The 107,965-nt window shown below is 61.9% G+C and overlaps 8 protein-coding genes and 1 non-coding gene across 17 annotated transcripts; 2 read left to right on the forward strand and 7 right to left on the reverse strand.

The window, feature by feature from the left end:
• Positions 1-3,442: 3,442 nt before the first annotated feature.
• Positions 3,443-10,073, reverse strand: WDR18 (WD repeat domain 18). Its single transcript, XM_059060439.2, has 11 exons — positions 9,996-10,073; positions 9,091-9,903; positions 7,836-7,946; positions 6,543-6,676; positions 6,118-6,259; positions 5,466-5,609; positions 5,312-5,376; positions 5,105-5,229; positions 4,728-4,894; positions 3,973-4,041; positions 3,443-3,779 (listed from the first exon to the last, which is right to left on the reverse strand). Exons 2-11 carry the CDS (start codon positions 9,298-9,300, stop codon positions 3,648-3,650), a joined length of 1,299 nt encoding a protein of 432 aa, XP_058916422.1. The 5' UTR covers positions 9,301-9,903; positions 9,996-10,073; the 3' UTR covers positions 3,443-3,647.
• Positions 10,074-13,794: 3,721 nt separating this feature from the next.
• Positions 13,795-45,672, reverse strand: ARID3A (AT-rich interaction domain 3A). Its single transcript, XM_059060438.2, has 8 exons — positions 45,221-45,672; positions 43,900-44,239; positions 24,640-24,712; positions 21,144-21,327; positions 20,539-20,786; positions 18,067-18,348; positions 16,669-16,767; positions 13,795-16,189 (listed from the first exon to the last, which is right to left on the reverse strand). The coding sequence occupies exons 1-8, from the start codon at positions 45,607-45,609 to the stop codon at positions 16,014-16,016; spliced, it is 1,791 nt and encodes a 596-aa protein (XP_058916421.1). The 5' UTR covers positions 45,610-45,672; the 3' UTR covers positions 13,795-16,013.
• Positions 45,673-53,883: 8,211 nt separating this feature from the next.
• KISS1R (KISS1 receptor) lies at positions 53,884-62,746 on the reverse strand. 5 transcript variants are annotated; one of them, XM_067033254.1, is made up of 6 exons: positions 62,474-62,746; positions 59,082-60,086; positions 58,189-58,313; positions 57,506-57,641; positions 56,962-57,194; positions 53,884-56,773 (listed from the first exon to the last, which is right to left on the reverse strand). In XM_067033254.1, the coding sequence occupies exons 2-6, from the start codon at positions 59,323-59,325 to the stop codon at positions 56,324-56,326; spliced, it is 1,188 nt and encodes a 395-aa protein (XP_066889355.1). In that variant the 5' UTR covers positions 59,326-60,086; positions 62,474-62,746; the 3' UTR covers positions 53,884-56,323. The 5 variants fall into 5 exon arrangements, with proteins under 5 accessions (XP_066889355.1, XP_066889356.1, XP_066889357.1 ...); XM_067033255.1 differs by lacking the exon at positions 62,474-62,746 and adding an exon at positions 61,346-61,892; XM_067033256.1 differs by lacking the exon at positions 62,474-62,746 and having other exon boundaries at positions 59,082-59,334; positions 59,384-60,677.
• Positions 62,747-62,795: 49 nt separating this feature from the next.
• Positions 62,796-72,001, forward strand: R3HDM4 (R3H domain containing 4). Of its 3 annotated transcripts, none has more exons than XM_059061873.2 (8): positions 62,796-62,935; positions 67,631-67,785; positions 68,180-68,304; positions 68,720-68,843; positions 69,043-69,128; positions 69,594-69,679; positions 69,758-69,813; positions 70,965-72,001. In XM_059061873.2, exons 1-8 carry the CDS (start codon positions 62,859-62,861, stop codon positions 71,066-71,068), a joined length of 813 nt encoding a protein of 270 aa, XP_058917856.1. In that variant the 5' UTR covers positions 62,796-62,858; the 3' UTR covers positions 71,069-72,001. The 3 variants fall into 3 exon arrangements, with proteins under 3 accessions (XP_058917856.1, XP_066889360.1, XP_066889359.1); XM_067033258.1 differs by lacking the exon at positions 62,796-62,935 and adding an exon at positions 66,036-66,319; XM_067033259.1 differs by lacking the exon at positions 69,758-69,813.
• A 1,766-nt stretch (positions 72,002-73,767) lies between these two features.
• Positions 73,768-73,874, reverse strand: LOC131756541 (U6 spliceosomal RNA). The gene has a single exon (XR_009335700.1). It is a non-coding gene; the product is annotated as a U6 spliceosomal RNA (small nuclear RNA).
• A 247-nt stretch (positions 73,875-74,121) lies between these two features.
• Positions 74,122-92,097, forward strand: MED16 (mediator complex subunit 16). Of its 3 annotated transcripts, none has more exons than XM_067033260.1 (16): positions 74,122-74,357; positions 75,684-75,825; positions 76,393-76,500; positions 76,774-76,943; positions 79,636-80,067; positions 80,688-80,793; positions 82,744-82,899; positions 83,681-83,892; positions 84,614-84,820; positions 85,773-85,983; positions 86,390-86,523; positions 86,646-86,838; positions 87,337-87,553; positions 88,692-88,775; positions 89,284-89,426; positions 90,566-92,097. In XM_067033260.1, exons 2-15 carry the CDS (start codon positions 75,693-75,695, stop codon positions 89,408-89,410), a joined length of 2,490 nt encoding a protein of 829 aa, XP_066889361.1. In that variant the 5' UTR covers positions 74,122-74,357; positions 75,684-75,692; the 3' UTR covers positions 89,411-89,426; positions 90,566-92,097. The 3 variants fall into 3 exon arrangements, with proteins under 3 accessions (XP_066889361.1, XP_066889362.1, XP_066889363.1); XM_067033261.1 differs by having other exon boundaries at positions 74,129-74,274; XM_067033262.1 differs by lacking the exon at positions 74,122-74,357 and adding an exon at positions 74,413-74,591.
• A 2,513-nt stretch (positions 92,098-94,610) lies between these two features.
• CFD (complement factor D) lies at positions 94,611-96,939 on the reverse strand. The gene is made up of 5 exons (XM_059063433.2): positions 96,524-96,939; positions 95,726-95,882; positions 95,495-95,639; positions 95,144-95,404; positions 94,611-94,831 (listed from the first exon to the last, which is right to left on the reverse strand). The coding sequence occupies exons 1-5, from the start codon at positions 96,579-96,581 to the stop codon at positions 94,670-94,672; spliced, it is 783 nt and encodes a 260-aa protein (XP_058919416.1). The 5' UTR covers positions 96,582-96,939; the 3' UTR covers positions 94,611-94,669.
• Positions 96,940-99,070: 2,131 nt separating this feature from the next.
• LOC131756353 (neutrophil elastase-like) lies at positions 99,071-101,339 on the reverse strand. Its single transcript, XM_059063430.2, has 5 exons — positions 101,210-101,339; positions 100,704-100,860; positions 100,360-100,501; positions 99,445-99,675; positions 99,071-99,277 (listed from the first exon to the last, which is right to left on the reverse strand). Exons 1-5 carry the CDS (start codon positions 101,337-101,339, stop codon positions 99,071-99,073), a joined length of 867 nt encoding a protein of 288 aa, XP_058919413.1.
• A 781-nt stretch (positions 101,340-102,120) lies between these two features.
• On the reverse strand, positions 102,121-107,702 carry LOC131755867 (myeloblastin-like). The gene is given in 9 exon segments (XM_067033331.1): positions 102,121-102,330; positions 104,643-104,961; positions 104,963-105,039; positions 105,451-105,681; positions 106,380-106,446; positions 106,448-106,510; positions 106,670-106,794; positions 106,797-106,849; positions 107,636-107,702. Coding segments are annotated over 9 exon segments (1,212 nt in total).
• Between the last annotated feature and the right edge of the window lie 263 nt (positions 107,703-107,965).

Here is a 107,965-nt window from a genome sequence, read left to right on the forward strand (position 1 = left end):
TGACCTGCACAAGGCTCCCCGGCCTCTGCGCCTAAGCTCCCAGCTTTATTTTTTTAAAAAATTTTTATGTGGACCGTTTTTAAAGTCTTTATTGAATTTGTTACAATATTGCTTCTCATTTATGGTTTGGTTTTTTGGCCCCAAGGCACGTGGGATCTTAGCTCCCCGACCAGGGATCAAACCGGCACCCCCTGCATTGGAAGGAGGAGTCTCAACCACTGGACCGCCAGGGAAGTCCCTCAGCTCCCATCTTTACAAGCTCAATGGCAGTAGTTCTGACCCCCCAGCTACCGTGCACATCAAACAAGTGGACACAGGCCAGGTTTTTTCCTTAATTGTCGTAAAATATACATGATGTAAAGTTCACCATTTTAATCATTTTTAAGTGCACAGCTCGGTGGCATTAAGCACACTTACGTTGTGCAACCACCCCACCATCACCTCTAGAACTTTCTCATCTTCCCAGACTGAAGCTCTGTCCCCTTGAAACCCTGACTCCCCAGCCCCTCCCCCAGCCCCGGGCCCCCACCATCTACTTCCTGTCTCTGTGGATGTGACTCCCCCAGGGACCCCCGCGAGTGGAATCACACAGTATCTGTCCTGTGTCTGGCTTGTCTCACTGAGCATCGTGCCCTCAAAGTTCATCCCTGTTGTAGCAGGTGTCAGAACGTCCTTCCTTTTCAAGGCTGAGTCAGATTCCCCTGTGTGGACGGACCACACTGTCAGTGGCCACCTGGGTTGTCTCCACCTTTTGGCTGTTGTGAATCACACTGCTGTGAACACGAGCGTGCAAACATCTCAAGTCTCTTGCTTTAATTTCTTTGGAGGATGCACTCAGGAGGGGGATTGCTGGAGCATATGGTGATTCCACGTTTTTTTTTTTAATACGTTGGGGGTGGGTTTCCCTGGTGGCGCAGTGGTTGAGTATCCGCCTGCCGATGCAGGGGACGCGGGTTCGTGCCCTGGTCCGGGAGGATCCCGTGTGCCGCGGAGCAACTGGGCCCGTGAGCCATGGCCGCTGAGCGTGCACTCTGCAACGGGAGAGGCCACAACAGTGAGAGGCCCATGTACCGGGGGGTGGGGGGGGAGAATGTTGGGTGTAGGAGTTTATTAATTATTTTATTTTTGCTGTGTTGGGTCTTCGTTTCTGTGCGACGGCTTTCTCTAGTTGTGGCAAGCGGGGGCCACTCTTCATCGCGGTGCACGGGCCTCTCACCATCGCGGTCTCTCCTGTTGCGGAGCACAGGCTCCAGATGCGCAGGCTCAGTAGTTGTGGCTCACGGGCCCAGGTGCTCCGCGGCATGTGGGATCCTCCCAGACCAGGGGTCGAACCTGTGTCCCCTGCATTAGCAGGCAGATTCTCAACCACTGTGCCACCAGGGAAGCCCCCCACATTTCATTTTTTGATGACCCTCGAGACTACTGGCCACAGCGGCTGTGTCACTCCACCTTCCCACTGGCCGTGCACAAGGGCTCAGATTTCTCCACCGCCTGCTGACACGTTGGTGAGACACTGGTGGGTGAGAGGCGGTATGTCACCGCCGTTCACATAAACTCAGCGCACGTGCAGGCGTCATCTGTGAATGCTGGGTGCCGCCTGCACCTGCTCCTCTGGCAGCGATGACCCAGGATTCAGGGTCAAATTGTGCTTCTACGGATTCTTACAGACAGGACAATAACAATAGCACTGCTGGCCGTGTGCCTGGCGCCTATCACACACCTGCTCAGCTGCACACAGGCTCCTGAAGGCTCCCCGCAGGCCGAGGTGTACAGATGACACGGAGCTTCGGGGCCAGGTGTGGCTTGTCCGGGGCCATGTGGGGATTTCAGGGAAAGAGGTAAACGGGCTCCAGCCTTCACTGCCCACCAGCTACCTTCTCTGCAACCAGCTCCCGCCAACCGACCTCTGAACTCTCTCAGCTCGGCCCGCGGAAGGGGGACAGGAGACCTTGCAGGCCCGCAAGGACAGGTGGCAGGGACAGTGCGGGCAAAGACGGTTGCGTGTCAACTGGAGGACCTTCCCAGGCCCAGCCAGGCACCCCCCTTCAGGGCCGAGTCATTAAAGTGACAGCCCCAGGGGTGGGGACCCCACCCAGGGGTGCCTACCCTCACCCCCAGCCATGGGTGTGGCAGATGAGCCAGGAGGAACCCCAGGACCCGAGGCGGCAGCTGAGGGTGCAGGGCAATGAGAACAATACCCCTGCTCCCCAGGGAAAAACCCAGAGCCCGGGAGGTGGCTGCCAGACATTGGCCGATCCGCAGCCCATCTCCTGACCACCTGCCAGCTCCTGCCTGGGACGTCACCAGACAGAGAGCAACACCGGGGCCTCAAAAACTGGCATCTCCTTCCAAGCCACTGAATCACGGGTCGAGTGCAGACAGCCAGGGGCGTGGGCCAGCGTCCCAGGCAGAGGGCAGCAGGCCCCAGGCTCAGCAGCAGGCCCCAGGCTCAGCACCAGGGCTGCCAGGGCCCCTCACCAGGGGGGCGGGCAGGTGAGGTGGCCCTTGGCGCAGAGTAGCCTCAGCTGGATCCTGAGGCCCCCTCCTAATCCCCCAGACCCTCTGGAAGCCAAGGGGGTGAGGACGGACTGGGCGCAGACTGCAGACAGGAAAACAGCCCTGGGCGCTCTGGGGAGGAGGGTGCAGCTTCGACCCCCAGCTCTGCTCCGACAAGCTGCCTTGCCCCCCGCCCCCCGCCCCTGCCTCACTTCTTGGGATCCACCAGGGGCCCAGGGGCTGCACCTACAACGTGGACCCTATCAGCCAGCAGGACTCCTCACCTGGCGCTCCCTGGGCAAGGCGGGCCGTTGAGGGTGGGTGCCAAGCCCCAGGGGGGACGCCCACTAGCTAAAGACATGAACCAGGCGCTGGCCCCCAGCCGAGGTCATTACAGCACCTGCTAAGTCACGTGGATTTTCTGGACCATTAAGCAGACTGTCATTTGGGGGCAGCTTTCTGGAAGGTTCCATGGGCAGCCTCAGGGCCCACCTCTCGGCTGGGCTCCGGGTGCCAGCTGGCGGTGTCCCTGTGTCCCCTGGGCGGTGGGGGTGGGGGTGGGGCCTGGCCTCCCTCCGGCCCCTGACACCAAGAAGGTTCTGGTCAAGATGACTCTGGCCCGGGATTGGCTGCCACCCCAGAGCCAGCTGCCCTGACCCAGGTTGGGGGGACGGGACCAGTGTGACTGCACTGCTATCCCTGAGTCACTCCTGCCCCCGGGGACCTCGTCCTGCAGCTCCCAGGATGCCCCTGCCCCAGCCCACGGGTGGCATGGCCTCTGGGTCATGGAAAGGCACTGGGGCGGCAGGTGAGTGAAGAGGTGAGAAACCAGGCTTCTCGATGCTAGATCTGAAACGTGGACCCTGTGGTGGCTACGGCGAGGTCCCTGAGGCAGGTCCCGCCACCGGGGTCCTGAGCCCGGCGTGGGCACGAGGAGGCCGAGAGGCAGGATTTCAGCTCTTTTGTTAGACACGGCACAGCACCGACACGACACGGCAGGTCACGGGAGGACAGCGGGTCAACACTGGACCACGACCCCTGGTGGGGGTGGCAAATCCAAACGAGAGGATGCTGGCAGAGGACGGGCTCGGGCCTCGGGCCCTGCCAGCCAGGCGGGAGGGTCCGGATGCGGGTCCGGGCTGCGCGCGCGCTCACTTGGCCGGCCGGGTGATGATGCGCGTGGAGAAGTCGAAGAGGTCGCGGTTGATCTTGCGCAGGTTCCGCACCTCGTCCTCCAGCTCTGCCACTCGGATCCGCAGCTGATCCTGGCCGCCCAGCACGTTCTGGGGGAGGGGCGGCGGAGTGCTCAGAGCAGGCGGGGGCCTCAGACATCCCACCGGCAGCCAGTGGGGCGAGGCTGGCACTGAGGGCCACTGTCCGCACGGTCCGTGATGGAGGGCGGGGCGGGGGCACGTCCCTCCCGACCGCCAGCCCACGCCCCCCCCCCCCCCCGTTTTGGAGCCCCTCCACTCCCACCTTCTCCAGCGTGCTGCACATCACCGTGTGCAGCTGTTCCAGCCGCTCCAGGTAGCTGGGCTCTGAGCCCTGGAACAGAAGGGGCCACGTTAGCGGGCCACTGCCATCAAGCCTCGAGGGACGTGCAGCCAATCGGTCGGCTAGTGCCTCCAGCCCTGGGAGGGCTCAGCCGCCCAGTGAGATGACGGACGCTGCTCCCGCCCGCAGGCCGTCCGTCCCCCGCTGGACCCCGTCTGGGCACGCTGCCCTGGGCCGCAGCCCGGAGCCCGGCACAGCCATGCATCAGGCCGCCGGGAGGGGTGTGGACAGCCCGCAGGCTCGCGTGACTCCGAGGCGCAGAGCCAGCAGACAGAGCCCGGCCTCGGTGGGCAAGGCCGGCGCGTTGAGGCCAGGCAGGGAGGGGCCCCGGGGGCCCGGAGGGGCAGGCAGGCCGTCACGGAAGGGGGTCCCGTGGGCACTGGGGCTGTGAGTTCTCCCACCGCCCAGCTGGAGAAGGTGGCTGCACACGCACCACCTCTGCGTCCTGATCGGCCCCTGGAACAACACCCTGTGCGCGGCCCACCCCCTCTCTGGAAGGTCCCAGGGCTTCCTGAGGTCCGGGACCAGCCATCAGGCTGGCCTCAACGACAAGGGCAGAGAAGCCTCCTCAGCAGAGGAGCACGTGGAGGGTGCCCGCCGGGACCCAAGGGCACGCAGAGCCACAGCGCAGAGGCTGAGGCCCAAGGGTGGGGGTCCCTGCCGGGGCGGAGGCGCACCTGCTGGTGGCGGCCCAGGCGCAGCGCGAGGCCCCCGCGGCGCGGCTCGTCCCCGTGCTCCGTGCCCAGCGGGTGCTTGTTGAAGTGGGGCAGGGCCAGGCCGGGCCTGAAGTCGGAGCTCAGCATGCCGACGGGCGCCAGCACGATGCAGGCGTTGGTCACGGGGCCTGTGGCGGGGGCGGGCGGCGGTAGGGTCCGGGCTCCCAGCCCCCGCTCCTCTAGCCACCCACCTGGCCCCGACACTCCCGTGCATCCCCGGCCCCACCCTCCAGAAGGTGAACCCTGGGTCCGCGCTCCAGCCCGGGGCCGCCCACGGCGTGGATGAAAGGGCAAGGCCCCCCGGGCCCAGGGCCTCCAGGAGGGCTGCGCGCGCCCACCTTTGAGGGCCACCGTCCTGAGGCACTGCTGGCTCTGCACGTCCCAGAGGCGCACCGTCTCGTCGTGGGAGCCCGAGAGCAGGACGCTGCCGTCCGTGGACACTGACAGACAGGTCACCTGGTTCCTGGGGACAGACGGGTCACCTGGCGCCCAGGGGAGGGGGGCACAATGGCCCCCCCACCTCCCGGTCGACCCCGTCCCCGTACCTGTGTCCTCTGAACACCTTCCCGTGGTCCTGCTCCGGCTGGAAGTTCTTCTCTCTTTGCCCGGGCTGTGGAAGCAGGAGGGCCGGTGAGCACAGGGCACGGCTGCGTCTCAGCCCCAAGCCACGCCCCCACCGCCCCCCCCACGCCCACTCACCCAAGTGCAGAGGTCGAGCTGGAAGATGGCGCCGTCACTGCCACCGCAGAACATGTGATGCTCAGCCAGGTCCATGGTCACGGCCATGATGCTCACGTCGAACAGCACGGACAGCAGCAGCTCACCGGAGGAGACCTCCCACAGCTGGGGGCGGGGGCGGGGTGGGGGCATGGGTCTGAGAGCGGAGGGCAGCCGCCTGGCCGGGAGGCTCTGGATGCCACAGGAACCTCAGACGGGAGCTGTCACCACAGGGGTCTCGGGGGTTGAGGGACCTGGTTCTTACGCTGGGACCCCTCACCACCACCGGCTTCAGTTACTGTCAGCCCCCAGGCCACCACCAGGTCAGCCCTGGACTGTCCCAACCAGGGACGAAGACCTGAGGACTCCCTCAAATCCCCTGAGGCTTGGCCGGGAGCCGCCAGGTGCAGTGGCCAAGTGGCAATTTCCAAGCCGACGCAGGCCTGGGCTGCCCGCCCCCTCCCCTCCCCCTGACGCCTTTGAGGCCGAGGCTGCAGGCAGCGGGGGATTAAGAGCTGTCTGGAGCCACCAGCCAGCGGGAGGAGATGATGCTCTGGCTCCCATGGGCCAGGAACCCGCCAGCTGCTGGGCTCAGCTCACAGATCCACTGCGGGGGTCAGGGCGGGGGCCCTACCTTCACTGTCTGGTCCAGCGAGGCGGTGGCCACCCGGGCCAGGGGCCCACCAAAGCCACAGTGCAGGTCTGTGATGGGGAGGGTGTGGCGAGACCACACGTGCCGGGGGACAGGGGTCCGGGAGGGGTCAGCCTGCAGCACGCTGGGGGGGTGGGGAAGGAGCCGGACCTCAGCGGGGAGGGCGGCCCACATCTCGACGCCTTTATACCCTGTCTCCGGGCAGCAACCAGGCGCCCTCACCCGAATAAATGTCCTGGGTAGTTGCCCAGGGCCCCGTCCTCCTGGCATCAGCCTACCTGACCTGGAGCCCCTTCCCACCCCGGGGCCTGGCCTCTCTGCACAGCAGATTCCCCGCCCTCGTGGTTAAGGCCTCGCCTGGCCAGAGGCTACAGCTGGATGGGGAGTCGCCAGGGCCGGGGCTCTACCTGCCGAGGCTCCAAGCCAGCACCAGGCAGTCCTTGCCCCCCGAGACAAAGTGGCTGCTGTCCCCCGTGAACTGTAGGCACGACACATCCTGGTAGTGGCGGCTCAGGATGACCAGAAGGTTCCCTGTGGACACCTGGGGGAGGGGGAGGGGCACTGGGTCACGGGGAGACCTGGGGGCCCCGCCCCAGGCCCCCTGCACCAGAGCTTGGCCTGCGGCTCTGAAGTGAACAGGGAGACTGGGAGGCCATGCCCCCTTGAGTCCTGCGAGCACCTGTCCCCACCCTGTCCCCAGTGAGATGACACAGCCCCAGGGAAGGTGTCAGCAAGGGGACAAGGCCGAGGGGGGCGGGTGAGGGAGGGTCTCTCCAGGATCAGCTGGACCCAGGGCTGATCCTTGCAGCCACAGCTGCAAGTCACCATCTTCCGAGCTGGCTGGCTGGGGGCACAGATGCTGCCGTAGGCTGAACTGTGTCCTCCAGACACACGTGTCCACGCCCAACCTCGGAACCGGTGACCTCCCTTAAACAGGACATAATCTCTGAAGACGTAATCAATTCAGATGAGGTGACGTGGGAGCGAGGTGGCCACTGTCTCTGTAAGAGGGACACCTGGACACAGACACACAGCCGCTCACCCCTCCCACAAAAGGAAGGAGAGGGGCTACACACAGAGGCGGATACAGGCGTCAGAAAGCCCCCAGCCTGTGTGCCAGACTTCGGTCGGCCCCGTGGGGCGCCCCCTCGTGGCCACAGCTCAGGCTGGCCAGGAATTCTGCAAGAGGGTGGGGAGCCAGGACCACACAGTGTCCCCCATTAAGGAGGCCAACCACCTGAGACGTCTGCCGACGGTGGACGGGCCGCTGACGTCTGCCCACACCCCCTGCACCAGCCTGACAGCGAAGAGAGGGAGGATGTCTACCACAGGGCGGCCCTGCCTCAGTTTCTCTCCCTGCATCTGAGCAAGGCTTCTTAGCTTCAGAATCACATACTGAGGTTTAAGAGCCCCGGGGTGAGATTACCAGCTCCCTCTCATATCTTCGGGCCTCGGACAGTCCACAGAGAACAGTCGGTTCTCTTTGCTGATCTCTGGGGCAGCCAGGAAGGTCGTTTTGCCGGTGCTGAGGTCAGGAAAGGCCTTGTCCTGTTGCCTCAGATCCTGCACTGTCTACGCAGGAAGTGAGGTGAGCTTCCCCCGCAAACGTTAACAGACTGTCGGTGACAACTGGGTCAGTGATCTCGGCTGGCAGCCCGCGAGCGGAGCCTGCCACCCCGGTTCTGTGCTCCTGTGCTCACCTCCCACAGGTATATGCTCTCTGCGATCCCTGCCAGAACGTAGAGGCCGTTGGGCGACGTGGTGAGACAGGTGACGGGTCCGGGGCACATGATCTTCTGCTGAAGCTGGTCCTAGAGAAAGAAGAAGCTTCTGAGTTTCATGCCCGATGAGGGAGCAGGGGAAAGCGAGGCGAGTGGGAGGGGCACCCAGACAGCTGGTAAGTCCAGAACTACAAAGAGGAGTGGGGACAGGGGGGGTTTGACCAAATCCGTGGCTCAGGAAGGGGGGTATCTGCACCAGCTGAGGCTTTGCAGGGTGCAGGTGGAGGTGGAGGCCTGTGGATTCTCCTGAAAAGCAAGGCAGCGCTGCAACTTCCCGTGCTCCCAGTGCGGGGAGGGGGGGTGGGGGGGGCAGGTTTGGTCCCCAGGGAACTAGATCCCGCGTGCCCCAACTAAAGATCCCACACACGGCAACGAAGATCCCGTCTGCCACAACTAAGACCTGGCGCAGCCAAATAAATGAATAAATAAATAAATAAATATATATATATATATTTTTTTAAAAAGCAAGACAGTACGTCTCTGGACTGGGGGTCAGAGGAACCGTCTGGCCACTAGGCTTTCGCCCCAGTCCTGCATCCTGAAGTCTCGCCTGGGATCTTGAACATCAGTTTCTAAATGCCTAAAATGGAACAACTTCGCGAGTTTGTGTGTGTGAACCACACCAGGCAGAGCCGGAACACAGAGCTTGCCGAAAGAGATGTCAGCTGGCAAAAACAGGTGGCGAACAGCATCAGGGGCTGCATTTTGAAGTTTCTATAGGACAAACCGTAGGCCCTAACCCCAGGCCTCGGACCTTCACCCTCCAAGCCCACGATGCCCACGGAACCCCTACGACAAACTCCTTTCAATTACACTTCCCGCTCCACGCCGGCTCCAGCGCAGGGCCCCCAAGAGACCCACACCCAGCTCTCCTTGTGCGCGTGCGCACCGCTGGCTGCCCAGAGGCCCGCCCGCCACACCTCCATGCGACAGCCCACCCTCAGCTCGGCGCGTGCGCGCAGCGCCCTAACCTCTCCCACCGACGCCGGGCGCGCGGCTCCCTACCCCCCACCAAAAAGACCCCAGACCCGCGCGTGCGCAAAGCATCCTAACAAGATTCCCCACTTCCCACCGGGGTTCAGGGCCCGTGCGGCCCCCACCGCCCCCTCTTCCGACCCCAGGCCCGTGAGCCCCGCGCATCCCGCCAACGGCGCCCGGGCGCGCGCCGCCGAACCTTTCTCTGTAGCTCCCAGGCGCTGATGTAGTTCTTGCCCAGCTGCGCCGCCAGCAAGTACTCGCCATTGAGCAGCGCCAGGCCGCGAGGCCCGGCCTGGCCACCGCGGTATGTGAGCAGATTGGCGCCCGAGTGCAGCTCCCACACGACGCAGCTCCACAGCTGGGCCGCCGAGTCGGTACACACGGCCACCTCCATGGGCGCCGCCATCTTGCCTTTTCCACCGCCTAGGACATGCGTTATCACCACAGAGACGCAGGCGACTGCGCAGTGCCGGCTAGAGCGGTGCCCACGTTGTCCGGCTCCCGGCGGCTGGCCGACCCGAGCGTGCGCACAGGACTCGGGGAGGGGGCCGCCCTGCGAATCGGGCGGGATCTTCTTTCCCGCTCCGCGGAGAATCAAGGGGCGCACAGCCTGGTTAGAGATTTTGGGAGGAGATTTCTTCCAAAAATAGATGAGAAACCCAGGCCGGAGGGTCTCCTGAGAGCAGTTAGTAGTTTCAGAGCCTGGAGGTCTGGCTTGGCCATTTCCTCTGGGCGCTTTTGGTCAAGCACTCAACCTCTCGGATGATGATAATTATTATTTTTAACGTGCAGATATTGAATACCGACCTCACAGGCCCGAATGAGACATTGCACGTAAAAAACAGACTACGCACCTAACATAACAGGTAGCTGGTGTTCAAAATGTAGTTAGACTCATATTCATGGATCCATTGTCCGCCTCCCCCTGGATCTCTCTTCTTCGGGGGCCACAAAATCCACATTTTTATTTCGGCAACTCGGTGCGGGTCGAACAAGTCGCGAGCTCTGTCTGGGGAGCACCCAACAATCTCGTGTCAGCGCTGCCGGCCGCAGGCCACGTCTACAAACAGTGCATTTTAAAATGTGGAATTAGTTGTTAACCTTTGAAAAGGGGGAATTTCGCTCAAGGAGTCGCGGTCTCATGGCTGTCATGGGCGGCGTACCCACAAGCAACACTGGGGAGACTGGGTGCGGGGTGCCTCCCCCAGTCCCTCTGCCATCCGGGAGGGGATGGTGGAGAGGAGAGCGGAGGACGGCCCTTCCTGGAGGAGGAACGGCGCCCGGAGCCTGGGGCTCCGCAGCCCCAGGCCCGGCCGCCAGGTGGCAGGCTCGAGCCAGCGACCGGGATGCCGGTCGGAGTTGCTCCTAGCCCAGGGGCCACAGCAAGAAGCAGCAACCGGGACGAGGGGCGTCAGGGGGGACCTGCCTGATCTGGAGGAGCGGCTTCCCAGAGCAGGTGTCCTAAGAGCAGGAACTAACAACCTGAAGAGAAAGAGGGGCAGAGGTGCGTGCAAAGGCCCTGAGGCAGATCATGGAGGGGGAAGCTGGATATGGGGACCTGGATTTTATTTTATCCCCGGAGGGAGGGAGGTCATGTGAAACTGAAGAACTTTTGTAAATTGGGGAGAGCTGGGTGTCCAAACCTCCAGAAGCTGCCAAAAGGGGACACTGAGGCAAGGACCATCTAGTCCAAAGACATTGGAGCTAGAACCAACTGTCCCTGATTTCCACCCCCAGAACCGGCTGATGCTCCCTCCCTGGTTCCTCAAACTTTTTTTCTTACTGTGAATAAGAAAAATGAAACACCTTGAATGCTAGTTTACATTTTTCAGATGCTGTTTTCCCAAAACCACACCTTTCTTTGAATCCTGAATCCTGGGCGTTCTGTGGAGCCCCATTTGAGAATGCGCACACTCTGCGACCCCCGGGGGTGGACCAAGGCAGCCTTCTAGCCACCAACCAACTCAGGGCTTGAACCTGATCCTTCTGAGCAGCGGGGCAGGCCACTGCACAGCTCTGGGCCTCAGTTTCCCCATGTGCAAATCAGGGATGCTGATTCAAGCCCTGGGTGTGTGTCCTTATCTGCGGAGGTCTGGCCTGGAAGTTGCCAAGCACCCAGGTTCCAGGACGCAGGGTGTCGACACTCAGGCAGGGGCAGGCCCTGGCTCTGCTGGAGGGCAGGGCAGCTGGAGTGCTGGCCCCGCCCCCTTCCAGGCCTCTCCCTCCACTCCTCCTGTTTCCCCTCCGCCCCTCCTTGGGGGACCCAGCTCGGCCAGGCTGCTGTGTGAGGTCAGAGGTCACCCCACCCCCAGCCTGGTTCCGGAATGAGGACAGACCAGTTGTGTCAGAAGGGCAGGACAAAAGCCACACTTTGGGGGCCTCTCGGACCACCCAGTCACCAGACCTCCTTGGTGCCAGCTTGGCTCCTGGTCCTAGATCCACTAAATCCTAGGCCTGGAGGGCATGAGGCTGGCGGTGGGAGGACGGGAAAACTGAGGCGCAGAGGTCTGCACAACCCCTCCGGGTCTAAGCCCCGCATTCTTCATTCCCTACACATGTACTGAGCGCCTCCTGTTTGCAGGCAAAGGTTACACTGCCCCATCTCACCCCCTGCCCACCTGGGGCGGCGGGGCCCCAGGAACAAGCCCAGCAGCCCTGGCCTTTGTGGGGCCGCCCTGTTAAGTGCTTTCCGCCGTCCTTTCATCCAAACCTTCCTTTGGCTCCTGGTGGGCTCCCGCAGCTCTGCTGATCAGACATGGTTTTGAGTTTCACCTGGGAGGCTCCCTGGGCCTTCTCACAAGCACAGAGCGGGAGGCCCAGCAGGCGGGAGGCTCCTCGGGGATCTGGGAGGCTGGGGAGGAGGTGTCGGGGCCCGACCCCCTCCCTGCTTCCCCCTGCCCCAGGGCTGTGTGACCTCAGGGCCTCTTGCCCCATCTCTGGGCCTATTCAGAGGAGGAATGAAGACACTGGACAGGCCGATCCAGTTTGCTGAACGGGCCTTTTTAAAACAAAAAAAGCAAACCAAACAAAAAAACACTTTTCCTTTACCTCCTTGGGGGGGGCAGGGGGCTCTGAGGGGCAGGTGGGTTGACCCCTGTCCTCTGACCTCTCCCGCTCCCCCAGGCCCCCAGAGGCTCGAACCACGTGGATGGGCCACAGGGAGGCGTCTGCAACGGGAGTGAGTTGTTTTTCCTCACTCAGCGCAGAGCTGGGGGCTGATCCCGGCAGGAGGGACCGGCCCAGGCCAGCTGTGGCCGGAGCAGGTGGCAGGGGAGCCAGGTGGCAGGAGGCCCGCCCTGCCCACCAGCCGGCCACACTGACCTTGAGCCCATCACGTCCTCTGGGCAGGGGGTGGGGGCAAGACGTGGCTGAGGAAGGGATGCCCAGAAAATCCTGCTGGGCTGGTTTGCCTGTGTGTGGAAACGGTTTCCCTTCCACGTGCGCTGAGCCCAGGGGTTGCAAACTCTCCAGAGGGGTGAGCCCGCCCTTGGTCTGCTTTCTTGGCGGCCACCAGGCAAGTGTAGAAATGTGGACTGAACCACAGCAGGAAGGCTGGGGGTTGGGGGGGGCAGAGTGGACCCCTGTCACGGCCAAGACTGCTTGGGCTGCTCCCAGTGGGCGTGGGGCAGCTCCGTGCATCTCACCCACAGGTCAGGGTGACACCACCCAGCACTGCTGACATGGGGGAGGGTCGTCCTCTGTGGGCCGCCCCGGCCCCCCCCCACCCGATGCCAGGAGCGCACACATCCCTGGACGTAGCCCAGTGTCCCCTGGGAGGCACAGTCCCTGCTGGACGCCGTCTGGGTCAGGCCCTGTGCCCTTCTGCTGCCAGAACCCAGGGTGGGGGGTGGGGCGACGCCCAGAAAACCACCACAGGAGCCGTTCTCTGTTAAAAGTCAGAAGTGTTTTTGTCTTGTTTTAATATTTCATCAGCTTTACAGGGTTACAATTGTCTTAAATATTTCTGAAGTTTAAATACAATCTGCATAATAATGTTATAAAATGTAAACTTTCAGTGTTCTTTTAAATTTCAAAATCACACCTTTTTTTTTTCTTTTTTTCTTTTTTTGGTCTTTTTTTTTTTTTTTTTCCCTCCCTTTTAATACCTGAATGTCCTGCAAAAACTGAAATAAATCGTCACAGGCTGCCCCGCCGCGGCCAGGGCGCAGAAGGCTGGGCCTGGCCAGAGGTAGAGAGTAGTTTTACATCTTTTTATTAGAAGTTTTTTTTTTCCCTTTAACCTGAGTTCAGGCGCGGTCCCCACGCCCTCTGACAAACCCCAGAGAGACTGAAATTTCACATGTCAGGAATGAAAGGCTGAAGTCATGTTTGCCAAGAAAAAATGCAGAAGCAAAATTAAGGGGGGGAAAAAAAAAAAAGGATGGTAGTGGGCAAAAATGCTAACAGTGAGAAAAGTGACTGTACAAACACACAACTATTACAAACCACCCCGCCACCCCGTGCCCCGTCCCGCCCCCCGCCCGCCCCCCAGCCGGACAGCTACAGCCCTGCGGCCGGTTTGGAGGTCACAAGGAAGCTTCTAGAAGCAGCCCATCCACAAGCATCTCCAGAGCAGGGGAGCCCCTGGAGCCCCTCTCCACCCTGAGTTTGGGGGTCCCCACCCTCAGCGTGCTGCTGAGCCCCACCTGTTCTGGAATGAGCAGCACTCAGCCCCCATCTCCGTCCCGGTTTGCATAAGGGGTGCTGAGCGGCACCCCAGAAACCCCCACTGACAGGTTGCGGTGGGGTTGGGAGCGGGGGGGGGGCTGGTGGGGCGCCCCAGTCAGAGGCAGGGCCCCCTGGGGGCTGAGCGCCCGCTGGCCCCAGGCCCCCCTCGCGTTTCCACGGCCGGTGGACTCCCCCCATCCTGGGCCCACGCCCCCCCCCCCATCCCCTACAATCATCAGCGTCGCCCAGCACCGCAGGCACACCCTGAGTTAGACCCGGGGGAAGGCGCCTCTCCTGCCGGACACCCGCTCCCCGAGACACACGTGGATGCTCACTCGACAGGACGCACGGGGGTGGGACCCTGAGCTGGGGGCTGGTGGGGGTGGGTGGCCTGGCGGGGGTTTTGGCATCAAAAGTCAGACCTGAGGTAGAAAGAAACTCGCAGCAGAGACCCCCCCCCCCCACGTGGCCGGCAGCATGTGGGGCGGGGGGAGGGCAGAGGGCAGCCGCCCACGCTCCTGCGGTCGAGGTCAGGTGCGGGGAGAGGAGAGGCCGAAGCGGGGGTGATGGCTAGAGGGGGGCAGATTGTGTCTGGGGACAAAAGGATGCCCCTCCCACAATGATTGTGCCGCTGCGGTGAGAGACGGGAGAGGAGAACCTTCCAGAAGGAAAAGCAGGAAGAAAGCCCCGCGTCCAGCGCTACCCCCTCCTGCAAGGGTGGGGGGCGTCAGCGACCCTGAGATATACCAAAGAAACACCTCAGCCCCGCAAGGCAAAGCCAAACCCAGCAAGACTGGGGTGGGGGGGGGGAGCTCAGGACCACCCTCATGGTCTCCAAGGCAACAAGATGACGCCTGGGACTGGAGGCTGGAGGCGCCAGGCGGCGCCCTCCCGCTCCGGGCTCATTAGGCCAGGCTCCCTGGGCCCAATTAGAGGGGTTCCAGGTTCACCCTGGGAACAGCTGAGTTCCTCCCACCCCACCCCAGAGGAACGTGAAAGAGCGCTACCTTGTGGGAGCTATGGCCCCACCCAACAGCACCTGGTCCCCCGGGACACCAAACCGCGCCTGGGCTTAGGACGGATGTCCAGCTCGCCTGGTGGAGAACTTCACCAGCCCTGAACTAATGCCCACCCCCCCCAGCTGCGACCCACCCGATGTCCACCTTCTGACCTGGGGGACAGGGTCGCAGAGGGAGGGGCGTGGCCCCTTCTCAGCCTCTGTTTAGTTCCTTTAGTTACTGCAGGGCCCCCAGGAAGTGCGAAGGGAGAAAGTGGACGAGATGAAAATGCTGGGGGGTGGGGTGGTGTTCAGGGTGCCGTGGCCCCACAGAAACCCTGCCCTGAGCTAAGGCGGCAAGGGACTCCCCAGGCCATATTCATCCCTGAGACAGGAGCCTGGGGCTGACAGGCGAACCCCCTCTCCCAGCACTTTCTCCTTTCGAGTTAAGACTTTGGGGTTCCTGACTCAGGAGCCCCGCATGAAGTAAGAACAAGTACGGTGATATCTACCATTCAGCATTCCTGCTCCCCTTCCCCGCAGACCCCCGGCGTGCAGCCCCTGCCCACAGCACCTGAGTTCATCGCCTCTGCTGACTCTAGCCCAGGGATCCAGTGTCCTGAGCCCGCCAGCTGCCCACTGCGCCACAGGAAATGCACAACCGAACCCAAATCAGTCATGGGAAAAATAAAAAGGGTATTACTTTTTTCTTTCTTTTTCTTTTTTTTTTTTTTTTTTGCTTTTTCAAGTCCAGTTTCCCTGAATGAACACAAATATATAGATATATATATCCTTTTCCTAGGTTTGATTCCTCCCCCAAGAATAAAATAGAATATTTACAAAACAAAACCCCCGAAACCTCTTAAAAACCCTACAGACTTTGAAGTTCACTATTTCTTTAAAAAAAAAAAAAGTTCCCGAAAGCAACAAGAAAACAAAAATTCAACTGATCTTGGCTCAGGGGTTTCATTCAACGCAAGGAGCTGGGTGTGGTGAGTGTGTGATGAAGAGGGAAAAAAAAAAAAAAAAAGGAAAAAAAAAGATAAAAATGAAAAAACACAGTGCAGGGATGTATGAGGTAAACAGGATTGGCCTGTCCAAACTAGACACCAGTCCACGTGGGTCCACCAGGGCTGTAGGAAAGCCCTAGGAGACATTTGCCTCTCTTGTTTCTAATTTCCTTTGCTGCTCTCACAATTCATCTCTCTGAATGTCCGAAACCTGAGTAATTCAAGTGTTCCTTGGTTTTCCCCTGTTTTATTAAATTTTCTTTTTATATATATATATATATATATATATGTATATATATATTTTCTTTTCTTTTTGGCGTCAGCTGTCGCTCCTTTGTGGACACCTCCCCTCCCCACCCGTATCTCCCGCCGTCCCAGCCCCTGCTTGGCCCACCTGGACCCCCTGACCCGTCTGGTGGGCTCCCAGGGTGAGGAGTGTAGCGGTTAAGGCAATGAGTTATTTGAGGTAGAAGACGCGGGGGGTGCAGACAGCCCTGCCGGCCCCGCCTGGCTGCCTGCGCTGCTGCTGGTCCCGCTGTTTGCTCCCCGGCTGCTGCCGCCTCCGCCTTTGCTGGGAGCTGAGGGTGGCGTGGGGGCCGGCGGCTGGGCGAACAGCACTCCTGTTGCAAGGACAGGAGACAAGTCATGGAGGATTTCAAAGATCATGTGACAGGTGCAAGGGGTTCCCGAGCGCTGACCCCCTGTAAAGAGCGCGCCCGCCCCGCTACCCCCAGCCTGCGGGACACCACCGTCCCCTCAGCCTCCCCCCACGGGGGTCTTTCCAGCGACCGAGCTGCTCTGTGTCAGCATCGCCACCTGGTGGTCTGTAGGAGCCATGGGTCTGATCAGATTTCTTTTTTAGAAGGAACCTGGCAACATCGTTTGCTATAAGATATACAACACAGGATATGTATTTCTGAGCACTTACTCTGTGCTGAGCTCCGTGCTAAGGTATAGGGCACAGACTATCTCGCTTGAGCCTCATGAGGGAAGAGGTCTGGGCTCAAGAAGGCCACACCCCCCGGGGGGTGGGGTGGGCAACCAGGACTCAGGAGGGAGAGATGCGGTCGAGGTGGGCATGGGCGCTGGGTGGTCCTACCTGTGTACATGATTCCATTAATCTCTACTGACATGCTAATACTGTGGCTGCCATTGGTGTTGGTCAGGTTCGCCGCCGAGTCCTGGCGGCTCTCGGAGCCTGTGGGAAGAAGAAAAACCACCCTTTGTAATCATAAACCCACCTACGCAGTGATCTGGGTCACATGGGTCACCCACCAGACGTGAAGCTTCACGAAGTACTGGACAGGATCTCTCAGCAGCGCACACAGAAGGTACTCAATAAACACTTATTGAATAAGAACGTATTTGTCTCAAATTTGCTTTTTTCTTGATGACAAGTATTTTTTTTTTCTTTTTCTTTTTTTTTTAAATAATTTTTACTGGACCATAGTTGATTTACAGTGTGTTAGTTTCAGGTGTACCGCATGATCACAAGTCTTAAGCAGTGTCCCCACACCCAAATCATGTCGTTCTTTTTTTGGCTATGCCACACGGCTTGTGGGATCTTAGTCCCCAGACCAGGGATTGGACCCGGGCCCTCGGCAGTGAGAGCACCGCCAAGTCCTAACCACTGGACTGCCAGGGAATTCCCCATGTCATTCTTTTTAATGACCACAAAGTATTCCAGACTTGATTTCATGAATTCCCCTACTGACGGACACACCAGTGACATCATGCAAATAACTGCAGTGAACATCCCTGAAAACCTGTGTTTCCTTGTTTCCCTACATTAGTTCTGCTCTAGATACCAAGCAGAATCACCCAGTCATGGGGCAAACACATTTTCTATTTATATATATATATATATATATATATATATATATATATATATATATATATATATATATTTATATATATATATATATATATATTTTGTGTGTGTGTGTGGTACGCGAGCCTCTCACCGCCGCAGCCCCTCCCGTCACGGAGCACAGGCTCCGGACGCACAGGCTCAGCGGCCACGGCTCACGGGCCCAGCCGCCCCGCGGCACGTGGGATCCTCCCGGACCGCGGCACGTGGGATCCTCCCGGACCGGGGCACGAACCCGCGTCCCCTGCACCGGCAGGCGGACTCTCAACCGCTGCGCCACCAGGGAAGCCCGCATTTTCTATTTTTAAAAGAGACTGCCAAGTTATCACCTATTTACCTTCCCACCAGCAGGACCGATGGGGCCCACTTCCGCACACCCTGGCCAACGTTTGAGATTATCAAACTCTGACAGGTGAAAAACGGTATCTCCTTGTGAACTTGCAGATCCCCCCCTAGATGGAGTTGAACAGTTTTTCCTATGAGTTTACGAGTCACAGCTGCCCATTTCTTCTACTGGTTGGTTTGCCTTTCTATCTTATTGATCTGTAAGCACTCTTTACACATGGTGGCTATGAGGCCCTTGTGTGCGTGCAGGAAGCACAGCGGGTCTGAGCGCCAGGGTGGTACCTTGGCTGTTGATCCGGATGCTCATAGGCAGCTGGGCCGTCATGGCCAGAAAGTTCTGCTGTAGCGCTCGCTGCATGAGTCGCTGCTGTTCCTCTGCCACCAGGGCCATCTTCTTCTCAGGAGGCTCCCCGGACTCCAGCTTCTCCCGGAGCTGCTCCAGGGCAGCTGCCTGTGCTGCCACGGCCGCCTGGGCCGCTACTGCCTGGGCTGCCACCACGGGGTGACCTGCCAGGGAGACCGGCAGGCGGCCGGGGACCGTGATGGGGATGGCCGAGTCCTCCTCTGGACAGGAGAGAAGAGGGGTTGGTGGCCAGAATGGAACAGAGGTGGCCCAGTCCCCACCTCCCACCCAAGGTAGGAATGTGCCCCCCCTTGAATACCTCCACCGACGGGGTGCTCACTTCCTTTCCAGGGAAGTGTACAGGTTTTTGAATAGACACAAGTGCTATAAGATCCTTTCTAGTATCAGGCTGACATCAGATACCAGCATAATAGTAATATAGGTCATGGTGACAATACTAGTTACAGTGACAGTGTCATAGCAGTATTTAGCATTAGTGTTATAGAGAAACCATAATAGCACATGTTACATATAATACTAGTTACGACGAGAGCTCACCACATGTCTTGTCTCAAGCACTTAATGTGAACCGTCTCAACAGTCGCATAACCACCTAGTCACCCCTTTCTCCACTTTACCACTGAGGAAACCAAGGCTCAGAGAGAATGGATCATTTTCCTGAGGCCACAGACCTGGAGAGAGGCTGAGCTGAAATGAAACCCATGCAGCCCAACTCCAGAACCAGCTCCTACCCATTCCCCTGTCCTGTGGTTGAACCAAATGTCCCCGTGGTTCCCACACACTGGTCCCACTGTCTCCTCTTCTGACTCTCCCTCCCGTGTCTATCCCTGGTGGCCTGGGGCTGCCTCTCCAGGAGGGTCCCTGCTCCAAACTTTGCAGTTGCCAGGCCCTCTGCCCTGGAGCCTCTGCAGCCCTTTCTGCTTGCCTCCCTCTCTGCTGAAACGAGCCCCTGGGGCCCACCAGAACCAACTTTTCCCGGCCCCCTCGGTAGCTCCATTAGGTCCGAACCGCTCTCTTATCCGCCCCTGTCCTCCCTAGCTCCAGCACAGGACCTCACATGCAGCAGATGCCTAATGACATTCACGGGTATCGCTGCAACTCCCCAAGGCTGGGGGGTAAACAGGCTCATAGAGGCCGGAGGGAGCTGTCACTGGTGAGACCCCATTCCCCTTAGATCTGACCAGCCCCAAGTTTTCAGGGCGCTGTGAGGATCACCTCGGATCCCTGGGCCAAGCTTGGGAAGTAGGGAGCCACAGCTCATGTGGCAAATGAGAAACGGAACCTCAGACAGGTGCACCGACCTGCTTGAGGCTGGGCCGCCACATGTGCTGTTGGTGCTTCTGTGTTAGCGAGGATTCAGAGACTTGCTGGAAGAGGGGACTGTGATCGGCTGGTGATGTCTGCCATGGATGGGGACTGGGGGTAGAGGGCTGCCAGCTACCTGCAACCCCAGGCCTGTTGCACGCTGGGCATTTTACACACCGAAGGCTCCCCAACATCCCCACAGAGAAGGCATAATTTCCCCCACTTTATGTGTAAGGAAAGCTGGGCTCAGAAAGGGGCAGTGAGCTGCCCAGGGGCACCTAGCAATAGCTTCAGGGGTGGTTAAAGAGTCCATTTGATGACCCACACGACACCCTTGGTGTCTGGTGGGACAGTGCGTTCAGGAGGATTCTAAAGCTCAAAGGGAAAAGAATACAGTGATCGACTAGTATGTCCGCCACATGCAAGGGACTAGAGAGGACAACAGCAATGAAAAGCATCAGCCTTGGACTTCCCTGGTGGCACAGTGGTTAAGAATCTGACTTCCAATGCAGGGGGCCCAGGTTTGATCCTTGGTCAGCAAACTAAAACCCCACATCTTGTGTGGCCAAAAAATAAATAAATCAATCAAAAAATTAACAATAAATAAATAAATAAACACCAACCACAAAAAAAAAATCAAAAAATTAAAAATAAATAAATAAATAAACAAACACCAACCACAGGCAAGTGGACTGGGCCAACACTACAGTAAAATAGTGATTAATTAGTAATGTCTGCCACAGGTAGAAGCTGGGAAAATTGGGCTTGATTTGCCATGTCTGCCTTGGCATAGAACTGCAGGAAAAAATTATTGATGTGTGATGTCTGCTGAGGGTACAGGTTCAGGGGAAATGAACTGATTAGTGATGTCTGCCTGCTACGGGCCTGGGGCTGGAAAAATGGCAATTAATTAGTAATGTCTGCCATGGGCACAGCACAAGTAGGTTGGCTGCCCTCTTACACACCAACTTTGGGGTCTATCATCCCGGTTACCCAGGGAGGAGAAAAGGTGGCCCCCTCCCTGCGACACACTGCCAGGCTGAAGCTGAGTCAAGATCAGGCCCCAGGCCCCATGCAGCCCTCACCTTTCTTGATCTTGGGGGCTGGGGTGATGGAGCTGCCGTTGGTGCTGGCGGCCAGGCCCAGGGAGGACACAGGGAGCTTGGGTGAGGAGAGCATGCTGTGGGCCCCGCCCGGTGAGTAGGCGAAGAGGGAGCCCCCAAAGCTCTGGCGCCGGCCCTCCCTCCGGTTGCTGTCGATGGCCGCCTGGAGCTCATTGGGGTTGCTGAGGCCACGCTTCTCACACTCGTAGGGGTACAGGTACTTCATGTACCTGCGGACAGGGGCAAGGGGACAGGATGGCACCTGGGATGCCTCTGGGGTCTGCATAAATCCAAGCCCCGCTGCAGCACCAGCTCCCCACCCCCATCCCACATCTCTGCCCGGAAGCACCCGGCAGCCCTCCAAGCTGTGGTCCTTGCCTGTGCTGTCCCCTCTGTCTCAATGCCTGTCCTGTGACGTGTCCCCATTCCCGTCCCCACATCGACCAGCTGCTATTCCTTCAATATTCAGTTTGCATAGCCTCAGAGCCAGGACATTCCACCCTCCACCCTGTGGTCTGGCCACCCACTGCCCCCCCAACTCCATGCCTTGGGTCCTTTCTGCCCGGACGTCGCGGGCGGGCACTCACTGGGTGCGCAGCGTGAAGGCGGCGCTGGTGATGGACGTGGGCAGGTTGAGGCCCTTGGTGATCTCCCGCCACAGCTTCTTGTTGATGACCTCCACCAGGCCGCCCTTCTCCGTGACCAGCACGTACAGCATGAACAGGTCGAGCACCTGCTTGGCCATGATGGGGATGCGGTTCACGGGCGTCCCTGCAGGGGGGGGGGGGTGCTGTCACCTGGGGTGGTGCCCGACACGTTGGTGAGAGCGGTCCCCTCGGCAATAGCTGACCTGGGACGGCCCAGTCCCAGACGCTGTGAGGGGTGGAGCAGCCTCCCTGCCCCACCCACTGGATGCCAGGAGAGGAGCCCCCAGTGTGACAATCACAGCTGTCCCAGGCGTCACCCAGTGTTCCCTGGGGGCAGGGTCGCCCTGGTGAGACCCCTGCTTGCGAGAGCCCTGAGGAGGCAGCTCTGCCTCAGTCTCTCCATCAGTGATCTGGGCTGAAGCTGCTCTCACCTGGGTGGGTGAGGGGGGGGCTGCAGGGCCAGCCTGGGGGCCCAGCATGAGAAACAAGCCTTTGTTATTCCTCCTACAGACATGACAGCTGCCCAAACAACTCTGGGGGCTTTGCAGTGGGGGAGGGAGGGCTTGATTAATCCACTTTGCAGCTTAGACAGTGGGGAGGTGGGCCAGACCTGGGAGGGAGGGAGGGAGGGAGGGGCGTGGCACAGCCTCGGTGGGGGGGGGGGTGTCCTCCCTACAGACAGCCCTGCTCCCATCTTACACCCACCCTGATGCTCCAAGCCCCTGCACATGCCATCTCCCCGTCACCCAGAAGCCCCAGCTGTGGGAACCCTGAGGTCTCAGCTCAGCCTGCCTGGCACCATCCTGGCTGAGGGTGGAGAAGCCCCCACTTAAACCTCTCTCCCTGGCAGTGAAAGTACGGGTTTACTGTCTGTGGCCCCCACCTGCTGTCCTGCTCACATGGGGTCCGCCGGCGCCCAGCCTGGCATACGGCAGGTGCTCAATAAACAACAGTGAAGGTTGATGGCCCCCATCCCAGCCCTGGGGTCATGCTTGCCGCCCCTGCAGAGATGGCAAAGGGATGCTCCAGGATGGGTTCCTGCTCCCTGCCCCCACCCTGGACAATGCCCTGTACCCAGGACCGTGCTTCCTGGTCCTCCCTCTACAAGCTGAACATCCCGGGACCACCTCCTGCCAAGCTTGGCCACTGCCAGGCCCTTCCCGGGTTGCAAAATCCCCAACGAATGAAGACCTGCTGGAGGGGGTGGAGGAAGATGGGGCTCAGACCCCCACGCTACCCACTTCATTTTCCAGCCCAGGAAGGAGAGAGAAAAGCAACGCCAGGTGTCAGCAGCACACCCAGCCCCAGAGATGTGCCCACAGCGCCCACCCGGCCCACCCAGGACGCTGCTTTAGGCTCCGCATTGGGAAAAAGAAGGAATCACACCAAAGCTCCTCCTGGGACCCTGCGCCCTGGCTCGGCAGCCGGGCGGCGGATGTTTATAGAAGGAGCGGGGCTGGGAGAGCACAGAGAGGCATTGATGGAGGCGGGTTGGGGGGGCAGCGATAAGGAAGGGCGGAGAGGTTGTCAAGGAAACCACAGGAGAGTGGGGTGCAGGCAGGACCCCTTCTCCATGTCCAGCTCCCCAGAGAATTCAGAGAGATATCCAGTTGGAGGCTCTTACTCTGATGTGGGGGAAAGACTACTTTATTATGGGATGTAGGACATGGTATCCAGTTTCTCAGCCCCAAAGCCCCCGACCCCAATTACAGAGGGGAGGGTTCAAGAGGAAGGTAGGGAAGAGAGGGCCTTGGAGCTGGGTTTTGAAGGTTGCATAGGAGTTTGTTGCTTCCTGTCCTCCAGGAGCACCTGGCTTGGTGAGGAAGACAGGGCTAGACACAGACCCTTGAAGCCCTATGGGGCCAGGAGCTGGGGCCCCCAGAGGACCCCAGCCTCACCACTCTGAGGCAGCTCACCATACTTCCTCGGTGCCTCCAGGACACCGGGAGCCCAGTCTGGGGCAAAGTGGGTGGGCTCCGGGCCTGGGAGCTTGGAGCCCCATGGTGGGGGGAGGGGGAGGGGGAGGGGGGGCTCAGGCAGGTGTGGACGGGATGATAAAGGGTGGATCCATCTCTCTGACCACGTGGGGGGGGTGGGGGGTGGCGAGGGGGTTGCCGCAGGCCTGGCTGGGTCTGGCTTCCTCCACCCCCGGCACAGGAGGGGTTAACGTGGAGGCTGCAGCCCCCTCCCCTTTCATCTCCTTCCCTTCCGGCCTGGGCCTGGTTGGGCCTGTGTTTACAGAAGCTGCTGGCAGGGAGGGGCAGGCAGGGGCCCTGGACAAAGAAGCCGCCTGGCTGGCCCCTGCAACAGTCATAGCCCAGGCAGCTACCCTGCCCGCCCCACCCACCCCCACCAGCCCCGCCCCGGCTCTGCCCCTTCCTGCCTCTGTGGCTCAGAGGCCCTCTCCCCTCTCCAGGCCTCAGTTTCCTTGCCTGAACAGCGGGGGTCGTGATAACCCCGCTAGGGCAGGAGGTATCAAGGAAACGAGCCCCACTCACAGTGGGCGCTCCTGGGACCCCTGGCTGGCTGGCAGCTCCGAGCTGAGGGAGGGCCCTGGGGACCCTCTAGGTGCCCTCCTCCCCCCTCCTCCCTGGTCCTGGCTCACCCTGAATGCTCCCCGACGCCCCCCCAGTGCCTGGGCCTTCCCCCTCCCCACCTGGACACCCACACAGACCAGTCCCTGCTCCCCGGGCCTGGCCTCCACCTCGCCCCAGACCCCAGGGCGTAGGGGGATACAGGTGGCTTGGGCCTGGCACACTGTTGTCGCCTAACCACTGTGGGCCTGGCACTCAGCACGTCTGCGGCGCTGCCACACGGCGGGGAGTGTCGGTGGCCCACCGCACAGACGCGGGAACTGAGGCCCCAGGTGGGAGCAGGGAGGGGCTGGGACCCAAACCTCCCACCAGTGGCGGCAGGAAGGCCTGACTCTATAGCCTGTGGGGAGCTTCTGTCCTGCCACCCAGCGCCCGCGCGCCCGCCCGCCCGCCTGCCTGCCTGGGAATCCAGCCCTGCTCCCCAAACAGGGGCCAGCCCCGCTGCGGGGGATGCGGGGAGCCAGGAGCCCATTGCGCCCGGGTCTCAGCAGCAAGGGAGGAAGCCTGGACCGTCCGTTCTGGGTTGGGCCCTTGGGACGTCCCCACCCACCAAGGACTTACCCCTCAGACTCTCACAGCTGTGTCTCCCCCATCAGACCCTCAGGGCTGGGCCGTGTCTCCTGTCAGATACTCACGGCAGGATGGTGCCTCTTCTCTCAGACCTCCCCCACCACCATGGCAGGGCTGTGTCTCCCCCCTCAGGCATCTCTTGGATGCCTCCGGCCACGGAGAACTCACTCACAGCCTCGCTGACACACCTGCCCCGGGCAGTGGCCAGCAGGCCCCCCCCCACCCCGCCACTGCGTGCTCACATCTGGTACTTCCCAGCAGGCAGGCCTCACCTCGCTTCTGCATGAAGCTGAACAAGTCATCCAGGAACTCCTTCCTCTTGGGGTCCCCGTCCAGTTCGTAGAGCTGCGACGGCAGGGAGGGGATGGATTAGTTGGTGCCAGAGCTTGGGTGCGGGTGTCATGGCCACATGGCACGGAGGGCCAACCTAGGGGCCCCGGCCCCCCCACAGTCCAAACATCTCCTGAGGCCTGGCCCTGCCACTATCAGACAAGGACCCTGAGACACCTGTCCGGGGGCGGCCGTGACAGCTGACCGCACACTTGGCTTAAACCACACAGATTTATCCTCTCCCGGCTCTGGAGGCCAGCTGTCTTGAGATCAAGGTGTGGCAGGGCTGTGCTCCCTCCAGAGGCTGGGGCGGGGGGTCGGCCGGGGGGGATCCTTCCCTCCTCTTCCAGCTCCTGGGGCTCCAGGTGTCCTGGGCCTGTGGCTGCATTACCCCGGCCTCTGCCTCTGTCTTCACGTGGCCTCTCCCTGTGTCTCTGTGTCCAAATCGCCCTCTTCTTATGGGGCATCACTCACTGGCTTTAGGGCTACCTCATCTCCACCCGTAACTAATCACATATGCAAATACCTGATTCCCAAATCATGTCCCATTCACAGGTACCTGGAGCTCAAACTTGAACATGTAATTTTGGAGGGCACAATTTATCCCACCTAGACCATCGCCACCGTGAGGATGGCGGACGCCCGGCGCGGTCCACGGAGTCCACGCGTGTGCTCCCGAGAGGCGGCCCATTTCATAGCTGAGACACAGAGGCGGGCCCAAGCCTGGAGTCAGGATTCTCGGGGACTCTCAGCCCAGGCTCTGCCCCGCGCACCTGCTGCCTGGGTTCACCAGTCACCGGGGTGGGGAGAGGGCCTCGGTCTGGGCTATCAGTGGGGCAGGGGGTCCCCAGCCTCAACCCTCAGCTCCCAGGTGCTGGCAGGGATAATTAGAGAACAAAGTTGCGGGGGGTGGAATTTGCCAAGGGGGGGCAGTGCAGATAGCAGGCTTCAAATTAAGCTTTGGGGAATGCAGTCCCCACGGCCAGCCGGACACAGAGCAAGCGGGACTGTGTGAGGCCTTGAAGCCAGCAATTAGCCCCGGCTGGAACAATCCATCACCAGGGCTCCTGCGTTATGGGGCAGCCCCGGGCCTGGGGAGGCGGTGTCCTCGGGTTGGCTGCCCCTCAGCCCGCCTCGCCCCTCTCTGGGCCTCACTTTCCCCATCTGTGTAATGGAGAGATAGTGGGGCCCGCAGGGTACAGGCCGGTGGGGGGGGGGGGCAGGAGCCCAGACCTGGGTGGCCGAGGCCAGGCCTTTGTCTCCACCCTGCCAGGGCCAGGCTGGCCAGCTGCATTCCTGCACTGATTTATGGTGGCCAGGGAGGCCCCGTTTCTCCCCCTGCCTGAGGGGTGTGGGGCCTGCAGGTGGGCCTTCCCGTGGGCGCGCACCCGCCTGGGACGCCTCCACCGCCCCTGCCCGCACGGCCCCCAGCGCTGCGTGCGCCCCTCGCCCCCCCCCCCCATCAGATCCCGACGATTCTCAACCTGGTCCAGCCTCCTGTCTGTCTGCCCGGCTGGAACACCAGCGATTTTGTCTGTTCTGTTTTCAGTGTCTAAAATGGGGCTGAGGGCTTCCCCGGTGGCGCAGTGGTTGAGAGTCCACCTGCTGATGCAGGGGATACGGATTCGTGCCCCGGTCCGGGAAGATCCCACGTGCCGCGGAGCGGCTGGGCCCGTGAGCCGTGGCCGCTGCGCTTGCGCGTCCGGAGCGGCTGGGCCCGTGAGCCGTGGCCGCTGCGCCTGCGCGTCCGGAGCGGCTGGGCCCGTGAGCCGTGGCCACTGCGCCTGCGCGTCCGGAGCAGCTGGGCCCGTGAGCCGTGGCCGCTGAGCCTGCGCGTCCGGAGCCTGTGCTCCGCAACGGGAGAGGCCACAACAGTGAGAGGCCCGCGTACAGAGAAAAAAAAATAAATAAAATAAAATAAAATGGGGCTGAGCACACAGCAGCTGCTTAATAGACGCTCGTTAAGCGAACCCAGATTTTCTCGGCCGCAACGTGGGCCAGGCTGAGCGGAGAAGATCAGAGAGACTTGTGGGGAATTGCCCGCAAATTCCCACCCACCCGGAACCTCGGGATGGGACCCGATGTGGAAATAGGGTCTCTGCAGATGACATTAGTTACGATGAGGTCCCAGACACTCCCCTGGAGCCCGAGCAAGGCCCAGCCATCCCCCGACCCCCGACGTCAGTCCTCCAGAACTGAGAGTAAATCCCTGCTGTTCTAAGCTGCCCGGTTTGTGGTCATTTGTTGTGGCCGCTCCAGGAAGCTCACAGGGGACCACCGAACCTCAAGCCCTTCCTGACGAGGGGGCGACATCTCTTCCCTTGAGATCCCGACCCTGGTGGAGGGGGGGGGTCCACCCGGCATGAACCCCTTTCTGGGCCCGGCTCCCACAAGAGATCACAGCGCCTCTCCTGCCTCTGTTTCCCCATCTTTCAGAGACAGTGGGTGATAAACACAAATAGCTTCCCCCTGAGCTCCTGGAATCATCCGGACCCCCATATTCCAGGTGGGGAAACTGAGGCTCGGGGCAGAGAAGAGCTGCCGGGCAGAGGCGGGCTGGCTCGGTGGGGGGCCCGTGAACTCCCAGGCCAAACGGTGGGCGGGCTGCCGTGGCACGGCCAGACCCCCGAGGGGCCAGGGCATTGTGCGAGGCCATAAAGGGGGTGGGCGGGCTGCCGACAGAGAAGGAAGATTTAATGGCTGTCGCTGTGGGCAGCCAGCAACAAAGACGGGCAGTAAAGGCCGCCCCAGCTTTATGGGGCTCTGGGCCCAAGTTCCGCACCCCTGCAGGGTGTGTCCTGCCCTGGCCAGCCGGCTAGGGCTGCCCACCAGGCCTCAGGGATGGGGGAGCTGGGGGCGGTGGCCAGGCCCCCCCGTGGTGCTGGGCAGGCTCCCCTCGTGAGCCCCTGGGCCCCGCTGCCAGCCCTCACAAGGCTGTCAGGTCACACAGCTGGGCCACAACACATCCTGAGCCACGCCCGGGCCTCGGGCCCACCTGGGCCCTCTGGCTGAAACCCTGTCCCTTTCTGGACGGACCAGGAGGCACTGTCATACCCCGAGCTGCAAACCCAGGCCGGAGGTTGGGCAAAACCTCAGGAAACACCCCTGCCTTGGGCTGAGGCCCCAGATAAACTGCCCCAGTCTCCCCTCCCCAGAGCCTCATTTCCCTGGGGCCACTGGGCACTCGGATCACGGGGCCGCCTCCGCCTCCCCGCCCGTCCTGAGGACACCCCGCCTCTCTGCGGCCACCCGTCCCAGAAGACCTGCCAGGGCTGCTCCCAGCTGACCTCTCACCAGCCTCCCCGCTGCTTCTCAAACCCGCCAGGGCCCGCGGTCCCCCCTCCAGGCCTTTGGCCCGGCAGCTCCTCTCTCGGAATGCCGTCCTGGCTCTGTCCCGGCTCTGTCCCCGCGGGCTTCCCCGTTGTCGCCCGGGTCTCTGTTCCCACGTCGCCCTGGAGAGAAGCCCCGCGTGCCCGTGCTCTCACTCGGAGCACATTCACCGATTACGGGCGACTCTCTTGTGTACCCCGCTCCCCCGCCCCCCGTCCCCCACACCACCAAGCCACATGCGTTTACACACTGGTCTGGCCTCCTGTCCACCTGCCTTGGTAGGGTGTTCGGGATTTTGTCTGCTTGGTTCCCAGTGTCGAAAATCGGGCACCCAGCAGCTGCTTCATAAATGCTCGTTCAGTGGACCTTGATTTCTCAGTGCAACGTGGGGGTGGGACCCCCTATCCTTTCCCAAACCCGAGCTGTGTCCGTGCACAACCCACGCTTCGGGCCGCCTGCGTCCCGGCTTCGGGCAGACGAGGGTCTTGGGGGCACCTGCAGTCTGCCCCGCCGGGTTCACACCCTGTCCTCCCCAAGCTGCATCTGTGAAGGCGGCACAGAACCCCGAGGGTGTGGGTGTGGACGTGTGGGCCTGGGCTGGGGGCTCCCACAGAGGGTCCCAAGCACACACCTCCCTTCCCATTTTCCACCCGCTGGGTGGGGTCACTGGGACAGGCCCGGCCACCACCACGGGTCTGGGCCCCCACCCGGTGACGGAGGGCGTCCATCCGCTAGTTACCGAGGCTGGACCGCCCGCGTGTCCATCTTCCCCTCCCCAGCACCACCCGCTTCACAGATGGGAAACTGAGGCACAGACCAAGCAGAGCCAAGCCCCCACCCCTGCTGAGCAGCCAGCGGGGCCTTCCCGGGCAGCCTGGGCGAGACTCTCCCCTGCCTTACGGTCTCCCATGGCTTCCCACTGTCCCCACCGAGGATCTCACTTCCCCTGCGGTCACTATTGGCCTGTCACCTCCTTGCCCTCACCTCCCTCTGCTTGGCCCCCTTGGGCCTTGTCATGCTTTCTGAGCAAAAGGCACAGGCCCTCACCTCAGGGCCTTTGCACCTGCTGCTCCCACCTCTGGAATGCAGTTTCCCGGATCGGATCTCCGCAAGGCTCCCTCCTTCCCCTCCCAGACCCTCCTCGCCCTCTGACCCCCGGCCTCTGCCTCAGTTTCCTTTGCGGCAAAGGCGCAAGCCAGCCTCGTGCCGCACGCGGATTTCCCAGTGGACACTCGGCCACGTTGGGTTGGGAAGGTGATGAGCACGAAAGGCCACCTGCCTCGCTCTGGGCCCAGCCCAGGTGGGCGGGGGAGGCTGGAGGGGAAAGGAGGGGGTCCCGCGGAGGGACCCCGCCACCCACCCCTCCGCAGACGGTGGAGGGGCCAGTCTGCAAGGAGGAAGCAGATAAAGCAGGGCAGGCTCAGGGTCAGGTAGTGGGCGGGGGAGGGGCCAGGGAGGAAAAAGTGAGATAACCTCCCCTCCCCTCCCCCAAGTGCGCGAGGGGCAAACAGGAAATTCTTGTTTGTGGTGCATTTTCACTACCACCAGCTTCGAGGAGCTGCCAGCCGGGTCAGCGGGTTGTGCTGCTGACCAGGCCTCGACGACCCCCGGGGTGGGGTCCCCTTCCCCCCCCCCCACGAAGCCGCCCTGCGGGGACAGCGGACCCCTCAGGAGCCAGGGCACCCCGCATGCCCTGGGCCCACCTGCCAGCCTGAAAGAGGAGGACAGGCCCGTGGCCTCCATCAAACCACAAGGGGGGGACCTGGTGTAGGGGGGAGGGGCGCCCCCAGGCGGGAGACCCCTCCCCGGCGCAGTGTCCCCAGCTCCAGCCTGCACGGGGCCCAGGGCGGCGACCGGCCCAAGGCCGAGGGGCCCCAGCTGTAAAGAAAGCAGCCGCTCCAGGGCCCCCAGGAGGAACTTTGCCCCCTTAACGGTGTCCGCTCAGCCCCCCTCCCGACACCCAGGCAGCTCCAAAGTCCGCGGGGCCCTACCTCGGGTGCGCGAGGCCCCCGGGCGGCATGGGGGACTCCGGCAGCGAGGCCGCGCGCGTCCTTGGACGGCAGACACAGGGGCAAGGTCAGGGGCAAGCGGGAGCGCTCGGGGGACGGGGGACCGGCGACCCCCAGCCCCGGAGAAGGACAGCCTTGCCCGTGGCGGCCACCAGCGCCACAGGGCGAGGCCCACAGCTGGGGACGGGTGGCAAAGGCCCCCTCGCGGGTTTTCTCTCTTCTTTCTGGCTCCACCGTGTGGCCTGTGGGCTCCTAGTTCCCCGAGCGGGGATTGAACCTGGGGCCCCTGCAGTGGAAGCCCCGAGTCCTAACCACCGGACCGCCAGGGAAGTCCCAAAAAAGGCCCGTTTTTGAACTTGTGTCCAATACAGCTCACGGGCAACCAGAGAAGGATGGCTTCCCCCATGGCCAGGACGGCGGGAACAGACACCGTCCACGTGTGGGGACCACGGGGACCCCCGCTGGAACCCTGGCCCTCGGAGGGGGTCTGGGAACGGACAAGGATGAACGGCGGTGGAGTGAGCCTGGCGCCACCCAGGAGCCTCAGGGCCTTAATCTCACCTACCTGGTCCTGGATCGTTAAAGAAAATATTTATGGAGGTGAAAGTCACGTAACACAGAATTCACCGTTTTTAAGGTGAACGATTCAGTGGCCTTTGGTGCGTCGAACGTTGTTCTGCAACCACAACCTCTATCTAGTTCCAGAACATTCCATCACCCCCAAAGAAGCCCCGTCCCCATCAGGAGTCACCCGCCTCCCCCTCCCCAGCCCCTGACAACCAGGAACCCACTCTCTGTCTCTGCGGATCGGCCTGTTCTGGACGTTTCCCGTCAGTGGAGTCACACGCTGTATGTCCTGTGTCTGGCGTCTCTCACCGAGCGTCGTGTTCTCAGGGTCCGTCCACGTGGTAGGAGGGTCAGGGCTTCACCCCTTTTCACGGCTAAGTGATGTTCCCGTGTGTGGACGGACCACATTTGTTTATTCATTCACCACTGATGGGCATTTGGGTTACTTCCATTTTTTGGCTATTATTACGAATCTCACTAGTTCTATATCCTTTGGGCTTCGGACAAGAACTGATTCATTGTAACTCCTGTAAGCAAAGTGAAACTGCACTGAAAGAGCAGAAAAGCCCGCACAGCTGGGGTTTTATCCCTCAAAGTCCCCGCATAGAACACCCAAGAGCAGGAGGACGCTTCCTCCTTGCAGCCCCCCAGGGTGGAGAGTCCGGGGAGCTTTTAATCTTTACATCGAGATCAGGCTGTGTCTGCCCTGCTCCGAAGAGGCCCTTCGTTGCCTGTTGCTGTCAGAAGAAGCCAGACCTCCTGCCTGCCAGGCTGGGGTGTGGTCCTGGCCCCCCAGATGCCTGCACCTGGTCCCTCCCCAGCACTGGTCCCTCGCTGCTCTCAACCTGCCCCTGCCTGAGGCCTCTGCACTGCTGGTGCCCCCACCTAGGTTCCCCCTCCTCCACCCTTGCCCTCTTTGGCTCCCGCTGAGCACCAAGCCAGGGCAGCACCCCAAGCGAAGCTCCCTGCCCCTCCCCCAGCATCTGTCACGGGTCACGTGGTTCTGCACTTATTTGGGGGATGGTCTCCTTCCCTTCTTTCTTCCCACCCAGATGAGAGCCCCCAGGGCAGGAGAGGTAACAGTAGGTAGGCGCAGTATACAGCAGGTGCTAAAGAAGGAAGGGAGGAGCTCTGGCCCCTGGTTCATGCTCCATCCCAGCTCGGCCCCGGTGTCCCCCCTCCGGGCAGCCCCACCCCAGCTGATAAAGCCCCTCCTCACATTATCGGGCCCTGGGAGGCCCTGCGCCCCATGACTCAGCACTGGCAGCCGTTGCCCAGGTGGACAGGGGCCGGGTCCCTGGGGGCCAACCAGCCTCCCCCATTCACAGAAACGCCCACGCGCAGGGCTGGGGGGCGGGGCAAGGCACCCACACACCCCCACGGCCCCTCCCCTCACGCCCACTGAGGCGGGCAGGGGCTTCCGTGCGCACCCGGTGACCGGGTCTCGGTCCGGCACTGGCGCCGCCCCGCCGGGAGCCCCGCTGTAACCATCCTGTCCCCGGCAGCCCGGCCCAGAGGGTGCGCTCCTGCCCCTTCTCGCCTCCTCCCCAGAGACCCCGGGGCAGGGGCAGACGAACGGATGGACGAAGTCTGGCGGGGAGGAGGCCGGAGGCCGGGTGGGGCGGAAGCACCTGGAGTCTGGAACCCTCCCTGTCAGCCCTCAGGGCTGCGGCCAGGTCAATCCATTTTGCAGCCATGACTGAGCACCTTCTGTATGCTTTTTTTTTGTTTTTTTTTTCTTCCCTGGGCTGCACCACACCGTTTGCGGTGCACGGCTCGCAGGATCTTAGTTCAGGGGTTGAACCCGGGCCCACAGCAGTGGGAGCGCGGAGTCCTAACCACCGGGCCGCCAGGGAATTCCCAACCTTCTGTATGCTAAGGCCTGTGCTGGATGCTGGGGATGCAGTGTGCCCGAGAGAGACCCAGACAACCCCTGGGAGCCCCAAGCCTGCGAGGGGGACGGCAGGAGTCGCACACAGGCAGGGAGGGGGAGGTGGTGAGGGAGCCGGGGCGCCTTTGAAGCCAGCCATCCCCGCGGCAGGATGAGGGAAGGGCAGGATGGCTTGCTGCTGCACACAGTAGGGGCTTAATCCGTGTTCAGAGCAACCTCAGGCTCTTCCCACAAGTTGCCCTCCTGGCACACCTGACCCCTGGGGCCATCCACCCCCGCCAGACGCAGGGCCACATGGCCCTTTCGTTTCCCGTCAGCGCTCCAGGGCTGCAGGGGCCCCCACTGGGCCTGCAGGAAATTGGGGAAGTGATTCTGGGCCGGCCAGAAACATCTGCCAGCTTGGCCAAACCCGCCCCGCCACCAACCAGCATGTGCCCCCTCTCCGAAAAGACACAGCACACCCACCCACGAAACAGATATTAATAAAAGTTCCAGAAACAAGTGGTAGAGCCTGACCACGAAACTAACAATTAAAGGCGCTTCTTTCTGGATTTCCAGATGGTGAGGTTCCGGGGAAGTGCCCTTGTCTCTGGGTCAACCTTTCATGTAATTGGGGTCTCCTGGAGCCTCAGTCTTCCCACCTGTGAAGTGGGCAGGGTGCACCTGGGTCATCCAGGTGGGGGACGAGGGAACCATGGGAACAGACTCTGCAGAGAGAAGAGTCTGGCTCCAGGAAAATGGGTGGGGGGTTGGGGGGCAGTAAGGAGGAGCCACCTCGGTGTCAGGACAAGGATAGTCACCCGCCAGCTCCATGTCACAGCTGGGGACGCCGGCAGGCCCAGCACTGAGGACGCACTCAAGATGGGGAACCATGAGGAGAAACTTCTAGGAAGGCAGCCGCCCCGCAGCATGCAAATGACATGCAAATCCGGGCGGGCAGCCTCCCATCCACCTGGGAGCCCCCACCCACAGGCCTGGCTCTGAGCAGACTGCTATCTGCATGGGAGCCCATTTCACAGACGGGGAAACCGAGGTGCTGAGAGAAGGCCGCAGAGCTGGACTCGACCCCAGTACTGAGCCCCTTGGTGCCTCCGGACCACCTCAGAGCCTTGTGGGGTTGGGGGTGGGACCTTGCCCGAGATCGCCGGGCACTCAGGGGGCACCGGGCAAATGCTCTGGAGTCAGACAGCCAAAAATCCAGAATCTTCAGTCTCTCTTCACTCCCTCCCTCCCTCCCGCCAGCAATTACGAACCCAACGTTCCATGCTGCTCTCAGGGCATTTCGTTTGGGGGTCCCAGGCCCCCAAAACCCAAGGACGATCGTCTGGCTACCGCTTACCCGCTGGCTCGGGGCTCTGAGCCCTGCACCCCGGGCCTGGCGCCCGGGGATTAAAACTCCCACCATGGGGTTTCTTCTGAAAGGAAGCAGCCCTGTTTCCCTGCAGAAGAGCCGCCGGAAGCCGGGAAAGCACCAGAAGGGACTCTCCTGGCAGTCCGGCTGTTCGTAAAGATCCACCTGCCCCGGGAGCGAGGTCCCCACCACTCCCAGGCCGGGTTCTCTGCCCCGCCCTGGCTGTGCTGGCCGGGTCCCCACCGTCCCCGGGCCTCCCCCAGACAGCGCAGGAAGGAAGGGGGGTGCTTCCCGCCTCCCACCCAGGAGTCAAGAGGAAGGGGCCCTGGACGGCTCAGGGCTGGGGGTTCCCGCCCGGCACACCTGCGGGGGCCCCTGCCAGACTCCGGGCCGACGGGAAAACAGAACCCGCCCACGGGGGCCAACGGGCTCAGGGTGCCAACAAACTGACCCGCTGACTGCAAGAGGGGGACCCTGCTCCTGGAACATCCCACCTGCCAGGGAGCAGCTCCCGCAGCGAGTGAGGAGGGGAGACGAGACCCACGCCGAGCACGCAGGGGCCGAGCTGTCCACACCCACTCTCCTCCACCAGGACCCTCGGTGACCGGTAACCAACAATGATGACAACAGGACGCCAGCTCAGGCGCTGGCCCCATTTTCCAGATGCGGAAATGGTGCCCAGAAGGCTGGTGTCAAGAGCAGCTGCCACCTGCACCCCAGCTTGGCTGGGCTCCCCCCAGATGCCAATGGCATCGAAGAAAAGAATAACCCTCAGGAATTCCCTGGTGGTCCAGTGGTCGGGAACCCGTGCTCTCACTGCAAAGGGCGCGGGGCCAGTACCTGGTCAGGGAACTAAGATACCGCAAGCCGCGCCCCAGAGGTGCCCTCAGGCCCCACTTCTCATCCAAGAGCTGGGCACCCTGTTGGTGGGTGCATGGACCAGCTGGAGGACACAGGGAGGGACCGGGCGGGCCGCTGGCCGGGCAGGGTGCCAGCTGAGGCAGGGGCCGCCAGGCCGGGAGAGGGTGGCAGCCAGGCCCACGCACGCCGTCCACTGGGCACTCACGGGAAAAGAGCGGATGGGAGTTAATGACAGGGTGACGAGGGCAGGTGGGCAGATGAGGGTAGAGATGGGAAAGAAGAAAGGAAAAGGACAGAGGAAGAGACCGAGAGAGATGTGAGGGAGAGACAGAAACCGGAGATCTGGGGACAGACGGACCTGGCCAGGTTCCAGGCCCGGCTCTCCCATGCCAGGCAGGGTGGCCTGGGGGAGTCACACCGGTTCCAGCCGGAGCCCCAGGGAAGAATGTTAACGGGGCTCGTCCTAAAAGGGGGGACAAAGAACCCGAGGAGCGGGCGGCCCACCCCCGCCCCTGGGGCTGGGGCCGCTCCCCCTGGTAAGCGGGCCTCACAAGCCCGGAAGATCCACGTTGGAAGCCATGGGGTGAGCTGGGGGACATGACCTAACGGGGCAGAGGCTGGGGTGGCCACGGGGACCCTCAGAGACCCCTCACGGGGCAGAAAGAGAATGATACACAGCCCCAGGGCCCACGGCCACTCCAGCCTGGGCAGAGATGCCACACCTACCCCCAGAGACACTAGCAGGAGTCACACTCCCCCCTTGAGAGGACCCCCTGGCCCCGCCCAGACAGACCACATGGCCCCCCACCTGGACCTCTATGTGGCATGGACCCAGGTCTGCCCCATGGCTGCACACGGACCCTCCCAGCCCTGTCTGGACGCGTGCTCCCACCCCGACACGACACGTGGACCCTCAGCCGTGCCCAGACCCAGCACAGGTCCCATCACCGGGCGTGGTCTCCAGGCGCACATGGACACACCCGTCCAGCCAGACCCAGACACACAAACACAGACACACCCTCGTCCCTCCGCTGGCTGGCTCTCGGATAATGGCCCCAGACGGGCCCGCCCTCTACCTCGGCCTGCTGCACCCACCGGGCACCCCCACTGCCACGTGGCCACAAGGGCGGCCACTTCTGTCTGCTTTGTTCACAGGTGCATGCCTGCTGCCCAGAATGGGGTTGGTACACAGCAGGCGCTCTACATGTGCCTGCGGAAGGCCCAGACTCAGACACACACGCGCACGGGTGGCCCAGCCTGGCCTCTGCGCCGTGAAGCAGTCCCATGACACCCGTGGACCACACGGTCGGGGGTCCCCTAAGGAGGCTCCATGGCCTGGCGGGCTCCCTGAGCATCTGCCCGGCATTGCTGAGCCCCAAGGATCAGGGACCCAGAGCCCTCACTGGATTTTGCATTCATTTCCTGGGGCAGCAACAGGCCGGGGGGCTTGGTACGGGGGTTTGTTCTTCCACGGCTCTGGAACCCAGACGTCCAGGATCCAGGTGAGGCGGGGCTGCGCTCCCTCCAGAAGCTCGGGGCAGGGTCCTCCCTTCCTCACCCAGCTTCTCGGGGCCTCTGGGCTCGTGGCTCCACCACCCCGGTCTCTGCCGCCAACATCACACAGCCACTTTCTGTCTCTGTGTGTCCCTCCTCTTTTTCTAAGGGCACCGGTCGCCCTCCTCCACCACGGCCTCGACTTAACTGCATCACACCTGCAAAGACCCTATTTCCAAACGAGGTCCCCATTCTGAGATTTTGGGCAGACGCGCCCATTCGTGCCCCCCGACAGGTTTCTTCCTGGAATTAGGGTTTCATCTGCTCCTTGCTCATTGTCCGGAAGGCGGAGGTGGAGGCAGGCGGCGCTGACTCTGTGCCCGCCACGCCCCACGAGACCCCCGCCGGCCCTGACCAGGGGCAAGGCTGCGTCCCGAGCTGGGGCCTTCAATAGGCAGATTGGTTACCGTTTAACCCCGTGACCCCCGATTGTCCTCTGGCCGAGCGCAACTGGGCGAGCAGAGGAGGGCGGTCCGGCCCCGCCCCCACGTGTGCCCACCCACAGCCCACAACCCCAGCTGCCCCCGGCCCCTCCCGGAGCAGTGGACGGCGTCTGCAAACGGGGTCGCTGGGCCTTCCAGAGGGCCCGGGATGCCCCTCCGAGTCACGACAGGGGGTGCTGGCTCGAGATCAGAAGGCTCGGCGGGTTGAAGGGTCTTTGTGTCAGGTGGGGAAACTGAGGCACCGAGCGGGTGAGCCCCGCCCAGCATCCCCCGACCGCACCTCTGGATCAGAGAGGGCGCACCCCAGTCCAAGAGCACACAGCACGTGAGGGGAGGAAGGGATGTAACCTGGCGGCGGGACCCCCTGCAGCCCCTGAGGCCCTGGTCACACCTCGCGGCTCCCTGGGGCTGCGTCAGCAAGGCGGCTCGGGAAGCCACACGGACAGGCGCGGGCGGCTGACCTGTGCCCGGGCTGCCGATTCAAGCCACTGACTGGGCAACGTGACTTTCTGGCTAACGGTTAATGGGCCCCACCGCAAGCTCAAGATTCCCGAGACACGGGGCCGGCGGGGCCGGCGGGGGGCACACGTGCACGCACACACGTGTGTGCTTGCAGACCCACGAGCATACAGCCACGTGCACACAAAACAGCCACGGGAAAGGGTCACCTGTCCTCCACCGTACAGACGTGGGGAGGCACGGCGCTGGGATCGACGCACACGGATACACCAGCTCAGCCACCCAGACCCCAGGACACGCTCACAACACGTCCACGCGTGCCAGGGCCAAGTCGCACGGGGGTGCACGCAGACATACACAAACACTCCAGACACGGGGACACAAAGCAGGCGCCCGAGGTGACAGATACACAAGACGCCGCAGATGGGTCCACGTGGCCCCAGACCGTGCACACAGACACACGGGAGAGCCACGCCAGCAAACGCATGGTCACGGACACCGCAAGGGGGTCTCAGGATGCCCCCAGAGCCCCGGCTCTGCAGACACAGACCCCGAAACACACGGGGTCCCTCGAGACGGGAACCCCCAGCCCACAGGGACCCCACGCAGCCACCAGGTCCCCAGGAACACGCGCTCGCCCACGTCAGTGGGCTGGACCCCACGTGCGCCCCACGCCCCGCCGGGCACCACATCCTCCGGCACCCCGCGTGCCATCAGAAAGCGTGGGGAGGGGCCGGGCGCCTGGCAGTGACCTCCGGGGCGAGGAGCAGTGGTGGGCGTGGGCGGCCAGGCCACAGCGGCAGGGACCCCTCGGCGGCGACCGGGCAGCCGGGCGGCGGCGCCGGGGCCAGATAAGGCTCTTCCGGCTGAGTCAGTGTGGTTCCCGGGGCTGGCACGGGTGGGGGCACGGTGCCAGGGCTGCAGGCGGCATCCTCCCCGCGCCCGCCACGGCCCACCTGGCTCCACGCCAGCAGCCGCAGTGGCTTTGATGAGGCGGGCGCTGTCCCGGGAGGGCAGGGCTGGGCTCCCAGGGGGCTTCCTGGCACCGGTCCCGCCCCCAGCACGGGGCCCGGGGACCCCGGCGCCCCAGGAAGACGCCCGGCGCCAGAGCTGGCCTGCAGGACCCATGGGCCTGGGCCTGGGCCCAGCCCACGCTGCCCCAAGCCAACCGGCTCAACGTCATTGGGCTCAGAAGCCAGTGCCTGACCTCCAGCCTGTGCCCAGAACACACTCCACCAAAAAATTCTCCTCCTCCTCCTCCTCCTCCTCCTCCCTGGTCCCACAGGACCGGCTGTAGCGCTGGCCTCTTCCACTCCTGCCTGGACCGTGGACCCCAGAAGGGTTCTCCCAGCATCCCTCTCCCTCCCCCAGCACTAAACCATGCTAAGGCCCCCCTCTGAGCCCACCTTTGCTTTGCCCTAATGTCTGCCCACCCCTACCCCTCCCACTTTATGTTCCAGCCACGCCGTTCCAAGATGCAGGCCCTAACCCTTCTCTGTCCACCTGGCCAACTCTTACATGTCCTACAGAGCCCCAGCTCCAAAGCCCATTCCTCTGGGCAGCCTTCCCTCTAGCCCAGCCCTGACTCTTTAGGGCTGGAGTGCGTGTGTCCCTCTCTGGGCCCCCAGCCTCTGGGGGCTCCCAGGTAGGATGAAGAAACCATCTGCCACCTCTTCCCGGAGTCCCGGCAATTCCTGCTCCCTAATCCCACCCCATTCAGCCCCAAGCAACTCTCATGAGCCCAGAGATGTTCACTGCAGTGTTCTTTACAACAGGGAAACAGGAAAACAGACCAGCGTGTTGGTGTCAGCTCCACAAGGGAACCCGCGACAGCTGAACAGAACTCGACTACTTGAAACACTCTGATAAAACAGACAGATGCAGAGTGAAAATGATGAGAAAAAATGAGAAAAGCAGTAAGTCCGGCTCAGCAGCGTTTGGCAGATCCTGCAGCCTCCCGAGAGACCACACTTCGATACCTTTCGCGTCACATTTCTGTGTAAACGGACAGAGAGAGGCCTGGGAAAACTGTAGCTGCTGCCAGCTGGGTCACAGAGGGGGCTGGCAGGCCTCAGGCCTCACTGGAATCCTTCCCTTTTTATCCGCCACTGGAATGGTGTCAAGTACCACTTCTAGCATCGAAAAAGCACTTTAAAAACATATATATGTGTACCTTCCATAATTTAAAAACTCCAAGTGAGGTGAAAGGAGCGGAGAAAAAAACCAAAATGTGACCCCAGCCTCTTGCTGAGGACGCACCTAAGGTCCAGGGCTTCACCCCAAGTTGCTCGAACCCATTGCCGGGGCCACACACGCTAGGGTGGAGGAGGACACCCACGGGAATTCAACAGGCCCCAGGAGGCCCAGGGAGGGGAGAGGGGACGGGCGGGGTCCACAGCAAGGCCTCAGCAGCCCAGAGAGGCCTTTCCTGCCTGGGGGCCTGTGTGTCCTGGCACCGGGTCCTGACACCCTGCTGTCGGGCCCTGGACCAACCGCCTCCATTTCAGACGAGGAGACCGAGGCTCAGAGGGCCACCCGGGCTCCCCTGAAAACCTGCAGCCAGGGGGCCCTGCCCCCGGCCCCTCACCATCTGTCCACTCCTCCAGTACCCCCTGGGGCCACATCCCAGCTCTGACACCTCCCCCGTGTGACCGTGGGCAAAGCTGCGGGACAGCTCTGCACCTCAGCTTCCACGACTGCTCAACGGGGCAAATGCAGCGCCCCCCCCCCACCCCCGCAACCACGAAACGAAGGCACACGAGACACACATGAGACGCTACACCTGCCGCCTGCGCGTAGTCGGGTGACAAAGACCAGCTAGAACAGTCATCTCTATATCTCTGAGCTCATTTACAAGTGGTGGGGAGCAGACACGACCTTGGAGGGGAGGGAAAATAAAGATCCCGACCTTTAATGCAAATCAGAACCACAGTGAGATTGCACGTCACCCCACCAGGACGGCCGGAGTCAAAGTCACGACCACAAGCGTCGGCGAGGACGTGGAGAAACTGGAACCTTCACACGGCTGGCGGGGATGCAAAATGGAGCCGCCGTGAACAGCAACAGCGTCTCAGAAGGTTAAACACAGAGTTGCCACATGACGCAGCACCTCCACTCCTAGGTACACGCCTGCGGGAGCTGAAAGCACGCGTTCACGCGCAAACTTGTACACGCACGCGCATAGCAGCCAAAGGGAGAAACGACCCAGTGTCCATCGGTGGACGAATGCGTAAGAAGTGCAGGGTATACATGCGTATAATGGAATATCACTCAGCCACAAAAAGGAAAGAAGCCCTGACACTCGCTACCGTATGGACGGACCCCCAGAACACGATGCTCAGGGAGAGAAGCCAGACACAGAAGGACACACAGGGTGTGATCCCACGGATGGGAAACGTCCGCAACAGGCAGATCCACAGAGACGGAGAGTGGATTCCTAGTTGTCAGGGGCTAGAAGAGGGGATGGGTGGGGGTAAGAGCTAAAGGATACATTTTAAAACGTTTGTTTTTTTAAAATGTTTTGTTTTGCGGTACGCAGGCCTCTCACTGCTGTGGCCTCTCCCGTTGCGGAGCACAGGCTCCGGATGTGCAGGCTCAGCGGTCATGGCTCACGGGCGCAGCCGCTCCGCGGCACGTGGGATCATTCGCGGACTAGGGCACGAACCCGCGTCCCCTGCACCGGCAGGCGGACTCCCAACCACCACACCACCAGGGAAGCCCTAAAAGGTTTATCTTGGAGGTGACGAAAATGTTCTAAAATTGACTGCACAACCCCGTGAATGTACGAAAAACCACCAGATCGCGCTTTCAGTAGGTCAGTTACGTGCTAGGCGAACCTTAAGTCAATAAAGCTGTTAATAAAAACCCCAGCGCTTGGGTCATTGAGACTAAAGATTCCGATCCTTAAGTGGCTGAAGATCTGCAATTAAGACTCTGCTTGCTTAAAATCCCACAACGGCACAGCCCTGCCAGTAACAGGAAACCAGGATTTCACCAGGGTGCCATACCTGATGGCAGCAGGCTGAGATCCTATTCGCTCCCCACGACACACTACGAGCGCAGCCAGTGCTGGCCTCCAGCAGCGTGAGTCCCCGGGGCCCCATGGCAGCGAGGTTCCAGGCTTTCAAGGAAAGATTCCGTGGCCCTGAGCCCGCTGCTCCCGGCCCCTCCCCAGCCTGGCTGCCCCCCAGACCCCGTAGCCGGCGGCAGAATTTCACGGCTGTCGAGGGTTTTCGGGCGGAAGTCAGGCCTAGGCCCTGCCAAGACCGGGGAGGAAGAGGCAGTGATGGTGCCAAGCGGGCGGCCGGCCGGCCCCGCTGCCACGTGCCAGGAAGGGGGTGGGGCAGGCGCCAGAGTCAACACAGCCCCCGACATCTGCTGGGCTGGCTGGGCCCAGGCCACTGTTGACACTGGCCGCACAGATGCCTGGCCAGCTGGGCGGGAGGGCAGTGCTGGCAGCTGGACCTGCCACAAACAGGCAGGCACAGGATCCTGGCACAGCCCCCCGCCTGCCCACAACTTCCCTTAGCCCCCACCGTCTCGGAATCCAATTCCATGCCCCGCGGGGCCCAGCCGGGTGGCGGCGTCTGGCCTCCCCACACAAGCCAGGCTGCGTCCTACCCCAGGGCCTTTGCACGGGCGGTTTCCTCTGCCTGCCACGCCACCATCCCTCAGTGTGAGGGCCCAGCTCCTTCTCCGACCAGGCTTGGAGCAAGTGCCACATCCCGAGAGGCCTCCCCACATCCCCAGCTGGACGCCAGATCTCGTTTCCTACCCATTTGCTTACGGACTTTCTCTGAGTCCAGCAGAGGAGCCGCGTAGCCAGTAGGTGCGCCATAAGCGTGAGACTGACTGCGTGACCTGAGTTCCCTGGGCCCCTTGGGCCTCAGTTTCCCCAAACGTGCCCTGACCCTGGGAGTCCTCAAGACGTCATCATCGTGTTCAAAGACCAGCAGGACAATGGCGCCTGGAGGCCCTCTGTTCCTGATGGGCCGAGGGGGCTTTGCGGCCAGGACACCTGATCCCTGGACTCTGCCTGGCCTGGCCACCCAAGTCCCATCTCCCGCCAGTGCTGGGCCGGTGTTGGGCCACGCAGCAGAAGCTGCTGGGCAGGGTCAGGGCTACCTGTCGACCCCCAACCCCACAGGGGCTGCGGCCTTGTCCCTTCCTCTGGCCTGGCCGTGACCCTGTGAGGCGTGGGGTGGGAGGCGTCTGGCTCTGGCCCCCCGCCTGGGGCTTCCTGAGGGTTGGACTCAGGGCACATGACAAATATTCGGTGAGTCCATAAATATAACTCACCCGTGAGGTTCCCGTTTGTGTTATCTTGACTCCAGCGGACGTCAAGAGCTCGGTTCTGGGAAACCCGTCCCCCACCCCCAATTCCTCGCCCCTGTTTCCTTATCTGCAGAACTAGACAGACAGCACCCCAGCCACAAGTGGCTCCTCAAGAAGAAGAGGGAAACTGAGGCAGGGAGCGGGGGGGTGGGGGTGGGGAGGACCCCTGATCCCAGGCACTGGCTCAGGCTGGCGTCCACACGCAGAGGAAAAGCCTTCAGGGGGGAGGGGGCAGCCGGGGCCACACGTGGGGAGCGGCCAGCCACGCCCTGAGGAGATGACGTCTGCTGGCTGTCAGCCCACCCCTTGGCACTGCCACCCACCCGCGTGCCAGGACCCAGGCGGAAGCCAGGCGGCCCCACCCATCCCGAGATGCCTGGGCAGGGGATTAACCTTCCTGCCCGTTCCTCAGGCTGGCCTCCTGCCTCAGGGCCGCTGCCCTGGCCGTGCCCGCCCCGCGGGCACTGTCCTCTTCTGCCTTTATACCGGCCCCGTCCCTCCCGTCCCCGGCCCTGGCTTGCTCCTCTCACGCCGGGTGTCCAGTTCCCAGTTCTGTACCTTCTCTGAGCTTCTTCAGGGTCACCAGGGTCCTGCCACCCATTCTGGAAGCCAGCACGGGCGGGGGAGGGCGCCCCAAGGCCGTACACGGCCACCTCCGGGCTCCCGTGCGCCTGGCGCGTCCGGAGCCTCAGATGAGGCTCGGGCGCCAGGCCTGGGAGGCTAGGTCCCCACCGTCCACTCTCGGGGGTCGGGGCAGGGCCCAGCTGGCCTCAGGCTGGAATGCAAGCCCAGCCGGCCGCCCCGGCCGCCATCTGGTTTCCATCTGCCCAGCCCAGCGAGGCCCAACTTCAAAGGATCCCCCGCCCGGCCACTTCCTCTGCCCTGGCCGCCCGCGGGGAAGGCACCAGGACGGCCCGCTTCCTCCCCACCCCTCCGGAGTCCCCAGGAGCTGCTTGGCCGTCCACACCAACGTGGCCACCCCCTGGCTCACCCCCCTCTCCACAGCCACAGGCGCAACAGATCAGACTCGACGCCACGGACAAGGCCTCTGGCCCCGCGTCCCTGAGCCCCGGCCCCTGCCCGCCCGCCGACCGCACCCATGAGCCCCGTGGAGCCTCGTGCAGGCGCGAGGCCTTTCCCAGGGCCGGTGCCTCTGCTCAGAACCCCCTCCTTGCTCTATCTGTCTGCTTGCCCTCTGGTGCACGTGGAGCCCCCTGAACTTTGCCCTCGTGCCCCCACATCCGTGCATGTACCGGCCAGCCCGTCCCACCCACGGGGCACAATCCCACACTGTGGCTTCCACGAGGTGCCCAGCAGCCGGCAGGCGAATGCCTGACCATCGGGGGCGCGTCGGAAGGACCCTGGCGGCGGCCGCCCACAGCCCGTTAGGACGCGAGGCCCACCTGCTTGAACTGCTCCTCGTACGTCCAGTCCCCGTGGTCCGGCGGCTGCAGCTGGGGCACCGCGTGGGCAGCCCCTCCGGGGAGGGCCGGGCCAGCCCCCGGGCGCTCCTGGCCGCCCAGAGCCCGGGGCCCGCCGTCGCCGCGGAAGGCCTGGAGCGGCTGGGCCTTGCGGGGGAACAGGGCTGCCGGACCCAGGCCTGCGGTGCCCGGGGGCCCGAGCCCCTCCTCGTCCTCGTAATCCTCGTCCTCCTCGTCTTCCTCCTCTTCCCCCAGATCTTCCTCCAGCTCCTCCTCCTCCTCCTCCTCCTCCTCCTCCTCCTCCTCCTCCCATTTCGGCTTCCTGGGGCAGACACAGGGCGTGGGTCAGGGGAGAAGGCAAGGCCCGCGCGTCCTCCTGCCTCATTCTCCCTGTCTGCGCGTGGGGGAGCAGGCCCACGTGCTCTGGCTGCCGAGAGCACCCGCGAGGAGACCAGCTTAGGTCGTGGGCCTTACTCTCCTTGTTCCCAGTGAGCTCAGAGCAACTAGAGGTGCCCCTTTGGCATAAACCCCGGACCCTGCCCACCCGCTAACCTCGTCTCCCCTCCCGTCCCCTCCATCGCACAGGCTTCCTTGCTGGGCCTTGAAAATGCCAACCCAGTTCCTGCCTCGGGGCCTTTGCTGAGGCTGTTCCCTCTGCCAGGCATGCTGTTCCCCGCTCTCCCTTGCCCTTCCTACAGGCTGTCACCTCCGCAGGGAGACCTTCACTCACCACTGCCCGAAGTTGATGCCGGCCCCGGCCACCCCCCTCCCCAAGACCCCTGCTTTATTCTCTTGGCAACTCCGACCACAGCCTGCAATTGCCGGTCTTCCCAAAAGGATCCCACTGGAGTATTGCCAGCGCCCGGCCCAGGGTGTGCATCAGACCCCGGGGAGACGCATCCGGGGGCCAATGGACGCCCACTCTGCGCAGGCTGCGCTCGGGCTACGGACTCTACCTGTCCCCGCCACTAAATCTGGTATAGCCTCGCCAGGCGCTGGGGGCCGTCGGCCACTCGTGAGTAGCTCCATCTAAATTAAGATGAAATAAAGCTGCACAAGAGGAGCCCGGCCGCACTGGCCACGCTTCAAGTATCTGTCAGCCTTTCGAGACGGGTGGCCCCGATCCTGGGTGGTGCAGGTGGAGAAATGTCCACTGCCCCCCGGGAAGTTCTAAAGAACGGGACGTCCTGGGTGGTCAGCAGGACAGGGGTTTTGTCCCTCCTCTATGGCTGTGTCCCCAGGGCTGAGAGCCGCCGGCACGTGGCAAGTGCTCAGCGTGGGGGGCCCACACACCCCAACTCACAGGTCATCGTCGGAGCCCTCGAAGTGGCCGTCACCTTCGGGGAGGCCAGCCGCCTCCCTGCCTCGGCCGGGTGCGGGGGGAGAGCCTGGTGCCCCCTCTGGGGCCACGTCCTCGTCCTCCGAGCCGGGGGGCCCATCCTCGGAGCTGCCGGGGCTGGGCGCGTGGCCGAGGCCGGCGGCGGCGGCTCGCATGGCGGCCAGTGCGGCCATCTGCGCCCGCTGCATCCGGGTACTCTCGGGCTCCCTGTCCTCCTCCGGGGCGGCCCTGGCACGGGCCGGGGGGCCGGCCGAGGGCTCGGGGGGTGGTGGCGGTGGCTGCCGGGCCTCCAGCTCCTGGCGTGCCCGCTGCTGCCGCTGCAGGAGCGTCTCCATCACGGCCTGCAGCTTCATGGCCCTGCGGGCCGGGCCGCCCCGGGCACCAGGGCGGGGCGGCGGCGGGGGCGGCCCCTGGGGGGAGGGGGCCCGGCCGCACTGCAGTGTGGGGGCCGCGGGGGAGCCGGGACAGTGCAGGGTGGCGAGGGGCAGGGGCGGGGGCCGCCGGGCTCAGGCTCAGGGCTGGCGGGGCATGCCAGCGGCAGGCGGGTGACGCCTCCTTCTCACACAGGGCACTGGGGGGCGGCGGCTGGCGGGTGGCTCATTCACGTGTCTGCAGAAACCTGGAGGTGACAGGAGAGACCATCAGACCATGCCTGGGCTCCTCCCCACAGAGGTCGGAACTCAGAGGCCTCTGGGAAAATCCTTTCCATCCACGCCCATCAGTGTGCAAACCTGGGGGCCTCCCTGGAGGTGGAGGAGCACGTTCGTCCCACCTGCCCCACCCTGTCCACCCTCCAGAGGGCTGGAAAGCAGGGTCACCCCGCGCTGGACTCCCGAGGGCCTCGAGTCGGCCCCCACCCGTCTGGGCCACAGAGAAACACTTAGTGGACAGACAGCACCCCAGGGAAAGACCTCAGATTATAGCTTCATAAACAGAAACAGGGGGACAGGGCATTTCTGGCTTCTGATTGGCTGGCTACAGCCAGCTACCAGGGCACCAGAGTCCTGGGGTTCTGGGTTCTGGTTCTGAGTTCTAGGTGCTGCTCACGGCTGTGCTGGTGCAGCCTGGCCCAGGGGGCTCCGGGCATCTCACAGGCACGACGGCTGACCCAGATTGAGCACCTGCTGTATACAGACTAAAGCTTCCCCACTCATGCTCTCACCCCATGCCTAAACCTCAGTCTCTCTAGGCGTCAGTTTCCCCATCTGCAAAACGGTGCCCGAACGGCACCCACCTTGCTGCGCCCAAGCAGGGATGAAGCGAGTGTGTGATGGTAAAGGCGGGAGCAGAGCAGGCACTCGCTGGACTTAGGGAAGGAGGCTGGATGGTCCCCATTTTACGGATGGGGAAAACTGAGGCTCGGAGCTGCCCTGCTGGAGGACACACAGCAGGTTCCAGGCAAGGCTGGGAGTTGAACCAGGTCTGGGTGATGTCAGAGCCTCCCACACGGCCCCCATGTGCCTTCTGCAGAGAGTTCCCCTGCCCTTTGGGACCCCAGGTGGGGCCAAGGTCCCAGAAGGCAATGCGCTCTGCCCCCAGCCCGGGGTCCCTTCGGACCACTGCCAACCCACCTTGCCAGGGCCTCAGGCGGGCTCTGTGTAGAGATGTCCCAGAGCCCGGCACAGCTGGGCCCCACCAAGGACAGGAGGATGCAGGTCCCACCCCAGCCCACTCACCCAAGCCCAGGCCACACCCCCACCCGCCCAGGCCGCCAATTAAACAGACTAGGCAGAACCCAACAGGCCCGGCAGTGACACCCCAGATGGTCCATCACAGGAACACAGGAGGGTCCAGGAGCCACTCCAAACAACAAATGAATCCCCAAAGGCTCCTCAGCAGCTCCTGGGGCAAAGGGGGCCCCCACACAGGAGGGTCCAGTGGCCAGAGGCTCCTGGTAGTGGACGGACACCGGGTCACCAGGCTGGCCGCCCTCCCGGCCCCTCCTGTGACCTGGTAAGAGAAGCCTGACCATCCCCCCCCCCCAGGGGAGTCTTGCAGTGTAGACCCTCCCAGCCTCCCCAGTCATGGGAGGGGCCCTTTCCCCAGTGCCTGGGTCTTCCAGCAGGATGGGTGAAAGGGCAGTGGGTGGGGTCAGGTGGGGGGGTCCCTGTGGGGAAGTAGGGAGGGACCCGTCCCCGAAGCGCCTCAGCATCTAGCAGGGGCAGGGGTCCCAGGGCACAAAGACCCTCTCAGAGACCATAGAGCTGGAGAATGACCAGCACAGCCTGTCCTTAGAGGCAGCAGGATAGCACCCAGCCCCCACCCCGCGGGGACAGGCGGTCACCCCCCCCCCCCACCAGCCCCAAGAAGTGCTGAGGGGACACTTCTCACCCAGTGTCTAGTCTGGTCTGCTGCCCCTCCCCCACCTTTGACAACTTCAAGACGAGCCCCCCCTCCCCACGGAAACGCTCTGGGCAACGCCCCCCCTCTTTGGGGGGCAGAAGGAAGAGGCCAAAGGAAGCCACGCCCCCTCAAGCCACCACCCCCCCACACAGGCCTGCTGGGTTTAATGACCCTTCCGGGTCCACCGGTGGGGGAGGGGAGCAGGGCAGGCCTCCACGTTGGGGCTGGTGGAGGGGGCAGGTGGGAACCCCGGAGCCCCCCTGGGCTCTAGCCTGGGCACCCCCCCCATGGCCGCCATTAACCCTAAGCTGGTGACGCCCACCCCCTCCAGACCCCTCCCCCCCAAGAGCCCTTTGTCCTCAGGCCCTACCCCCACTTTATGACAACCCTAGGGGAGAGGCATTCCCTGGCAGGGACCGGGCGGGGATGGGGGGGGTGCTGGGTGGCCCTTGGGACCTGGATGGGGGGGCAGGGAGGGATCTGGGGCCACACCCTCCCCCCCCCATGCCTCCCGGAGAGAGAGGTCACCCGCTCGGCCCAGGGCTTGCAAAACACGGTTATTTAAAGAGTTGTGCAAGGCTGGGGCCCACGGGTGGCGAAAGGGGGCCCTCACTTCACGAAGGGAAGAGGAGGGGGAGGGCGGGGCAAAAAGCTGGGGAGGGGGCTAGGAGAGTCCGGAGGGGGCGGCCCGGAGTTAGTGAGAAAAGAAACACTAAAAAGGGAGAAGAAATAAGACGACAGAAACCCCAGTCCGATTTCAAAGGCTTCTTGGAAAGCGGCCGATTTGCATGGTGGGGGGGGCAACCCCTTCGGGCCGGGCGACTGAAAACGGAAGATTATTGACAAACCGGCCGCCCGGGGTCCGCGGAACGTTGGAATTGACCAACGCGCGCTCCCCGAGCTTCCTGCGCCCGCTTTTGTGTCTGAGGGGGGGGGAGGCACTGAACGGGGCAGGGGGCGCTTTTCCCGGGGATCCCCGCCAGAGAGTCAGGGCCCGGGCGGAGCCCACCCCGGCCGCGGGCCCCGTGGTGTCCCCCTTCAGGGGCCCCTTTCTGCCCCAGAGCCGACGCTTTATAAATAAACCATCCAGGCTGGGGAGGGTCGCCAGGGACCTGCCCTCCCCACCCGGCGCTCCCACTCCCCTCGGGGCTCCCGAATAAAACACCGATTCCAGCGGGAGTAGATGAAACAACCCCGACCACAGCCCCCCGCGCGCGCATAGAGACCACTTCCTTCCGCTGGGAGGGGGCGCACACGCTCGCGACCCCCGGTCACCCCCGCGTCCGCCCCCGTACAATATGGCAGGGGGTAAGATCTCCAAGGGAGTCGCAGAGAAAACCACACCAATTCGGACCCACTGGGATCGCCTTTCCGGCCCTGGACCTTCACCCACATCCCTGACCAACTTTGGGGATCCCCCCACATGGGCTTCCAGGGCGTGCGGCGCCCACCCGGGACCGAACGCGCGATTTAAAAGTCCGGCCCACCCCTGCCCCAGCCTCACCGCGCGGGGCCCGCTCGGGGGGCGCAGGGCCCACTCGGGGGGCGCATGCCCCACGGCTGGCGTCTGGCCCTGCCCCGGCCGCGCCTGGCCTCCGGCCCGGGCCGCAAGCTGCGCGCTGCTGGCTCCCGGCCACCGCCGGGTTTGTGCCGCGCGCCTACTCACCGAGTCTCCAGCCGAGTCCGCGTCTACACCCCCCACCGACCCGATTGGTAAAAGTCTCCCCGCGCGCGGCCTCCCCCGCCCCTTCGCTCCCCCCCCCCTCCACCGGCGCGCTCACCGCCCCGCAGACAAATCACCGGGTGACAAATCGCTCTCAGATGCAAATACCTCGCCGGTGATTCAGCGCCGCGGCTCGGGACGCGGGGAGGGGTCTCGTGAGGCCCCCTCCGCCTTCCCGGACGCCCCCTCGCGCCCCGCGCTACGTCCAACGAAGCTCGACAAGCACAGGGGTGCTGGGGAAGGGGAGAGAGTGGACGGAAATTTTCAGGTCGCGGCCCCTTTAAATGATAATAAATAATAAAAGGGAAGGGGAACAGGGACGCGGTATACCCCGCCCCCTATCTAGGGACAGTGGGCAAAGTGCGCGCCGCGGGCCCCAGCGTACACGATGCCGAGGGCGCAGCCTGGGCTGGGAGCGCCCCAGGGGGAGAGGGAGGGGAGGAGGTTGGGGCTCTGTCTGGATGGGATTTGGGGACCCTAGCCTGGTCCGGGACCCCCTCGTTCCCATCTTACCGAGCGCCTAGGATAGACCTACCGGGCTCAGAGTTTCACCCCTGCCCCTTAGACTAAGCAACTCGAGGCTTCACCCCACAAGAGTGGTGCCTCCGTTTCCAAGTCTGTAAAATGGGGATTAGAGACTTGATAAAGGAAGGAGCTGCGGCGACGGGAAAAGAGAGCGGGGCGGGGTCGGAGGGAGGGAGCCAGGGCCCTGCGATGGGGGCACTACAAGGTGGGGAGGGGTCTGGGAGAGGGCGGGGCTGCCAGGCGCGGGGGCACCGCACGGTCAAAGGCGTGGGGGTGGGGAAGGGCGTCCAAGATACCTAGGAGGGCTCCTCGCGAAATCCTGTTGACCCCTACCCTCCCACTCGCACCTGAGGTTCCCATCACCTCTTGGGAACCTGACTACCCACACTTTCTAGGAGGAGAGACAAGATTATCTTCTTGGTAAGAATAGTTCAACAACAATTTCCACGTTTTGAGCGCTCCGTTGTGCGGCCATGTGCCCAAGGCATGAGGTTCACATTTTTGCGTAGCAGAGACTCTTAATGTCCCCATTTCAGAAAGTGGGAAACTGAGGCCCAGAGTCGGTTGGGGGAGGTGGGATTGGGGTTGTGGACTCAGGTGGGAGGTGTGAGCCCCTGAGGCCAAGCCTGCGAGCTAATCGCAGGGCCCCAGGCTCCAGCTCAGATAAGAGCCAAGTGGGAGCATTGGAGGGCCGGCGGGGGCCACCCAGAGGGCCCTCACAGGGAGGGGCCAGAGTCCTTGATCTTTGGTGGGGGGGGTTGTGTGCAGCACCCCCACACACACACACACCCAACGTACAGCATTGCCATCTTCTGTGGGTAGTCCCCCTCTGGACATCACCCGCCCCCATCCGCTCTCTGGGGAATTCCCAAGCCCATGGGATGGTGCAAGGGAGCCACCCCCAGCCCAGGGCCGGAGCTCTGCCTGCCCCTTTCACTAACCCAGCCTTCCAGCCCCTGGGCTGCCCATAGCCGAATGACAGCAGGTGGCAGGGAGGCCTCCACCTTGAGGCTATTAAACCGCCAACCCCAGCTGCCTGCCCTGTCCCTGCCACCAGAGGGGCAACAACTGCCCTGCCCAAAGAGGGGGAAGAGTTTGGAGACCCAGGTGAGCTGGAAGAGGGAAGCCACCCTTTAAGGGCTAGGCCCCAGATCAGTTCCAACGTGCAGGAAAGCCCCCTCTTCACCAAAAAGCCAAACCTCAGAATGCAACCCCTCCCCCACCCCGGGCAGGTGCACGGGCCTCCCTGTGTCTCATTTTCCCCATCTCTAAAATGGGCCAGTTTAAATTTATTCCTCCTGCAGTGGTTTTGAGAATGACATTCCCCTCTGGTCAAAGGGAAGGGGGCAGGGAGGGGTCTCCCGAAGGGCAGGAAGTGTGCTGCTCTGTCCCCCATTTCCCAGAGGGAAGTGGCTGTCTCTAAGTAGCTGGGTGCAACTTCCCAGAGGTGCCTGGCCTGGAAGGGTGAGGAGCCGCAGGATTCCCAGCTGCCTCTAGTGAAGGGGGTCCTATTTTTAGCCCAGCAGGGAGCTGGGAATTGATACCAGATTTGCTGGCTCTACCAGGGACGGGCAGAAGGCCTGGGTTGCACCTGCGTCCTGGCTGTGTGATTTTAGGTTAGTACAGACCCTGCTCTGGCCTCTGTTTCTCAAGCTGGGAAATGGGTACAGCGACCCTCCAGCCCTATAAGGTTTTCTGGCCAGACCAGCTTGTGGGGGTCCTGTAAAAACCAGCCTGATTCTCACTTAGCCCCTCAGACAGTCACTCCTCCTACCCTCCATTCAGTCTGGGGTGGGGTGCGGCATCTTTTAAAAAGTTCTGGGACTTCACTGGTGGCGCGATGGTTAAGAATCCGACTGCCAGTGCAGGGGACAGGGGTTTGATCCCTGGTCCGGGAATATCCCACAGGCCGCGGAGCAACTAAGCCCATGCACCACAACTACTGAGCCTGTGCTCTAGAGCCCGTGAGCCACAACTACTGAGCCTGCGAGCCACAGCTACTGAAGCCCCCACACATAGAGCCCGTGCGCTCCACAACAAGAGAAGCTACCGCAATGAGAAGGCTGCGCACCGCAAGGAGGAGCAGCCCCCGCCCACCGCAACTGGAGAAAAAAAGCCTGTGCGCAGCAACGAAGACCCAATGCAGCCAAAAATAAATGAAAAAATAAAATAAAATAAAACTCCGCCCGGATCACAAACTGCCCTCCTTCCCACATACATTCCCCCTGAAACTTATTTCTGCCTCAGGGCCTTTACCCTGGCCATTCCCTTGCCTGGCCCACCCTTCCCCAGCTGTACCTTTTCATTCAAACTGGAACCTCACATCACCTTGTTTTATCTTCATCCAGGCTCTTCTGTTCAAAACAGCTGCAGTTGTTTAACCTCCTTAGCCTTGATCACGGCTGGTTGCATCTCCAATCCTGAGGTTGGGCCTGACACATAAATGTTGGTTGAATGAATGAATTAATGGGTTCCCTTCTGTCCTCCCTCATCCCATGGTATTTTTGGAGTCTGTCTACACAGAGGTGGAGGGCAAGTTAACTATTCACCATCTCAATCTCAAAAAAAAGGAAAGAAAAAGAAAGACCTGGAGGGGATGCTGGGCCCAGCCCCAAATCCCAGAACCCCGACTGGCCTCCAGGTTGCCTTGCCCCTGTGAACGGGGGTCTATGAAAATGTAATTATAACTTGTTTTAAAGTAAGAAGAGAAAAGCAAGTGCAATTATAAGGAATAGATAGTCATGAATCCAGCCTAAAGTAATTCATCATTATACCAACACAGCTGCAAAATAGAATTTTTAATATTTTTTTCATAGAAGGGGCCTAGGAGACCCAGAACATTCATAGTGCGGCTCTGCTTGACCCATTTTGCAGCAGGGACACTTTGAACCGTGGGTCCAGGTTGCGATACGCGTGAGCGACTCCCCCTAGGCCCTGGGGTCCGTTTGTGGGGTGGACCCAGGGAAGCCAGGACCATCCGCGGGGTGCGCGCGCCCCCTGCCGGGCACCTGTGGACTGCAGGCGGGGGCGGGGCTTCCGCCGGAGGCCGCCAGGGGGCGCCATCTTACCTGTAAACGAGCTTCCCGGGTCGGACGGGGAAGCTGAGGCCCGCCTAGCCCTTCCTGTGGCTCCTTAGAAATGTTCCGGGGAAGAGTTGCCGGACAAAATACAGGACTTGTAGTTACGTTTGGATTTCCAATAAACAACGAATAACTTTAAATGTATCCCAAATAAATATTGCACAGGACATAATGATACTAAAATTTTTTTCACTGTTTATCTGAAATTGGAATTAACACCTCTCCCGACCCGCCCGGACCCCTGGGGCTTATCCCATGCTGTGGCTTCGGGTCCCACCCCCACCCCAACCCCTCCCAGTTGAGCTGCACCAGCTGTGCCCTCCATCTGGTATGCTCTTCCCTCACCTCTGAGCTCAGGTCACATTTCCTAGTCTCACCTCCTCCAGGAAGCCTTGCTGGAATCACTGCCACCAAGGTCAGGCTCCCAGTCACTCACAAAGGGCACACACATCTCCTTTGTAAACTTTTTCACTGCTGTTATTTGCGTCTCTCTAGGTAGTTTGCCGCTCACTGGCCCCTTTGCCAGCTAGGCAGGGGCTCTGTGTGGGCAGGGGTCAGAGGGGGCCTCGTACACAGAGCCAGGCACGCAGAAGGGGCTCTGAAAACTGCCCAGCTGAACTGACTTGAGGATAAACCAAGGGTCTGCAGTTTTGGAAGGATGCCTCTTCCTCGATGTCCCTTTAAACCCCTTTAACTTCATTTTTTAAAAAATTTTTTCGAGATCATTGTACTTTTTTTTTTTTTTTTTTTTTTTGCGGTACGCAGGCATCTCACATTACAGAGCATAGGCTCAGCGGCCATGGCTCACGGGCCCAGCCGCTCCGCGGCATGTGGGATCTTCCCGGACCGGGACATGAACCTGCGTCCCCTGTATCGGCAGGCGGACGCTCAACCACTGCGCCACCAGGGAAGCCCGATCATTGTACTTTTTAAAAAAATATTTATTTATTTTGGTTGTGCTGGGTCTTAGTTGCGGCAGGTGGGCTCCTTAGTTGCGGCATGCAAACCCTTAGTTGCAGCATGCATGGGGGATCTAGTTCCCTGGCCAGGGATGGAACCCAGACCCCCTGCATTAGGAGCGCGGAGTGTTAGCCACTGGACCACCAGGGAAATCCCAAGATCATTGTAGATTCTAATGCAGAGATATCTCTCATAGCCTTCACCAGGCTTCTCCCAACAGTGACATTTTATAAAACTGTAGTACCACATCGAGATCAGGATATTGGAATTGCTACATCCCACCCACGGATTCGTATTTCCCGTTTTACTTGTCCTCGTGTGTGTTTTCTCTGCAATTCTATCAGCTGCGTAGGTTTGTGTCTCCACTACAGTCCAGGGGCAGAGTGGCTCTGTCATAAGGGTCCCACACGTTGCCCCTTTCCTGTCATCTCCTACCCCGGCCACCACTCATCTGCTCTCCGTTCCCATATTTTTGTCACCTCAAGGACGTTACACAGATGGAATGGTACATCATGTAACCTTCGGGGACTTCCTTCCCACACTCAGCATCATTCCCAGAGATCCACCCCGGGTGTGTGTGTGTGTGTATCAACAGTATGTTCACAACTCAGATCTGCTGAGTGGGTGTCGACGGACCACGGGTGCACCTGTCGAAGGATGTCTGGGTCATTTCCAGTTTCGGGCTATCACAAATAAAGCTGCTATGATCACATGAGTACACGTTTTTGTGTGAACAGAAGTTTTCATTTCTCTGAAATAGGTGCCCAAGAGTCCCTCTGGAACTGTGTTCGGTTGTTTTTGTTTTGTTTTGGCCGCACAGCTTGTGGGATCTTAGTTCCCCAACCAGGGATCAAACATGTGCCCTCAGCAGTGAAATCATGGAGTCCTAACCACTGGACCACCAGGGAATTCCCTGATTTTGGTTGTTTGTTTGTTTGTTTCAAATTCCTTTGTCACAGGAAATCCCCCCCACCCCCACCCCCACCCCAAGCCCACTCCCTGAGTTGAGTTTTGGGGGATGGGGCGAGGAGAGGGAGGGAGGTGGGCAGGGCCTGTGGGCAAAGGGGAGATTTCACCCTCATGCCTGGCCTGGTACAGGGACCAGGACTTGAACGCCAGAACAAGCGAGCTTCAGGCCAATGTCTATGTCAGAATGGAATGGCCTCCCCTTCTCACATAACATCTTTGCAAACTTGGGCTCTTTGGAGACCTAGGATGTCCCCAAATAATCTGGGAGGGAGGGGCCCCTCCAAGAGATGGGCGGTTGTCATTCAGGGGTGACTAAGCCTGAGGCCTGCAGGGCCTCACCCTAACCCTCCCCATGCCCAGCAGGCACACGCAGCTCAACCCACCAAGAGGTGGGTCTGTTCCCCCCACCTTGAAGCTGGGTGTGACCCTGACAGCACCCAACAATTCAATGTGGAAGGACTGAGGCTCTGCGGCTCCCACCTCTGCTTGGAAGTTTACGCCAAGGCGTAAGCCTGGCTTTCCCCAGACGGCCATGTTGGGAGGAAGCCCAGGCAGCCTGTGGAGGAGTGCTTGGCTGCCAGCATGAGACCAAAGGCTTCTCGGGCCTCCCTGGTCCAGCCGCTAGGTCGGCTACTCACTTAACCCCACATGGGTCACAAGAACCGCCCAGCTGAGGCCACTCACCCACCGAATCGTGAGTGCTAACACACTGATGCTGTTCTACACCTCCCCGTTTTAGGGTGGTTTGTGACGTACTGCTAATCCTGTGTCTCCCAGGGACGGCTCTGTGCGCTGTGCTCCAGGGAGGCCTTATTTAGTCAATGACACCCATTATTTTCCAGCCAGGATTCTGGACGCTCACCTGGTAGCAAGAAGAGCACCTTTTTATCAATTTTAAGATGCACATTGTGTTCACTTTTTTTTTTTTTTTTTTTTTTTTTTTTTTTTTTTTTTTTTGCGGTACGCGGGCCTCTCACTATTGTGGCCTCTCCCGTTGTGGAGCACGGGCTCCAGACGCGCAGGCTCAGCGGCCATGGCTCACGGGCCCAGCCGCTCCGCGGCATGTGGGATCCTCCCAGACCGGGGCACGAACCCGTGTCCCCTGCATCGGCAGGCGGATTCTCAACCACTGCGCCACCAGGGAAGCCTGTGTGTTCACTTTTTAACTTCTCTGAAAATGGCATGAATCTTATAAGTTTACAGTCAACTGCAAGGCAGTATGTGAAAACGTCTATTGATGCTTCCTTGAAAGTTCCAGAAAGTGCCATCAGCAAAGCATCTTCAACTTTAGGAAACACAGAAATAATAATTACAATATCGATAGTGGCCAAGTGGTACAAGAGCGCAAAACATGTTCGCTATGATGAACATGGACCAAAATAAAGACATTGATAGCAGAATTACAGCAGCTGCCGTTTAAGCAGCTCCCGTTCCAGAGGGGCTCATCTTGATTCCCCCAGAGAGGGCTCAGAGAGGGGCAGCGTGCTCCCTCAGTACACACAGCCTGCGCGGCCCCAGCCCACCGCTGCCTGGCTTCGGGGGCCTGGCGGGGGCCTGGTGGGCGGTCAGGCAGTGCAGCTCGGTTTGGGGGGTGGCCGGGTCCGAGGGTCCCAACCGGCGGGGTCGCCGGGGAGCGCAGGGGCAGACGCGGCGGAAGGCCTGACGGAAGTGGGAGGCCAGGAAGGCGTAGAGCAGGGGGTTCAGCGCCGAGTTGCTGTAGGACATGCAGTGAGCCCAGATCTTGAGCGCGTAAGCTGTGTAGCTGCGCGGGTGCCATGCGCCCGCCGGGCCCAGCGCCTGCAGCACCAGGAACAGCTGGATGGGGCCCCAGCAGGCGGCGAAGAGCAAGACCACGGCCGCCACCAGCCGCGAGACCTTGGCCCGCACAGCGCCCGCTCGCTCCGCCAGCAGCTGCCCCTGGCGGGGGGGAGGGGGTATGAGGGAAGGCGAAGGACCGGCGGGGGCGACACCCAGGGCTCTCCGCTACTTGACCCTCTTAAATTCCACCCCCGCGCCACCCCCCCTCAGATGCACCTCACTCCGCCCCCACTTGCCATCCCCCCCACCCCCTGCCCGGCCGCGCCCCCATCCACCCAGCCGCGCACCTGCAGGGCGCTGTCGCCGGGCGCGGGGCGCACTGCGGACCGGCCCAGGTGACGCAGCATGGCCCCGTAGCAGGCGCAGGTGGCGACCAGAGGCAGCAGGTAGAGCGCCAGCAGGTTGTAGAGCGCGAAGGCGCGCTCGAAGGAGCGGCTGGGAAAGGCCTCGCTGCAGTAGATGCGCGGTCCGGGCGAGAGGCGATGTAGGGCGAGAACGGGCGCCGACACGGCCGCGGAGCCTGCATCACAGGCTCGGCTGAAGACCGGGCCCGGGGGACGAGGGGCGCGAGGGGGCCCGGGCCCTGGGCTCCCCGGTGCCTCTAACCCCGGTTAGGGTTAGGGTTAGGGCAGCGGACATTGAGCGCCTCCTAGGCGGCACGTCTGCCCAGGTCCGCGCCCTCAGTAGCCCTCGCAGGGAGCGCCATTGCGTCCATTTCCCAGATTGCAGGAGCGAGGCCCGGGGAGAGGCAGTGAGTGTGTGTGTGCGGCGTGAGCCCAGGGCACGAAAACTTGTCCCCCCTACCCCGTGCGGCCTCCGCGCTGCACTCACCCGCCCAGATGCCGAGGCTGACAGCCAGCGCCCGGCGGGGCGTGCGGCGGTGCAGGGCGCGCAGCGGGAACACAGTCACGTACCAGCGGTCCACGCTCATGGCGGTCAGGGTGGCGCACGTGGCCTGCACCGAGACCTGGGAGGGACGGGAGCCCTCCGTGTGGCCCCCTGCCTGGTCTGGACCTTTCCCCGTCTGCGCCCTCCTTGCGGGTCCCCCACTGTCCAGCCACTCGAATACAGGCAGGACCTGTCCCGGGAGGGTCTCCAGGGCCCACAAGTTGAAGGGGCAGGAGAGGAGGGGATGTCAGAGAGGAGCCCGGGGTGGTGGGGGAGGGCGGGGTCATTAGGGGGAGGCTGAGGCCCCCAAGACTGAGACCAGGAGAGGCAGATGCATCCTACGATCCCGAGACGGGTGGGGCAAGAAGTAGCAGGGCTCCGAGCACCCGCCACCCCACTCCCCGCCCAACCCCCATTGCCCCCGTCTTCCTCCCTGCCGCCCAGTCCAGGCTCCACCTACCCCAGCCCCGCCCACCCAGACTCTGTCCCCGCCCCTCCCACCGTCACGCCCAGCAGGAGGTCCAGCCCCGCCCACACCGCTCCTCGCCTGGCTCGCGAGCCCCTTCCCCCAGCCCGCTTGCTCCCAGCCCGCTTGCTCCCAGCCCGCTTGCTCCCAGCCCGCGCACCTGCTGGATGTAGTTGAGGAACTTGCACATGAAGTCGCCCAGCACCCAGGCGGGCAGCGGGTAGAGCAGAGCGGTGAAGGGCACGCAGCACAGCAGGAACGTCAAGTCTGTGACCGCCAGGTTGGCTGCAGGCGGGGGACGCGCGGGTGCTAGATGTGGGCTAGGTCTGCCTCGCCGCCCAGCGCCCTGGCCCAGCCCCCTGGGCCTCGCCTGTGTCCCAGTGAACAGCAGGGTGGCTCGGGAGGCCCCCAGAGAGGTCCGGGACATCCGTGGGCAGAGAAGTTGGGGCACCCTCCTCTCACCCTTTTGTATTTCAAACACCCCCCAGCAGGGGCTTCATAGCTGTTCTAGCAGCGGTGGGCCCTGCTCACCGCTGTGGGGGTTGCGAGCAGGCCCCGCCCCAATGAGCCTCAGTTTTCTTACCTGAAAATTGGGTAGAGTTGGTGTTGCCCGACAGCCGACATAGAATGCAGAACACTGACTGAGCACTCAGCCGGGTAGGGCACCCCCATCACACAAACGTGTAAACTGAGACTCTGGGGGCCCGCGGGCCACGCAGTCTTTCCCCCACTCCTTTTATTCATCGGACACCATGTTATAAGAACCACATTTCAATCGGACATCTTCCTCGAGCGGCATGGCCAGCGCTCCACGGGCCACACTCTCCAACCTCCCTTTTAACTACTCGGGCCACCGTGGAACGCTCCAACGCCAGAGTTTGCGACCTCCAGCCTAAGGTACAGGGACAACGGGGAAAGGACAGGGAGCCCCGCAGGGGAGAGATCCCTCTCTGAGAGGACTCCGACGCACCGCTAGGGGCGCCCCTGGCCACTCCGCCCTCCTGGCGACCCCCGGAATGGCCCGCAGGCACCGCGCGGCGCCCGGGCGCTCACCGATGTAGAAGTTGGTCACCGTCCGCATCTGCTTCTGGCGGCAGATGACGAAGATGACAAGCGAGTTCCCTGCCAGGCCCAGCAGCATCAGCGCGCCAAAGAAGAGAGGCACTAGCCAGGCGTCCACGGGCCACGGCGCCGGGGCCGGGCCGTCCGAATCGTTGGTGCCACAGCCGGGACAGCCGGATGCGTTGGCCAGCGCCCACCAGGACGCGTTGGGCCCGGACGCGGCCAAGGCGCGCATTGCCGCCCTCTTCCTCCCAGCCGCCCTCCGGGATTGCGCCCGGGGAAGGGGCAGTGGCCCTCCTCCCAGCCGCCCTCCGGGATTGCGCCCGGGGATGGGGCAGTGGCCCTCCTCCCAGCCGCCCTCCGGGATTGCGCCCGGGGATGGGGCAGTGACCCTCCTCCCGGCCGCCCTCCTGGGATGCGCCACAAGGTCTGGAGCGCGGCTTCGCTGGGCTCCGTGGATCCTCCGCTGGCGCTCAGCCGCCGCGCGTTTATACCCCGCATCCCACCGCGTCCCCTCCTTCCCACCTCTCCTGCAGCCGCTGGCCACTCCCTCCCCTGCCTGCGCGCCCTGCGGTTCACCAGCGCAGCACGCTTCTCTCCCATTCCCTGCTCCCCCCCACCTTGGGGGTCAGGATAAGAGCACGGGAGGGGGGAGGCTGGAGGAGGGGGTTGGGGCGGAGCAGGGGTGGGGTAGGCTTCCCAGAGGCTGCTGTGGACCCGGGAAGGACCGATCCTACCCCAGGGGAGGGAAGGGTAGAGACCCACCAGCAGGAATAGCAGGGGGACAAAGCCACAGAGTCTAGCGAATGAGGCAGAGGCCATGACTTTGACCTTCCATGGGGCTGGGGCTCCGGGTGGGTGGGCCCCGGCTGGCGGTGAGGTCAGCCCTCAGAGGTCCTCCGTATCTGCTGCCCCAGGACACTGGCGAGCCATGGAAGGTTCAGGGCAAGGAAGGGAAGCCCGGGATCTTGTGGTTAGAAGATGCCTGTTCTTAACCTCAAACAAAACAAAAGAAAAACAGAAACGCAACCAAAACTCAACCTCCCCAGGACTTTGCTGCACATCAGACCCCTTGAGAGTGTCCACCTCCCACCTAACGGGCATTGACTGACTGGCAGATGCCAGCACCGGACACAGACACCTGTGCTGCTGGTAGCGGGAACCAGGTGGAGGGCGGTTTATAAAGGATAATGTTGACACCCACACCCACCCCCAGAAATGTACCCCAGATACGAGCCTGTGAGGCATGAAACGGGGCACTGGGATGTTCTCAGTAGCCAAAGAAAAGATGATGCCGTCTGTCTAAAAAAGACTAAAAGGGGCTTCCCTGGTGGCGCAGTGGTTGAGAGTCCGCCTGCCGATGCAGGGGACACGGGTTCGCGCCCCGGTCCGGGAGGATCCCACGTGCCGCGGAGCGGCTGGGCCCGTGAGCCGTGGCCGCTGCGCCTGCGCTTCCAGAGCGGCTGGGCCCGTGAGCCGTGGCCGCTGCGCCTGCGCGTCCGGAGCGGCTGGGCCCGTGAGCCGTGGCCGCTGAGCCTGCGTGTCCGGAGCCTGGGCTCCGCAACGGGAGGGGCCACGACAGTGAGAGGTCCGCGTACCGCAGGAGAAAAAAAAAAAAAAAAAAGACTAAAAGGGGGAAAAGAAATGAATAAATATGCATGGGCATCAAATATCTCCAGAAGGAAGTACAAGGAGCCTGGGGGGAGACAGGCTTCAACATCATTCTAAAAATTCAGAAAAGGAAAAAAAAAATCCCTTTGGGGTGGTAATGAGGGCCAGGTTAGGATGAGGAGACCCAGGGATACTCCATGGGCATGGAGGAACTGTCCTGGGGAGGCTGCTGAGTTGAGTGGGGCTGGACCTTGGAGGGGGGCTCGGCGGGGGGTGGGGTGGGGGGGTGGTTGGCAGCAACGGCTCATGGACTGGCCCAGGGTCTGGGAGGGCGTTAGGAAGGTGAGGACAGGGACTTGGCAGTGCCGTGGTTAAGACTTCCCGTTTCCACTGCAGGGGACACAGTTTCGATGCCAGGTCAGGGATCCCACATGCTGGGCTGCAAGGCCAAAAAAAGAAGGTGAGGACAGGAAAAATGAGTGAGGCCCAAGAATCACAGCAAGGCCCAGGCTGTGTCCTGTAGAGTTACCACATCTATTCAGCAGCCGGTCATCATGGGCCAGAGCCGCAGACCAAACATCCTGGCCCCCAGAGCCCACGCCCAAGCACTCGCCCCAGAGGTACCATCTCCCAAGTTGTATCACCTTGATTTTTTCATATTTATCTACATGAGGTCACACACTGTGTGCTTTCTTGGGTCTTGTAATAGTTCCTCTTCCTTTTTCTTTTTTCCCCTCTTGCTCTTTACACGTTAAAGCAATTGGGTTGTTTGTCCTGTACAATGTTCACCAGGCTGGATCTGGGGGTTGCATCCCTGTGGTGTCTCTTATTGTGGTCCTAGTTCCCCATTTTTCTTTTTTTTTAAGAAATTAATTAATTAATTAATTAACTTTTGGCCGTGTTGGGTCTTTGTTGCTGTGTGCAGGCTTTCTCTAACTGCGGTGAGCGGGGGCTACTCTTGGTTGCGGTGTGTGTGCTTCTCACTGTGGTGGCTTCTCTTGTCGTGGAGCACAGGCTATAGGCACGTGGGCTTCAGTAGTTGTGGCACACAGGCTCAGGAGTTGTGGCTCGCGGGCTCTAGAGCGCAGGCTCAGTAGTTGTGGCACACGGGCTTAGTTGCTCCACAGCATGTGGGATCTTCCCGGACCAGGGCTTGAACCCACGTCCCCTGCATTGGCAGGCGGATTCTTAGCCACTGCACCACCAGGGAAGTCCTTCTCCCGCTTTTCTTGTAGAATGAAGGGTGGATTCTTGATTTTAGAGCAGGTTTAATTCTCTGTTCTTAACCCTCGGGTCAAAAACCAGTTCTGTCATCAAAGGCCCCCCACCCCCACCCCATCTCATAGGTCTGTCTCTTCTGCTCCACCTCTATTCTGCTCCTCCCCCCTTCACCTAGTACTCTGGCCATTCTGGATGCCCCAGGGCCTTTGCACTGACTGTTCCCTCTGCCTGGCATACCCCTCCCACTTTTGCAGGCCGCCAGTCCCCTTTCCAAAGGTCTCCTCTTCCCTAGCCCACAGCGGGGAGGTCCTGTTTGATCACTGCTGGGTCCGGAAAGCATAGCCCCCACCCCAAGGGCAGTGGGCATTTGCTAAATGAATAAACTCTAAAAGGCAGAAGGAGGTGGGGTTAGCTTTGTTCTATTTTTAGAGAAGAGTAGATTGAGGCACCCAGCCAGGACTCCAGAGGCTGCACTTTACAGAGGACAGGGAGGGGTCCGGTGGAAGGAAAGCCCTGTTGGTGCTGGGTGGGGGCAGCATGGGTCATTTCACCTGTCCAAGCCTCTGAAAAGGACGTCCACTTCCTTCCTCCTTCCTCCTTCCCCAGGCCTCTATTTCGCCATCTGTCCCCCTAGGACTGGGTGCCTTGCCCACAGCCCAGCCTGGGCGCAGGACAGGCGCGGCCTTCCGCCCCGGTTTCCCCGGGGCTGGGTGCCGCCCCCCTCAGTGTCCCCGTGCGTGCCTCGGGGCTGGGTGTCCCCCGCCTCGGTGTCCCCGGCCCGCAGCTCGGGCCCGGCCGGGACGTGGCCGCGACCCCCACCAGGCGCGTCCAGCCTCCAGGCTCCGCCCCGCCCCGCCTCCGGGCTCCCGTCACTTCCTGCCCGGCCCGGAGAAGGCCCTGCCGGGCGGCGGCAACAACAGCAGCGGCGTGCAAGCTATGGTCGCGCTGGAGAACCCGGAGGGCGGCCCGGAGGAGGCGGCGGCGGGGGTCGCCCCGGGCGGGAGGCGGACGCTGTGAGTGCGGCCGGCGGGCGGGCGGGGCGCGCTTCCGGGCTCCGGGGCCCCCTCCTCTTACCCCCTCCCGGGCTGCAGCCCCCGGCCCGCCCCGCCCCCTTTCCTGGGGGGTACCCCACTCGGGTGGAGCGGGGTGGTTGGTGGGCTTTTTTGTCAGCGGGTGTTTCCCGGGGAAACCCCATCCCCGTACTCCCGGGTCTTTGCCGGGGCGCAGGGGGCACCCCCGTGTCCGCGTGTGCGGACCCCCGGCGCTGAAGCCCCCGAGCTTCGGGGGTCCCGGGCGCCGCGTCGGGTGAGGCGGTGCCGCTGCGCGCGGTGTACCCGGAATCCGCGCTGGTGGTGTTCTGGGTGTTCACTCACTTGCGGCTGTTCCTGTCCCCCAGCCGGGAATTTACCCCCCGGCCAGTCCTGTGTACCCGGCGGGGTTGTGAGCCCCCCACCTCCCGGTGGACGCGCTCTTTGTTTTTCTCCGGGTAAATACCCAAATGAATGGGGGGCTTATAAACCCGGGCCAACACGAGCCTGTGTGTCCTGGGACGTGTACTGGAAGCAGGTGGGCGGCCCCATATGGGTACGCCCCCCTCCCCCAGGTTCGCAGATCTCTTTCTAACCCGAGTGTTGATGCAGAAAACCAGGTGGTCCACCCTGGCTGCTGGGGTTTCATTTCTGCTCCTTCGTGTGCCCTTCCGAGTGGCCCCGGGCAGGCTGTTACCTCTTCGGTGCCTCGGTTTCCGCATCTGTAAAATGGAATAACAGCGGCCCTCTCTTTGAGGGGCTGGGGTCAGTGACCCTGCACTTGGAGGTGCCCAGCAAAGCGGAGTGTCCATTCTTTAATAATTACCTTAAATAGTTGACTATTGTAGGTGTTTTATTATTTTAAAATAATTTTCTCATTTTGGTATTTTGTGATTGCTTTATTATTATATTTGTTATTACTTTATTGTTATTATTACCCAGAAGCTATACTGGTCTCTACAGATGTGGTTATTTACCCTCTTTTAAGGGGCCTTAACCACTCAAAGTGGGTATTTACCTGCCAGGTGGGTCCCTCCAAACTGCCCCCATCCCCCCTCACCTCCATGCCGGGGGAGGGGGGGGGCTGCTGCTCCTTCTGTGTGCCCACCCCAGCCTGAGTCACCTCCGCTCTGAGCCCTCCTTGGTTTCCTGCTAGAGAAAGTAGGTTCCTGTTTGGCCTGTTCCTGGGGGAGGGGCAGGTGCCAGAGAGGGGGTGTGTTTGCCTAGGGGAATGGGTGTCAAAGGCCCCATCTCAAAACCCAAGGGAGATTTGGGGGAGGCAAAGGAACCTGTCCTCCCCAAACCCAACCTGACTTAGCAGCTGTTTCCACTGTCAGGCCTGTCCATCCCTGTTGGACGCTGGCCCCTGCCATGGTGCAGACATTTCCCAAGGCCTGCTGGGTCCAGGAAGCCTCACGTGCCCCATCTGGGTGGTCAGTTTCCCCGTCTGTAAAGTGGTCTCTTTGGGTGGCTGGGGAAGCAGATGAACTGGCTCTTGGGTGAGTGTGTAAACAGAAGTTCGGGTATTCATTCAACAAACAGCTGTTGAGCACCTGCTGTGGGCCAGGTACTGGGGACACAGGAGCGGCCGAGAGGGACCTTATCCGTGTGGGTTAGTGAAGGAGGTGAGAATCAGGAGTAAACAAGTATGAGGACCAGCTGGTTTCTGATGCTAACCGGTGAAGCCGGAAACGGGGCTGATTGCACTAGTTGTGGGGGTGGGGCAGTTTCTCCCAGGAGGTAGCTTTTGAGCTGGGACCAGAAGGAGCCAGAGAAAGGGTTCTTCAGGCAGGAGGCTGAGCACATGCAAAGGTCCTGAGGCAGGCTGTTCCAGATCAGCTTGCAATGCAGTAGAAGGGCCCTGTGCCTGGAGCAGGGGCAATGAGGTGGAGAGAGATGGGTGTTGATATTCTGATGTGGATGTATTTTATATAAAGTTTATGCTGTCCTCCACCCCTCCTCCCCAGTGTTCATTACAAATCTGCTGCCCCCTCCGCCTACCCTCTCTGTGGCTCCAGGCTCTGCAGTCTGCCCCAGGCTCCTGCTGGAATCTGCTGGAATCCGAGAGGGTAGTGAGGCCCCAGGAGGCCTGTGGGACCAGGCACCAGATCTGCAATGCCAGGCCAGGGAGAGGCTGGGCCTTGTCCTGGGGGTGCTGGGGAGCCACAGGTGATGGAGGAGCAGGTCCGGGAGCAGCTGGGTCTTAGTCCAGTGGGCTGTGGTCGGAGGGGTCCAGCGAGACCTGAGCTTGAGCCCCTCTGACCACTGTGGCCCCAGAGGGAAGCAGGAGGCTGGATGGTTCAGGAGAGTGGTCCTGTTCAGACCAGGTTTGAATCCTGGTTCTGCCCTGGGTCCCGAGGTGACAGGGAGCCCCATTCCTTGGAGCCCCACGTCCTGAGGGCCTGAGCTCTCTCACTGAGTCCCACCCTGCTCTGAGGTTCCCCGACAGTTCCCCCCGGATGTGGTCTTGTTATCTGCCCCGCCAGGCCACTGTCCTGGCCTCCGTCCAGCTGCAGGGTGGAGACACAGGCCCTGGAGCCACAGTGAGGCCGCAGCTGAATCTGGAGCTTGGGGTGGCGGTGCCTGGGCCTCAGGAAGGTTGCGTCCGGCCTCAGTTGTGAGCTCTGTACTGACTTGAGTTGCCCTGCCCTGTCCCAGCTGCCCTCTTTGCAGCTGTGGGGTCTCGAGATAATGACTTTGCTCCTCGGTTTGCAAATCTGTATAACGGGCATCAGAACAGTAGTACTTGCCTCCTCGATGATGGTGAAGGCAGTCGCTTAACCCGGCTATGATCAATGCTGTGGCCCAGAGGGTGAGCTCCCAGTCACAGGAGAAAACCAAACAGGTGGCAGCTTGGGGAAGAGTGTGTGTCCTGGTTCCTCTTGGCTCTGAGTGCCCCCTCCCAGACCAGCAGGGGCTATCGTTATCCCCACTTTGCAGAGCACAGTGAAGCGTCTGTCGTAGCTGGGCTTCAAACTCAGGGCTGAGCTTCCAGGCTCTACCCCTGCCTGTGTGTGTCTCCTAGTCTCCTACTTTTTTTTTTTTTTTTTCTTAGCTGCACTACGCAGCTTGTGGGATCGTCTTTCCCTGACCAGGGATTGAACCCTGGCCCCGGCAGTGAAAACGACGAATTCTAACCACTGGTTGTGTGTTTCCTATTGATGGGTACTTGTGCCTGCATGAATTTACCCATCAGATAATTTTTCATAGATTTTTGCCTGAAGTGTCATCCATGGAGCCTGCCCCACTCCGACCTCAGACAGGGCTGAGACTCATCAGCCTATTTGCTTCGTGATCAAGATGTAACAGCCTTTCTGGCCAGGGCAAAAAACTTAAGGCTGGGGACTCTTTACATATGTATAGACCTTGGTGAGTGTGGAGTTCAATCCTAACCTCTTTGAGGCACCTTGTCCCACTGTCCTAGGGCTTCATGGCATTTTCTAGTGCCTGTTTGTGGGGCAGGGGTTATGCTTCTCTGTTTAATTTGTGTCTTGCGAATTTTGAACACTAGGAAAGTTTGGGTGGAATCCTGGACTCTGGGTTCTACTCAGTCTTGGAATCGTGAGATTTTGCTGGAGACCTGATTGGGCAGTTATTTTTTTGAGCATCTACTCTATGCCAGGCAGGGCTACAGCGGACACCAAACCCTGCCCGCGTGGAGATCACGGTGGGTGGTGGGCAGGGTGGTAGAACGTGTGGCCATCAGGAGAACAGAACAGTGAGGGGCTGGGGTCCCCCTGAGGAGGTTTGAGCAGAGGCCAAAAGGAGGTGGGAGTGAGCCATTCGGAGCCTAGGGTATGAGCACTAGGCGGGGGCACAGCTGGTGCAGAGGCCCAGAGGCCGGGCTGCCTGGCGGGTTGGAGCGGAGGCACAGGGTGAGGAGGAGGGGGAATCCTGGCGCCCTAGACCCTCTTAGGCTCAGAGTCCACCACTGGCTCCCCAGCGTGAGGGTTTCTGAGTCGGGTGGGACCCTCCTCTCAGCCTGTGGTCAGGGGCTGACCAGGGAGGAGGCCCTGCAGCTTCTTGCCCGGAAGTTTCCATTCAATATCCCCCCCTCCCTCCCGCGTGGCCGCCTGCCGCCTGGCCCTCGGGTCCCCAGCGGGAGGCCTGCCTGGGCCGCTAATCCGTCTCCAGGATTAGTGCCCGGTGCTCGGTGCTCAGGGTGGTGGTGGGGGAGCCACTCTGTCTGCCTCCCCCATCCAGCAAGGGGGCCCCTGGGGCACGAGTCAGGTGGGCCGGGGCATCACCTTAGCTCCTGGGGGCCGTTTTCTGGGTTATCTTCTGTTGGAAGCATGGGGTTGGGGGTGAGGGGATGCTCCATCAAATGAAGTCTCGAGAAACTCCCAGAGGAGGGAGACTCTGGGCCTCACCAGCTTGCAGCTCAAACCTGGAAGCCTGGGGGAGTGGGCAGCAGCTTTCTTGGCCTCCCACCCAATGTGTGGCTCCCCTTCTCCGAGCCTTGGTTTACTAACCCGTCCTCAACGGTACCTGCTTCCGGGTGTTGTGACGGTGAGACACAATGACATTTTAAGGGCTGCGCGTGTGATAGGGGGTGAGCTTCCCTTTGTGGAGGGAAACCAAGCAGGGGATGACTGTGGGAGACTGGCGATGGTAGGGTTGTGCCTGGGTGTCCTGGTCTGTCTTGGCCCTGAGGACTGCCCCCCCACACCCGGCCCACAGGCCCCTTCCGGGCTGCCTGCCCGCTCTAGCTGGCTCCCAGGTGAAGAGGCTCTCGGCCTCCAAGCGGAAGCAACACTTCATCAACCAGGCTGTGCGGAACTCAGACCTCGTGCCCAAGGCCAAGGGGCGGAAGAGCCTCCAGCGCCTGGAGAACAGTGAGCAGGGGTCGAGGGGCGCCTCCTGGGGGCTCCTAGGCCTCAGACAGCACTGGTGTGCACGTTCTGTTATCTGAGCCTGGCCCTGAGCTGGACAACGAGAGGGAGCTCTGGGCATTGGAGCTGGGGCTTTAAAGGAGGTGTAGGAGTTCAACAAGCCAAGCCAGGGGGAGGTAGGAGGAGTTCTGGAGGCTGGATGGTTCCTGTGCCTTCTGGGAAAGACAGCTGGAGCGTGGAGGAGGGGAGGCTGGTGAGAGTAAAGGCCCCAAATATAGAGGTGTGGGGGAGGAAACATGGTCCTCTGGACCCCATGGAGCCTGGTGGGGGAGGGGGGGGCCCGAGGCGGGGGTCCTGAATGCAACCCCCAGCCCAGAGACTATCTGTTTCCATCTAGCCCAGTACCTCCTGACCCTGCTGGAGACAGATGGAGGCACACCTGGCCTGGAGGATGGGGACCTGGCGCCCCCTGCAGCACCCAGCATCTTTGCAGAGGCCTGCAGCAACGAGACCTATGTCGAGGTGGGGCCCCGTATCCTGCCCTGGGTTTCCCCGCCCACCACCAGGCACTGCCTATGCTGGACCCTGTGCCAGGAGCACCCACCCCGTCCCTGGTCCCTTGATGAATGCCCTGGGTCTCCCTCCAGAGGCCTGAAACCTACCCACCCCAGAACCTTCTAGCACCTGTGCCTCATCTGCTTTTCACACTTGGAATTACTGATGTGATTGGGGGTGTGTTTGGTTCATTTCGATTCCCCGCCCCACACAGGTGGGTCCGCAAGTGCCCCACAAGCTCCTGGCCGGCCCAGTGGTCACATGTGTGCACAAGGAGTATTTCTGTGCACTTGTGGCCCCCCCAGTGTGCATTAGCCAAATGGAGAGACTGAGGCTCGGGGGCTTGCAGTCACTGGTCAGGGCCTGCCTGCCTCTCTTCCAGGTCTGGAACGACTTCATGAACCGCTCTGGGGAGGAGCAGGAGCGGGTTCTCCGCTACCTGGAGAATGAGGGCAAGAGCAAGGCACGGAGGAGGGGGCCTGCCCGCGGGGAAGACCGCCGGAGAGGTGCCCATACCCTGAGTCGGGGGTGGGGGTGTGGGGCAGAGGTATGATGGGGGGCCCTGGCCTGGTGTGGGAGGGCTGGGCCAGGGCAGGTGGGAGGAGCCCAGCGTGTGGGTGGGGCAGGGCAGGTGGGAGGGGCCTGGTGTGTGGGCGGGGCCTGTGGCTCACTCCCACCTCTGCCCCACCGCGTGGACTCTTGCAGAGGACCCGGCCTACACGCCCCGTGAGTGCTTCCAGCGTATCAGCCGGCGTCTACGAGCCGTTCTCAAGCGGAGCCGTATTCCCATGGTGAGTCCCAGGCCCGGCCTTGGCCTTGTCTCTTTCCACTTGCCTGGTCTTTTTTGAAGGCCCTTTTTCTCAGCTTCTCAGTCGGGCAGGGTGAGGGGAGACCAGTAACCCAGTGAAAGTGGTGTGATGGAGCAGACAGGGCAGGATACAGACTAGTGAGATCCGAGTGCAGGACCCAGGACTGGTCAAGGGTTCTCCTTGAGGGTGGGAGGGACAGGGGCAACGAAGGTAGGTATTGAAGGATGTGTAGGAGTTCACCAGGCCAAAGACTCAGAGATTCAAAGGTGTGGATGTGTCTGAGTGCCTGGTATCCTTGGAAACGGTTAAGTAGCCTCGTGTAGTGAATCAGAGGCCACGTTTGAACCCAGGGCTTTGGGCTCCAGAGGCTGTCATGGATGTGGGGGGCCTAGACATCTTGGCTAGGGTGCCATATCGGCCTGGCCCCTGGGCCTGTCTGTCCTGCAGGAAATGCTGGAGACTTGGGAGGAGCGGCTGCTGAGGTTCTTCTCTGTGTCCCCCCAGGCTGTGTACACGGCCATGCTGGACAACAGGTGACTGGGTGGGTGGGGGCGGGTGCGGTGAGCTCCCTCGGTGTCTGGCTCTGGCCACTCAGCATCCATTCCCTGCAGCTTTGAGAGGCTCCTGCTTCACGCCATCTGCCAGTACATGGACCTCATCTCAGCCAGTAAGTGCCTGGAGGCCCCTGGGACCCCAGTTGGCTGATTCAGTCTGGGGGAAACCAAGGCTGGGCTTCCCCGGGGTCTGCTTACCCGGTGGCAGGCTTTGGAAGAGGAGGGACAGCGTGGACACAGAGGCGGCAGTGCGTTGCTGCCTTAATTAATCAGAAGCGCCTGTACGTCTGGCCCCACGATGGATGATGCAGTGCACACAGACACCCCTCCATCTGCATCTTCAGGGCTGGGGAGAGAGGGGCCTGTGTGGGGCTGATGAAGCTGGGCCTCCAGGGACCCCGAGATGAGATGAGGGGACCCCGATGTCTGCAGAGTTCGCATTTAGCTGTAGCCCCCCCCCTCCACTGTGCCACACATGTGACTTCTGGCAAGTCCCTCCTCCAGGGGCCTGTGTGCCCCTTTTACGATGGGAGTGATCTTGGGACACAGCCCCCCCACCCCCCCCCATGGAGGGTCCTCGCAGACCCTTGCTGGCCCTCGGCATCCCATTGGGTCCTCTCTCTCCACACCCATCTCTCTGCCTCCTGCCTGGAGTTGCTGAGGAGACGGTTTCCATGGCAACCCCAGGATGGTTCCTCTCAGGCTGCCTGGGAGGGAGTTGCAGCCCCCACACTTGCTTTTGTTCCCACTCACTCGGGATGGAGGGGCTGGCCTGGGGGTGCCTCTCTGCGGGCGTGGAGCTGTGACCTGAACATAGGAGGTGGGGCCTGGCAAGATGGGGAGCAGGGGAGAGGGAGCTGCCAGGCCAGAGGCTGGGAGGTCGGCCCAGCTTGGGTTGTGTATGGCTATGGTTCAGGTTTTGGGGTGACGGGAGGTGGGTGGGGCCTGGGCCACCGGGGGCCTAGGTGATTCCCTCTGAGGGCGGGGACAGAGGCGGGAGACCAAGGGTCAGGGCGGGACCCTCGTTCAGTCCCCTTGGCCTCGGGCCGGTGTGTCTCGGTGGTGCGTGCGCCTCTGTGCCCGTAGGACACGGGATAAGTAACGGGAGAGGAAGGAACAGCTCGAGCTGCTCTCAGCGCCTGGCCTGGGACCTGGGGGGTTGGGGCAGCCCAGCTTGTGGGGACCCGGGGCAGAACAGGCCGAGGGCTGGGCTCTGTGTGCCACAACGCTCGCCTTCCTCCCCGTCTTTCCTGTCCCCCGGCAGGTGATGACCTGGAGGGCAAGCGGCAGATGAAGGTCAGCAATCGGCACCTGGACTTCCTGCCGCCCGGGCTGCTCCTGTCCGCGTACCTGGAGCAGCGCAGCTGATGGCGGCCCTGCCCCGGGCCCCGCCTCCCCAGTGCCAAGACCTCCCGTGACACCGCTAAAATACCTTTATTATTTTTAGAATTTTCCCTTGGAAACGTGCTCTTCCCTCTGGGGTGGCTCCTGCACCGCACCCCTTCCCCGCCCAGCTTTCCGGGTTAAAGCTGGCGGCTGGGCTGCCCCGCAAGAGCACAATCCGCCCTCCTCCCGCCCCGGGGCTTAGACTCGGGAGGAGACACCCGGCCTGGCCACTTCCCTGTCCCTTCCTGGGTCAGCGTTTTTGGCCCCGTGTGACGCTTAAGCGAGGAGGGAGAGGCTGGGTTTTTATCATTTTTAATGAATTAGGCGTGATTTATTGTCGATTTTTAAATTTCCCTTTTGAGAAGAAAAACCAAAAACTCGCCCCAAGTGATAAATTGGGGGGCTTCATTCCAGTCCCTGCTTGACCCTCTCCCAGTTTTTGGCTTGGGTGCAGGGTCTCTGGGGCCCTGCCCCTCGCCCTGGGAGCATTACGTTGTGTGTGTGTGTGCGTGCGTGCGTGTGTGTGTGTGTGCGCGCGCGCGCGTGTGCCCCGCAACCCAGGATGGAAGCTGCGTCTTAAAGGCTGGTGTCACCCTCTTTTTGGAATGTGTGTTGCCCTCCCCGCTCCCCTTTGGTGGCTGTTAGGGCCCCGTCTGCTCTACACACCCCCCTCCCTTCATACTGAGGATGTGGGACTTCCAGCCAGAAGCCTCCACCCTCAGACTGTCCCGTTCCTCTCTCCATGTCCCCTTGCCCCTGCCCCCAGCCTGGCTCTGGGGTGTCCTCGTGCTGGTCACCCTGGCCTGGCACAGGAGGCAGGGCTGGAGACCGCACCGCTGCCCTGCACCCCCGTGTGTGTGGCTCGTTGTGCTTTGGGAAAAGTGGAGTGTTCAATAAATTTCTGGTGCTCTGGTCGCTGCTGTGGGGTTTTCTTCTGGGGTAGGGCTGGGCGCACGAAGGGCACTCACGATGCCCTTGTGTCCTGGTCATTGAAGGATGCCGGCCTCAGGGGATGAAGCTTGGTTCTGAGTGACACCCCCCGTGGAGGCAGGTGTGTGGGGAGACTCTGCTAGGAGTGGCCCGGCCCTTGGCTCTGCTGCCCTGGCTGGTCCCCTCCCAGGTGCCCAGGCTCAAACCCCAGCTCTCCCACCTTCCAGCTGTGTGACCTCCAAAAAGGTCACTTGTGGGACTTCCCTGGCGGTGGTCCAGTGGTTCAGATTCTGCATTTCCACTGCTGGGCTGCGGGTTCGATCCCTGGTTGGGGAAATAAGATCTCACGTGCCCCGTGGCATGGCCCCCCCCCCAAAAAAAAGTCACTTGTGTGAGCTCCCTGGGTGGCTGCACAAAATACACCCCACTGCAGCTTAAAACCACAGGAGTTTATTGTCGCCTGGTTCTGGAGGCCAGAAATGCAAGATCAAGATGTGGCAGGGCCATACTCCCTCTAGAGGCTCCAGGGGGGTGTCCTCCCTCCCTCTTCCAGCTTCTAGGGGCTCCGGCCTCCCCTGGCTTGTGGCTGCATCCCTCCAGCCTGTTTCCATCTTCATGTGGCCTCCTTCCCGTGTCTTCCTTCTGTGTGTGTCTGGGAACGGCTGTGCATCCTGCAGGATCCCCCAGCCTGGATCATCTGCTGTTCTCTTGTGATCACGCTGAGAGAAGTTCCCTTCTCACCCGGCCACATCAGGGGTCCCTGCTGCCCACAGGGCTCCTCACTATTGCACTCACCCCTGATCTCCTCCACCTCCCTGAAGGCGGAGTATCTATGTTGATTACTGGAAATTCTACAGGGGAGATTTGTCTCTATTCCCCTGTGTATTTGGTTATTTAACCATTTATATCAGTACAGACGCCTGGGCATTTACTTTCTAGTTTGGGTTATAATCCAGTATTCCTCAGGTCGTTCCAGATTCGGCTGCTGGGAGCCCTTTCAGTGGCTCCTGTGTGTCACTGAGGCACTCCCATAGTTGCGGGGTTTTATTTATTTATTTGAGCACCTTCTTTACTTTCTGCCGCTACAAGATGCACAGGGCTCTGCATATTCCTGCTTCGTCCTAGAACCAGCCACTTCGCCAAGGAGCCTGGTTCCTTTCCCTGGGGCACCGTTTTAGAAACCAAGGTCTGGGTGCTGGGTGTGCTGTCTTCCATTTTAACGGGCATTTTTAAAGTTCTACACATAGATGCGAAATAATGGAAATCCCAAGGTCTCGTACGGAGGACACGACGAGATACTTGAGTAACCCGCTTGGAGGCTCGCACCTGTGAAGGGGACCGAATTTCCGGCGACCAGAAGACCGGCTGGGGCTCCGGGCGCGGGTGTCGGGTCTCTGGGGGAGACCACAGCCTGCCTCCAGAACTGTTCACGCGAACTCCGTCCTGTCCTGGCCCCTGGCTGGGGCGTGGGTTTTTTTCCTCCACCCCGCTACTCCAGCGGGGCCCCCAGACAGCCCAGCCCCCCGACCTTTGCCCAGACGGTGCCTGCCGCCCGGTGCACTCTTCCCTGCAATTCTAGGAGGTGTTTCTGGAAAAGACCTTTCAAACTGGGGAGAGTCCGACAGCAATAGAACCAACTTTTGGAGAAGGAATTGCGGATGGGGCTTGAGTCCAGAGGGACCTTCAATGCGTCAAGTCATCTCGCTTATAGAGCCCAGTTATAACAGCGCGGACACCAGAAAAAGAAAGGGCAAAATATGGAACGCTTCACGAATTTGCGTGTCATCCTTGCGCAGGGGCCATGCTAATCTTCTCTGTATCGTTCCAATTTTAGTATATGTGCTGCCGAAGCGAGCACAGTACAATGCTTGACCCCAGAGCTATTTAGAGGACAAGAGGATATACGTTTTTACACTAAGGGCGAACTCCATTAAAAAACCGGCTCAGCAATTCGTCCCTTTTTTCATGATATTAGTGCAACAATACCTTAACCAAGTGGGATCATTCACTAAAATTGAGAAAGTGTTTTTTTGTTCCACCAAATGTGACTTAGGTGGCTGCTGGGAATCCATTGTCGCATGCAAATTATAGCGGAAGAGGGGCGGAGCCGGAGCCGCTGCCTTCCCAGAAGTCTCCGGGAAGTGGCTGCGCTGCGCGGGCGAATCTTTGCGCCTGGGAAGATGGCGGCGGCGGAGCTGGGGCATTAGGGCGAGTGCAGGCTGCGGCCACCCGCTCGGCTGGGCGTACAGGCCGGCCCGGTGAGTGCGGGGCTGGGGGCTCGGGCAGCCGGCCGGCCTCCGGACGGCGCCGCGGCAGCTGGGAGCACCGGCCGGGGAAGGCGGTAACTAGCGGGCCCGGGGCGGGGCCTGTGGGGTCAGAGGGCGGGCCTGGAGAGCAAAGGGTGCTGGGTACGCGGCCTGAGTGCGCTGGGCGGGGTCTGGGGATCGCGGCGGAAACTTGGGGGAACCTGAGGCGCCCCGGGGGTCGGGGCATCCGGAGCAGGGGGAAATCAGAGCGGGGCCTGGAACGATCGGGGGCGGGGCCTCAGGTTATACCTCCCTGAGGAGGGCCTGAGGTGCGCTGGGGGGGGTCTTGGGGGCGCGACCTGGAGGGCCAGGTGTATGGAGGCGGGGCCTTGGGGTCGTTTGGGAGACCCTGGAATGAAAACAGAATTTGGGCCGGGCCTGGGGACACAAGGGGCAAATTGGGAGTGGGGTGTGGAAAGCAAATACTGTGGGGGGCGGGGCCGGAGGGCTTTGGGGGCAGAGCTTAAAGACTGTTGAAGGGGCTGTGGGCGGGGCCTCGGTGTTGCCGGGCAAGGCTTGAAGGAGCCTGGGGCCTGGGGGTCGTGATTGAGGAAGACGGGGCCAATCGTACTCCCAGTCTCACTGCGCTTTGGTAAAGGTAAAAAGAAATAACCTTAATCGATGCTTGGAGCATGGAGAGCGCTGAGGAAACGATAACCGTTCCCGTTGTTAGTTACCTGTGGAAGCCCGGCAACAAGCTGCTGCCCGGCCCCCTCCCTGCCTCTGTCAAAGGCAGCCCCACCGGTGCTGCTCTTGGGTGTCCGTGGACTCCTCCTTAAGGATAGACCCGGGTCCTACCATACCGCTCCTCACAGCTTGCACTGTCCCCAGCTTTGTTCACCTGGACCAGTACAGTCACCCCCACCCTGTCCCCTACCCTCGCCCTCCAGACAGCCAGAGTGGCCTGTGAAACATAAACAGGCCTCAGCCGTCCTGGGGCTGCCACCTCCCTCAGGGTGAACCCCCCCGCCAGGCCCTGCACGACCTGTCGCGCCCCCTCCCCACCCTTACTTTGCCCCACTCCCTCACTCACCCTTTTCCTGCCCCACAGGACCCCGTGCCACTCCTTGAGCGCCCAGGCCCAGTCCAGCCTCTGATCCTTTGCACTGGCTGTTCCCTCCACCTGGAATGCTCTTCCTTCAGGCTGCTTGCCTCTATCCCTCACACCTCCACTGGGGAGGCCTCCCTGGCCACGCCTGAGTAAAATGCAGCATGTGGCAGGGGTCCACTTTGTCCCCCCGCGGTAACCCAGTGTCCAGCACTGTCCTTGGGGTCGTGCAGGTGCTGCGTGAACATCGATGACAAGCCAGTCCTCCCTGCTGCAGTAGCTGGTGACTGTCCTCTGTGTGTGACCTTGGCAGGTGGGCACAATGGACCTGGCTTACATCTGCGAGTGGGAGAAATGGCCCAAGAGCACCCACTGCCCGTCGGTGCCCCTGGCCTGCACCTGGTCCTGCCGAAACCTCATCGCCTTCACCACGGACCTGCGGAGTGACGACCAAGGTGCGCCAGCCGCCCCCTGCCCCCCCCCCCGGCTCCCACAGGGTCTCCTCCTCCAAGATGAGGGGTGGTGAGGGGCGCAGAGGGCCTGGAGCCGAGGGCGCTGGGATCACCCCTTGGGATGGCCGGGGCCAGGTGTGGGTGGCCCCGTGCAGCTTGCTGAGGCTCCTGCCTGAGTTTTCCAGACCAAATGTGTCACCACCTGGCTTTGAGGTGCACTCTGCCAGCCGGGCCTGTGTCGTCTCTGCCACTGCGTGACATGCACTTGGGAAAGGGAATTAGAAAAACACAGAAACTTAGGGTGAGGGAAAGAACCAGCCGTTAGTTTCCACGGAGAGACGCCCGCTGTTAGCATTTGGGGTTCGTTTCCTTCCGGTGCCGTTTTCTACGTCTCCTTTGCCCCGCTGGGGGCAGGGTCACGGGCCGCTCCATCTCTACTCGGGCCGCCGGCGTGTCAGCAGCGGCTCCTGAGTTCCCCGTGGCCTGGGTTCTGCTTCTTCCTCCCCGGTGCCCCCGGGGTTGTCGGGCACCCGGCTGTTGTTGCCGTGCTGACTGCACCGTCCTTCGCAGACCTGACCCGTATGATCCACATCCTGGACACCGAGCACCCCTGGGACGTGCACTCCGTCTGCTCGGAGCACAGCGAAGCCATCACCTGCCTCGAGTGGGACCAGTCGGGTGAGGGCGGCTCCCCTTGACCCTGAATCCCAGGGCCACCCGCTCTTTCTTTTCCTGGTCCCGGCTCCGGTGTCCAGAGCTGGGACTCTAACCCTTGACCTGTGGGTTTGCGGGCCCTGCTCTGCCCACGCCTGCTTTCCAGAGGCCTTTCCGGACTCGCCTGTGCCCCTCCCTGCTCTGCTGCCCCCAGGCCGGCCTCTCCCACCCCGGCCCCTGATGGACAGTGGGGGGGTGTTTGTGACGTGGGTTTGCCCCCCGCCCTGCCCCGCACAGGCTCGAGGCTGCTGTCGGCTGATGCCGATGGGCAGATCAAGTGCTGGAGCATGGCCGACCACCTGGCCAACAGCTGGGAGAGCCCCGTGGGCAGCCTGGTGGAGGGGGACCCCATCGTGGCCTTGTCGTGGCTGCACAACGGTGTGAAGCTGGCCCTGCATGTGGAGAAGGTGGGTGTCCCGCCTGGGGGCGCGGCTCCTCCTCTTGTGTCACCAGCACCCTTTTGGTCCGCCTCGCGCGGGCCCAGCTCACACCTGCCGTGCAGGGTCAGCACCCGTGTGGCCAACAGCGCCCGTGTGACTGACGTGGTGAGATCCCAGAATTCCTGCCTGTACCCCACGGTTCAGCCCAGTGTTCCCTTGAGAGGGGAGCCGCCTGGGTCCAGGGTGCTGAACTCAGATCGCGATGCCGCGCCTCACCCCTCGTTCTTCTCACCATCAAGTGGGGCTGCCGCTGGCCGTGGTGAGGGTTCAGCGCAAGGAGGCTTGAGAGGGCTCGGTGGGGCCGCCGGGGCGCACGTGGCTTGCTCTGCCGGCTGCTCCCCAGAGCCAGGAGCCCCTCCTGGGTTGGTGCTGTGGGAAGTGAGTTTTCTCCCATCCCTTCCCGGTGTCTGCTCCCTGTGCCCGGAGCAGGGCCTGGGGACAGTTACTGTCAGCACCTGGCAGCAGTGCACGCGGCGCGGGCTGCAGGCCACGCGTGTTGCCTTCCCTTTGTCTGGTCTCTTTTTTAATGTAAGAGCTCTATTGAGATACACGTGGCTTTCACTCACCTGCAATATACAGATTGGTGATTTACTTAGTATCTCCACAGCCTAGTACACCATCCTCACAGTCAATTTCAGACCATCTCTTTTTTTTTTTTTTTTGATATCCTTTCTTTATTTCCTTTATTTATTTGTTTATGGCTGCATTGGGTCTTCATTGCTGCGCGTGGGCTTTTCTCTAGTTGCGGCGAGCGGGGGCTACTCTTCGTTGCGGTGCGCGGTCTTCTCATTGCGGTGGCTTCTCGTTGCGGAGCATGAGCTCTAGGCGCGCGGGCTTCGGTAGTTGTGGCACGTGACCTCAGTAGCTGTGGCTTGTGGGCTCTAGAGCGCGGGCTCAGTAGTTGTGGCGCACAGGCTTAGTTGCTCCGCGGCATGTGGGATCTTCCCGGCCCAGGGCTCGAACCCGTGTCCCCTGCATTGGCAGGCAGATTTTTAACTGCTGCGCCATCAGGGAAGCCGCAGACCATTCTTTTCAACTCAAGGGAAGTCTGTCCCCATTAACCTCACTCCCCTTCCCTACCCCAGTCCCTGGCAACCATGTCTGTCCCTGTGGACTTGCCTGTTCTGGATGTTGCCCATCCATGGAATCACACACCGTGTGTTCTGCTGTATCTGACTTCTCTCGTTAGCGTCGTGTTCTCAAGGTCCGTCCACACTGTTGCGAGCATCAGGGCTACTGTTCTTCTTACCACCAGATGTCTTTGTTTCAAAATTATAAAAGACGTGTGTGCTCGTTTAAGACGCTCGGGCATGCACACGGCTCTTGCCCGTGATGTTGAGGTCAGGTGTCTATCCCTCTCCCCTCGGTAGGAATTCTAACTGCAGGGCTTGCTGCCTAGCCTTCTGGACCTTTTTCTCCGTGGGACGTTTCTTTTTTTTTTTTTTTTTTTTTTTTTTCTGTGGTATGCGGGCCTCACTGTTGTGGCCTCTCCCGTTGCGGAGCACAGGCTCCGGACGCGCAGGCTCAGCGGCCATGGCTCACGGGCCCAGCCGCTCCGCGGCATGTGGGATCTTCCCGGACTGGGGCACGAACCCGCGTCCCCTGCATCGGCAGGCGGACTCCCAACCACTGCGCCACCAGGGAAGCCCAGGGACGTTTCTTTTTCAAACTGCCAACGTCTCTCCTCGGGGGTCATCCGGGGGCTTTTGCTTCTTTCTTTCCAACGCTGCCGGCACCTCCACGTCTGGAAGATTCCATTGGGGCCGTGGTCAGCCCCCCCCCCCCCCCCCCGGACGCCTGGCCCTGTGGGTCTGCTCCCCAGACAGAGAGGGCACGTACTCTCCCACTGCCTGGAGAGCCCTGCTGAGTCTCCAGCTCGTGCTGTTTCAGTGACAGACGTGTTGCACGGATTGAAAGGAAGCTGGCGCGCAGGCCGGCCCCGGGTCCACCCGGGTGGGACGCTGGGAAAGGCACAGCTGGGGATAGAAACCGGGGCCGGGCCGGCGGTTGGCTGGGGGTCCGAGGGCCCCCCCGAGGGGAGTGGAGACGCCCCTGCCCGGGATCGAGCGGTCTCCACGACGGGGTGGTTGTCGACTTGAACCAAACACCGGGGAGAGGTGGATTTTGCCGTATGTTAATTGTAACCTAAACCTGGTTCGGAAAGGTAAAATAGCAGTGACGGCTGTCTGAATGCTTTACCTCCGGGGTCTGTAAACTGCAGCCTGCTCGCTCGCCCACTTTGTGGACAGCCTCACTGGCAGCTGCTCCTCTTTGCTGCAGACACAGGGAAAGAGCTAAGTGGTTGCAGCAGACCGCTTGGCTCACAAAACTGAAAATACTGAGTGTCCGACCCTGTGAGGAAAACACGGCGAGTCCCGTCCTGCGCGCGTTTAGCCGTGTCGTTCTCACCACGGTCCTTGGACGTGCAGATGAGGATACTGAGGGTCAGAGAGGCCCACGTCACACAGCGATGGGGTGGCCGAGGCAGGATCTGAACTCAAGTTCATGCTCTCGTGGCTTCTGCCACGTGGTTCCTCCATGTTCCCAGGGCTGCGACGCCCAGAAGGGCGTCCTGGGGTCACAAAGGCAGACCCCTGAAGGCCAAGTGCGTGCCGGGGGCCGGGGCTGCCCCGAGCTGACCCCTCCCCCTCCCCCACAGTCGGGCGCCTCCAGCTTTGGCGAGAAGTTCTCCCGAGTCAAGTTCTCGCCGTCGCTCACGCTGTTTGGGGGCAAGCCCATGGAGGGCTGGATTGCGGTGACGGTCAGCGGCCTGGTCACCGTGTCCCTGCTCAAGCCCAGCGGGCAAGTGCTGACCTCGACGGAGAGCCTGTGCCGGCTGCGTGGCCGCGTGGCCCTGGCCGACATTGCCTTCACGGGTGGCGGCAACATCGTGGTGGCCACGGCAGACGGCAGCAGCGCGTCCCCGGTGCAGTTCTACAAGGTGTGCGTGAGCGTCGTCAACGAGAAGTGCCGCATCGACACCGAGATCCTGCCCTCGCTCTTCATGCGCTGCACCACCGACCTCAACCGCCGGGACCGGCTCCCCGCCATCACCCACCTCAAGTTCCTGGCCCGAGACATGTCAGAGCAGGTGGGCCCGCCCGGCCACCCCGTGGCAGGACTGCTCGGGGCTAAATCCAGGCGTGGGCAGGGCTGGTCCTTCCGGAGGCTCCAGGGCAGCAGCGGTTCCCGCCTTTTCCAGCTTCTAGAGGCGCCGCACCCCTGGCTCGCGGCCCCCCCTGCCTCCTCACGGCCAGCGGCGCAGCCTCTCCCATCTCTCTCTTCCCCGACCCTCCCGCCTCCCTCTTGTAAGGACCCTGGGATGATGCTGGGCCCCCCGGGGAATCCAGGGTCACCCCCATCTCAGGGGCCTCAACCCCACCTGCACAGTCCCCTCTGCCCTATGAGGTGACACATCCACAGGTCCTGGGACATTTCTGGGGGCGAGGTCCCCTCATAACCTTGCACTGATCAGCCCCCAGTTTCATGAAGTCCCAGTATGCTTCCCCGGCCCCCTCGCTTCCCGCCGGGGGTGCCTTGAGTGACCGCCTTCCCCAGGGGAGGCGGGGTCACGGGGGCAGGTGCGGTGCCGGCTGGGTGTAGCGGGGTCGGAATCCGCAGTGGCTGTGAGCCCCGTGGAGCAGCCGGAGGCCCGGAGGGGCCGAGGGGCCGGTCCAGGCCCCTCACCAAGCCGCCCGCCCGCCCGCGCAGGTGCTGCTGTGTGCGTCCAGCCAGACCGGCAGCGTGGTGGAGTGCTGGTCTCTGCGCAAGGAGGGGCTCCCCGTGAACAACATCTTCCAACAGCTCTCGCCCGCCGGTGAGTCCCGCTCCAGCCGGCCAGGGGCGCGCAGCCTGCCGAGGACCTGGGATCCGCTGGGAGCCCTCGGGTAGAGCGGGGCACGGGGACGTGCCTGCCACTCCCTTCCCCCCCTCTCTGTCCCCACACCCACGCGGAGCCCCGAGTCTCCCGCCGGGACTGGCCCCCGTCCTGACACCTGTGTGACTGGGAAGCCAGGAAAGCTACTTCTCTGGAAGCCAGGGCTGAACCTGCGGCCACATGGGGCTGTTCCCGCTGATGGCAGCGCTGTTGGCCCTGCAGTGGCCGAGTGGCCGTGTCAAGAGGCCCCTTGAGGCTGGGTCTGCCCGCAGGTGGTCGCCTAAGCCGCTGGATGTGGCCTCGGAGGAACTAAACGTGAAGGAGGTCACGCTGCCTTTCCTGAGTGACCCCGTGGGGCAGAAGGGCCACAAGGGGTCCCAGCCCTTCCCTCGTCCCTCCTCTGTCCTAGTAGCTGTGGGCGCGGCCGTCAGGCGGGTCACGGCCCCCACGCGCACCCTGGGACCTTGTCACGAGCGGGACCACATCTCACATGAAAGGGTCGTCACGCCCCGTCAGCGGGTAGAGCCTTGTCCTGATGCAGGCGTCCGTCCGAGTGCCGGCAGGGTCTGTGCTGAGCTCACCCACGCCTCCTCCCCCGACCCCACCCCTCGTCCTGGCTTCGCATGGCCTGCGGGCTCTTGGATCCGCCTCTTCTCCTCCTCCCTCCCTGCCTTTGCCCTAAGTGCCCCCCGCCAGCCCGTCCTCCCCCTCGGGCTCCCGGTCTGCCATCCACCGTCCACGTCGTGCTCCAGGGATCGGCCTGACTTGGGTGCACACATGGGTCCAGGTGGACTCGGGCAAGCGGCTCAGCCTCTTGACGGCGGCCGCTCCCCTCTGTAAGCTAGGAATGGCCGGGGCCGCCACGCTGGGTGTGGGTGCCTGGCCTGCTCACCTGCTCCCTCCCTGGCCATCGCCGTAGCTGTCACCCTTACAGCTGTGCTCAGCGGCGTCCCTCTCTGGGCCTCGGTCTCCCTGTGGGATGACGTTTGCCAAGGGCCCCTCCGTGCTGGGCTGTCCAGGCAAGAGCTCTCCGGGCAGATGGGTAGAGGCGTGCTGTCACAGCCAGCTTTGCCGTGTCACACACCAGCCCCAAACTCTGGCTCAGAACCACAGCCCGGAGGGTGCTGGGCCAGGCCGCCTCCGCTGCTCCGTCCTGGTTCCGTGTGTCTGCCGTTGCCCCAGGGCAGCTGGGGTGCCGGCCGCTGGCTGGGCGCCCCGGCTCACCTCAGTGTCACCTTGGAGCCTCTGCTCACATCACGCCCGCAGCACCGGGGGCCCAGCCCAGATGGAAGGGAACCGCCCCTCCCCTCGCTGGGGGCCTTCGCCATCACACCGAGGGTGCGGGCGTAGTGAGGGGCCCGTCTTGGCCACCTGTCGGTCCAGCTTATGGGGAGAGAGCTGGGGCTCCACCCAGGACCTCTCAGACCACAGAGACAGAACCCCGCGCCAGCCGGCCGAGTCACTGGGGAATTTTGGGTTTTGTGTGGTGGCAGGGTCGGGGGTGGGTTCCCCTTCTCAGCACGTGGGCTCCTTCGAGGGGACGAGGTGGAGCCGCCCCCGCCAGCCGCCGGCCTCACGGCCCAGGCGGCTGCCTCCGCCTGCTCCCGTGAAGGCCCAGGACCGGATCCGCTGGGGTCCCCCGCCTCTCCTGCCCCCAGTCACGTGAGCTCACTGGGTCTCCAGGAGGGGCACGGTGCTGGGTCAGGTCCACCCTTGTGTTTGTCTTATTTTCTTTTTTTTTTTGTATTTTATTTTTTTTTATATACAGCAGGTTTTCTTTATTTAATATATATTAGTGTATATATGTCAATCTCAATCTCTCAGTTCACCCCCCCACCCCCCCTTCTTGTCTTCATTTTGTTGCTCTCTGTCCCCCCCACCCCCTTTTAGTTGGTGACAAACAGCCCACGATTCTCAAATGGCGGATCCTGTCGGCCACCAACGACCTGGACCGCGTGTCCGCCGTGGCGCTGCCCAAGCTCCCCATCTCGCTCACCAACACTGACCTGAAGGTGGCCAGCGACACCCAGTTCTACCCCGGCCTTGGTACGGTGTCTCAGGGCCCCCGGGGGACGTGGCTGGACCCTGAGCTTGGGTTTCCGTCACAGGGTCCCGGGAGCCTGGCCCCCGACCTCACGTCAGCCGCACTGGGGACGGGGGTGCTGCTTTCAGGACCTGATGGGCTCACAGGGCTGTGAGGCCGCCGTCAAGCTGTGCTCTTTCCTATGTAGAGGGCTGTTAGCGGTCCACAAGGGAGAGGCTGGGAACTTGGGGAGAACTTTCCACATAAGCTTCCCTCCTGTGCCCACCCCCACCCCCGTCGTAGTAGCTCAGGTGGCGATTCTGGCTTTGGGCCCTGGCGTCCGTGACCCTGGGTGGGTCAGGCTGGCCGTGTTGGTGCCGGCCCGGGGCAGCCCCCCAGCCCCTGCTGTGGATTACGGGCTTTGGGTCCTAGGAGCCCCTGAGCTCACTGGCCTCCGCTCCACCCCGAGGCCCTTTGTGTACATCAGGCCCAGGCCCTTTCCATCTGCTGTCCTCTCCGCCTGCCCCTCCCGCTCGTCCCCCTGGAAGTCACCTGTTGCCTCACGCCGGCCAGACTTAGTCCCGGCCGCACGGGAGCGGGGCAGAGGTGCCCAGACAGGGTGCGGTCTGCTCCACCGATTCGGGGGCCGATTAGCCAGGACTGGACCCCACTGGGGGGGGGGGGTGCACCCTGGTGGCTCGGGGCTCACGCCGCTCCTTAGCACAGCCTCTGCTGGGCGTGGTGGCAGCCCCTTCCCGTTGTCCGGAGCTGGGTCCGGCCGCCTGACCCCACACGTGCCCCCAGGGCTGGCCCTGGCCTTCCACGACGGCAGCGTCCACATCGTGCACCGGCTCTCGCTGCAGACCATGGCCATCTTCTATAGCTCCGCGGCCCCCCGCTCCGTGGACGAGCCGGCTATCAAGCGCCCTCGGGCCACGGGCCCCGCCGTCCACTTCAAGGCCGTGCAGCTCTCCTGGACCTCCCTGGCCCTCGTGGGCATCGACAACCACGGCAGGGTCAGTGCTGCCCCGGGGGGACTGGGGGTGAGGCGGGGTCCCCGTGCTGCTGTCTGTGGGGGGCGGCCGCGCTCAGGACGGGGGGGCCCTTGGGGTGCTGCCCCTGACGTCAAGGAGTCCTAGGCCCCCAGTGCGCAGCAGCTGCTCTGAGGGTCGGCCTCCTGGTTCCCGGGGGAACCTGGCCGTGGCCTGGCGGGAGGGCGGGCAGCCTCACAGCCACTCACACACTCACGCTTTCGCTCACACCCGCCCACGCGTTGGCGCGCCCATCCACACCCTTGTGCGCTCACACCTCACACCCGTCCTACTGGCACGTTGGCACGCGTTCGCGCACTCACACCCGCGCGCGCGCGCCCCCCGCCCCCCGCGGTGCGCTCCTGCGCGTTGCTGTCGGGCACCCTGTGACTGCTCTTCCGGCCCCATCCTCGGGGTCTCCGGGTGGTGGGTTGGGCTCCTCTGCGGCACGAGGTCTGTGTTGCCGGGGACTACGCGGCCCCGTCACCCGACAGGCACCCTGCCGGCTAGGAGGCCCTTCGGGCCCTATGTGGGAATCGCCACAGCCGTGGAAACGTGGGGCTTGTGGCCCCCGTTCACGCCACGTGGCTGGGCTGTGGCCCTGCAGCCCTGGCGTGTGGCAGGCCGGCGGGCAGGCCTGGGCCCCGCGCCGGCTGCGCCGCCCCTGCCCCCAGCAGCCCCTCACTCCCCGCCCTCTCCTCCGCAGCTGAGCATGTTGCGCATCTCGCCCTCCATGGGCCACTCGCTGGACGCGGGGCTGGCCCTGCGGCACCTGCTCTTCCTGCTGGAGTACTGCATGGTGACCGGCTACGACTGGTGGGACATCCTGCTGCACGTGCAGCCCAGCATGGTGCAGAGCCTGGTGGAGAAGCTGCACGAGGAGTATACGCGCCAGAAGGCCGAGCTGCAGCAGGTGCCCGCCCCCCTTGGCTGCTGCCTGGTCGCTCCGTCAGGGTGACCTGCAGGCCAGGTGGCCCACCTCTCGCTGCCGCCTCAGCCCGGGAGTGCGTGGCCGTGGGCCTGACGCCACCTGCCTCTGGGTGGCTTTGGAGGCCTTTGCTTCTGCGACAAGAGCACTAAACGGGAGTTTTACAGACGGGCGAGCCAGGGGGAAGCGATCGCTCAGACCCCGTGGTGGCGCGCCTGTAAAACCCAGAGCCCCCCGAGTTCAGCGGGGCAGCTGTAGAGGTCAGCGCTGCTAAGAATCTGAAGTCGTCCTCTGTGCCAGCCGTCGAGGAGAAAACAGGAAGGAGAGATCCCGTTCCCATTAGCAGCCTGTTGAGATGTGAGAGTGCTGGGCCCGACCCGGGGAACAGCGCAGGACGGAGCTGGGTTCAGAGCCACGGACGCCAGGAGTGATCAGATCTCTTGTTATCGGGCAGAGCTGTGTGCAAGCTTTTTTTTTTTTTTTTTTTTTGGCCGCACCTCCTTGTGCCTTGGAATCTTAGTTCCCCCGCCAGGGACTGAACCTGGGCCCTCTGCAGAGAGAGCACAGTCCTAACTACCGGACCAGCAGGGGATTCCCTGTATGCAAGCATCTTTATGCTTTAAGTCCTCCAGTCATCCTGGGAGACAACAGGTTTCAGGAACTGTGGGGGGGTAGAGCTGCATCTATGGCCCCACCCACTTCATGCCAGGAGCGCCCCCAGTCGTGAGGTGTCCCAGATGTGTCCCTCGGGCCTCTGGGGCACAGGCGCCCTCAGGTTGAGACCCTGCCATCCTGTGAGGAAGGTCCTCCTACCTGGTTCCGCCATGAGGAGGGCAAGGCCCAGAGAGGGTTAGCGGCTTTCCCGGCAGGCCCAGCGCCGCGCTCTCCCCGGCCCCTCAGGCGCACGCCCCGCCCACTCACATCCTCCGCCCCCCAGGTCCTCTCTACCCGGATCCTGGCCATGAAGGCCTCGCTCTGCAAGCTGTCGCCCTGCGCAGTGACCCGCGTGTGCGAGTACCACGCCAAGCTCTTCCTCATCGCCGCCAGTTCCACGCTCAAGTCGCTGCTGCGCCCGCACGTGCTCAACACGCCCGACAAGAGTCCCGGCGACCGGCTGACGGAGATCTGCGCCAAGATCACGGATGTCGGTGGGTCCTGCCCTGTCCTGCGGGCCGCCCTGGCCGCTGAGAACCCCTCGGCCGTCAACGCACGTGTGGGGTGTTGGGGACACGCGGTGGGCGTTAACGGGAACAAAGATGACCCAGCCTGGGGATGGCGTCCCCAGGGGCACTGCCTTTGTGGAGGCCTGGAGACCGGCGGGAGCTGCAGGGTGCCCGGCACAGGGGGTCCGAGGGGCAGGCAGAGCGATCTGAAGGCCAGTGGTGGACACCCAGGGCCCCGCCCTCCAGGGTCCCGGGCTCAGCCAGGCCCATCGCTCATTTGCTTGTTCATGACGTTGGTGTCGGCCTATGGGGGCGGGCCCAGCTCCACCCTGCGTGCTGATGGGCGCACATGTGAGGTTGTGGCCGCCCCTGACTGCCTGTCCCCTCCCAGACATTGACAAGGTCATGATCAACCTCAAGACGGAGGAGTTCGTCCTGGACATGAACACGCTTCAGGCGCTGCAGCAGCTCCTGCAGTGGGTGGGCGACTTCGTGCTCTACCTGCTGGCTAGTCTGCCCAACCAGGTGCGCCTGCGCTCCTGCTTGGAAGCCCCACCTCCCCGACCCTGCCCCTCCCAGAAGACCCCTCCCCCCAGGACCTGCTGAGGTCTCGCCGAGGTAAGCAAGCTGAGCCCTCCTCCCGATAGGGCTCCCCGCTGCGGCCGGGCCACAGCTTCCTGCGGGACGGCGCGTCGCTGGGCGCGCTACGGGAGCTGATGGTCGTCATCCGCATCTGGGGCCTGCTGAAGCCCGGCTGCCTGCCTGTGTACACGGCCACCTCTGACACCCAGGACAGCATGTCCCTGCTCTTCCGCCTACTCACCAAGCTCTGGATCTGCTGTAAGACGCCCAGCTCTCCGCTGTCGCTCCGCCACCGACATGCTAGCCCTGGCTGAGGCCCCGCACCACAGTATAAGCGCCCACGGGTCAAACTGGCTCTGTCGTGGCCCCCACTGTTCCCCTGGCACCCAGCGCAGGTCCAGGCAGTGTGTGTGCTCGTTAACCATCAGCCACTCTTGGGCACCTGTTTGTCTTGTGTCACCAGGTCGTGTGTTTCTGTGGCCAGGTTCTGTCGTTGTCGCATCCGTCATGCCAGGAAGGGCACCCAGTGTTCGCTGCCTATTTTTTAAATGAAGAAGTGGGTCCCCATTTTACAGAGGAGAGGACTGAGGCCCGAGAAGGGGAAGGAACTTCCCAGGGCCACTCGGGACGTCGGGGCAGGGCTGGGGCCTGTGCCTGGTGCCCTGTGAGCTCTGGGGAGGCCACGGTGCCTCCTGGGTGGGCCGCGCTCTGGGCAGGGCTGCTGAGCAAGATATCCCCGCGGTGCCCTCCCCGCAGGCCGCGACGAGGGCCCCGCGAGCGAGCCGGACGAGGCGCTCGTTGACGAGTGCTGCCTGCTGCCCAGCCAGCTGCTCGTGCCCAGCCTGGACTGGCTGCCTGTCAGCGACGGCCTCGTCAGCCGCCTGCAGCCCAAGCAGCCCCTGCGTCTGCACTTCGGCAAGCCTCCCGCTCTGCCCGGCACTGCCACCGGCTGGCAGCTGGACGGCCTCATCAGGTGCGTGCCCCTCTGCCCAGGGGCCTTTGCACATGCTGTGCCCGCTGCTTCCTTCCAGCCTGACTTCAGTGCTGCTCCCGAGACTCCCCCACCTCCACTCTCTCTCCCCTCCTGGTCACTTCCCTCCATCCAGTCACCTCGGCCTGTGCTGACCTGTGGCCTCGCTTGTCTGGGTGACATCATCCTCCCTCTGGTCTGTCCCCGCCTGCCTGGAGGGCCCCACGTGGCTGACCTTGGTTACCTGGGCTCCAGCCCTTTCAGAACTCAAGCTGACGCCCCAGTCCCCCACTGTAAATCGCACTGCAGCCTGGACTGCCTGGTGGGGCCCAAGGCCCCAGGGAATCAGAACCGTCTCAGGCTGACCTCCCAGGGCTTAGAGGTGACCTCAAGAGCCGTTCTTTGGAATGTGTGGGGTCTGGACAGCCCACCGCTGCTGAGTGAGCTCACGACTGCCCTGCAGTGCCTTGGGGTGGGGGTTTGTCCCCATTTAACAGACGAGGAAACTGAACCTCAGAGATGCAGTCAGGAGGCAGCCGGCCAGGACCCAACCCCAGCACCCCGCGGGCCACCTGCCTGAAATGGTGGTCGAGCGATGAATCCCGAAGCGGAGGTTCGCGTCCCCGCCTCCCCGGGAAGCGCTCTGGGCCTTGCTTCTCCACCTTCCGCATTTTCTTGCATGTCTCGCCGTGGGAGGAACAGCCTGATGAATCACACGCTGTGGTCTGTGCTTGGGTTTCAGGAAAACCTTTACAAGGAGAGGTGGCTGGTCGCACAAGGGGTTTCACACTCAGAAGTTTTCAAACGTGTGATACGAGCATAACAGGCCGACCCGCCCCTGCCCCAGGTCCTCTCTGATGGGCTCTGAGTGCCAGGCTCTCAGACTTCACGGCGGTTCTGGGCCGCCACCCCGACCCCAGGCCGCGGGGGTCTGTGGGCGGAGGAGGGCTTATAGAAGCCCTGCTTGCGGACTCTCCCTGTTTCCCGGCGAGTGTACGTCACGCACGCTTTGCCTTTCGGAGATGGCCCTGTGCTGGCGTGTGCGTGCGCTGCGTGCGTGCGTGTGCGTGCGTGTGCGTGCGTGCGTGTGCGTGCGTGTGCGTGCACACCCCCGAGCCCCTCCCATTCTCTTCTCCGTCAGGGCGCCGGGCCAGCCCAAAATGGACCACCTGAGGAGGCTGCACCTGGGTGCTTACCCCACGGAGGCCTGCAAGGCCTGCACCAGGTGAGCACTGCAGCAGACACCGGGCCCACTCAGCCGCCCGCGGTTTCCCGCCTGGGAACAGGGGTCCCGGAGTGCCTCCCTTGTGGGGCTGCTGAGCGGGTGCCCCAGGTGGTCTTCATAAATGGCCTGGGTGGCCCAGCGGTGAGCGTCTGACTCGAGCCTGCCCTTGAGGGGCTCCCAGTGACCTGACAAGCGCAGACATGAAGGAGTGACTGCAGCAGTGCTGCGCTTTGCAAACGTGGCCCCGAGTGCTGCCAGACGACCCCAGGGTCACACCACTAGGGACGGACTGAGCCAGGACTCGGACCCACCACCCCTCTTCTGTCCACTGAGGGAGGTGAGGGGGTGGTATCTGAAGTGGGACGAAAGGATGTGGAGGAATTAGATCAGTATAGGGGGAGTGGGAGCTGCAGGGAACAGCATTCCTGGGGTGGAACAGCATGTGCAAGTGCCCTGTGGCCACCACCCAACCTTGCTTAGTGCCTCACCCTCCTGACTCCGCCTGCAGGTGCGGCTGTGTCACCATGCTCAAGTCACCCAACAAGACCACGGCCGTCAAACAGTGGGAGCAGCGCTGGATCAAGAACTGCCTGTGTGGGGGGCTTTGGTGGCGGATGCCCCTCAGCTACCCCTGACTGTGCCCAGGCCCCTGTAAGTGGATTCTTTTTCTTTTTTTTTTTTTCCCTTGTCTGGTGAATATGGTCTTTAATTATTAGTTGCATAACTTTTCTAAAAATTTCGTTGTAGTTGATTTACAAGGTTGTTAGTTTCCGGCATATAGCACAGTATATAAATTTATATATATACATATGTGTACACGCACACGTTCTTTTTCCTATTTTCCATTATGGTTTATGATAGGGTATTGGATATAGTTCTCTGTGCTGTAGCATAGGATCTTGTCATTTATCTATTTTATATGTAGCAGTGTGTATCTTCTAATCTCACACTCCTAATTTATCCCTCTCTCCTTTGGTACCCATGAGTTTGTGTTTTATGTCTGAGTCTGTTTCTGTTTCATAAATAAGTTCATTTGTGTCATATTTTAGATTTCACATGTAAATGATATCATATGATATTTGTTTTTGTCTGACTTCATTTAGTATGATAATCTCTGGATCCATCCATGTTGCTGCAGATGGCATTATTTCATTCTTTTTATGACTAATATTCTGTTGTGTGTATGTATACATATATATACATGTGTATGTGTGTATATATATATATATATATATACACACACATATGAATAAGTACATATTTACCACATTTTGTTTATCCATTTATCATTTAGATTGTTTCCATGTTTTGGTTATTGTGAATAGTGCTGCTGTGAACATCAGGGTGCATATGTCTTTTTGCATTATAGTTTTGTCTGGGTCCAGGAATGGATTTTTAGTTTTTTGAGGAACCTTCATGCTGTTCTCCATAGTGGCTGCACCAATTTACATTCCCACCAACAGTGCAGGAGGGTTCGCTTTTCTCCACACCCTCTCCAGCATTTGTCATTTGTAGACTTTTTAATGGTGGCCGTTCTCACTGGTGTGAGGTGATACCTCGTTGTAGTTTTGATGTGCATGTCTCTAATAATTAGTGATGTTGTATATCTTTTCACGTGCCTGTTGGCCATCTGTCTGTCTTCTCTGGAAGAATGTCTATTTAGATCTTCTGCCCAGTTTTTGGATTGGGTAGTTTTTTTTTAATACTGAGTTGTATGAGCTGTTTGTGTATTTTGGAAATTAAGCCCTTGTTGATTGCATCGTTTGCAAATGTTTTCTCCTATCCCATAGGTTGTTTTCGTTGTGTTTATGGTGTCCTTTGCTGTGCAAAATGTCAGTGGATTCCCAATGGGTTTAAAGGAAAGGCACGCTGTCCCCTTGCTGGTCACAGAGCAGCCACACACTCCAGACCTTCATTGGGTGCGGCAGACAATGCCACCCTTGAACTATGCTTGTGGGCCCTTATCAGCTGCGCCAGCGCCTCTGTAACCGGCAGGGCAGGTGAGGACACGGCCTGAAGCCTCAGCTTGGCACCCTCGGCCCAGCGGGCCCTGCTCTTTCTTCCTCGGAGCCTACTGGCGGATCCGGGTGGAGGGCCTGGCCACGTGGCCACCATCACAGGTGGTGACTGAGACAGGCCTGGGCCTGCCCTGAGGATCTCACTGCCCCAGGTAGAGCCACGGCTGTGTCCCAACCCCTGGGACCCCAGAGCACAGTGGCTGCCCTGGATTTCCCAGGCCCCAGCTCAGAGGGTCCAGGACAGCTCAGGCCTCTGTCCTTCAGAACATGCCACACGAACCTGCCGAGTGTCTAGTGGCCACTGTCCGTGACACCAGCCCGGGCATCTGCCTCGGCTTCCTCACCTGTACCTGTCACCGGTGGGCCCTTGCGACCGCCGGCTCTGACCTGGGCAGGCCCAGGCAACATCCCCACTGGGTGGCCGGTGTCTTGTCGGTGTCCTGGGTGCCACTCGGCAGCCCCTTCGCCCCAGGAGCCTCCCTCCCCCTCCACAAGCATGTGGTTCTGCCCGTGTGTGCTGCTCTCCTGCTCTGCCAGCATTTATTGAGCACCTGGTGTCTGCCAGGCACAGGGGTCCCCGCGCAGGGGGAGCAGTGGGCTGGACGTGGGTGGGGGCTGCTCCCCGCCGCCTGGGTCCTGCACACAGGAGCGTCTCTGTCTCTGCTTTCGCTCTGCATCCCTCCCCCTCTCCCGGGTTTCCTGAGCTCCCCCTGAGCTCCGCGGCCCCCAGGGGTCCTGCTTCGCCAGCAGCCACTTCCACCCATTACGCCTGGCTCCCCGCGGCCCGGGCAGAGCACCTGCCTGTTAAGTGGTGATTGCTTCGCTTGTTTTCCTTCTGGAGGCGCAAGGGAGGGCAGGCGGGCCAGGTGCCCCGCGGAGGTCAGCACGCGGCAGCGGTGTCTGTCGGGCTTTCAGGGGCTGGCAGCGCTCCGGGGGCCCCATTACCTGGGCCAGGGGCCGCTTCCCTGCTGGCCCGCCCACCTGCGGCAGCAGCACTTGGCGTCTAGGTCCCGCCATCCGAGAGGTGCTTCTGCAGGGACTCGTGGGGGCCCGGAGCTGCTGGCCGTGCCGGGAGGGGTGGAGACACCCTGCCTCGGACTCACCTCCCGTGCTGCTGCCACCGCCTTCTGTCCTCTTGGGGCGAGGGGACCCAGGGCGGCCTCCCTGGTCGAGGGGCATGTGGTCCACGTTCCTACATATTTTTTCTCAGCCTTTTACCCCATTTGACTATGTTTTTTTAAGCAACTTGTGTTTCTCAAGTCATTTGAAGTCTTTAAACCAGTTATTTGTCTTAGAAAAATGAACCTGTTTCTTGCACTCATGTTTTATCGGTTCAGGTTAAATTGTGGGCATTTACACCCCGGCCACCATCTTCGGTCGCTCCCTAGAGGGTGGGTCCGCATCTCCTCCCCTTGGGTCTGGGGCTCGCACCCGTTCCCACCTGTCCTGTGCAGGGGAAGTGGCCCTGGGTGACCCTAAGGCTGGGGGGAACCGGCCTGGCTCCTGGGCCTCTATCCTGGAGCCTCCAGGCCTCTGGTCATCTTGGTGGTGGGACAGGGACACGCGCCTCTCCCCCCCACATCCTTGTGACCCCGACCCGCACAAGCCGAGCGCAGTGAATGGCGAACGGGGATGACTCGGCATCGCCGAGTTCGGGGCAGTTTGTTACGCAGCAGCGGATAACCGGGACGCTCCGTGAACTGCTGTGACGAGCCCACTGGGCATAAGTGGGCCCGGCTGTCCAGAAGGGTCCGTCTCATCGGGGGGCCATGGGCGGGGGCACGTGCTGAGGGCCCTGCTGGAATGTTCCTCCAGGTTGGGAGGGGATTTGTGGGTGGGGCTGTTCCCTTGCCCCCCGTCCTGCCCCCACCACGTGTCCACACGGGTCCCCCCCCCACCGGGGTCAACAAGGGCAGGTGTTACTGTGACAGGAAGAGGCAGGTCAGTCTGTCGGGCTGCGTGTCCACTGTGCCCTCAGCCTCCTCAGAGCCAGGTCCATGGGTCCCAGCTGCAGTTGAGGAGGCCAAGGCCACCATCCTCCAGAAATAGAAGCGGGAAGCTGCCCTTGACTCCCCATGGCAGGTGGGCTCCCGTCTGCAGTGGGGGGCACGGCCACACGGGCCACCCTCCCTGCACGCTCCCCTCCCCCTCCCGCCAGCATCTGCGGGGAAATTGCTAGAAGAGGCCCTGCGGGGTCACAGGGCTCTCACATGGCTGTGTCACAGGCACTTCTGAGCTTTCATGTGACTGCAGAACCCCCCCCCCCATGGGGTAGAAAGCATGGAGCCTGTGTCTCCTGCCTGGAGACGCACAGACCCCTCCCCCTCTGCCTGCCCCACCCACTCCATCTGGTCCTGCTCCGAGCTCGGGGCCCCGGCTCACCAACACGGACAGCCTAGTCTGGTCTGTAGCCCCCACTAGTAGTGCCGGGTAAGATGCAGGACGACAGTTAAGTCTGAATTGCAGATGAACAGTGAATACTTTTTTAGTCTAAATCTGTCCCCAATACTACATGAGATACAAAAAGTATCGGTTGTTTTCCTGCAATTCCCATGTAACTGGGCATGCTGTATTTTTATTTGCTAAATCTGGTAGGTAATCCTACCATGCCACCTCCAAAGTGGATCATTTCAAAGCCACTTCCTGGCGTCATCGCTTCATTCAGAAAATACCTATGGGATGAATGAGTCTGTGACGGCTGAATGAGCAGCAGTTATGTTTCCCTTTCCCTGCTCATTTAAATGTGAACAGCTTCTTAAATTCCACACGAAATTCCTGAGTACGCTGAGGAGAACCCCAGACCTGTCTTCAGGATGACTCATGAGTTCCATCTTGTGCAATGGAATACTTGACCCGGTTCCTGTGAGCAGGGCTGGGTCTCAGCTGTGTCTACACAGTAAGCACTCCACGAGTGCTTCCATATGAATGAACGCTCCATAGCAGAAAAACAAAAACTGGCCATAGGTTCCAATTCCAACCCCTGGTGGGGCCCACGACCACCTCTCAGACCCTCAGTCTCCTCGACCAAAGAGAGGTCAGAGACCCCCTTTGTGGACCAGGCTTAACACCTGGGGCCTAGTAGGTGCTGGGCTTCAGTGGCCCCTCGTCCAAATGGGAGAGAGGGCACAGGGCCTCAGGACCTGGGTTCTGCCCTGTCACCTCCCAAGAGGATAAACAGACCCAGGAGGACAGTGAGTCCCCTGGGCCTGCAATCAGTGGAGCTGCTCTGGGGCAGCAGGCAGCTTCGCTCAGTGAACCGCGCAGCACCTGGGGATGGCCTATGAACGCACGCCCTGAGGCTCTGCGCTTATTTCCAGGCTTTGCTCGGGAGCCTGTGTGTGACGTCAGGAACTTGTGTGTGACGTCAGGAGAGTCGCACTGCCCCTCTGAGCCTGTTTTCCCATTTGGACACGGGTCCTCAGAACACAGCTTCTCTGTGTACCTAGATCTCAGCCCAGAGCGGGGTCTTGCACACAGCAGGCCCTCACTTTCTGCTCGGGAAGCAAGGACCAAGGGGACACCCACCCCCACTCGTGCCCCTCCCTGGGTCTCCGGGCGTCTCTCCAATTTCCAGGGGAGAGTAAGGGCGCCACCGCGTGGCCGAGTCGTGAAGCGACTCCTGGCAGCTCCAGCCCGGCTTGAAGGGCGTGGGGGTCTCCGGACTTTTGTCCCCGAAGATCCCTACGCCGGGCACGCCGTCTCTCAGCCTTTGGGTCACCTCCTGGCACCGCATTACCAGGACGCTGCCGCCCCCCTCAGTCTGGCTCGCCTCCATTCGCTCCCTCACGCAGCGTGCAATCTGTAAAGGCGGACCGGGTGCAGGAGTGGATGACTTTATTGCTCGGACCCCCGTGACCGCCGCCCCTCAGGTCCTCCTCAGGCAGCTGAGCCCTCAGCCATCACTCCGTCGATCCAGGCCACGTAGCTCGCCAAGCGCGTGTAGATGCTGGGCTTCTTGTGGTTGCCACAAACACGTGAGCCCGAGGTGACCACCCCCTCGGCCACGCCGCCGCACACCAGCGGGCCTCCAGAGTCACCCTGCAGGGAGCGATGTCATGAGGTCCGGGGCAGGGCCGTCGCAGGCGTCCGGTCCGGATCCACCGGCGCCTGCTGCAATTCCCCTCAGCCCGCAGGTCCCAACAGTTCCCTCGCTCGTCAGTCTCAGGCCCCGCCTCCTCCGGCTTTCACTCTGCGAGCTCCCCCGCAAGACCCGCCCTTTCCATCAGCGTCGCCTCCCGTATTCCCGCGCGCCCCGCCCCTTCTGTTGGCTCCGCCCCCAGCAGCCCCCCTGCCCCGCCCTCCCGAGGCCGCGGCCCCCACCCCTCTACTAGCCGAGCCCCGCCCTTGCACCTTGCAGCTGTCCCGGCGGCGGCTGCTCTGTGCGCACATCATGCTCCTGGTGATGGTGCCGTCGTGGTACTTGCGCAGGTTGCAGGTGGCGCGGTCGAGCACCGGCAGGAGTAGGTGCTGCAGGCGGTCGGGCCGCCGGCCAGCGTGGCTGACCACGCCCCAGCCGGCCACGTCGCAGAGCGTGCCGGCCGCCACCTCGCGGTCCTCGCGCTGCCAGGGCAGGGGCTGCACGGCGGGGCCCAGCACGGCCTTCTCAGAGAGCTGGGGGTTGGGGCGGAAGGGGATGTTAGGGTCGGGGCGGGGGCGGGGGCCCCGGAGCAGCAGGGGGGACTGGGGCTAGACTCAGCAGACCTGCAGCAGGAGGAGGTCGTGGTCGATGGTGTCCGGCCGGCTGTCCGGGTGGGGCACTGCGCGTAGCACGTCGTACAGGCGCTTGGAGGCCTCCGGCTGTGACAGGGAGTGCGCGCCCAGGAGCACCTGCACCTTCCCGTCGGCCCTGGGAGTGGGGTGGACCCACATCAGAGCCACGTTCCCGCCCCACCTCACCCCACCCCGTCCCGCTCTTTGCCCCAGGCCACTCACACATCCTCCAGGCAGTGCGCTGCGCTCATCACCCACTGCTCGGCCACCAGGAAGCCTCCGCACACGTGCTTGCCGTTCACCTGCACGGATGCCATGTAGGGCCGCGAGTGGGACATGGCCTCTCGGCCGCCCAGGATCCTGCCGCGGGGCTGAGCCGCTGGAGGTAGGCAGGTCGGCGTGAGGACTTCGGGGGGTGACTGCAGCCCCCCGCTAGGATTCCCTCCAGCACCCCTCAGACCTGGAATTCCATCCTTACAATCCTCCCCCACAGAGTTGCAAACTCCGGGGGGCCCAGGGAGGAATGCCCGAGAAGACAGATGATAGGGAGTGACCGAGTCTGGGGCAAACGCCATACCTACACATTGGGCCTGAGGCTTCAATTTAGACATAAGGAAAGCCGGCCTGTCCATACCCAACCCCTGCCAGCCATTTGCACCTCGAGCTGCCGGTTCTCCAGGGTGTAGAAAGCTAGGTTCAAAGTTTTGAGAATTCCCCCTGGTGGTCCAGCGGTTAGGACTTGTTGCTTTCACTGCCGAGTGCACGGGTTCAATCCCTGGTGGGTGAACTAAGATCCCACAAGCTGCGCAGCCCGGCCCCCTCCTCCCCCCACCAAAAAAAAACCACCAAAATTTTGAGAATTCCCTGGTTTTCAGAGCCTTCTGTTCACGTGAAACCTGCCCCCTCCCTGCCCACTTAGGGGGGCTGGAGGACAGTCCTGTTTGACAGAGCAGGCCCCCTGGCTGACCGCCCCGCAGGCTGGTGGCCCCCAGCGGTCGCCGCAGGCCCAGGTCCACTCACCACACACGGCCGCCCCGAGGAGAATCAGAGCCGCCAGGTGCAGGGAGCGGTGCGCCATGATGCTGCCGTGGCCTCAACACAGACCCAGGCCAGGCCCTGGGGGTGCTCTTATGAAGTTGGAAGGGGGCGGGCACTCCCACAGGCCCTATCAGCTGGGTGGGCAGCAGCCCAGTTGGGTAAAGGGAAGCCGCCTGTCCGCCCCCACCCCCACCCCCACCCCCCCCGCCCCGGGGGCTCTGGCTGCCTTCCACGGACTTTGTACCAAGAGCATAGACAGGCTGCTGGGCGTGTGTCCCGCCTCTGTGAGCCTGGCCCAGGGCTGGCCCTGGTGTGGGGAGCAGCCCCGCAGGATGGGCAGCAGGTAGGACAGGGGGTACGGACCTACACCCAGCCCCACGGCCCCGTCTCCCCAGAGTGCTTTTGCAGCCCCAGAGTTTCACAACAGCAGCTGGAAACCACAGTTTGTAAACAACCCACTTCCTCATTTTCTGCTTCTCTCTTCTTTCTCTTCCTCCTGCAACTTGGGAGAGGAGGTCGGGTGGGGGTGGGGGAGAGAGGTCATCCAACACCCTTGTCCCTGTTGCTGTGGCTCTGGAGCTTGATACCCCAACAAGTAGAATATTGGAAAGGTGGTGTGTATGGGGCAGCTGGAAAGAGTGTTGGATACAAGTAACAGAAGAACCGAGGCAAACTGGGTGGAGCCTTCTACCAGGAAATTACTTGGAAAGTTCCTGGGTCTACCTTCAGGTGTAACTTGATCCAATTACCTGAACAAGGTCAGGTTTCTGCCTTTGGCTCCTCCTTTCCTCCCGGATGGCTTTTCTCCTCACCAGGCTCCCCTGCTGTGACCCCAGGGGGCCCCAGACTCAGCCCAGGAGCTCAATCAGCCCCTGCGCAAATGCCCCATCACTCTAGCCAGAATCTCAAGCCTGCCTCTGACTGGCCGAGCTTGGATCTCGTGCCCCTACACCGTCACTGTGGGCAGGGGATGGCAGGTTCTGAGGAGCAGAACCTGGGTCACACGGCCCTCTATAAGTTGGGGATGGTGGGTCAACATCTCGTGAACCTACTAGTGGGAGATTCTGCGTGGGACCAGAAGGGTGGGGGAGGACCTCAAGCTGTTCCCAGTGGGAACAGTGCACAATCTTTCCCCCTCTACTTCTTTTCATGGTGAAAAGAAGGATAGGAAACAACATAGCAAATGTGATTTGTTAGATCCCAACATGTTTTCTTACTCAAATCAGAAACTCTGACACGAAAGCCCATTCGCATGTGGAGTCCAGATTATGTAAGTAGGAGCGTTGGAAACTGCAACAAAATTTGGAAATGACCCAACAAGACAAGGTGGTTCAATAAATAACCCTGTATGTCCCCGGATGCTTTGTTGACGTGGAAAGACCGCCAGGGTGTAGTATTAAGTGGAAAAAGTGATTGCAGGGCAGTGGGTCACCTTTCTCAGCCGCTGGCACTTGGGGGGGAGGTGTGCCCCGCTGACAACCTGCGGGAAAAGCTGGCAGGCAGGGGGAAACAGCAAACGTTAATGACCTTGAGGTGGGACCCCCCCCCGGGGGGTGTGTGCTGCAGGGATGGGGTATTTGAGGATTTGGCACGAGGGGACAGAGAGGGAGAGATTTATCCTGGCCCCCTGGTGTGGGGTCCGGGGTAGGGGAAAGGGTGTTACTTGATGTTACTTCTCTCGTTTGCTTGCTTGGGTGATTGTTTCCCCCACCATCGGACTGTGAGCCGAGTGATGGCAGAGGCCACACGTGTCGTGGTCCCCACCTGTGGCCGCAGGAGGTTCCTTCTCAGGCTCAGAGGCAGAAGAGGGGTACAGGCTGGTCATCTCCCCCAGGGCCGTGACTCCTTCGGGGCTGGGCGTTTCCTTGAGAAACCTCTGCTCGGCTTTGCCCCCCGACCCCTGCCAAGGCAGAAGGCTGGGCAGTTGGGGGAGGGATTGTCTCCCCACCCAGTGAGGCCAAGACTGGCCTGGGACCCCAACCCCTGGCTGGGTCCTTCCCAGACAGCGCCTCACTTCCCCACAGGGCAACAGAGGCAGCCAGCAAGTTGCCCAAAGTCACAGAGCTGGGACTCAAACCCAGGCTCCTGAGCGCGGCTTCACAGCCCTCTGCGCCTCCACTTCCTCATCTGTAAGCTGGGCAAGTCATAGGACCTGCCTCGAGGGTGGAGAGGACCAGTTGAAGACTCAGAATGATTTCTATGTGCTGTTCATGATCGCCACCTGCAACATTAGTTTAATTATGCTTTATAGGAGGAAAACCCAGAAAGGGCCATCAGTATCCTTTTGTAGAGGGTGGGGAAGGGACTTCTTAGCCCAGTGCCCTGAATTAGCTGCCACCTGGTGGCAGCGTACTCGTGACATGCCCAAGACATTCTCCTGAGGACTTTCGACACTCGGTTGTACAACCAACAAACACCCAGACACATTCTACAAAACAGAATGTTTTTATTGTGCCAGGGGCTGCATGATGCTGCATGGGAAGGGCCCAGCCAGGGGCAGGTGAGGTGGGGTGACAGGAGAAGCCCCTTCTAGTAGGTCCTGCCCGCAGTGTCCCTAGGGTGGAGAGAGGGGCCGTCATCGTCACCGTAGCGGCGGATGATGGAGTTGATCCAGTCTGCAAACTTGGCGACGGCGGTAAAGCTGTCTGGGTAGTTCCCAGAGCCGCAGCTCCCTCGGATGAAGGAATCGATCCCATGGACCAGCCCGTTGCAGATCAGGGGCCCGCCAGAGTCCCCCTGTGGAGCCAGACAAGTTCGGGAGTCTGGGCTTTCAGTCCCCACCCTCACACCCCCACCCACCCCCTTCAGGGTCGGGGATTCCTTCCACGGGTCTGGCTGTAGTCCTGGCTGCTGCAGCCTGGATGGGAGCGGGCTGGTGGCTCGGGGAGACATGGGGTACGTACAAAGCAGATGCCAGCATGCCGGCCTGGCACCAGGGTGCACACGTTGGAGGGGCGGCAGAGGGCTGTCACCACGGTCACGTTGAGCTGCTGCAGGACTGGGGGCGGTGGCTTGTTCGTGCCCAGCCGGCCCCAGCCCATGGCCACACACTGCACCCCTTCTCCCACGCCTTGGTCCTGGGCGGGCAGCCGGGCCACCTGCACGTTGCTGTTGATGGTGGCCATCCCACTGAGCTGCAGCGGGTGGGGCGGAGCAGGGGCATGTCACACAGGGTGGGCAGTGACGACCCTCCCCTCTCTGGGCCCTGGTTTCCCCAACCGAGGCTCCACCATGGTCCTGGGATGTTTCCGAGCAGGACAACCCCCCCTGCAGGTTGCCTCCTCCCACTTCAAGCCTCAGTTTCCCCGTCTGTAAAGTGGGAGCAGTCACTGTAGCTCAGGGCCTTCCTGGATCTGTCTTGAGTGCAATAGACAGTAGGTAATAAAGCAAAGTATGGGCCACGGCAACGACCATAAAACCCTTGTTCTAGAACATTCCCTGAGAATAATCATAGCTGGGCAAGCAGAGGGGAAAGGCAGGTTTCTCCCTCCAGTCTCTCACTGGCCCGAATGTGGGGAATTTTGCCCCATTTGGCAAAGAGGGAGACTGTCCCTGCCCTCCGCCAGCGGGCACAAAAGTACCTTTCTCGCTGTCACCTCATCTAATCTCTGACAGCCCTGCACGGCGGGGGTGGGGTGGGGTGGGGAGAGTATTTCTCTGATTTACAGAGGGTCAGACTGAGGCACACAGAGATGGGGGCGACACCAGGTCTGCGCCCGCCAGCCTTGTCCCCCAGGCTCTTGCCCCTCCCCCGCCCTCCCCAAGCCTCCCCCGGGCCTTTGCACCTGCCCTTGACTGCCCCGCCCCCGGCCGCGCACCTGGAGAAGCGCGATGTCGTTCGTCAGTCTCAAGGGGTTGAAGCCGTTTGTAAAGACCTGCTGGACCCTGAACGTCTGCCGGGTCCGCTCTGGCTGTCGCAGGTTATGTGCCCCCAGCACCACGCGCACCGACCGGGAGTGCCTGGGGCGGGAGGGCGGGAGGAGATTGGGGCGCCCCCCCCCGGGGTCGGGGGCGGCGGAGAGACCCCGCCCGAGCGCAGGAGGACCCGCAGACCCTCGCGCCTTCGCCGGACGGCCCCACCCCGGGCCCGCGGCACGGCCCGCGCGACCCTCGCGCGGCGGGCGGACCGGAACCCGAGATGGGGACGCGCGGGGACACTCACAGGCCGTTCAGACAGTGCGCGGCCGACAGCACGAAGTTCCGCGCGATCAGGGTGCCGCCGCAGAAGTGGCTTCCGCGCCTCTGCAGGGACGCCATGAAGGGCCACGCGTGCGGCCTGGCCGGCCGGCCCCCCACGATCTCCGAGGCCAGCGCGGGGCCTGGGGGCAAGGGCGGTGGCGGCGGTGAGCGGCGAGGAGAAGCCCCGCCCCCGCCCGCGAGCCGCCCCGCCCCGCCGCTCCCAGGACCCCACCGGGTCGGCTTCGTGCCGGGCTTCTCGCCCGGAGAGGGGAGGGGGGCCTGCACGGTCCCCCTGCCAGGGCGCAGCTAGATCTGGACTTCACCCGCTGCGAGTCCCCGGACACACCGCTGTTCGGGCCTCACCACTCAGGACCTCAGCCTCCTCCTTATCCCAGCTGCCACGCCCCATGAGGATGAGGGGGCCGGGAGGGTCCCCAGCAGGTGGAGAGGCAGGAATGGACCCCAGGGACAGACCCGGGCCCCGCTCACCGCCCAGCAGCACGGCCAACAGGACAGAGGCCAGGGCAGGGCTGGAGGGTCTGCAGCTTTGGATCATGGTTGGGCGGGCGCTCGGGCGTCTCTGCCCTCTGTGCGCACGTGCCCCTCTTATAGCCCCCATGCCTGGAGGCCGTTGCAGTTGTCCGTGGGGGGGGTGGCCCAGTGCCCGCGCTTCCTCTCCCCATCCTGGGACGTGGGGGACAAGGGGGTGATGGGAAGGACGGCGGGGAGAGGATGTGTGCAAGGGGCGGGGCTGGCTCCAGGGGGGTCCCCACATCAAACTCAGGATGCACAATTACATTGGAACGTCCGATACACTTTATTTTTTTTTTAGCATGAGTATATCCCAAACATAAGCACAGGATGGACTGACGTACAAAGTTAGTCTTTGTTTATCCGACATTCAAAGTTAGCTGGGAGTACCGTGTTTTTGCTAAAGCTGGCCACCCCGGCCCAGAGGAGTTGGCTGGGATGCCCACGTGCCTCAGTTTACCCAGGGCGACGGCAGCCGCGTGCACGCGGCCCTGTCCTGACATTTGGGAGGTGTGGCAGGGGTCCCCCCATGAGCTGCCTACCCAGTGACGTGGTGGGGGAACTGGGCTTTGAACCCACGCGCCCATAATGCACGGCCGGAGGGAGACTCGCTGCCTATTCCTCAGCCTTGGGTCTCCCTCTTCGAGCCCAGACTTCCAACCTCTCTTTGGCTGTTGTTCCTAACGGGGAACTCACTCCCACCTGGGACCTGGTCAGTCTCCGGGGGCCCTCAGAGGTTCTGGGAAGGAATCCCTCCCACCCCCACCCCTCTGAGCTTCTCTGAACCCCCTTCCAGCCTGAGGCAGAGGAAGAAATTCCCTCCCAGGCCTGGACGCTGGACCATGGGTCTCCAACCAAGTTTAAGAGCCTCAGCCCGAACCTTGGAAGAGCTCAAGCCGAACAATGGAGATGGGGTCCACCAGGGCCAGTTCCCCAGCCCTGTGGCCCCCGTTCACCTTCCCACCCCCCACCCCCATCCCAGGCTGCTCCAGCTGCAACGGCCGTAGCCAAGGCTGTCGCAAGAGGCAACGTTCTCCTGGCTCGGAGCAGGGTTCAGGGGAGGGAACCAACGGACCCATCTGCAGGAACAGGCGGGCGGGGGCCCTCAGGGACACCCAGAGGTGGGCTGGGACTGGAGTCCAGTTTGTCCCCGGGCTCCTCCTTGGTGTGTGGCCACAGTCAAGCAAACCCCCATCTCTCCCCTCTCGGTGGGGTCCCCACCCTGTTGAGTTAAAGTCACCAGAGTGCACTTGGTAAGCACCTGCTGTATACACAACCCTGTCTCCAGGGCGGGGTGGGAGTAATGGAGGAGACCATGCCTCAGGCAGGGAGACCGGATTTAAACGAAAGCTGCATCTATATTGAGCACCAGCTGTACGCTGTTTCCTCACAGGTCATGGTGGCTAAGCTTGTGGACTCTGGGTTCAGATCCTGGAGTGGCCACTTGCCCTCTAGGACTTCAGGCTATGGATGTAACCCCTCCATGCCTCCGTTTCCTCCTCTGTAAAATGGAAGTTTATAGGCTCCCATCTCACAGGATTGTCCCGAGGATTAAATGAATGAACTTTTGTGACGTTCTCAGGTGAGAAAGTGCTGTCCTTGAGGGCTCGTTAACCATTAACCCACTCCCGCAGGGCACGGTGGGGATGGCCTTGGGGGGCAGGGCTGGGCATCTGGGGGGGGTTCTGATTCACAGTCAGAGCCGTGAGGCCACGGGGAGTCTCTCGCTTGATCCCCGTCACAGCGCAACAGGAAGACGATGCCCTGCGCGTCCTTCCCACGGCTGGAGGCCGGGGGACCCCTGCGCCGTTGGGAGCCGCCCTGCTCTCCCCGAGGTCCCCCAGGTCGCATCTGGCCAACAGCCTGTTTATGATTCCTGGGGGTCTGTCCCCTGAATCCCAACAACCCCGGCCAACCCCCAGCAAATCAGCCCAGGCCCCTATATCCCCCAGCCTCACCTCCCCTTCTTGGATCTGATCTTTGCTCTGCAGAACTTTCCTCTGTCACACACACACGCACATGAGCTCATAGAAAATAGAAGACAGGCTTCCCTGGTGGCGCGGTGGTTAAGAATCCGCCTGCCGGTGCAGGGCACACGGATTCGAGCCCCGGTCCGGGAAGATCTCACATGCCGCGGAGCAACTAAGCCCGTGCGCCACAACTACTGAGCCCACGCACCCCAACCAAGAGTAGCCCCCGCTCGCGCAACTAGAGAAAAAGCCCGCGTGCAGCAACAAAGACCCAACACAGCCAAAAAAAAAAAAAAAAAAAAAAGTTAAAAACAAAAAAAAAGAAAAGGAAATAAAACACCCGGGGCTGTTTTTTTCTGGGTCTTTCTGTTCCCATCAATGGGCTCAATCCAACATTCCCTCCAGCAAACCTCATTTACCCCCAGTGCTGGGTACGAAAATCCCTCTGAGCTTTTTATAGAAACCACTTCCCTGCTGCTGGCCCGCGGGAAATGCAGGAAATTCCCGGCGTTCCCACAACACTTATCAGCTTGCGTTTCCTAGGATTTCGGCTTTGCCCCAGGTCTCATCACACCCTTGCTCCTGCTGAAGTGGAAAACCAGTCCCCTCTCCTCCCCTGGGGTGGTCGGCTGGGGTGTGAAACGGTTAAAAAGGGGGCAGCCCTGGGGGTTCTGGCTCCAGCCTGAATTCGCATGCTGCCACCAGGTGGCGGCAGAGTAAATCAATAGCCAAAGAGCTGCCTTCCAGCTCTGGTGTGTCCGGTGGGCTGGTTGGCTCCTCTCCCTGAGCCTCCACTGCCTCATTGCCATGGCCACGTGCCCTCTCCACGGCTGGCCAATGACCCCTACCTCTGCCTGGCCTCAGGCCTCTCCTCTCGACCCCGGTTCATTCTGTGGCCCTGCATGCTCCAGCCCCGCCCCCTCCCTGACCTGCTCTCCTTCCCCCACACGTCACGCCTTGCCGTTCCTCACACCCCCAAGCTGGTCCTGATGCAGGGCCCTTACACTGGCTGTGCCTTGCCTGGCGACACTTCTCCTTTTGCTCGTATTCAGGCATTGCTGCCTCCTTCAAGAAGCCTCCCTAATAGCCCTTCTGCCTGCCCCCGACTGGTCAAGAGCCCCACGGGCCCTGGGCACCCCATGTTATGAGAGCTTGGTCCTCAAGTGGCCCCGGAGCTGGGAGACACAGAACTGGACAGGACACGCCTAGCCCTGAGGGCCAGGGTGGGGCTCCTTGGACACTCGGGAAGTGTCTGGAGTGACTCCGTTTTCCAGATGAGGAAACTGAGGCACAGGGAGGGGCGGCAACTCGCCCCGGGTCACACCGGCGGGGCTGGGTTGGAACCCACGTCTGCGGGCACCTGGGGAGTGGGATCCGCTGTGACCTGCGCCCTCCTCCGACTTCCAGGCCCCTGTTCTCACCCCCACCCCGAGCTCGGGGCTTGGGGACTCAGACGCTGAGGGCCCTGGGCCACTCTCCCCCACATCTCCCCGTGGGAAGGACACACAGGAGCCAGGGGGACGGTCCAGCTTTATTGCACCATGGGTCTGCCTGGCTCCCAAGAGCCGGGGGGGCAGGAAAGGGGGCACGGGCGCAGAAGCAGACCCGCCGCATCTGTCCACAGCATGGCCTCCGTGCCCGGGGGGGCTCAGGGGCCGTCCTCGCCCCCCCGCGTTGCTCAGCACCGAGCGGATCCAGTCTACGTAGAGGGAGACGCGAGCAAAGAAGTCGGGGTACGCGGGTGGCGCATCCCCGGATCACAAAGGAGTCCACGCCCTGGATGACACCCTCGCAGATCAAGGGGCCGCCCAAGTCCCCCTGGGGAGGGGGCAGGTCGGTCAGTCACTCAGGCCAGGCCAGCAGCCAGACGAGCCTACCTCAGGGGAAGGGGCCACGTAGGGGTGAAATGTCTCCAGTCTAGAATTTTCTTTAAAGTATGTGGGTGAGACAGGGAGGGGAGGCCCCTCTGGAGGAGAGCGGGCATTTATTGGCCCCCTGCTATATACCTGGACCCCAGAATTCTGGGTGTGGCCCCCGGAGCGGGGCTGGGGCACCCACCCAAGGGGGGCTGCGGGGTGGAAAAGCCCCCAGACCCATGAAGGCCCCGTTACCCCCTCACGATGGGTGTGCCCACCTTCCAGATGGTGTGACGGAGGCACCTGCCTGCCTGCCCTCCCTCCCTCTCCCGGCTGTCCCTGCAGCCACCGAGCTGCAGCCCCCAGTACGTACAAAACAGATGCCGGCGCTGCGTCGGGGCACAAAGGTGCACACGTTCTGCGGCCGGCACAGGCAAGTGACCACGGTGACGTTGAGCTCCTGCAGGACCTGGGGCAGCGGCTCAAAGGTGCCCAGGCGGCCCCAGCCCATGGCCAGGCACTGGGTGCCGTGGGCCAGCAGCTGGTTCTGCTGGGGCAGCTGGGCCCCCGCAACCTGGGCGTTGAGGGTGGCCGGGCGGTCCAGCTGGGGCAGAGGGCGGTTGGTGGGCAGTGAGTCTCCAGGACCCGCAGCCACCCGTGGACGATTATCTCAAAGTGCCTCCTCCAGGCCTTTGCATATGCTGTTCCCTCCACCTGGCTCTACCTCAGGGGTCACCTCCTCCAGGGAGGCTGCCCTGATCACCCTCCAGACCTGCCAGGGCTCAGTTTCACGTTCCCCGAGGCCATGAGACTCCCCTTTGCAGCACAGCTCACTGTTGTATTCATTCACTTACAAAGCACTTATTGAGCACCAACTGTATGCTTGATCCTGGACTAAGCCCTGGGGAATCCTACCTCTGCCTTCTGGGAACTGATTTTGGGGGATGGGAGGGGCCAAGAAGAGAATAGCCCGTGGCACAGTCAAGCCAAACATAGCCCAGTGACGAACAGTGTATCGGGGGAGGGGTGGCTGTCGCTCAAGTAGGGTGAGGGGAGGCTTCCCTGAGGAGGGCAGGCTGGTGCCAAGGCTGCGGGTATCTGGGAACAACGCGGAGAGCAGGGAGGGGACACAGCCGGGCAAAGGCTGGGGGCGGGGCGCGGGGGCGTTCCGCGTGCTCGGAAGGTGGTGACCGGCTCTCTCCCCACCAGGCCGTGTCCCACGCCCGCCGGGGCTCCTGTACAGTGGGTGCTGGAAAATGAATGAACAGGGGTCCCTGGGCCCTGCTGGCCCCGCCCACCCGCCTGCAGGAGGAGGACGTCATTCAGCTTCTCCTCTGGGTCGTAGCTGTTCTCAAACAGGCGGCTGATGCTCGGTGGGCTCGGAGGTCTGCAGGCTGTGGGCCCCGAGCACCACGCGCACCCGCAACGGGTTCCTGAGGGTCAGGGCGTTCATCGCTGGGACCCCGACCCGCCCACGTGCCCCCCACCCCCGTCCTGAGGCCGCTGAGGTGCAGCCCCTCGGGGACTGCCCACCGTCCCGGGAGACGCCCCCTCCCCGGGCAGGCCCGCACCGCGCAGGCGCACTCACTCACAAGTCGCTCAGGCAGTGGGCTGCGGTCAGCACGAAGCGTGGGTGGATCAAGGTCCCGCCGCAGAAGTGGTTGCTGGGCAACAGCTGCAGCGACGCCACGTAGGGGCGCGAGTCGGGCTGGGCTGGGCTGGGCTGGGCTGGGCTTCCCGTCCGCCCACTATCTCCGCGGCCCGGGCTCCACCTGGGGACGGCGGGGTCAGCGGCCGTCGCTTTGCCTAACGCCCTCCGCGGATCCCTGGACGGGGGACCGACCCCACCCCACCCCACCGCCGCAACCCCGGCCCAGGGAGCCCAGACGGGGGTCGGGGGACGAGGGCAGAGCCGCTGTGTGGCCTCCACCAGGCCCGGGACCCCTCAGAGCCTCCGTTTCCCCATGTGCAGATTGGGGGTCCCATAGCAACACAAGGGGGCTGGGGGCTGTGGAGGGAAGAGGCCCGGGCCCGGGACAGTTAGCGCTGGGGAGAGAGCGGTGGTCATTATTCTTTCTGAAGGCTCCCGGGAAGCAGCGGCGCCCAGTCCTGGAGGTCAGGAGGGGGAAGAAGGTGGCAAGGTGACCCATTTTGCAGGTGGACAAACCGAGGCGTGAAAAAGCCTCATCAGGATGAGGGCGGAGGGGCTCCCTCACTCCGGTTTTTCCTCTGACACGTGCGTCATTCACCCGGTGACACGTGCGTTCGTGCGTGCACACTTAACTGAGTGTTTGCTGGGTGCCAGGTGCTGTCCAGGGATTCTGGTTATATTGCGTCCCTAGGACACCTCCCTGGGCAGGAAGGGCTAGGTTTTGCCCATTTTACAGATGGGGAGACAGAGCTGCATATCCCAGGCCCCCCCTTTCTCTCCTCCCCTCCCCTTGAGGCATTCATCCCAAGCAGCCAGCTGAACCGGGTCCTGCTTCCCTTTCCCCATCTGAGCCATGGGGGCGTGGGACAGGCGGACGGACGGACGGACGGACTTGGGCCCCACTCACCACCCAGCAGCACAGCCAGCAGCACCAGGGCGAGGGCAGGGCTGGAGGGTCCGCAGCTCCGGGTCATGGTTGGGCCATGCCCCCTGCCTGCCCGCCCCCTCTTATAGCCCCAATGCAGGGAGGCCATTAGGGTTGCCCCATACCCGGGCTGGGCATCCCCACCTCCTCCTTCTGGCTCGAGGGCTCGGGAGCTTTGGGGGTCAAAGCTGCACCCCAGGAAGCCTGCAGGGGCTTCAGGCTCAGGCTCGGGGTCCCGGCACCCCCAAGAGATGTAGGAAGCTGGCTCCCACCCACCCCATGCTGGGGGTCCTCTGGACAAGGGGGCTTGTG

The sequence above is a fragment of the Kogia breviceps genome, chromosome 4 (assembly GCF_026419965.1).
Source record: "Kogia breviceps isolate mKogBre1 chromosome 4, mKogBre1 haplotype 1, whole genome shotgun sequence".
Taxonomy (NCBI): domain Eukaryota; kingdom Metazoa; phylum Chordata; class Mammalia; order Artiodactyla; family Physeteridae; genus Kogia; species Kogia breviceps.

Excerpts from the sequence above, each read along its gene's own strand:
- WDR18 (XM_059060439.2), bottom strand. The coding sequence starts at position 9,300 with ATGGCGGCGCCCATGGAGGTGGCCGTGTGTACCGACTCGGCGGCCCAG. Across the intron at positions 5,610-6,117 it reads CGCTGGACCAGACAGTGAAG|CTGTGGGAGGTCTCCTCCGG; the intron begins GTAGGGCCCCCG and ends CCCCGCCCCCAG. Across the intron at positions 5,377-5,465 it reads AGCTCGACCTCTGCACTTGG|CCCGGGCAAAGAGAGAAGAA; the intron begins GTGAGTGGGCGT and ends CTGCTTCCACAG.
- ARID3A (XM_059060438.2), bottom strand. The coding sequence starts at position 45,609 with ATGAAGCTGCAGGCCGTGATGGAGACGCTCCTGCAGCGGCAGCAGCGG. Across the intron at positions 24,713-43,899 it reads ACGAGGAGCAGTTCAAGCAG|CTCTACGAACTGGACGGGGA; the intron begins GTGGGCCTCGCG and ends CTGCCGTCGCAG. Across the intron at positions 20,787-21,143 it reads GCCTTCACGCTGCGCACCCA|GTACATGAAGTACCTGTACC; the intron begins GTGAGTGCCCGC and ends CCCTGTCCGCAG.
- KISS1R (XM_067033254.1), bottom strand. The coding sequence starts at position 59,325 with ATGCGCGCCTTGGCCGCGTCCGGGCCCAACGCGTCCTGGTGGGCGCTG. Across the intron at positions 57,195-57,505 it reads CAGCCTCGGCATCTGGGCGG|GCTCCGCGGCCGTGTCGGCG; the intron begins GTGAGTGCAGCG and ends CCTGTGATGCAG. Across the intron at positions 56,774-56,961 it reads CCGGCGACAGCGCCCTGCAG|GGGCAGCTGCTGGCGGAGCG; the intron begins GTGCGCGGCTGG and ends CCCCCCCGCCAG.
- R3HDM4 (XM_059061873.2), top strand. The coding sequence starts at position 62,859 with ATGGTCGCGCTGGAGAACCCGGAGGGCGGCCCGGAGGAGGCGGCGGCG. Across the intron at positions 69,680-69,757 it reads ACGGCCATGCTGGACAACAG|CTTTGAGAGGCTCCTGCTTC; the intron begins GTGACTGGGTGG and ends CATTCCCTGCAG. Across the intron at positions 69,814-70,964 it reads CATGGACCTCATCTCAGCCA|GTGATGACCTGGAGGGCAAG; the intron begins GTAAGTGCCTGG and ends GTCCCCCGGCAG.
- MED16 (XM_067033260.1), top strand. The coding sequence starts at position 75,693 with ATGGACCTGGCTTACATCTGCGAGTGGGAGAAATGGCCCAAGAGCACC. Across the intron at positions 82,900-83,680 it reads CCAGTTCTACCCCGGCCTTG|GGCTGGCCCTGGCCTTCCAC; the intron begins GTACGGTGTCTC and ends ACGTGCCCCCAG. Across the intron at positions 84,821-85,772 it reads AGAAGGCCGAGCTGCAGCAG|GTCCTCTCTACCCGGATCCT; the intron begins GTGCCCGCCCCC and ends TCCGCCCCCCAG.
- CFD (XM_059063433.2), bottom strand. The coding sequence starts at position 96,581 with ATGGCGCACCGCTCCCTGCACCTGGCGGCTCTGATTCTCCTCGGGGCG. Across the intron at positions 95,405-95,494 it reads ACGACCTCCTCCTGCTGCAG|CTCTCTGAGAAGGCCGTGCT; the intron begins GTCTGCTGAGTC and ends CCCAACCCCCAG. Across the intron at positions 94,832-95,143 it reads GCCGCCGGGACAGCTGCAAG|GGTGACTCTGGAGGCCCGCT; the intron begins GTGCAAGGGCGG and ends CGCTCCCTGCAG.
- LOC131756353 (XM_059063430.2), bottom strand. The coding sequence starts at position 101,339 with ATGGGGGCTATAAGAGGGGCACGTGCGCACAGAGGGCAGAGACGCCCG. Across the intron at positions 100,861-101,209 it reads GTTGGCCGTGCTGCTGGGCG|GCCCCGCGCTGGCCTCGGAG; the intron begins GTGAGCGGGGCC and ends CCTTGCCCCCAG. Across the intron at positions 100,502-100,703 it reads GCGCACTGTCTGAACGGCCT|GCACTCCCGGTCGGTGCGCG; the intron begins GTGAGTGTCCCC and ends CTCCCGCCCCAG.